At 36.5% G+C, this 143,585-nt stretch overlaps 9 protein-coding genes across 13 annotated transcripts in view; 6 read left to right on the top strand and 3 right to left on the bottom strand.

Moving 5' to 3' along the window:
* Window positions 1–2,780: 2,780 nt before the first annotated feature.
* pes (pescadillo) lies at window positions 2,781–15,726 on the bottom strand. The gene is made up of 15 exons (XM_058777275.1): window positions 15,552–15,726; window positions 15,108–15,187; window positions 13,467–13,620; window positions 11,454–11,563; window positions 10,103–10,274; window positions 9,905–9,994; window positions 7,894–8,010; window positions 7,697–7,774; window positions 7,511–7,600; window positions 6,027–6,157; window positions 5,454–5,579; window positions 5,180–5,364; window positions 4,963–5,096; window positions 3,463–3,630; window positions 2,781–3,109 (listed from the first exon to the last, which is right to left on the bottom strand). Exons 1-15 carry the CDS (start codon window positions 15,573–15,575, stop codon window positions 3,026–3,028), a joined length of 1,743 nt encoding a protein of 580 aa, XP_058633258.1. The 5' UTR covers window positions 15,576–15,726; the 3' UTR covers window positions 2,781–3,025.
* Window positions 15,727–19,452: 3,726 nt separating this feature from the next.
* Window positions 19,453–25,740, top strand: p2rx2 (purinergic receptor P2X, ligand-gated ion channel, 2). Of its 2 annotated transcripts, none has more exons than XM_058776837.1 (12): window positions 19,453–19,645; window positions 21,104–21,239; window positions 21,424–21,495; window positions 21,601–21,676; window positions 22,010–22,106; window positions 22,183–22,263; window positions 22,858–22,996; window positions 23,083–23,213; window positions 23,685–23,775; window positions 23,856–23,921; window positions 24,179–24,256; window positions 25,194–25,740. In XM_058776837.1, exons 1-12 carry the CDS (start codon window positions 19,506–19,508, stop codon window positions 25,287–25,289), a joined length of 1,203 nt encoding a protein of 400 aa, XP_058632820.1. In that variant the 5' UTR covers window positions 19,453–19,505; the 3' UTR covers window positions 25,290–25,740. The 2 variants fall into 2 exon arrangements, with proteins under 2 accessions (XP_058632820.1, XP_058632821.1); XM_058776838.1 differs by having other exon boundaries at window positions 23,856–23,908.
* Window positions 25,741–27,310: 1,570 nt separating this feature from the next.
* On the bottom strand, window positions 27,311–55,449 carry pole (polymerase (DNA directed), epsilon). Its single transcript, XM_058775314.1, is given in 50 exon segments — window positions 27,311–27,582; window positions 31,797–31,886; window positions 32,046–32,171; window positions 32,401–32,601; window positions 33,046–33,239; window positions 35,108–35,239; window positions 35,620–35,824; window positions 35,933–36,065; window positions 36,227–36,352; window positions 36,632–36,805; window positions 36,908–36,962; window positions 36,965–37,111; window positions 38,180–38,400; window positions 38,812–39,035; window positions 39,855–40,031; window positions 41,163–41,269; window positions 41,378–41,531; window positions 41,740–41,880; window positions 42,045–42,188; window positions 42,772–42,984; window positions 43,111–43,320; window positions 43,410–43,532; window positions 43,884–43,964; window positions 44,094–44,196; window positions 44,321–44,535; window positions 44,696–44,891; window positions 45,282–45,439; window positions 45,604–45,748; window positions 45,852–45,944; window positions 46,092–46,240; window positions 46,450–46,595; window positions 46,740–46,886; window positions 47,221–47,323; window positions 47,465–47,593; window positions 47,739–47,846; window positions 47,945–48,157; window positions 48,282–48,395; window positions 48,761–48,893; window positions 49,015–49,134; window positions 49,296–49,381; window positions 49,532–49,642; window positions 49,797–49,904; window positions 50,069–50,149; window positions 50,239–50,383; window positions 50,547–50,701; window positions 51,427–51,519; window positions 51,602–51,646; window positions 52,205–52,285; window positions 52,405–52,540; window positions 55,061–55,449. Coding segments are annotated over 50 exon segments (6,858 nt in total). The 5' UTR covers window positions 55,126–55,449; the 3' UTR covers window positions 27,311–27,480.
* A 201-nt stretch (window positions 55,450–55,650) lies between these two features.
* lztr1 (leucine zipper like post translational regulator 1) lies at window positions 55,651–75,975 on the top strand. Of its 2 annotated transcripts, XM_058775316.1 has the most exons (21): window positions 55,651–55,921; window positions 56,034–56,246; window positions 56,325–56,387; window positions 56,465–56,521; window positions 56,606–56,685; window positions 56,761–56,869; window positions 56,964–57,044; window positions 57,185–57,242; window positions 57,577–57,716; window positions 58,024–58,225; window positions 70,830–70,940; window positions 71,040–71,132; window positions 71,249–71,344; window positions 71,665–71,848; window positions 72,146–72,315; window positions 72,406–72,562; window positions 72,664–72,790; window positions 73,266–73,415; window positions 73,707–73,812; window positions 74,636–74,716; window positions 75,174–75,975. In XM_058775316.1, exons 2-21 carry the CDS (start codon window positions 56,077–56,079, stop codon window positions 75,288–75,290), a joined length of 2,352 nt encoding a protein of 783 aa, XP_058631299.1. In that variant the 5' UTR covers window positions 55,651–55,921; window positions 56,034–56,076; the 3' UTR covers window positions 75,291–75,975. The 2 variants fall into 2 exon arrangements, with proteins under 2 accessions (XP_058631299.1, XP_058631298.1); XM_058775315.1 differs by having other exon boundaries at window positions 55,651–56,246; window positions 75,174–75,974.
* A 2,791-nt stretch (window positions 75,976–78,766) lies between these two features.
* On the top strand, window positions 78,767–79,429 carry cldn26 (claudin 26). The gene has a single exon (XM_058777594.1). It carries the CDS (start codon window positions 78,767–78,769, stop codon window positions 79,427–79,429), a length of 663 nt encoding a protein of 220 aa, XP_058633577.1.
* A 4,961-nt stretch (window positions 79,430–84,390) lies between these two features.
* LOC131541509 (apoptosis-inducing factor 3) lies at window positions 84,391–112,562 on the top strand. 2 transcript variants are annotated; one of them, XM_058777278.1, is made up of 20 exons: window positions 84,391–84,634; window positions 94,568–94,794; window positions 97,627–97,840; window positions 98,341–98,450; window positions 98,613–98,722; window positions 99,642–99,686; window positions 99,785–99,881; window positions 104,894–105,006; window positions 105,168–105,254; window positions 105,510–105,601; window positions 105,989–106,119; window positions 106,350–106,465; window positions 106,996–107,067; window positions 107,514–107,577; window positions 108,362–108,438; window positions 108,693–108,810; window positions 108,896–108,994; window positions 109,132–109,207; window positions 110,336–110,440; window positions 111,556–112,562. In XM_058777278.1, exons 2-20 carry the CDS (start codon window positions 94,764–94,766, stop codon window positions 111,596–111,598), a joined length of 1,800 nt encoding a protein of 599 aa, XP_058633261.1. In that variant the 5' UTR covers window positions 84,391–84,634; window positions 94,568–94,763; the 3' UTR covers window positions 111,599–112,562. The 2 variants fall into 2 exon arrangements, with proteins under 2 accessions (XP_058633261.1, XP_058633262.1); XM_058777279.1 differs by having other exon boundaries at window positions 97,630–97,840.
* Window positions 112,563–112,725: 163 nt separating this feature from the next.
* On the bottom strand, window positions 112,726–129,287 carry si:dkey-98f17.5 (uncharacterized protein LOC569123 homolog). The gene is made up of 12 exons (XM_058777280.1): window positions 129,135–129,287; window positions 128,412–128,523; window positions 127,765–127,858; window positions 125,580–125,634; window positions 122,238–122,378; window positions 119,595–119,755; window positions 119,171–119,269; window positions 118,323–118,468; window positions 118,045–118,222; window positions 117,838–117,950; window positions 116,146–116,233; window positions 112,726–114,624 (listed from the first exon to the last, which is right to left on the bottom strand). The coding sequence occupies exons 1-12, from the start codon at window positions 129,247–129,249 to the stop codon at window positions 114,571–114,573; spliced, it is 1,356 nt and encodes a 451-aa protein (XP_058633263.1). The 5' UTR covers window positions 129,250–129,287; the 3' UTR covers window positions 112,726–114,570.
* Window positions 129,288–130,541: 1,254 nt separating this feature from the next.
* Window positions 130,542–138,914, top strand: vsig10 (V-set and immunoglobulin domain containing 10). Of its 2 annotated transcripts, XM_058774576.1 has the most exons (9): window positions 130,542–130,848; window positions 131,189–131,485; window positions 133,402–133,707; window positions 133,921–134,205; window positions 136,838–137,119; window positions 137,584–137,697; window positions 137,781–137,793; window positions 137,929–138,071; window positions 138,445–138,914. In XM_058774576.1, the coding sequence occupies exons 1-9, from the start codon at window positions 130,704–130,706 to the stop codon at window positions 138,510–138,512; spliced, it is 1,653 nt and encodes a 550-aa protein (XP_058630559.1). In that variant the 5' UTR covers window positions 130,542–130,703; the 3' UTR covers window positions 138,513–138,914. The 2 variants fall into 2 exon arrangements, with proteins under 2 accessions (XP_058630559.1, XP_058630560.1); XM_058774577.1 differs by lacking the exons at window positions 137,781–137,793; window positions 138,445–138,914 and having other exon boundaries at window positions 137,929–138,069.
* A 483-nt stretch (window positions 138,915–139,397) lies between these two features.
* wsb2 (WD repeat and SOCS box containing 2) overlaps window positions 139,398–143,585 on the top strand; it is a 4,508-nt gene continuing 320 nt past the window's right edge. The window contains exons 1-9 of the mRNA XM_058775849.1: window positions 139,398–139,498; window positions 139,631–139,808; window positions 140,378–140,562; window positions 140,687–140,818; window positions 140,926–141,026; window positions 141,683–141,873; window positions 143,010–143,102; window positions 143,220–143,333; window positions 143,464–143,585. The exon at window positions 143,464–143,585 is cut by the window's right edge and continues 320 nt beyond it. Coding sequence (XP_058631832.1) covers window positions 139,465–139,498; window positions 139,631–139,808; window positions 140,378–140,562; window positions 140,687–140,818; window positions 140,926–141,026; window positions 141,683–141,873; window positions 143,010–143,102; window positions 143,220–143,333; window positions 143,464–143,585 — 1,150 coding nt within the window. The 5' untranslated portion in view covers window positions 139,398–139,464. The remainder of the gene's footprint in view (window positions 139,499–139,630; window positions 139,809–140,377; window positions 140,563–140,686; window positions 140,819–140,925; window positions 141,027–141,682; window positions 141,874–143,009; window positions 143,103–143,219; window positions 143,334–143,463) is intronic.

Consider the following 143,585-nt stretch of genomic DNA (forward strand, 5'->3'; position numbering starts at 1 on the left):
TTTTTCGTAGAATGGGACCACTATACCATAAAATTTTTTCTTTTATGTAGTCTATAGGCTATTCATGCGCTTTGCTGTGTCTGAGGGAATGCCAAATGTTGGCGAGACAAGGTTTTATTTATTTATTTTTTACATTTGTGGTCCGAAAGGTATACATTCACATTCAGGACTGACTATAATACATCTAGGAATACATAAGAGCCATACATTCAAGGTTACGTGATTTACTGGTTAGTACTGTCTTTAAACCCAGCTAAAATCTCAGAGGGACTGGCTTAGCCTTTAATACCATTTTGCACAGGGAACAACTTTTCAGAAGCAGTGAGCCTAAAACTTTTATGTTATGATGTCCAACATAAGAGTCCTTAGGGAAGGGAGTGTCAATGGTTTTTTCACTTAGGAATTTGGCAATGTGAGTGATCCCCAGAAACTTCAGTACATACTAGACTTCTTTGCCCTTGGGTATCAAGGAACTATTACACGAAACTAAACGACAAAGTCAAACAAAAGGTTTACTCACATAAAGAGAGATTTAAAAAAAGTGTTTTTTTCCAATGAAAAAGTCTCTCATTGCTTACCATGGAGCTATTTATTTGATCAAAAATACAGCCAAACAGTAACATTGTAATGTATTAAAATTTACAATATATTTTGGGACATATTTTATTCCTGTGATGCAAAGCTGAATTTTCAGCATCATTACTCCAGTTTTCAGTGTTAAATGATCCTTCAGAAATCATTTTATTATACCGATTTGCTGCTCAAGAATCATTTATCATCATCATCAATACTGAAAAGCCATTTTACTTCATTTTTCAGGACTGTTTGATAAAAAGAAACAGCACTTATTTAAAATGCAAATCTTTTAACATTGTATTTACTGTCAATTGTGATCACATTAATGCATCACCACTAAATAAAAGTATTAATTTCCATTAAAAGTTTCCATTAAACTGCAGTGTACATCACTAATATCTAATCATATAAATATTGTAGAATTTATGACCTGCTTAAGGAAATACAGGTGCATCTCAATAAATGTCGTGGAAAAGTTTATTCATTTCAGTAATTCAACTCAAATTGTGAAACTTGTGTATTAAATAAATTCAATGCACACAGACTGAAGTAGTTTAAGTCTTTGGTTCTTTTAATTGTGATGATTTTGGCTCACGTTTAACAAAAACACACCAATTCACTATCTCAACAAATTAGAATACTTCATAACACCAATAAAAATAACATTTTTAATGAATTGTTGGCCTTCTGGAAAGTATGTTCATTTACTGTATATGTACTCAATACTTGGTAGGGGCTCCTTTTGCTTTAATTACTGCCTCAATTCGGCGTGGCATGGAGGTGATCAGTTTGTGGCACTGCTGAGGTGGGATGGAAGCCCAGGTTTCTTTGACAGTGGCCTTCAGCTCTTCTGCATTGTTGGGTCTGGTGTCTCTCATCTTCCTCTTGACAATACCCCATAGATTTTCTATGGGGTTCAGGTCTGGTGAGTTTGCTGGCCAATCAAGCACAGTAACACTATGGTCATTGAACCAGCTTTTGGTACCTTTGGCAGTGTGGGCAGGTGCCAAGTCCTGCTGGAAAATGAAATCAGGATCTCTATAAAGCTTGTCAGCAGAAGAAAGCATGAAGTGCTCTAAAATGTCCTGGTAGATGGCTGCGTTGACTGTGGACATCAGAAAACACAGTGGACCAACACCAGCAGATGACATGGCAGCCCAAATCATCACAGACTGTGGAAACTTCACACTGGACTTCAAGCAACATGGATTCTGTGCCTCTCCACTCTTCCTTCAGACTCTGGGACCTTGATTTCCAAATGAAATGCAAAATTTACTTTCATCTGAAAAGAGGACTTTGGACCACTGAGCAACAGTCAGTTCTTTTTCTCCACAACCCAGGTAAGACGCTTCTGACGTTGTCTCTGGTTCAGAAGTGGCTTGGTAGCTCTTTTCCTGAAGACATCTGAGCGTGGTGACTCTTGATGCACTGACTCCAGCTTCAGTTCTCTCCTTGTGAAGCTCTCCCAAGTGTTTGAATCGGCTTTGCTTGACTGTATTCTCAAGCTTGCAGTCATCCCTGTTGCTTGTGCACCTTTTCCTACCCAAATTATTCCTTCCAGTCAACTTTGCATTTAATATGCTTTGATACAGCACTCTGTAAATAGCCACACCTTTCAGTAATGACCCTCTGTGACTTACCCTCTTTGTGGAGGGCGTCAATGTTTATCTTCTGGATCATTGCCAAGTCAGCAGTCTTCCCCATTATTGTGGTTTCAAAGAACAAGAGATACCCAGAATTTATAGTGTATGGATGGTCATTTATTGAAATTCAAATGTAAATATTCTAATATTTTGAGCTACTGATTTTTGACTTTCGTGAGCTGTAAGCTCTAATCATCAAAATAAAAATAAAAAAACTTTTGAAATGTTTTACTTTACATGTAATGAATCTAAAATATATGAAAGTTTGAACTTTTTCACAACATTCTAATTTATTGAGATGCACCTGTAGTCAGTGTAGTAACTCATACTGTAGTAAGCATACTGAGCCTGTTGTTGCAGTTCTACTCATAGCACAGATGAAGAATGCGTGAAACGTGCCTTACAAGCTAAAAGGACAGCTTTTTGTCATCAATTCTTTTCTAGATGATTCTAATTGCAACTGCGATTCTTTTAAAAAAAAACTTCCTTTATCCAAGTTAGTACATTAAAAATTTCACAAATTTGAAACATGCACACAGAATAAAAAAAAATTCAACTTCATTTCATTAAAGATAATCATTATCTTATGTTTATTAGAAATGTGTCAAAGTTAAAACTGATGCGCAAAGACATAAGAAATGCAGAGAAGCGTCACTGAAACCAGTTTGGGCAAACTTAAATGACACATGGAGTTCAGTGAATCATGTACAATTCCCATTAAATGATGCAATGAGTTGATACGAGAGAAGAAACACTTCTCAAAGTCTCTCGAAAACACACAAGCAGCAGTTTAATACAAATAAAAATCAGCACTTTTTCTTCTTCTTCTTCTTCTTGTCGGCTTTGTTGCCGTCATCGTGAGCTTTCCTCTTAGCTGCTAGCTTGTTGGCCTGTTGGAAGGTGTGCATTAGATTCATGAACAATGAAGTCTGTCAAGGTCACTGGAGCTTAAATAATGAGCCAGATGTAGGTCAAGCACCTTTTAAAGGGCTTTGACAGCCACTGAGCGAGCTGTGAATTACCACCACTTTTATTCATTTAAGCATTAACCAAAGCACTCATTTACAAAAGACCACAAAGACACATATCTCACTGCATTAAAAAAAGCAACTAAATCAAAATGAAGTATTATTCTGAATGATTATTCTGGTTAGATTAGTGTGCTTTTTATGCAATTATTTTTTTAATTTTCAAAAGAAAGCATGTAAAATGGTACCCGACATCTATTTCTAAGCAGGCTTACCTCTCTGACGTGTCTCTTCTTGCCAAACATGATCTTGTCATAGAGGTATTTCTCTTTCTTCTTCATCATCATAATGGCCAGTCTCTTCTCCTCTGCTTTCTCCTCTTGTTCGGCTCGCATGCGGTTCTCTGGCTTGGCTTTACCAGGGGTCACCTTTACTGATAGACTCTGAGGGAAAACCAGCACGACAAACTTTTACGTATTTTATATTTTACATATTCCTCCACAAAATGTTTAATTTAAGGTGCAGCAACAAGCTAAAAAAAAAAAAACAAAAACAAAAAAAAAAAGATTCCATGCCAAAACAAAAAAAATCAAATAACGCAATTGTACACATTACATTGTAAAAGCCGTAAAAACCTGTCATGAAATAGTAAAAAAAAAAATCTATCTATCTATATATGAGGACCTATTGGGATAACTGTCTTTTTTAATGTGTATTGTTTTGGGTTGTAGTGCGTGTTTCTTGCTAATGGACCTTGAGTCTGGAAATAAAGTTGAAAGAAAGAAAGAAAGAATATATCTATCTATAAATATAATAATTATTATTTTTTTTAATTTATTTATTTTTTAAAATCAAACTGTTTATTGAATCTTTGGTCAAAGTATTAAAAAAACAAACAAAACAAAAAATTATGCAAACTTTTTAGATTTTTTTTTTTTTTAATAAAAGGAGTATCATATTTGATACATCAGGCTTTTATGGCTCATAATAGTATGATATAGTAAGAATCACTGTACTCCAGGAGAAAAAAAAAAATGAAACCCTACATTTTATTCAGAGGCCCAAATGGAGCAAAAATATCCAGTTGCTTAAAATTTATATTTATAAATATAAAACAAAATTTTGACAGCCAGTAATATGAATCAATGAGAACTCTATAACAGTAAAACAGACTACTTAATAAAATACACATAAATATCAGTTGTCGGTCTATATCTCCCAATAATATGCCTTAGTAAGATGATATTTAAATGCTTAGTTTTATGATCAAAACTGCAGCTTTTATTGTGGGGGAATCAATGCAATGCAATAAAATAATGATTGAGAGATCAACAAATAAACATTCCTAAAAATCCTGATGTATTATATTTAATACATTTTAACATGTTTTTTCTGAAAAATAATTAAGCAATCCTACATTGCTTCAGTTGATTGAAGGTCTTTGCACACTGTGTCCGAAATTCTCGTCCGAAATTTCCGCATATTAAAAAATAATCATGTTTACACACTGCCTCCGAAACTTTCATTCGTCATAGAAAAATTCAGATCAGGTTCAATTTTCAGCATTTTCGTATCCGTAGCAAGCATTTTGATAGGGAAGGACGACAAAAACAGAAAAACACATACGAAAATTTCGGACTAAGTGTACAAGGACCTCAAGTGCTCATTTTAAAATATTAAAATATTTTAACTTGCAAGTCTGCAATTTATGTGCCACTAAACAAACAAGCAGCACAACTGCAAAAATAACTTTTGCAAACTTAAAACCATCTTACCTTTCCTTGAGCTCTCTTCCCCTCCATTTTAGCCAAATTAGCTTCATCTTCAGCCTCATCTTCATCCTCACTTTGATCATCTTCCTCTTCGTCATCTTCATCCTCCTCCTCTTCCTCCTCATCATATTCTGCTTCTGTGAAGAGTTTGTTTGTGAAGTCAACAATCACTCAACATTCACACAATCGTATGCCAAAAATCATTTCAAAAACCCCTCACGTGGCTTCTCTCCTCTCTGCAGGGCCAGGAGTTTGAGTTTCTCAGGCGGCACATAATCTCCCTCACTCTCCTCCACGAATGGTGACAGATGGGGCGGCAGTGTAACTCCCAGGAAATATTCCTCTACAGGTAACAGTATCTTCCCATTTACACAGTCATAGACCCACTGGGGCTGGATGTAGTACCTGCGAGGTTGAGAAATGCATCAAGCACAAGAATATACAGTAAATGTAAAGTATACACTGCACACAATCAGGAAGATTTGGTTTCGGACCTGTTGATATACTGTTTGTCGATACTGGGTCTGTCCACAATGTGATGCGTGATTGTTTCGTCGGTTTCATCGTAAGTGCTGCCGATGCACAGCGATTTATCCCAGGAGACCTGTCCACCGAAACACCTGCACAGCGTACAACACATTCTTATATACTGACAAAAATCCACCAATGTTCCCATCATGCTGTAGAAATGTCACTTCCTGCATGTCACAGTAGAGCTTATTAAAAGGAAATATCTATGCAGTAACAGAGTATGGGAAACAGCTAAACCTCAAGTTATTTGTTAATTAAGAATAATTCTACAATAGACTGGATATCAATTTAACAGTCAAAAGGATTGACACCGTTGCATGATTTTTGTTAATTAATCTACTTTTAATTATGTTAATTACTAGATTATCCAAAAGATCTAATCTAATATCTAGTTCTAGCTCTGAAGAACATGGTATTTGTGCCTTCGCTTCTTTTATATATAAAAAAAAAAAAAAAAAAAAGGAACAGCAAAACAATTTGGACCCGATTTATGGAAAGTGCCATAGATAATGAGTTGGTATGTCACACTCCTTCACCTGATGACAAAAGCCAGCGATTCCCTGGGAACTTCTCTGTTTAGGAAAAACTTCAGCCCTTCGAAGAGCTTCTTCTGTTTGTTTTGCTCCAGCTCGATCTTCTCTCTCGACTCCATTTTCTCCAGGTCTTCCTGCAATTGAAAGTGCATTTAAAAACGACATTAAATAATGAGGACAAAGGTCGCCTGCAGTCACGCTGGTTTCATCAGAATGTTTTTTTTAACACCTTCAGCGTGTAACCATAGTAACAGTCTCCCTCAGTGAACATGAAACATGAGGATATGAGGTCCGTCCAAAACAACAATTAATCAAACGCAGGTTAAATGCTTCACTGACTCACGCCTTGAGACGTGTGACTAAATAACAAGTGTCTTGTGACACTTTCTTTTAGTGAACTTGAAGTGTGGAAAATTATTGTGGAGTCACATAGTTGCATTAATTACAGATGGTTTAGCAAGTCGATTGGAATCTGACAGCTTTTGAGTTTGCTATCAAACAGCTGTGCTAAATTTTTTATATTGGGACCCATGAACCATTTTAAACTGCATTTTATGAAAGGTGCTCCACAAATAATTTTTTTAATTAAACTAACTTTAAGCCTCCACTGTTTTTACATATAGCCCTACAAAAACAGATTGTGAATGTCATACCACAGTACTTTGATACATAGAGTTATATGTAAACAAAAATGACCATATTCATATCAATTTTCATGATAATTCAGGGCATACTATAGTATTAAAATGGGACATGGCAAAATAAATAATCATGGCAATGATGGCTGATTATATTATTATCATTAATTGTATTACCATGTCCAAATAACCATGACAATAACAACAACAATTAAGAATAATAATAATACTTATTACTATCATATATATTTTGTATATTTTTTAAAAATCTAATACTATTATATCAATTTTATAAATACTTATTTAATCTAATACCATCTCAAAATGACAGTCATTATTATTGATATTACTGTGGTTATTTGGACAAGGTAATGTAATTAATAACCATTTATAATGATGTTATAATATTATTAGAATGTATAATAATAATAATGTCCAAATAACAGTGATTGTTATTATTATTATAACTGTGGTTATATGGGCATGATAATATAATTAATTACAACTACTACTACTACTACTACTTCTTAGACATGGTAATATAATTTATAACAATCTATTCTAATATTATTAAAAGATTAGAACAATGATATTAGAACATAAAATATAAAACAATAATAATAATAATAATAATACAGCCATAATCATCCCAATATAACCATAGTTTTCATTATTATAAATTATATTACCATGTCCATCACTGGTAATTTTTTTCTTTTAAAAAAAAAATATATACTGGTTTTAACTAAAGAATGTTTCCCAATATGTAATATCCCTTGTATTAACCAGAGGTAATTTCTGTTAAGTCACTGCAGGTGTTCACAATACAGACAGCTGTCTGTCGCTCACCCCTTCAGCAGGGAAATGGTCCAGCTCTGCCTCCTCGTCCTCCGCTAAAGGAACCGTACGGGCCAGACTGGCACTTAACGCTGATAGTTTCTGGTAGGAGATGCGAAGATGCATATCTTTAAACACACTGTAATATTTGGTCCAACTTAATGTTGATATGAAAAGAGAAAATGAAATGGTCAGTACCTCAGAATAGCTTTCTGACTCCAGGGCATAATCTTCTTCAGACTCTGATTTGAGGTTGAACTCTCCTTGTCCATCAAGCTAACAAGCACCAGAATAAAAAAAATAAACATCCATTCCATTTCCAATTGGAATGAATTGGAATTCTGCTACTGAAAAATTAAAAGGCATTTATTTAAAGCACATTTTGTGTGTGATACCTTGGGCGGGTAGACAAGGTTGACGGTCTGGTAAAGGCGGAAGTTGACGAATCCAAGCAGCGTTGTGTAGAGTTCTGTAAATGTGGCCATAACTCTGTAGTCCACATCTGTAGGGTGCTGAGGAGAGCAGGGACAGGGGTGTGTTAACAGTCATTAGAAAATAATCTATAGAAAGACCTCAGCATCCAAAATACTGCAAAACATAAGCACTGTTAAAAAAGAACAAAGAGCCATTAGAGCCATGTGTTAAAAAGATTTTACATGGTTAAGTAGTTAGGTAACAACTGCAATTCCTTAATAATAATAATAATAATAATAATAATAATAAAAAAATCAATCAAATAAAATTAGTCTATGAAAATCTTCTCCTAAACCTCATTTGTGCAAACCAAAAATGCAAATTTGGTGTGTTGCAAATATTTACAACAATAACTACTACTAAAGTTTGACATCGGTAAGATTTTTTAAATGTTTTTGAAAGAAACATGTTCTCTTAAGGTTGCATTATTTTCTCAAAATCACAGTAAAAACAGTAATATCATTACTCCAGTCTTCAGTGTCACATGATCCTTCAGAAATCATTCTAATATGCTGATTTGCTGCTGCCATAGAATGCATTGAAACAATATTTTAAATTGTTCTCTGATATCTACATAGAAGGTATTTGGCTTAGGTAAGGGCAAAAATTCTCCAGAAACGGTTTTACATGTGCATTTACAACCCTAGGATTTCTCCCTTGAATGAAACGTTCTGTTATTGGCTTATTTGGAAGGGTCATGAATAATAATGTTGAGCTCTGCTTTGATTGGCTGTTTCACAGTGCGGCTCATTTCAGTAGCTCACAGGAAGGAAATACAGGGAAAATATAATTTTCAATACTTTCTCACGCAGTTATATCGTTGGGTAATTATACTGTAAATAAAATGTGGGCATCAGGGAGCCACTATTAATATGCGGGGCATTGAAACTGCTTTCGAATGCATGATCACTTTTTACTTTCACTTTCGAGATTCGCGATCGCACGTACTCTGTTTATGCTATGGAGTGGCAGTATTTACCACACATTTTACAAGATTAGATGCTTGTCAGTGGTGCTCAGGATCTGTAGATCATTCGCCATCATCCTCAGTCATCTCTCCTTACTCTGTTTATGTGGTAAGTGAAATCTTATGTACTGTAATGTAACAGGTTACCGCTAGCAAGGAGCTAAACATGTCACTTTAGTGGCTCGCGTTATTTTATTAGAACGAGTTATTTGCTTTCCGTGCCTTTCTGAATACAGACACCAACACATCCCTGCACTTCACATCCCCTGCACAGCCTGGAACATAACATTTATTTCCATGATCTGCCATTTTCGCTGTTGTCCTCGCTTGTTTCTTCACAATACCTGCAGAACTTCTGATGATTCGGCTGGCATAGAACATGGGCGTGTATATGCAAATGTTGGGAGCGTAACTATTAGTGATCCCAACTGTTACGTCACAGTCGGTGTTATGTTCTGATTTGCCTATTTTTCACGAGATTTACATAAGGAGGAAACAATGTGTTTGAAGCTCACTGTATGTCATTTCCATGTACAGAACTCTTATTATTCAACTGTGCCAAGGTAAATACAGTTTTCCATTCTATGGCACCTTTAATATTTCTTATCACTTCTTATTATTATCAATGTTGAAAACAGTTGTGCTGCTCAGTATTTTTGTGGAAACAGTGATACGTTTTTTTTTTCAGGAATCTTTGTTGAATCGAAAAGTTCAAAATAACAGCATTTATTATTAATGTCTTGACTCTTTACTGTCTCTTTTGGTCAATTTGTGTCCTTGCTGAATAAAAATATTAATTAATAAAAAAAATGTATATAAAAAAAACATTAAATATCATGGTTTGTCCTGATTCGGGATCAAACCTGCTTCCCTTGTGCTTTTCATGTGATACTTTACGAAAAAACATTTAACTATTTTCTGAACAAGCCTCAAGCATGAAAAACATACGGTGTATTTCTACTCACATCATGGGCAAACTGATATGGTAAGATCCATGTGATGGTTTGTCCCAGGACTTCAGCCTGGTAGTAAATACCCTTGATGGAAAGAAAAACCTGAAGAAACAAAAAAATAACCATTAAGAAATCCACTAGCTGTAACAAAGTTGAATCATTTAATTAACCTTTAAAATGCACACTTTTCATAGCATAGGTTTACAGTACCTTTCTCAGGGACCGTGAGGCGATAATGTAGTTCATCCATTCAACGCCAAGTCTCCGGCACAGCTGAATTGTCTGAACATGGCATTTTCCCGTGCGAGCGAACGTAGAAAACAGGAAACACATAGAAAGGGCATCATCTACATCTCGGACAGCATCAATGAACGTGGGATACCTGGAAAAACAAACTTATTTTAGAAACAGTATATGAGACAATGACAGACCATCCACTGATTACTGAACAAAATATTTTAGCACAATTTGAGCTAAAAGAAGCTAAATTCGGTGCCAGATATAGATGATCTGACATATGTTATGGAAATATAAGTTTGACTAACAGTTTTAGAGATTTCTCCACTCAAGTAGGAAAACCGGAATGAAAGCTGCACTTGTCAAGCTATTTCATGGTGTTTTCAATTAAAATAGTTATAAACCTCAAATTCGTGTCCTCTGTCAAGTACTGTAATATTTGCTCAAGTCATATCAGTAACACACAATATTTTCTTTCACAGGTGCCCATAAAGTAATATTTTTATTCAGCAAAGATGCATTAAACTGATTAAAAGGTAGAAGGTAAAGACATTTATATCATTATAAGATTTCTATTTTAAAAAATGCTCTCTATTCATCAATGAATCTAATGGAAAAGGCATCACCGTTTCCACAGAAATACAAAGCAGCACAACTGTTTTCAACATTGATAACAAAAATAAATGTTTCTTCAGCAAATCAGCATATTAGAATGATTTCTGAAGGATCATGTGACACTAAAGACTGGAGCAATGATGCTAAATATTCAGCTTTGCATCACAGAAATAAATTACGTTTTACAATGCATTCAAATAGAATATAGTTATTTCAAAGTGCAATATTTTTTCAGAATATTACTGTTTTACTGTATTTTTGAACAAAAAATGCAGCTTGGTGAGCAGAAGAAACTTGCATCTAAAGCATGAAAAAAATCTTACCATTCCAAACTTTTGAACGGCTGGGAAAAAAACTCACATTCCAAATTCAAATCCTAAACCTGCTCATGTAACAGTTGTGAACAGAGTAGATTGGACGGATGAAGAGACAGACAGTGTACGAGACAGTCAGTCGAGCCAAGATAATTAAAGTATCATATTCCTGATATTCTTGTGACTTTTCGGATTCTCATAACTGATCTGTTTGTGGACAGGGACTGAGACTCTGCCCGTACTCATAATACTGTTTGGACACAAATAGGTGCCTATCACATAACACTGTCTGGACACACAGAAAAGTCATTCAAAGCACGTTGTTGTTGTCGGGACAGAGAGTTGAAGTCCAGAGTCCCCCTGCAGTCCAGACACAGCACTGCGTTTACTCTCACCTCTCCTTGATGATGTGGTCCAGTTTGTACACAGGCTTGTTCTCTTTCATTCTCTCCACTCCGCTCCATTCAGCCTTGCCATATGCTTTTCGCAGTTTCCGCACAAAAATCTATAACCAGGGAATGTATAGTTAGCAAGCATATAGGTTGTCTTATGAACTATTTCCTCAGTGAAAAATATACTATCAGAATTTAATCTAGGATGCCTAAAGTTTCTCTTTTTTTTTTTCTTCAGAACTTTATGCGGCAAATAATACTTAATCTTGTACTTGCAATAAGCAACCAAAACAAGCGCTTTAATGTTTTTATGAGAGTTTTCACAGAAAGACTGGCTAGTGTCGCATGCACTGTTTGATGCAAATGTACAAGAAAAATAGCTAATTAATTTAATATAGGGACAAAAGCATATTTCTAAATAAAAACCATGTAAATGAATTTCATGACCAGTTTTCGTAGAAAAGAAAAATCCACACATTATTAAAAAATAAATACAATAAAGCTTTAATAAATAAAATATTATTTAAAAAGGCAACTCAGCTTCTCGCCAGTTTTAAACATTTTGTAATGTTATATCACAATTGGTAAGCAGGTTCTTAACTTCATTTCCTACCATAAATTTTTTCTTAGATAATTAAAGCTAAATAGAAATTTAAAAAAAGAGAAAAGCACATAAAATTACTGAACTTTAAATTGCAAACTGAAAATATAAAAAAAGTCAATTCAAAATATTAATAAATAAATACAATAACTATGGAAGTTCCAAGCGGCCACGCATTATAATTTTTCCTTCTTGTTTTCTCGTGATCACAACTTAATTTTCTTGTGATTTCAACATTACTACTATAGTAACAAATGCAACTTTGACAGGAACATTCTAAAATACATAACCTGACTTAATGCGTTAATTGAGAGTGTTTTTAAAAGACAAAACTCAGTATATACACATAGTAATTCATACAGACAAGAAGATGAGCCCATAATAAGAATGCAATTAGTTTAATTCCGCGTTAAGTGAAGGCTTAATGCGTTAAGGCAGTGTTTTTAAAAGACCAAACTCAGTAAACTCATCATTAATAAAGCATTCCATGTACAGATAAACAAATAAGTCCATAACAAGAACGCAATGCGTTTAACGCGTTAAGCGTTTACCCATAGAAAACAGTTAGGCTATAAGAAAAAACGCGTTGCGTTCGACTCATCTGCTTGTCTGTACAGGCTATTAATTTATAAAAAATGTGTTTACTGAGTTTGGTCTTTTAAAAACACTCTCTTAACGCATTGAGCAACGTTAAGCGTTTTGGAATGCCCCCTTTGAGGCGCAAATGATCGACAGATAACCGTGCGCTCGTATCTTGTGGATATAGAAATGAGGTCTACAATGAAATAAATAGGCTAATCAAACACTGCTGATTTTGTCCAGAGCTAAGCTACTCTAAACATTTTATTTGTGTAATTAACATGTTTAAATGGTCCAACAACAAAGCATTTAACGCCGCAAGCAGAGAAGAACTATTCTAAAAATCTTAAACTGCTTGGATTAAACTCTCTTCATCTTCCTCGTTCGTTTAAAATTTATATATAATAAAATAAAATTATTATATATAATAAAATTATACATAATATATTATAATAATTTGTTTGTGATTTTTATTAGTCATGTATAATATATATGTATAATAATACTAAAAAAATAACACTGACTAAAATGAGTAAAAGGATGCATTTAGTTATTACAGAACCAAGACAATTAAAAGAAACTTTAAAGTAAATATTTATTTTAAAAAACTGACATCCCCTCTCTCACTTTGGGCTGTCAGAGGTTTCCACAGCAGATCATCTCCATGTTTCTTTAGCATGTGTGTTACATTGTTATTACCCACCAAACCAGTATATTAGCTCCACTGTCATTTAAATTAAACCTTAAACATGAAAAAGTGATCAAAATGATAAGGATTATAGGATGCAGCTGCAAACACAAAGCAGCATCTAGATTTACTAAAGCACAGTTCTCACCTTGTACTCTCTGAACTTGCCAACGATGGGCTCGTGCAAGAGGAAGCGGATGTCTTTCAGCAGGTAGAAGGTTCTAGGTGCTGTCGAGCCCTTGTTGACCTTCTTTTTGTGTTTGGGCTCATGAGGATAGATTCCTTTCAATATGCACAACCGCCTATAAAATGAGAAGCATGTATTAATTCACAAATGCTTAAATATGAAACAAAGCAAATTACAGTGTATACGTCTGTGATCACAAATGGTGGTTCACAAAAAACCCCCCAAAAAAACAGAAGAAATACTAAACATAAATAATAAACAATACATTGTATGGGTCAAAATGATCGATTTTTCTATTATGCCAAAAATCACTAGGATATTCCATGAAGATATTTTGTAAAACATTGCCAAGAACTTCATTTGGACAACTTTAAAGGCGATTTTTCTCAATATTTTGATTTTTTTGCACCCTCAGACTGCAGGGGCCCGTTCTTCATACGTCACTTATTACATCTGAGATGATTTGAAAGATGCCAGATCTTCTAATCCTGATAACTGATCTCTGGCTAATTTGGTTCTTCAAACGAATTTGCGTATTAGATTAAAATATCTGGATTAAGTAGTCTAAGATTACTGTGCGTTCTCGTGTTCCCTGAAAAGGGTAGATGTATTGATCCTCGAAACCACGACCAGCTATGCAGCGATTGGCTGGCGGCAAGACAGCAATGTAATGACATCATATCATTAAAAAAGACACCTGACGAAAAAATTGAAAACATTTCGAAAAACATTTCTGGACCTTTATAAGGAATCTGTCAAACGAACAAACCTACATAAATGTTATAGGCTAATAGATAAATGAAATGTGCACTGTTTTTAATTTATTTTTTAATTTTTTACATGATTCCCAATTATTTATATTCATGATTTCTAGTATTTGTACAGGCTTTATATTTTTATTTCAATGTTGTAATTAATCTTTGAAGCAGATTTCTTATGTGACAGCTTTAATTAAAGTTTCTTGGAGATCAAGTAATCTGCATCCCTGCACTCCAAGATTCAGATGAACTGTATAGCAAGACTCCAATACAATTATAATGTAATTATTTCATCACTAATAAACCTTTCAATGAGTATAACTGGCTGTGTCTATAGTATTATAGACTACACAACATTGTTATATTATTTTCAAATTGATTTTGAAATTTTTTTTTAAATTGTTGTTCCTGGACCAGTAGGGTATTCTTGTAATAAAGTACTGGTGGCTGGGACATATTTTAAGTATCAACTCTGCTTAAAAAGATGCGATCTAATCCTGTTTACATGAAATAAGCCTGCTTCCGAGCAGGTTTAAGCTTATGGACCTGTTGCTATGACAGCAAGTCTAGGATGAGCTTCGAAGAACCAAACGATCCAAGATCAAGTGAAATCGGCAACAATCAAATCCAGCTAACCGAGTTAGCGACGTACGAAGAACGGTGTTCAAATAGTTGTATCTCGGCCAAATATTGTCCTATCCTAACAAACCATACATCAAAGGAAAGCTTATTGACCCGTATTACTGGTTTTGTGGTCCAAGGTCACATATAAAGTATGAGGCACATAAAAATACCAAGACACCAGGACAGAACATAAGTGAAATGCTTTGTTTTGTTAACCAACCTGAAATCAGCCAGACTCAGACTCAGCTTCTTGCGGGCTTTATTCCTGCTGACATAGTTAGTGACCGCTCCACTCTCATACTACACGAGAAGAAATGACAGGTTAGCAAGTGCTCTGAAATACGCAGAAACTACACACATATTTCATACGGAGTCGATTCTTAAGGTGGTTTCCACTTAAGAACCCTTATTTCATCCCTCTTATGCTGTCAAGCAACGCTGAAAACGGCTGCAATGAATATTAAAGTGAGAAAATTCGAGTAAAAATGATGCTACGGTCATTTAAAAACCTTGTATATCTTTATCAAATGTCATATATATAAAAACAGTGTTAAATGTTTAGAGTACAGTAACATGTTCAAAGCACACAGGTCTGCAGGGCCCTGCGCTCATCAAGCCATCATGTTTTGTTTACCGACAGTATTACTCTAAATCACTTTCTTACCTTCTTCTTCTGTAACCCGCCCATTACAGCGGAGTTAGTTCTTCTCACACGACAAAACCTCAATGAAAAACTACTGCAATAAAACGCAAACAGATATCAGCACAGTCTCAGTCCTAACGTGCGTCTTCCGAACACACGTGTTTTGTGTGACGTCAGTCAGCCAAGACAGTAGGACCCTTGAATTGAGGCGCAAGAGTGAATGCCTGCATAGAAAGTCATAAACGTGTAGCGATTACGCACAATACCGTACTACATGTGTAATATTTTTTTATACTATGTATAATATCTTTATGTTGTAATATAAATACCCAATATATATTATTTTAAGGCATAGATACATAAAAAGCAACAGTAGCTACATATAACATTAAATATTTATGTAAATATTAAAGAAATTGTGTAAAATGTGGGCTAGTGTAACTTCTAATGTTGTTTTTGTAATCTATCTATCTATCTATCTATCTATCTATCTATCTATCTATCTATCTATCTATCTATCTATCTATCTATCTATCTATCTATCTATCTATCTATCATACATTACATAGGCCTGATTGTAATGCAATAGCTATAGATACATAGCACATCATCAAGTTTACTAAGATAAAATTTATATTTTTTCTAACTGCAGAAATGGAAAATGGGCAAGATTAATTACTCAATGCAAAATAAACAATGATAATGAACATTGGAAAAAAAGGAAAAGGGTGGCATTTCAGTAGAGAGAGAGAAAGAGATAGAGAGAGAGAGTTTTTCTTTGTGCCATATATGTGACCCTGGATCACAAAACCAGTCATAAGTGTAAATTTTTCAAAATTGAGATTTATACATCACCTGAAAGCTGAATAAATAAGCTTTCCACTGATGTATGGTTTGGTATTGTTAGGATAGTACAATATTTGGCCGAGATCGAAATCGAGATTCTGAGGGTGCAATAAATTCAAAATGTTGAGAAAATCGCCTTTAAAGTTGTCCAAATGTCTTAGCAATGCATATTACTAATCAAAAATTAAGTTTTGTTATATTTACAGTTAGAAATTTGCAAAATATCTTCATGGAACATGATCTTTACTTAATGCCCTTATGATTTTTGGCATAAAAGGAAAATCAATAATTTTGACCCATACATTGTATTTTTGGCTATTGCTACACATATACCCCAGCGACTTAAGACTGGTTTTGTGGTCCAGGGTCACATATATACCCCCCCTCGAGTCTCCGTATTTCCAAGAGGAAGCCTTTCAAAACATTGAAAAAGAAATCAGCCATTTCCAGGCCCAGGGAAATGTACTGCTTATGGGTGATTTAAACGCTAGAAGCGGAGAAGAATTAGATTTCTTAGAATCACACGGTACCAGATTCATCACTGGCAATAACGACTTGTACCCTTCTTACCCCGCCAGAGAAAACTGTGATCAGACAGTGAACGCTCAGCTGCTGCAGCTCTGCCGAGGACTGGCTCTGTACATCGTCAACGGAAGACTGCGAGGAGACTCGCTCAGCCGATACACAAAATTATTAATAAACTAGACAATTTAGAAAGATCGATTAAAGCGAATCAAAACCCCTTAGATTTCCCCATAACAATGAAAGAATTGGAAGACAAATTACGGGTGCTTGAGCCCCAAGAAAGCCTGTGGTGTCGACAGCATCCTGAACGAGATGCTGAAACACACAGACCAAAGCTTCGAACTGGCCATGCTAAAACTGTTCAATGATGTTCTGTGTGTCGGGTTCTTCCCTGAGATCTGGAACCAGGGCCTCATCAGCCCCATTCACAAGAACGGAGATGAACTAGACCCCAACAACTACCGAGGCATCTGTGTGAACAGTAACCTGGGGAAGGTTCTCTGCAGCATCTTAAACACCAGACTGTTACACTTCCTTACGAAGCACAATGCCTTGAGTAAATGCCAAATTGGCTTTCTTCCAAAATGTCGCACATCCGATCACATTTTTACATTACAAACACTAATTGACAAATATGTACATCAAAACAAAGGAAAAATTTTTGCTTGTTTCGTTGATTTCAAGAAAGCATTCGATTCAATCTGGCATGAAGGATTATACCTAAAACTTATCGACAGTGGAATAGGGGAAAATTCTATGATTTGATCAAATCAATGTACACAGCCAGCCATTGTGCGGTTAAAATTGGAAACCAAAGAACTGAAGACAGGGATGCAGTTTAAGCCCCACCCTCTTCAACATTTACATCAACCAATTGACCAACATATTAGAACACGCTCCCATTCAAGGTCTCACTCTACACGACACAGAGATAAAGTGTCTTCTCTACACAGATGACCTGGTCCTCCTGTCGCCCACTGAAGAGGGGCTTCAGGACAGCCTGAATCTGCTGGAGGATTACTGTCAGACCTGGTCCCTGACGGTCAACCTCCAAAAACTAGAGTAATGATGTTCCAGAAACACTCCAGATCTCAGGGACCAGCACACACATTCACACTATCACACAGAACCATTGAAACCACAAAAACATACACTTACCTCGGCCTGAAAATAACTCCAACCGGTTATTTAACTTTGGCTGTGAATGAACTCAAAGAGAAAGCTCAAAGGGCTTTCTATGCCATAAAAAGATCCATTAAAATTGACATCCCAATCCAAATCTGGCTCAAACTTTTCAAATCTATAATTGAACCAATTGTTTTATATGGCAGTGAAGTTCTATAAAATTTGACTTCTTAAATTGGGAAAAACACCCGATCGAAACCCTACATTTAAATTTCTGTAAAAGAATACTCAAAGTCCAAAGAAAAACTCCAAACAACGGATGCAGGGCAGAATTAGGCTAATACCCTCTCCTTCTAAATATCCAAAAAAGAGCCCTGAAATTCTGGAAACACCTAAAAACAAGCGACCCCAACACATACCATTACAAAGCCCTAAAACACCAAGAGCTGAGCAGTAAGTAAGAGTCCCCTGTGCCAGCTGGTGCTGAGACTGACTGAGATCAGCCAGCCTCAGGACACACACACACTCACACACATTATAAACACAGAAAAAGACAAGTACATCACCCAATGGACAAACACCATTAAAAACCAGCACAAACTGGAATGTTATTCGGCCCTAAATCGAGAATCTACCTGAGCGCCGTGAGTGATGTGAGACTCAGGAAAACACTGACGATGTACAGACTCAGTGAACACAGTCTGGCCGTAGAGATGGGCCGTCGCAGACAGACATGGCTCTCTCGTGAGGACAGACTCTGCTCGCACTGCATCCTGGGAGTGACGAAGACGGAGCTGCACTTCCTCACAGAATGCACAAAATATAAAGATATCAGAGACCACTACTACCCCAAAATTAATCAAATATTCCCCCAATTTAACACCTGTAATCCAACCCAAAAACTCATTCTTGGCGAAGAAGCCAAATGTTCTAATATAGCTGGAAGATTTGTAGCATCTTGTCATCTCCTGAGGGACGGCCAGAGAGAAACAAACACACACTCACTCACAGCCCAAACACACACCCATTAGACCTACACACATGTATATAATGTATACAATGTTCAAATTTCTAAGTTCAGTTGTTACATGATTTCTGTAGTACAATCCTTTATTTATTATTATAATTCTTTATTTATTTTATTAATACTATTATTTTATTTATTTTTTGCTATATCTAGCCATGTGTTTATATAATATTGGCTTTTTTATTTATAGTTTCATTATTGCTATTATTTTCTCTAGGCTTTACTAAATGTTCAGATATTCTAAATCATTTTCTATGTTGTTTTAATGCTTTGGCAATACAAAATGTATGTTTTTGTCATGCCAATAAAGCTTTCTGAATTGAATTGAGAGAGAGAGAGAGAGAGAGAGAGAGAGGCTGTAGTACTCAAGTGGGTGTCACTATACAGCATCAGTTCAGTGGTGAAGATTGGGACGTTCATTTTGCAGGAACATATAAGGAATTTTTATAAAAATGGGTTGTCTGGAGTTCCTCAAAGACTTTTTCCTGGGTTTCTGGGACTATGAGACTCCGAAAGTAATGGTGGTGAAGGACAGAAAACTCGGAGTCATATACAGAGCTGTGCAGTTCCTGGTCATCACATATTTCATTTGGTAAGATGAAATTTGTATTTTTGTACTGAAAACTTGCTTTACATCAATCACAAAATTGATACTTTTAATTGGTGATAATTGTGATGTTTTTTTATGTGTCTCTGTGCTAGACAAACGGAGAACACTGAATTGCAAAACTTGAGTCGTTTTATGGTCTCTGGACGATTAATTATACTATAAATCCAAAGAAAAATATATTTTGCATATAAAAAGAACTCAAGCAGTATTTTTGTTTGTTTGTTTTGGAGTACAGCTGCAAAGAAGACAAAATATATGCAGAAGTAATGCAATAAAAATGTCAAGAATGTCATTTTAAAAAGTAACTGGGAAATTTTGATGAGTGATTCACATCTTAGAGATGTTTTACCAAAAACTCCTTCTGTTGTGTTTAAAAGAGCACCTACGATTAAAGACAGATTGGTTAAAAGTCACCTTTCCTCTAGAAGATCAAAAACTTGGAAATTACAAATGTGGTAATTGCAATCAAGACGAGTATGTTCATGAATATAACATCAGGTAGTGAGTTTAAGATTAGATCATTTATTAATTGCAATACCTCATTTGTCGTGTATCGATTGGAGTGTCCTTGTGGTTGTTTTTGCATAGGGATGACTAAAAGGAAATTAAAGACCAGATTAGCAGAACATAAGAATGCCATTCGTATCTGTAATCCTCTGTACCCTATGGCTGTACACTATAGAGATAAAAATCATCACTGAAAATAGTTGGTATAGAACACATTCCTAAGTCAATAAGAGGAAGTGATAGAGTAAAAAAGCTACACTGTAAAAAGTGATAAGTTGACTTAACTTAAAAAAAATGAGTAAATGTAATGATAATGATAATTAAATGATAAGTAAATGATAAGTAAAAAAAAAAAACTTAATTGTCAAGTTCACTTAACTTTTATTTTTAAATTATTATTTACTTAATAATTTTAAGGCAACGGGTTTCCTCAATTTTTTTAAGTTAAGTCAACTTATCACTTTTTACAGTGTACAACAGTCTTTTTGGATCTATACATTGAGAGCAAATCAGTTTCCAGGTTTGAATGGGGATTTGTTATTGATATTCTGACATCGTAATCTATGGATTTATTAATTTTTTTAATTGAATTGGATGATTTTAATTTATGATTTATGATGTATTTTGTAATATGTTGTGAAAGTATTTTTTTCCATTCTTCTTTCTCCATGTGGTGATTGTGAATTCTCAAGTGCCTTGGCTTTGCAACACAGATTTATAGACAAGTTTTCCCTTGTCCAAAGAGCACCGAGATATTAGAGATTTTTGCATCCCAGTAGCCCTCATTTTTTGCATTTTTGTGACTAATGTTTGTTTTAATGTTCTTTTTTAATCATGGGCTATACAGAATTTCCTCTATTACACATGAAGGTGTGTTTTGTTTTTCAAGTTGTACATGTGCACAGATAATGGATGCATGTTTTATTTGCGCAGGCATGTATTTATCAGTCAGAAAGCGTATCAGGAGACGGAGACGCGTCCAGAGAGCTCGGTGTACACTGAGATGAGAGGTGTGGCCATGCTGGGAGACAGCGTTCAGGACACAACAGAATACGTCAGGCCATCTGAGGTGAATAAGCTGCATTATTTTACTCCAGAAAAAAGTTTGCAGGGCAGACCAGATATCATTTGTCACTTCAGATACTGTAAAGTGATCAAATCAAATTTTCCCTGGTAGATCATAACATGCATGGGCATTATTACTATTAATTGATTGAAAAATCGTTTGAAACTCTGGATTTCTTAACATACAGGGTGGGGATGTCATCAGTACAATTCTTAGAAGAGAAGTGACGCAGGATCAGACGCAGAGCACATGTGCAGAGGTGAGTGCAAAACACATACACAACTGCATAAAAATACAAAGTGTTCGTGTTTTGGTTGGAAAGATTGGTCCGAGTCAAACAGCATTTTCTTCTTTGTTTTTTCAGCATTACAGTGTTGCCAATGCAAACTGCACAAAAGATTTTGACTGCACTCAAGGGGAAATGGATTTTGATGGTCATGGTGGGGTTTACTTTATAATAAATAAATATATATATATATATATATATATATATATACATACAGTGGGGTCCAAAAGCCTGAAACCACTAGTATAACATTCAACTATAACATTCAGCAATTTTTCATTACAAAAAAAGGCATTTTTACTGTATTTTTACTCTTTTCCCCCTCTAATGTTACTTTTTAAATCTAAAACTAACTTAGTAAACTTAATGAATTGATTCATTAATTAAAAATGATTTTCATTGTGACCTCACTGTATAAATATAAATATCAAAATCACTTCAGGAAATCCCAGAATCCTTAATGACATGTGAACTTGTTTTTGAGCAGGTCAAAGAACAGGACGGTGTATCCCGTACTACAACTACACATTCAAGACCTGCGAGATCAAAACCTGGTGTCCCATTGAGGAATATGCTGTTGTCAGGTATTGTGCTTTTATTGACTGATCTGTCAGAAATCAAACTGAGAAATGCCCTAAAATATCATTCTTGTCCCCACAGACAAGCAGCTTTGGAACAGGCCATTAATTTCACAGTGTTCATAAAGAATGCCATCCATTTCCCAAAGTTTAAAGTTCTGAGGTACATTGATGAGTTTCTACATATTTTATAATGTCTAAGCAATGCCAGCATGCTTTTTAATGTTTTATGCGATCATAAAAAGCATATAGTAAAACATAAATGTTATCAGAAATTCCTGTGTACACTACTGTTCAAAAGTTTTGCTACGATTGTTTATTATTTTTGAAAGAAGTCTCTTATGCTCACTAAGGCTGCATGTAGTTGATCAAATATACAGTACATTATTACAATTTAAAATAGTTTTCTATTTGAACATATTTTAAAGTGTAATTTGTTCCTGCGATGCAAAGCTGAATTTTAAGCATCATTACTCCAGTCTTCAGCGTCACATGATCCTGCTCAAGAAACATTTCTTATTACCAATGTTAAAAAGTTGCACTGCTTAATATGTACGTGTATGTAGAAACTGTGAGATACACTTTTTTTCAGGATTCTTTGGTAAGTAGAAATTTCAAAAGAACAGCATTTATTTGAAATAGAAATCTTTTGTAAGTTAACATCAAAAATGTCTTTACTGCCACTTTTGGTCAATTTAATGCATTCTTGCTGAATTTATGTTTATGCTCATGAAATTGCTTATGGTTTCAACTATAGGGGCAACATCAAACCAAACAAGCCGAAGAAATTGTTACGGTGCCATTATCACCCAGAAACCAACCCGTATTGTCCGGTGTTCAGCCTGGGCTTCATCGCAGAGCAGGCCCGAGAGAACTTCAGCGAACTTTGCAGAACGGCACGTATACAGCTTCAAGTCAAACAACAAATCAGCATTTTTTACTTCTGAATTCAGTCATTTTTAACAGTGTTCATTTTATTTAGGGTGGAATAATTGGCGTGTTCATTAACTGGAAGTGTGATTTTGATGTGGATCCGTCAGAGTGCATTCCAACATATTCATTCAGAAGACTAGACATGAGAAAAAACCTGTCCAGCTCAGGATATTACTACAGGTACGAGCTCTCTGCATGAATTTCAATAATTAATTGTAATTAAAACAATGATCAATTAGTTCCTAATGTTTATCTGTGACCCTGGACCACAAAACCAGTCTTAAGTCGCTGGGGTACATTTGTAGCAATAGCCAATAATACATTGAATGGGTCAAAATGATCAATTTTTCTTTTATGCCAAAAATAATTAGGATATTAAGTAAAGATCATGTTCCATGAAGATATTTTGTAAATTTCTTACCATAAATATATCAAAACTTCATTTTTGATTAGTAATATGCATTGCTAAGAACTTCATTTGGACAACTTTAAAGGCGATTTTCTCAATATTTAGATTTTTTTGCACTCTCAGATTCCAGATTTTCAAATAGTTGTATCTCGGCCAAATATTGTCCGATCAAATTGACACTTAAGACTGGTTTTGTGGTCCAGGGTCACATTTAGAAACGTATTAACTTCCAAACATTTCAGGTTTGCAAAATATTACCATAAGGATGGCGTGGAGTACAGGACACTCATAAAAGCCTATGGGATTCGCCTGGATGTCATTGTTCATGGACATGTGAGACCATACAGGAAGTACATTAGTGACATGTTGACTGCACATACAGCCTCATATTAAATCTCTATATTTCTTTTCAGGCGGGAAGATTTAGTCTGATTCCAACCATCATCAACACAGTCACGGCCATGACGTCAGTAGGAATTGTACGTTTTTGCATGGTTAAAACATGGTTATTTTGGGTTAAAGCATGAGATAATGATGTCTTAATGACACTGATGGCAGACATAAACCCTCCACAAATTGCATTATGGGAATGATTCTCAGGTTTCTCTCACAGTGCTTGATCTGGAGTAACCCTGTTGGAAAGAGGCATTTACGGACACGTACAGCTCGTGTTCATTTTGTCCTAATGCTTAATCTCAATATGAGTAAATGTTGTCTCTTTTTCTGTCATCTGTAGTGCTCTATCATTTGTGACTGGATCATGCTGACGTTTATCGATAAGAATGAAGTCTTCAGCGAAAAGAAGTTTGATGATGTAAGTCAAAAGGATGGAGAAGATTACACGGAGAGTTGTATATAAAACATTACGGGAGTACGTTTTAAATTTCACATTTAATTCAATGTGTTACTTGCTTTGTAATTTCTGAGAAGAAAAGTAAGTCCTACACCGAAAAAAAAAAAAAAAAGGTGTAGAAACATTTTTCAATCATAAATTGCTTGTAAACTTCTCAAATAAATACCAAGTAACACATTTAATGAAATGTGAAGTTTTGAAGTAGAAAGACGGAAGTAATATTTTATGGAAGCTTGTTTCCACCACAGGATAAAAACAAAAAAGGTAATTGCAAATTGAATTTTTCATTTTCAACACCCTGAAGAAGGCCTTGAGCCAAAACATTTGTGTTTTGTCCAATCGGTGATGTAAAATAAAATAAGATTATTATAGATGTGAGTGCGGATCATGGTCTCATGTACTAAGAAATTATGTTTTATATAAGTTTATATCAGTTCTTATTAGATCAAATGATACAATTACCTTTAAAAAATTGCTAGATTTAAAATCAGTATTCTGAGAAAAGTCAGAATTATGAGAGAGAAACTCAAAATTTAAACAGGGAAGTGATGAAAAAGTCAGAATTATGAGTTTATATCTTGAAAATCGGAATTTATATCTCACAAAAGTCTGAATTGTGAGATATGATTGCAGTTACCTGCAGCAGAAACAAGTTTCCATAGTATTTTCTTGTAAAATGTACTCCAGTAATTATTATTTACAACTTTGAAAAATAATTTTTTTACAGTGTATATATGGTTAGAATGTTTTTAATATGACTCTTGAGGGTCATTTATTGAGATGTTCAAAAGATTTTGCAGTTTCAATTTATTTTAAAACATGGCAGTCAATAAATGACACAATTTTTATTTTCTATTTCTCGAACAGATTAATCAAAAGCTTCCATTTCTTTAACCAGGTCTTCAAGAAACCCAGTCAGCCAATCACAACAGACCTCACGCTTACAAGCTACGGCTCCACCCACTCTGACCTCTCAGATGGCGTGCCATTATAAAACAACCTGCCATCACAGAAAACACTCCAGTGACGGCATGCTGCCAAATATACAGCACAGAAGGATGTTTTTACATAAAGAACAGAATATTTTCCTGTCGTAAGAACAGTAAGTGTAGAAAACAGTGCAAAATGTCATATCTGAATCTAGAAAAGCTTCAAAAACATGCAAAACCAAGTATCTGTTAAGCTTTGCTTCAATAAATGTTAAACAATGATCACAAATTGATATGCTTAGTGTTTAATTCAACTACGTAACAGGTTTGCATGTATCCTCCTCCCAACTTTGAACATTCATGAAATATGTTGTAATGTTTTCCTTCTGTAAAATGTGACACATTTCCATGAAAAACAATCATTGAATATTCTGTTTCATATAAATGTGTCACATGATTTATTTCATAAGAATTTTGATTTCATATCGAATTTTAAAGTGCGACACCAAATGAATCTGGTGAATAAAAAAGTACTAAAAGATCAATTCTTTCCAAATGATTGTCTTTTCTGGGAACCTTCTTCCATCAGAAGTCATCTTGTGTAAGGAAAGATGAGACGGTTTCTCCAAAGAGCAGCACTCGCTCTGCTAACCTGATAACAACTCCTCCTATGATATTGGTTACAGTAATGAAATTTAGGGGAAGAGGATCTGCGTCTGCCCAGCTCTACTCTAAATGTGATTAATAGAAGCGTATCGATTTATGCAGCTCACACTTTTGAGGTTTATGGATCAGTCTTTTAAGTAATGATCAAGGGTACATATAAAACCTCATCTCCCCAGACAGGAAAAGAGACTGAAACCAGATGCTGAAGAAAATGGACAGACAAACTTAGCAGTAGGACTATGTAGCCGTTTGTCTACAGCACAACATACTCTTATATCCATTCCTCACAACACTTCTAGGTTTATTTAAAAAAACTGTAGGGGTATAATTATAATTTCTTTAATTTTTACTTGTGTTGACAGTATTTTTTTTTTAATATTTACAACCAAATGCTCACCAAGACTCTATATATTTGATTATACAGTCCAATTTTAATATATTTTAAAATGGGATCTATTCCTGCAATGCAAAGCTGAATTTTCAGCATCATTACTCCAGTTTTCAGTGTCACATGATCCTTCAGAAATCATTCCAATATGCTGAATTCCTGCTCAAACATTTCATATCAATGTCGAAAATCAATGTTTACAGTCATTTTTGATCAATATAATGCTTCCTTGCTCAATATTTTTTAATTTTTCAAAAATAAAAATACATTGAATTTTATTTTAAATGACTTTAATTAGTATTATTTGATAGCAATAAATATTTAATTTATTGCTACAATTAAAAAAAAAAAAAAAAAAATAGCATTTAACTAAATTTTGTACAATAACAAATGTAAAAAAAAATAATATTAGGCCTAAATAATAATTAAATGATTATTAAATAGTTTGACATTTGAGACTGAAAAACATTTTCTTAAGTAACGAGCTCCTACTTAAAAATGAAAGAAATCTTCTAAAGTGTTTCAGACCCTATTCTGAAGAAAACGCCCTTTGCTCTTATGGGAGATAGAAACATTTCAGTAAAAGTGGTGAGTACAGCAATGCCAATTCACAACAGTGGTTGGATTCAAATTGCACATTGCACAGCACGTCATATATCTCCATGATGTCCAGGTCTTTGCCTCAGAGATAAGAAATCAAATTATAATGTGGTAATGTAGAGTGGGCAGGAGCCAGGCAGTGATGTGGATGTCTCATTAAGTTAAACTGGGTAGTTGCTGGCTATTGCACCATCCAATACGTGGTTACAAAAATCCATATTCTTTACAGAATTAAACTCATAAATGTCAAAAGGAAGCAATATCCAAATGGACCATTACTAAAGAGACATATTAGTTGCATGCCACTATGAACAAGAGTGATACCCCTCATCTGCAAATATCACTGCAGATTCAATTAGTAACCATAAATGATCAAAATCATAATTTGCATTCGATTACTTAGAAAGTAATGATTGAATATCACTGAAAAGGTTAATTCTTCATATACAAAAATATTTATTAACACAAATAAAAAAGTTCCAGTACCAAAATGGTTCCACTGTTACAATGTACACACATTTCATTTGAATTCAGATCTGTACAAATGGTTCAAACACACATTGTTTGGCACAAATGATGGAGTTTATCAGGTGAAAAAGCACCTATGCGTTCATACTAAGGACCCAGTCAATGGTCTCTAGCAGGAAGTTCATGTTATAGTGGGCGGCAATGTTCCGGAACACTTCCACCTGCTCAGTGAAGCTCTGTAAACATGCAAACATGAGACATTATATGACTAAAGGAACATTTGTAGGTGGTCCATTAGCTGTAAAACAAACATTAAGTATTCAAAAGTTTGGGGTTGGTAAGATTTTTAGTCTCTTATGCTCAGTTTGTCAAAATGTAGCATTACATCACTTGCTCACCAACTCTGCAGTGAATGGGTGCCGTCAGAATGAGAGTCCGAACAGCTGATAAAAACATCACAATAATCCACATGACTCCAGTCCATCAATTAATGTCTTGTGAAGCAAAAAGCTGCATGGTTATAAGAAAACAAATCTATCATGACATTTTAACTTTAAACCATTGCTTCTGGACAAAATACGAGTCCATAGGGGTGTAACGGTACGCAAACATGGCGGTTTGGTACATACCTCGGTTTTTACGTCACGGTTCGGTATGGTTTCGGTACAGCAGGGGGGGGAAAAACTATACATAAAATAGCTTTTTATTATTATTATTATTAAACAATGCTTTACTGAACAAATTGCTCTTTCTTTAAATAAATTCAATTATTATTAAAATTTTCTTAAAGGGGGGGTACAATGCGGTTTCATGCATTCAGAGTTGTTCACACTGTTAAAGAGTTGGATTCTCTTGCTAAGCATGGACAAAGTTTCAAAAAACAATTTGGACGTATAACAGTATTTCTGTGGCAAAAATCTTACTTCCGGGTTTGTACAAGTTTCTGAGAGTTTTTTCCGATCGTGGCTCTTCATGACATAAACGAGGGCGGAACTCCTTATATGGACATTTCTCCCGGAAGAACGCACCCGTGCACGCATTGACAAGAGCGCAGTGTTGCCACGTTTGCGACTTTGTTGCTAGATTTAGCAATTTTTTCAAAAAAAAAAAAAAAAAAAAAAATCACCTAACGACAAATCTAGCGACTTCTTGGACAAACCTTATTTAGTCTCTGAGACCCGCCGGTCCTGCCGCGCGAGCGCAAGGTCTCTCTTTCCCAGCGCGAATACACCTCTCTCTGCGTCTGCTCTGTTCAGTGAGCGGCAGAAAGGAGCAGTGCTTTCAGTTAAAATAGATATTCTGTCACTTCTAACTCTATTTTACATGCAAATATAGCCGAAATTACAGCACATATATTTATAATTGCTATTAATTTTTAAATATAATAAAATCAACACTCAAAAACTGTATGCAAACATGTAAATTATACTTAGAGTTTTTAAATTAAATTTCAATTAAAACCTATTTATTGTTGAAATATTTTCATTTACACAGTGGCTGTCATAACTTGTTTCATAACAGATTTTTTTAAAACATGCATTAGACAATAAAGACATCATCAACAGGTAAAGTAAAATATGAGTATATAGTCCAATATTTCATGAAATGCTCTTCACTGGACTTCATTTCTCTGGTGAACTAACAAGCTGTGGACCCTGAGGTAATTGAAATGCTACGTGACATTTTGTTTACTAGCTGTTTTATTGACTTCTTTCCAAGGTTAAAACACTGACTGAGTGAATACATGAGGCATGAGATGCTCATTCATGTTTATTTCGCATTAAAACTAGTAGTAAATTGTAGTGCTGTCAAATGATTAATCGCATCCAAAATAAAAGTTTGTTTACATAATATACGAGTGTGTACTGTGTATATTTATTATGTATATATTTAAGACAACGATGTTATGTTTACATATTAAATATATTTATATAGAATATAAAATATAACAATAAATATATAAATGTATATACATAAATATTTTCAAAATACATACTGAATGTGTGTGTATTTATACATACTAGGGATGCACGATATTATCGGACCAGTATCGGAATCTGCCGATAATGGCTTTAACTGTAAATATCGGCATCGGCCCGATATGAAAAATTATGCCGATATGTCTTGCCTATAAGAGGAATACATTAACTCACATGTGCTCAGGGTGTGCTAGCGATTAGATCACATCAACAGTGTGGCTTGTCTGTACTTGAAGTACAGTTTTGCCTGAATGATGATTAGATTCACAGTTTTGGATCTCTGCATTTAAACTGAGAATACACTGTAACAGCACGTACAGAATGACGCGTTTGTGTGTGTTAGATGCTGCCTTCACGTGCTATCGGAATTATCGTAAATACGAGTTTCCTAATCGGAAATTGGACGTGAACGGTCGTATTTACTACTGGTAAAGTTGGAAATAATTTTGATACCCGAGTTTCCGAGTTGGGCGGGTCATAAACTTTAAACATGGTGGAGGAAACAACCATTGCTGCTGTCAATGCTGTTCTCACAACAACTACATCCCTTTGTCTTGTCGCTAAAGTAGTGTATTTATAGGCTAGATATGAACGATCATGCGAAGCATATTGTATGTTTTATAAGCAGTGAAATAAGCATGTATTTGACTGAAATTCCAGAATTGTCAGCGAACTGCACGTATAGCGCGGTGAATGTTTATATGATTGTCAACCAATGGGATGCTACATTTTATTCTTTACGACATTAAAGCACTTGAATACGACAAGCTCGTAATCACGACTTCACGTGCTATCGGAAATTTCCTATTTCCCACTTATGAAGGCAGCGAGAGTCAACAGTAATAGCACGTGCAGCGGCAGCCTCCCCTGGGTCCTAATGCCCGCTCGGTAAGGTTTTAATTCCGTAGGGGGTGCTGTTGGCCTACTTCTAATAAAATGAAAGCAAAATACACACATAATATTTAGACTGTGTTTCTGATTAAATAAAGCAGGAATTGATGCCATAAAATCATGAGTATGTTTTGATTTAAAAAAGGTCAGAACCTATAGCTTACATAGAAAAAACCCCCAAAAAACCCCCCCAAAAAAAACAAAACAAACAAACATGACACTTAAATAATTGTAAATATACTGATTTATTCATTAATGTGAAATGTGTTATAATTTTTAAACAAATTATGAGCTCTAAAAGATTTTCTGAACTTTTACAAGTCTTTTGCTTTAGACCATTTACAAATGTTAAATCTTAAAATAAAATGCTAAGGTTACCACTGCATCTTTCTGGGGGAAAAAAAAAAAAAAGTTTATTTATAGTCATTTTCATCTTCAATGTACTGTCATTATAAAATAACTTTATTATTGTTTATTTAATTCTAACAAATAAGTTCGTGTTAAAAACTAACCAAAATTGAAAGCTTATAATTAGCTTATAATTTCTGCACAGGAGAGACTTGGTGTTGTTTCCAGACAATAGGAAATATATCGGTATCGGCATCGACCAAAATTATTTGAAAAATATCGGCAAAAATCAAATATCGTGCATCCCTAATATATACATAATAAATAAACAGTACACATACATAATTTAAACAACCTTTTATTTTGGATGCAATTAATCGTGATTAATCGTTTGACAGCACTAGTAAATAATAAGGGATAATCGCGTTCACTGAGGCATTTATACAGAAATTTGTCACCACATCAAAGAGCGCTAAAATGGCATTTCTTGTTTGAATTTCTTGAAAAAAAATTATCTTAATTTGAAAGATGAGACTTTGTTTCTTATAAAAATAACATTACATTTAAACTGGAAGTTTCTAATTAAGTTTCACTTGTGCAGTGGTTAAAACAACGCTGTATTTGTTTGGTACACGAGCGTACAGAAACAAAAGACCCGTACCGAAAATCTTTGGTACGAATGTGTGTACCGTTACAGCCCTAATAATCCATAATAATACTTCCTCCAGTGGAAAAGTTCATCCCCTGTCGTCCTCTCACATGAAAATTCACCGACATATTTGTTTAGTACTGTTTTCACTTGTAAACGGTGCTTGATTCGTGTTTCTTTCCTGATTTAGAGAAGACAACTTTTTCACTGGAATAAAAGAAATATGAATATATTTCTCGTATTTTAGTTGGAAGCAACGGTTTGAAGTTAAAAATGTTTTGGATTTGTTTCTCATAAACTTGAACCTTTTTGCTTAATAAGACATTAATTAAAGGACTGGAGTGGTGTGGATTACTTTTGGATTATTGTAATGTCTTTATTAGTTGTTTGGACTCTAATTCCGACGGCACCCATTCACTGCAGAGGATCCATTGGTGAGCAAGTCATGTTATTTTTTGTGAACTATTACTTTAATGCATCCTTTCTGAATAAAAGTATTAATTTCTTTCAAAATAAATAAATCTTCTGAACGGTAGTAATACTAATATGTGGAAGTATTAGCCTTTTAGTTTAGCATAAATACCTTTGTGGTGAAGGTGAGGTTGAAATCTCCAGCACAGCGACAGTATATCGGCATGTTTGCTTCCTTCACTCCTTTGCATTTGGAACATTCCTATGATGGGATAAAGTTCCATTTACATAAGTGAAAGTCAATGGATGTGCATATACATTACACTGGGACATTTAACACTCAAACATTTCACTTTTCCAAAGCTTCTAAAACCCTCTGAAAGCATCAGAAATGGTAAATAATGCCGTTTATGTCCCCCACCAGGTCTTGTAATGTGTAACTCATGAGCTTCTTCTGGAGCGCCTCCACCAGGGCCATTTCTATGGACTCTGTGTCGTACTGGGCCTGACAGTTAGAGCAGAACCACTGAGGAAGAACTGAACCATCCTACATAGGTAAAAAGGAAAGAAGAGCAAAGTGAGAATATTATAGCCTTTTTTAGCTAGCTTAATCACATGACAAAGGTCTGAACATGGGAAAACACCAAGTAGTATTAGCTTAATGACTTTCAAAAAACCTCTGGAATCCATTAAGCAAATGTAAACATGAATGAGTAGCAAATCATTAACCGCACATTCAAATAAAAGATCAACTGTAACAAGAGTCCTGTTGTTACCTGGGAAACTGCAGGGTCTTTGCAGAGGTCAAGGTCACGACAGAAGTTACAGTGGTGGCAGATGACCTCTGGCAGGATGTAGGACTTGCAGGGGTCACAGAACTGGGCGTCCTCTGAAAACTCTCCAACATCCACCAATCGCAAAAGATCTCGCTTCAGTTTGTTCACCTGATTGACAATGCTGGCGTCCAGAGAGAGCACCTGAAGGGATTTTACAAACAGAAACAACATCAGACAGGTTGTGAGGTCTTCGTAAAAACATACTCTACTGTTCAAAAAGTTTGCGGTCAGCAAAATTTTTGAAAGAATTCTCTTATGCTCTCCAATTTATTTGATCAAAAATACTGTAAAAACTGTAATATTTATACCTGTAATGCAAATCTGAATCTTCAGCAACATTATCATTGCTGAAAACACTATTTATCAGAAAACCCTAACAAAAACAAAATAACAAAAATATTTGCGGAAACTGACACTTTTTTTAAAGGATTTTCTGATAAATAAAGTTCAAACAAACATTGTTTATTTAAAATAGAATCTTTTGAAAAAGTTTTTACTGTCACTGTAAATGTATTGTTACATCTTTAGAGGTTTAAAACACAAAAGTGCAGTATAAAAACACAAGCAGGAGGTGCGTGTTGATACCTGGCAGACGCATTTAATAAACTCCAGAGCTGGGTTGTTGAGGGGCAAGTGAGAACCAGGAAGAACAGGAAACATCTCAGATGGGAGCGTAACACTACGAGTGCTTGACACTTTCTTCTGAATCTTCTGAGTGATGGTGAAGAAGCTCTGTGTGAGTTCACTTGACACATACTCCTGAGAGAATGTAATCAAACCTATAACACCACAAAGACAAGAAAAATAAACACACTTAGTTTTATACGCAAAAAAACCCCCTTTATTTTAAAACATTTTTACTTTGATTTTAATATGTTGAACATTTAGAAATAAATACATGTATTAGTGCTGCCAAAGATAATGCGTTAACGCAAATTCATTTTAACGGCACTAATTTTATTAACGTGCGATTAACGCAGCGCGCATTTTCTGTTTGACCCGTGCCCTAACCCATAGTTGGAGAAATGGAGATGCACAGTGTTGCCAACTTAGCGACTTCGCAGACCCCTTTAGCGAGAGGCGGAGAGGAGCAGCGCTTTCAGTTAAACACACATATTATGTTGCTTCTCTAATTTTACATGCAAGTATAGCTGAAATCACAGCACAGCTATTGTCATCATCTTATGTGCATTTGATTTTATCAGACGACGGCTCGATTATCAGGATTTTTGTGCAGATTAACATCTTGGAAAGTAGAGCTGGTTATGTAGTCTTAATGGGTTGCATTTCAGTCACTATTTCATATTCGTTCTGTTGAGAACTTGGCTGCATTAAAATACAGTACGTGGGCACAGAGAGGCAAACAAATCTAATAATAAATAATAAATGTACATTTTGCATGTCCAGAAGAAGGGAGCTGCCCTGTCCTGCAAAAATGTAAACAGGTTTGTGTCAGTAAATTGCTCAGTGCAAAGAAACAGAAGTAATGGGAACCTGGAATTTCTTTTTTCATGTGTCTAATTGACATGAACAACATCTGACCTTTGAAACATGTCCAGTCTTCATGCTCCATGTTGACTATGGTTTCAATAATAATAAACATACATTTGCATAAAGCATCCATATTTGTCCATGCCCATATTGATTAGAGTATTAAAAACTTGAAAAGTATGAATTTAAGGTACATTTAGAACAAATAAAAATGTGCGATTAAGTTGCGATTAATCACGGTTCCAAAAATGTATCGATTGACAGCCCTAAAATGGATATACCGTATTGTCCCGAATATAAGACGACCCTGATTATAAGACGACCCCTCTTTTTCCAGATGTACCTGTTGGAAAAAGGCTTTTTGAAAACCAAATCTTGTTTTTTTTTTTTCTCTCTCTCTCTCTCTGTAAAACACATTTATTCTTAAATTATTTTCATATTGCATATTTTTCCAATTCTAATTTTTGTTTTGAAAGTATGGTAAATACTGGTAAAATGTACCAACAATGACATTGGAAAATTTTGATATACCATTGAAATAACAGGTAGCCCATCTGAATTATATAACATTTAGGCTATCCAACTCATAGTAGCCTACCAAAATGTTATTATCAGTAGAAGTGAAATCTTATTGTAGTCTTCAAATCTGGGTACTGTCTTATGTTTTAAAATCACTTACAGAGGAAGTTTGGTCCCATCAGGCTAACATGACAGTCACGATCATGCTGCTGTAAGCTTTTCTTTTTCATTTGTTTTCATTCACGATCTTTACAGCACACAGTACATTACATATTTCATGGCATACTCGTTTTATGCGTTTTTGGCGCCACCTATTGTTGTGGGTGTATTATTGACATGTCAAAGTCTAGACCCCGAATATAAGACGAACGCGTTTTTTTCAGATGTATTTTCAAGGAAAAAACATCGTCTTATATTCAGGTCAATACGGTATTTGAATATTTCAACTTTGAAAATATCAGCTCTCTGATTTGCATTTGAAAATATGAAATTAAAATATTTTAATCAAATAACAGTCCAAATAATTAATCAGGATTAATTTCATGGAAAGTGTATTAGAGAATATAGTCGTAAATAACACATTTCAAAAGCACTCAATATTTTGGAAAAGACAAAGCTGAATTGTTTTATGTCTTACCAGGAAGTGCACTGACATCCCCAGTTGACTGCTGGGAAGCTTGGGTCGCTCCTCGTCTCTTAATGGGAGTAGCACCAGGGGCGTTTCGCCGAAGCTCTTGTTTCATGCTGTGATAGACAGCTGCAATGTAGGCTGCAAACAACCAACCAAATGATGAGAAATGATAATAAAATTGACTTGGGGCTTTTATGAAACAAATTGTCATTATGATTTAAAATATATTTGAAAAATTCCAGGTTTGAGGTTGTGTGTCAGGTTTATAGGGCTGGACAATTTGGCCAAAATTATATATCAAATTGACTATATAACATCATAATTTTTTATCATTATTACTACTTCTAAATAAAATTACTAAATAAAAACAAAAATAAGAAACATTACTATAATATTCAATTGTAAAATAAAGTTTTTTTCATTACACATTTGGGAAGATGATTGATGCATGTTGCGTTTCCAAATGCAGCAAGAGGAATTTTGAAGGGTGAAAAAAAAAAAAAACCCTGTAATGTTACCTGAAATGATCATGAGAAAGTATTTCTGACAGGATGCTGTCTGAGGAAGGTACTGCATGATGTTCCAGTTACTTTCAATCGAGTCTTCTACGTCATCTTCCCCATCCTGTTCTTCGTCCTCCCCTTGGTTTTCTTCATCTTCATCCTCATCTTCACTTCCATCCTCCTCCTCTCCATCCTTCTTTTTCTTCTTTTCATTGCCATGCTAGAATGGATAAAAATGAGTTGAAACAACTTGAAATGCCAACAATTTTTTACACATAAAAATTTACTTGTAAAGAGGAACAAGTGGTTTCTAGGCCCTGAGCTTTACCTCTCCATACAGAAGGCTAGAGGGCAACTTTCCCTTCACTCCTCCATAGTTAGCAGGATCCATCCACAGCAGAAACTCCCAACAGCGTGAGAATGTGATGGACAGAGAGTGGAAGATCTCCTTTGAATGGATACTAATTCCGAGACACAAGACAGGAAGACAAACAATAAACAGAAAATTATATACAAATAATCTAATACCAAAGCCTGGACTTCAGACTTTCACATTGCATAAGAAACTAGGTTATAAGAGACTAGACGAAAATGGAAAAAAATTAATAAAAAGGTTTAAAACCTGTTAGTGATGTACTCCACGTATGCAATGGCGTCATCAATGTGCCGTTTCTTGGTGCAGAGGATGAGACGGTTGAAGTTTCCACAGATCACAGATGATCCCAGGCGCTTAAACTCTGCCACAAGTCTGACGTATTTACAATAAAAGGTGTGAACAATACAAGCAGTCATTCTGTAGCTCAAACAGCACCACATGGTTCTATCAACACCAAAGATATGGGTTTAACTGATAATGTATACTTTTAAAGTGGCTCTGGGCAAAAGCATCTAAGCAGTTAAGATGAAAACTAATAAGCTATTTTAAGAGAAAGTTCTGAAACTGCAAATAAACTAATAGAGCAACTTTCTTTAACCCCAAACATCAAGTTAAAATACAAAAACTTGGTAGTTTGGGAGCTGTACTCACTGCAGGAAGATCTTCTTCATCATGTTGAGGAGTGTGCGGTGCAGGGCCGGGTCGTACAGCAGAGAACTGGGTGATCGCAACCACCGGTAAAAATGCATCACCTGGTTATCAGCGTAGACGTTATGATAGTGCGTGATCTCTCGGACCCAACCGACAACCATGCTCTTCAGAATCCTGCACGAGGACAGAAAATAGTGATAACTCTTGTACACAGAGTTTTTGAAAAATAACAAGATGGATTACATTTGTTGGCCTTACTCATTTCTATATGCATACCTGAATGTGTTGGAGCAGAGCGCCGTCTCGTCATAGCTGGCCACTGTGTTTGCCCCTGATTCCCTGACATCATTTCCTCCAGAGATGCATGCTGAATGACATCAAAGCTGACGCCCATGCTGGCCCCGCCTTCCATGTCATTAACGTGCTGGGACTGTAGAATGGTGTTCACCGCCAAACTCTGAATATCCAACTCCACACAAACTGGGAAAAGGCTAAATACTTTACATACATACTTAAAAAAAAAAAAAAAGCATATTCACTTTTTTTTACTGATATTCACTTTTCAACCATATTTGTCTGAGGCCATTTGATGGGTCTCTAAATAAAAGCAAATACCAACAATACTCAATACTGGAGACTTAATACCATGCGAGTGTACATTTTAAACATTTTTTTTTGGTCAAATTACTAATTTCTTAAAAAAACACTTAGTAATGCACTTTTAAATCAAATGCAGTTACAATAAAAACTAAAAAGCTATTTTAAGACAAAGATAAACTAACAAGGCAATTTTCTTTAACCTCAAATATCAAGTTGAAATATAAAAAATTTGTCTCTAAGCAGTCCTCACAGCAGGAGTACAGCTCACAGGATAAATTAACTTAAAAGTTTTGTTCAGAGAATTACTTAAATCTCAAGTGAGAAATGTAGCTTATGAATAAATACATTTGTGACTACGTGCATCACACAAATCTACCTAATTTTTTACAATCTACATAACGGCATACAAATAAGTGATTATCAGAGTTAATTTGTTTAACTAAAGCTGTTAAAAACTTTACTTTACATAAAATAAATGTTTACTGAAATCATTACAATAAAGGAATTAAATACACTTTTTTCAGATAGCTACAGGGAAACATTTCTTATTTTCATTTATTTTAAATGCACAAAAATAAAAAACAAACTAATAAAAAAAAAAAGGATAAAAATTATTAAACAAAATGAAAACTGGAAAATAATAAAAACTAATTCAAACTACTAATAAGAATTATTATGGCAATGAATACTATGAAACTAAAATAACACTGGTGGTGGTTTTTATTAATACAATATTTATAATGCATATTATGCTTGCTATCGATGTAGCCTAATGCTAATAAAGTTATTATTTAAGCCCTATTTCACAAATCAGTAATAAAACAACAACAACCAGTAGATATTTAGGCTACACTGCCATCATCTGCTACAAATACAATATTCGTGCTCTGTTTTTAGTATCTGTTGTTCTCTTAGTCTGCGTGTCTGATCTGGACTGAATTTGCTTACCTGTTGAGTAGCAGCCATGGCTATTGATCTCCATGGAGCCTCTCTCATCACTCTCCATCACCAGTCTGCTGTCATCAGCCTCTTTTCCCCCGAGGTCTGGACGTGCCGTAGGTGACAGCCACAACAAGTGGTTGTGCTTTCTCAGATGACGTGCAAGAAATAGATCTGATCCAAATATAGAAATGTCCTGAGGCAGATTTCCCACAGGCAGGTGATAATACCTGCAGAGAGAAAGGACATTACGGTACATGAGTACATTATGCCCTCTGATATTGATTTCTTTAGGTTTATAGGGGCCATTAAATGAAAAATCAAATAGTATTTGATGATTTGAAATAAATTTTTACCATCCAAAAATCTGGGATCAGTTATTTTTATTTATTTATTTTTTTTACAGAAATGAATCTTATATATTTTTATATAGATAGATAGATCGTATCTATCTATCTATCTATAGCAAAAATTGCCATTTTATACTAAGGGAGAAAAAAATGTCACATCAACAACAAAAACAGACCCATTTAAAACAGACTTTAGTGCAATTCTTTGTTTTCCATTTTAATTAAATAAATCTTCATAGTCGAATCAAGATAAAACCTCTAGTATGACAGTGACAAAAGTGTGCGATGTACCTGGCCATATCAAAAGCCTGTGAGAGGCAGCTGTCCAGGTTCAGGTAGTGTTTTATCATGCGGCGAGCTCCATGCCGCTGCCAGTCCAGTACATTGTAACTTATCTCATCAATAACATGAACCGGGACCACCGGGAACTCCTCCAGTACAGTCATGCCAGCCGTCAGCCGCCGCAGCTCCCAGTTAGACTGAACAGCAATCAGGGTCGGACCACGCCGCTCCTCCTGCACACGTTCAGATAAACAGCTGTTATTCATCTGCTCAACTGTGCAGTCAGCTGTTTTGTGCTTTAAATCAGTGTTTTCAACTCAATTCTTTACATTAAGTAAAGAGTGCCTGAGAAAAACACGCTGTCATGATTCAGTAGCCTATCTGTGGTCAGATGAGATGTTGACAGGTTTAATGTCAGTGTCATTATTCTATCGTTATTTTCGCAACTTGCTATGAAATTAAAAGTACTTTACCTCAGAAAAGCGAACTATCCTGTCCTGCCAGATGTTATACCGTGTTCGTAGCGCACACTCTTCTATAGCACACGCGAATGCGGCACCGCACTGTAGCTATACTACTTCACTAAAGCGCAGAAACTACGAGCATGCAGCGCGTGAAATAACAGTAAAGTACCGATAAATCACATAACTGGTAGCTACTGCGTGTGTTAGCTGGGAAGGATTTGCATGAAGGTATGATATATTCATTCTATTCAGGAGCAGTTTCCACGTTTCATTAACAGTTCATGTTAGTATTGTATATTCACCATGTTTCCATAACCCAAAAATATCATGTTATTTTGTATGTTTAGCTAAATGACTGTGGTGGCTCATACCAACTTTATTTAATAGCCTTACCTTATAGGCTGTTTATTCAGTATTAGTCATAATTAGTCATTCTTAACAGTCTTAACTTAATTTTTGTGAAATAAATTAGCTTTTTAACAAATTATATATATAATAAAATATATATATGAGGACCATGGGAAAACGTGGGTCACAAGGCCAAACCAGTTGAGAACCACTTCTTTATATAACACGTTAAGGCCGTACCTTGTAGTTGAGGAGAATGCGTTGCAGTGCGCGATAGATGGCTTTGACGTCGTTTTCAGCACGCACTTCAAACTGATGTTTCTCAGGTGGCAGCAGCTCCTCTGTGGTCTTCTCCAGGAGTGCTGTGCGCTCTGCTCCATACAACGAACTCAGGTTCGGCATCTGATTACTGCGTACCTACATTTGGTGTAAATTTCAGTAGTGTAAATTGCATAATTTTTTTGCACTGTGTATTTTTCTTATTGCAGCATGATTAATTAAAATAAAACCTCAATAGTTCTAGAGCTATTATCAAACAGCAAAGGCAGCAATTTAATTAAATACTGTGTGCACAAGCTCATAATCTGCCAGTGTTTATTTTATTTTATATATTTTTTTAAGAGCAGCTTGGACCACAGTAAATGTTGCTCCACAATAACTACAATCAGTTTGGGATATTTACATTTGGGAATGCAACAGGCACTAACCATCTAACCAAGCTGTAATGAGCACCGCTTATAAACTGTCAACGGTCAACAAAAGAGAAGCTTTAAGCTCTATGGTCCAATTAAAATCAGATGTAATTATTAGTTTTGTAAGTTTACAGCTTTAAATGTAAAATATTTTTCTTAAACACTCATTTTTTTCACTCAACTTATTTCGATTATTTAACTTAATTATTTTATTGTCGTGTTGATATAAAATCATAAATTAGCCAAATCACGCAGCACTATAAACAAGCACAGCAAATCCAGAGGTCTTTTTTCGTTGTGAAAAATAGCTACATTTCAAAATCACATTTTTTAAAAGTAAAATCACAATTGGATATTTTTCTCCAAATAGTGTCGTCCTAGTATGTCATTTACCAACTAGTCATTGAGCTGACAATTTAGCTTAGCTGACATTTCAATTTAACCTACAGTTAAGCTAGTAAACTATATTATTAATAAGATGTGAACATTTGATTATCGTTTTTAATAAAATACTGTGTTTTACACTGAGTTGCCATTTTGTCAAAGCAATAAACCACAAGAAGGGGGTTTTAGGTACTCATAACTCATGCCTAATAACGCCCCTTTCCACAGTAAAACTACTTTACTTTTTCTTTTGGCATATTGTTTTGAATTCGTTAAAGTACTGTAGTTAAACATCAGCAATCCCATACCATATTGCCAAATTCTGTAGGCAAAGGCATTTGACTTTTTCATCAGTTATTTCCTGTTCACTGATGTTTTATCACTTGAGTGTTAATCTTTTTGTTTATTTGGTTTGTATCCTATTCATTGTTGTTGAGTTCACAAATGCTTCCAGCTGAATTTTAGAGCTTACCGTGTCGAGAACAAAGACGCTGGCTTTGCGTTGGGATGGTATGAAGAGGCCAAAGAGAGCCTTATGGCCCTGAGTGTGATGGTACAGGTAGATGTGCCTTACACTGCCTGTAACACAAAAAACACATTATATTTAACCCAAACACCTTGAAGCACATCAGCCATTTTTGATAATTATCAACAAAACTAAAAACACACTGAAAGCAATTATGTCACCTGGCTCGAGGTAGCTGAACTGGGCCAGGGATCTCATCTCTAGATGCTCCAGGTCAAAGGTATCAGCCTCTCTGCCAGCCAGATCTCTGACCACCTGCTTATTTACCATACACATGCAGCCCAACTGGACCAGAGCCCGGAACAGCAGTGGAACCTACAGGTCACATGAAAGGGCAAGAGACAGACATTGGGAAATTACCTCTATTGATAACATAAATAAGGTCAATGCACCACAGTGCAGAAACCCGCTCTGGAAATGTCTATTTGTAGAATATTCCAGGCTTACTATCAAAATAAAGACACATTCCTACATCACAACAGTTATTAAAAGGCAAGATCTCATATTTTGGAAAGGCCCTTACCTGTGTCTCATAGACACCCTCAATATCAGGAGCTGAGAGGTCAGCATTAATCTCATTGATGTGTTCCTGGTACATGTCCTCAGGAACAGCATATTGGTACAGATAATACACCACACCAGAGCGTGGAAGTATCCGGTTCACCTGTCATTTAAATGAATCAAAATGAAATTTGTCCCAAACTCAATTAAAAACTCAATACTTGCTTAAATCTTTAAGCAGCTGAATGGGCTAGCACTAAATTAGTCAAGAATGCTCATCACACAGATCATTCACAGAATTGGTGGTAAAAATGTTATACTGCAGACCTTTTTGCAATTAGCTCCCTCTTCTTGCTTGGGCACTTTCTGATTGACATAAAACACTCGTGGGATGTTGAGCTTCATGCAGTGCAGGTCACTGCCAATGACCGCCCACAGCTTATATAAGCCTGGGTGACTGGTTTCTGCAATCTGAAGAAAGTGGATAAAGAAACACATCAAGTGTTTTGATAGTACTAAAAAGAACAAAACTGCTGTTATGATTCATAGTTCAGATTCACTAGCATTCAAAAGTCTGGGGTCAGTGAGATTAAAAAAAAAAAAAAAAAATTTAATTGACAGTAAAGACTTTTACATTGTAACAAAAGATTTCTACTTCATATAAAGCTGTTCTTTTGCACTTTCTATTCATTAAAACATTCTGAAATGGTTTCCACAAACATATTAAGCAGCAAAAACTATTTTCAACAGTATCATAATAAGCAATGTTACTTGAGCACCATATTAGAATGATTTCTGATGGATCATGAAACACTGAAGACTGGAGTAATGGCTTCTAAAAATTTCACCTTTACAGTTTAAAAAATCTATTCAAAAAGAAAACAGTTCTTTTAAACTATAATAATATTATTTCACAGCATTATCGTTTTTATAATATTTTTGATATATGCAAATATAAATAAATGCAGCTTTGGTGAACACAAGAGACTTCTTTAAAAAAAAAAAAAAACAATGCTGTCCTGTATGTTAGATCTAAACTGCTGGTGTGACCTACCTGTACAATTTGCCAGGGCATGTCTAGAATACTGCGAGCAGTTCTTCGGAGGAAGCTGCCTAGCCCTGTTGTCGGTCCACCACGGATTACGCCGCCACCAGTCGGCTGAGATTCCCCATCAATCAAACGCCGTCGCTTCCGCCGTTCTTTCCTCTGACGAAGCTGCAACTCCCATTTTTTCTTATGGTAGCGCAACCAGACAAGAAGTTCTTCCTATACACACATATAAATACAGATGATTTTACTGTGGAGCCTTTCTTTTGTTTGACAGCGTAGAAATACTATAACAAAACCAAATATCTGATCATATGTACAACTTTGTTATGGTGTCTGAATTACCCGGGAGGCACCAATGGCTGGTGGTGGCCCCAGTATTTCTCTCCAAGACTGTGTGAGTTCTTGCTCTTGAGACTCAGCCTGGCTGTCCTCTCCTTGAGATATCCTCTTCCTCTTTGTGCTGATGAGTATGGCGGGCTGCACAGGGCGTTGAGGAGCACCAAAGTCCTCCATATCAGGAGTCTCGCCTGCTGGTAACATTTGATGGGCCACCTGAGAGAGAGACAAAATATGTGCATGTATAAGCAGACTGCCAGCCAGCCAGCAAGTTGTGTGAAAAGTATGTGTGACAGTAGACCTACCTGTCTCTTTCCCTCACTGGTAAAGAGCTCACTGATCTTCTTCTGCTTGTAGATGTCATTCTTTTCCAGAAGCTTCTTATGCAGCCAGTCTGGATGCCTTACTCGGGGTACTGGATTTTTCACCTGAACAAAAATAGTAACTGTTAAGAACATGGAACTAAACACAAGAAAATATAAATTCGAATACAGCTAAATATAATAAAGTCTTTTCTCTCTCCACATTTCAAATCAGCCAATCAGAACACTGATTCATATACAGTTATGTACAGTGGAATTCTGCACCAATGAGACTTCACAGTGTGTGTGGCAATTGAGTGTATCATGACAGATACAGAAAGCAACAGAATGTTGTGACTGTGTCTTGGTTTGGACAAAAATTTTGACTATAGTGGAAGGCAACACGATTTAGTGCTCGATTCAGCTGGCAAGTACAACGACTCACAGGGGTTTAAATGACTGTGCATGCTAATTTACCTGTTGCAATGCTGCAGGGATAGTGATGATCTTCTGTATGGCACTGCCCAACCGCTCAATGTAGTAACCCCAGTCCAGAATCTGACATGGGAAAGGAATAAACCATATATGAAAAATAGAAAACAATGACAATAAAGAATACAACATTGAAATTGTGATTTTATGGTTAAGGATGATCCAGGGTAAACTTAGTGAATAAAATAAACTCACAGATCTAATATCAAGGTCGTGGAGGCTGGGCATCTTCAGCCATTTGCGTAGGAAATGTTTTTTAACACTCGCTTCAGCCTGAAAAATTGCCAGAGGGATTGCTCTGTGTAAGGTAGAATAAATAACTTATTTAGCTTTATATATATATATACACACACACATATATAAAAATACAGTAATTTTGTGAAATATTGTTACAATTTAAAACAACTGAAACATGTTCTCACCTTTCAGTGACAGGCGAGCCCTCAGGTTTGCGGGAGATGACATAGCGACAGCTGAGGCCGGCGTCCTTCACCATCTGATCGCCGAGGAACTCGGCAAGACGCTTGGCTGTGCTGATGGAGGTGGACTTCTGTTCTCCATAATCTTCCAGTTTACGGGACATGGAGCGGTTTTCTGAAATCAGCTCAAACAACTCTGCATCTGGCATGTTAGCAGCCTTGGAAACAGAAGACAAGAACAACACTATCACTCTCATGCATGCTTAAAATACTAGACAAAGGCGTAAAATACTAGACATAGGTGTAATTATTATAATAAAATACAATGTGAGTGATTATTTCAATTGTCACTTAAAGCCATACATGATTCGTCTATACCTTGCTGTAGAGCACATCAAGCCAGTAGTCAGCCACTTTAGCCACAGAGGCATAAACCTCTTCTAGAGTTGTGCCTTTCAGGAAGGCCTCAAACACAGATGACTGGAAGATCTTAATGAGTTGAAGTTCTCCTCTTCTCTTCACCTCAAAGCCCTTCAGCTCAGCCAGTGACCCATCCTCGTTAAACACGGCATACCTGAGGATAGAGAAGATACCGAGGCTCCATAGGTAAACAAAAAACTCTGATTAAAATAGATTATTTCCTGAATAAAATTATGTCCATTAGTTGAGGCTTTTATCTAAAGCAGGGATCTCCAACCCTGCTCCTGGAGAGCTACCATCCTGCAGATTTCAGTTCCAACCCTGCTCCAACACACCTGTCTGAAATTAGCAAGCAGCCTTGAAGACCTTGATTAGCTGGTTCAGGTGTGTTTGATTGGGGTTAGAGCTGAAATCTGTAGGACGGTAGCTCTCCAGGAGCAGGGTGGGAGACCCCTGATCTAAAGCAACAGTATTTTAGATCTCCTAGTGACTGCAGTTACTGGACAATGTCCACACACAAAGTGATTTGTTGTGGTTCTCCCACCTCTTCTTTAGCTTTTTTCCTTCTTCTTTAGAGGCAGGCAGGATCATAGCCAAGTACGGCCCATCGACTTCAAAGAAGATACTGTTCTCAGCTCTGGTCTCATATGTTAAAGATGCTGGGTCCACCAGCTCTTGATACTGATGATTCGTGAAGCCCTCCTACACATACAAGTGACAAAAATGATTAAAAAAAAAAGGGATCTTTCTCGATTATCATTAGTTGTTCCCTTTGAACCATTTTTTTTGAAGATCTCTTCCTTTTTAATATATAATTATTCTGCCGATAATGTGGTTTACTGGTCAAAAGAAGAGAAAGAAATTACCTTGACCATGATATTCAGCATGGCTCCTGGATAACTGATGGTCACCTTTGCCTTCTTCTCATTGGTGGATTTTATGACAAAGTTCTCAGGAAAGGTGTTGGGAAGAACACACCAGATACCATCAGTGTCCAACTCCAGAGGCCTCCTAAAGAAGAGGAGGATAAATTCAATTAATCAATCAATTACAATAAATTAATCACATAACCAAAACTCTGACAGAATTTAAGGGTTTGGCGTAAGAGTCTGACCCGATCTGCTCAATAAGTTCTCTGGCCTGTGTGATAATGTTGGCACCGGTGAAACAGACAATCCCTGCCATCTCCATCGAGTACCAGCGTGCTCTGTGAAACACAATATGAGACATCATGCAAAACAGGAGTTATAAAACAAACAGCAATCTCAGCAACTACTGAAGACAAGAAACTCCTCAGGTATATCTGCTCTAGGACTGGGCAATAAAAGTGCCTTAAAAAGTGATGGTTCAATACCCTTTTCTCATGACGTATCCATAGAAGGAGTTGAGGATGCACTTGTGCGCCAGTTGCAGAGACTCATAGAGAATCTCCATGTTCTTGCAGCGCTTCACCTCCGCTGCGTCCCCATTATCCTGTGCTGTAGACAGCTTCTTCTTCCACACCTGGACAGATTATTGGAACAGACAAAACATATAAAAAGAGATATACAAATGATTCCTTCAAGCATAGGTGAGCACACTAAACTATTACATTAAAAGAAGATACATCATAGAAAAACATATCCTTTTGAAATAGAAGAGTTTGATGTACTATGTAGACAGACTGTAACGATCATAAAATAATAAAAATGATTTAGGTCTGAATACAGTACCTTGTGGAGTCCTTTGAACTCATATCGACGGTCTCTGAAGGCTCGAACCGTGTCAACATAAAAAGAGTTCTCTCTCTGGCAAATGGTAGTGACTCTCTCCTCCAGTCTGGTCAGGTGAACCTTCTTATAGGCTTTTCTACAGTAGTCTAAGAAAACAAATACAAATGTAATAATGAGTATCAATATTCATCTATACAAGTGAGTACAAGTGCATAATTTACGCTCATCTTGGCCTATGACAAAAGTCACACAAATAAACAAAACCTAGTTCCCTGCAGGTGGATACTGACCTCCCAACCGCTTCTTCTCATGCCGAGCTTGTTCTTCTCTGTTGAGCTCATGGAAAGCACGAGGTGGACCATTAGGAAAGAGAGGGGGGAACTTCTCGGACTCCAGTTGTTGCTGAATGCGATGAAACTCACTTCTACTCGCGGGCACTAAGAGGAAAAAGAAAAACTTTTTAGTTTTCATTTACTTTCAGTGTCAATAACAATCATCTAATATGCTAATTTGCAGCTCAAGAAACATTTTTCATTACCACTGCTGAAAACAGTTGTGCTGCTTAATATTTGAGTTTAAACCATGACAAATGTTGGAGTATTTGATGTATAGAAAGTTCAAAAGAACAGCATTTATTTGAACATTTATTACAAATGATTACAAAACTGTTGTTATGTTACAAATGACTTTACTATGACTTTTGATCAATAAAATGTTCAAAAAAAGAATTAAATGTTTTCTTAAAAGATATAAGAAGTTCAAATTACTCACTGATCTCTCCTCTCCATTGCCAAGTCATCCTGCGCTGACAGTTTGCACCAGGTTTATTAAAATCACAGGCAGCACAGGTCGCCTCATCCACCATGGCAGAGGGCTAGAAGAAAAACAGATGAAGAGAAAGAGATAATTTGCTTGATTTGATTGCTAAACGAGACAAACCAGAATTTGTCTAATAATGTCATTATAATTAAATCAACATCTTTACAACTCATCCAAGAGGAGAACTGTACTGTACCTGTAGTCTGTTGGTGAGGATGATGTTGGGGTACATGGCCCCCACATCCAGATGGTAAATAAGAGGACACTCGATTCTATTGGGCACTTCCTTCAGAGAGATCAGCTTCCTCTTGATTTCATCACACACCTAAAACAGGTCAAATTCACATGACAACTGTAGAATAATTTGTAGACATGTATGCATGCCAATGAAAATTCATAAAATTGGCATCACGTCTTGTGTCCAAAGGTACAAAATGTCATACTGAACATTAAGCACGACACCAACTGACCTCATTAAAGTTGGTGACCTGCTCAAGGGGAATCTTCTCCTCTTCCTCAATTGCATGACGAAGAGTACGCTCCACCCTCTGAATCAAGAAGTCAAATGCTGCTGGATTCTGTCAGAAAAAGAATAATTATAAGTAATTATGTAGATACAGCACAAATAAAAGAGCTTAATACTGTGTGCTATGGTTAAAGATGAAGTCCTAGTTACCATTTTAAAGCGACAGGGGATATCACTGCGAAACACACCAGACTCTAGAGCCTCGACGTGGCCGCCAACATAAGTCTCAGAGTCAAGTACATGACCATCATCTGTGAGTTTGTTAAAGACCTGCTCCTGCTTGTTTGGGAAGACAATGTTGACATGGAAGGCTTGAACCATCAGCAAGGCCTCGCACAGGGTACCAGAGCCTTTCCGCAAAACCTGTTTACACATTTGTGTGTTGATGCACATATAAAGAAAACACCATGATGTTACTATTACATCTACAGTTTTGATTCATCACAGTGTAGTAACAATAAAAATAGAAGATTTAGTGAATACAGACCTCATCGGGTTCCATAGGAATTATAGTGCAGAGGGCAAAAATGAAGGGATGAACATATTTCATGTAAAGGTAGTATGTGGCCACAGCGTCAGACACTGAGTAGGTGGCCAAAGTCTGAAAAACAATAATACAGCACATAAAGCAAAAGTAAGCACTGTTTTGAATATTTAATAAAATAATAAAAAATATAAAAATAAATAAACTAGAAATAAATAAAAGATAAATAAAAAAACTAATTAAAAAGTGAATGAATGAATGATGCATAAACTAATAAAAATCACAGCTAATAAGAGCATATTAAATGTTTAATATGCAGCTGTTAAGCAGGATTTTAGAACAATGAGATTTTGTTGCTGGCTGCACAATAAATTGAAAATGATAACTGACAAGCTAGATATCTTGTTGCAGCTACTGTGTAAGTGAACAGTCATTTGTATAAATGATTGTGAGTTGGGAGCTGGAGAGTAAAGGAAGGGCACCTGTGGTTCTTCAGTAGCCATACGGCACATCTCCTCTGGGTCCAGCTCTACAGGGTCATAGCTTAATTTAGCTTTCGCTGCAGCCTTGAGGTTATGACTTCCTACAGGCAGGTAACTGTCTCTCTTTACCCACCTGAATAAAGAGAGAGAGAGACACAGTGTATATTTACTAAAATAAAGTCATAAATATACCAAACAAAGAGTGGGTAATTTTCATTTAGTCCCCTTTAAGAAAACATTTTAGCTGCTCTCACCTAAGGCAGTCCATGTGAATAGCCTGGCTGGCTTTATATTCCCCCTGATTGTCCTTCTGGAAGCCTATCTCCCGATGCATACTCAGGCCAAGCTGGGCCGCTCTGGTTTCTATAAATGGCCTGAGGACACAGAGACACAAATCAACCATGAGCACATGCTATCGTACAAACACGTGAGAAGAAAACACCAATCATCAACACAAGTAAATGCCATGTAATTACATAAAACATTACATGTAAAAACTATAGTATGAGACAGTTTAACACAAATCATGTCCCACCAGTCAAAGAAATCTCCGTTGTAAGTGACAAAAATGTTCGGCTTGGTCTCATGGACGTGCTCAAACCATCTCTGAATAAGAGAGGCCTGCAAGCAGACAGAAACGGTCAGAAATATGGAAAGTCCATTTACAAAGTACAGAAAATGGGTTAAACAACCTGACAATACCAATTGTTTAACTGTGGCACTCGGTAACAGCCTCGTAAACAAAGCACATCATATACTGTTCATCTTTACCTCATCGGGTTCATTAAACACAGTGAAGGGACCCTCATATTCAGGTTTTGGGGTGAACTCAAAGTCCTCAATGTCCTCAGAGACTATTTCTCTGTTTGTGATGAGGAAGCCCTGCAGAAAAAAGTACACAAATGTACATTAAAAACCATGTCAAGTATTAAACCCATCAAAGAGGCCAACAAACTAAATTTAACCACAGCATGGATAAAACAGCTATGTAATCAATGACTGACCTATCAGAAAGGTAAGAGCGTTATGACATTACCTGCCCATCTATCATGTATGATATCATCATAATCTGGTCTGTTTCAGCATCAGGAAACTTCAGTGGGAGTTTAGTGGTCTCGATATCAAACGCCAACACTACAGGATCCTTAGACAGACAGACAAAAATACTGCAATGATTCAGTGATTCTTCATAATTCATGCATAAAGCTGAATGACATTATTCAAAACAATCTTGATAACCAGAGATGGTCTAAAACAAAACTCTTCAGCATCTACGTTCTTTAAAACAAGGTTTGTTAAGATTCTTACAGGTCTTTCCACAAGATCATCCCTGCGCACAATCTCAGGAGAATAGGCACTTCCTCTGTACCGCACATTGTACCAGTGAGCCTGTCAGAAAACAGAACGCACAATCAAAGTCTCTTTTGAATATTAAACATACCTGATAATCAGTCATGTAGCCTCTATTGTTTCTTTACCACATGAATCTTCAGGTCAATAGAAACGCGGACATGATAAGGCACATCATATTCCCGCATGTCTACAATGTTGTCAAGCTGCTCAGTCATTTTCTTTGAAGTGCCATTCTCATTCTCCGTCACTACGCTCCCACCAACCAAAGCACTGTAACACAAGAATGCCTTATTCTATTTACAGGACCAGTGAACAGTGACAAGTGCATTAAATGAGAAAGTCTTTTCTCTTAAACTTTTCTTAAAGTTTAACTTATTTTCAAAATCTTTTTTTTTTTTAAAGGCTTTTCCTTTTGTTGCCAAAGTGTGAATACCTGGATAACATGCTGGTATAGGCATCATTTGACTTCTCTCTCTCTCTGTTCTTGCGGACAGCAGGTGAGATCTCCCTTTTCACTTTAACAAGGTCGTCCACCGTGTTAAAAGAGAGTTTGATGTAATTCCTCCTCAGGCCCACCAGATGATTAGGCTTTAAAAGACACACAGCAATCAAATGATTGACATTATAGAGCAGAGGTGCCCCCACTTTTTACTACAAAGGGTCAGAAATAAAACTTGGGCCAAATGTTGCATTACATCCAACAGTATTATATTAAAATGTAAATATATGCTCCAGTGGAATGATTTGTTTGCCATCAAATCAAAGATCATCATGTGTCAACTTTAGCCAACTGGCCCCAGTTTCGGCATCTTTCAGTTATACAGTAAACACAGAGAGGACCAATAAATTAACTAAATTAAAGGTAAGCACTGATAAAGAGATTATGGTTCATACTGAACTCATATATTGACATAAATCAATCAGGCAAGCAAATCAGCAGAATTGTTCACCTAATGCAGTGTTTCCCAACCACTGTGTCGTGGTACACTTGTGTGCCGTGACAGGTGGTCGGGTGTGCCCTGGACAATTATCAAAATCTTCCCATCTCTGTTATATTTCGAAATCAGTGCTATTGGTCATCTTTATGTCTGTTTGTGTGTTTTACAAATATTTAACCAATGAAAAGCATTCAAAAGGGCTTGTGATTAAACCTCGTAACGCCATTGGATCCTCAAATTGTCAGTAAACCCCCTTTTTATCTTTTTTTTAAGTGCTTAGTGGTGTGCCGAGGGATTTTTTACTTTTCAAATCTGTGAGGTGGCAGAAAAACGGTTTGGAAACACTGACCTAATGTATGACAGAACTTTACTCACCAGATCTAAGTCTTCCTTTGGGACAACTTCAAGCTTTGCCACTTTTCCCTGGAACTTCTTTGACAGGAAGGAGATAACCTCTCTTTCACAGTTCTTTAGAAAACACAAAAATACATTATCATTCAATCCATCCAACCCAAAGTGTTTTGATTCCGTGCAAAAGATTTAAACTCACCTTTTTAGTGGCTATGTAGAAATACGGCTTATAGGGAAGAGCAATCTGTGAGGGACATGTACACAAAAAGCTGAAACTTACAACATCAGGACCTATGTCAACATAAGATATTCTTTATCCATGTCAATGTGATTCAGGATAAAATACACTACCGTTCAAAAGGTTGGAACTTTAAAAATTAATACTTTCATTTAGCAAGGACGCATAAAATTGATCAAAACTCAAAAGTGAAGTAAAGACATTAATAATGTTACAAAAGAATTCTATTTCAAATAAATGCTGTTCTTTTGAACTTTTCTATTCATCAAAGAATCCTGGAAAAAAACACCTCATGGTTTCCACAAAAATATTAAGCAGCACAAGAGTTTTCAACATTGATAATAATACAAAATGTTTCTTGTGCAGCAAATCAGCATATTAGAGTGATTTCTGAAGGATCATGTTACACTGAAGACTGGAGTAATGATGCTGAAAATTTCACAATATTACTGCTTTTAGTGTATTTTTGATCAGATAAATGCAGCCTTGGTGAGCATAAAGGACTTTAGTATTTGATTTGGAATAAATAAATATTCATATTTGAGAAATGCTATAATATGACACCTTGAATCTGCTTCCATCCTCCTGTATGAAGTAATAGTCCACAGCACTGATCATCCGCTTGTCATCATCCAGAATCTCAGTCTGAGAAGAAATAAATTGTTTAATGTTTAAAACCCTTCATAATATTTGGCTAGATTATCAGAAAGCAAAGTTTACTGCCAATCTAAATCCTGTGTTGACTGTCTGACATTCATTCTTACCGGGTGCATGTTGATCAGCCATCCCGTTTTCTCCCCAGGTTCTTTCATCCGTTCGAAGCCAAAGCGCTCATCCATCCCATCAGTGAACTGACTGCGCTCCAGCCGCTTGACGGCAGACAAAGCTGATGCATCATCCCTAAAAAGCAACAGAAACTTTACTGCAACAAGATTCGACACCCATTTTGACAACTGTAAAAACTGCTAAATATTTTCTTTCATTCTTGCATAATCATGTTACATTCAGCTTTTATGACTTCATATTAATTGACACTGCATGAATTTGTAATAAAAACAATTTGTAATACACAAATTATTACTGTTAACTAAACTGCTAAAAAAAAAAAAAAAACTTTCAATGAAACTTATTTTTAACTAAAATTACTAACTGAAATAAAACAAACTGAACAAAATATTAATTAAAACTACATATATTAAAAAAAGAAAAATTCACATATCAAAATTCCTAAAAAAAAAAAACCCATTTTAATTAGACTGGAAATATACTAATAAAAGCTAAATCAATATATTAGTGATATAAAAACAAGTGCTGTCAAACGATTAATCCCATCCAAAATAAAAGTTTTTGTATACATTATATATGTATGTGTACTGTGTATATTTATTATATACAGTATCTCACAGAAGTGAGTACACCCCTCACATTTTTGTAAATATTTTATTATATCTTTTCATGTGACAACACTGAAGAAATTACACTTTGCTGCAATGTAAAGTAGTGAGTGTACAGCTTGTATAACAGTGTAAATTTGCTGTCCCCTCAAAATAACTCAACACACAGCCATTAATGTCTAAACCGCTGGCCACAAAAGTGAGTACACCCCTAAGTGAAAATGTCCAAATTTCGGCGCGAGGACTGGATTTGAGAACCGCTGCTCTACATAAAGGTGGCGTAGGCTATAAGAAGATTGCCAAGACCCTGAAACTGAGCTGCAGCACGGTGGCCAAGACCATACAGCGGCTTAACAGGACCGGTTCCACTAAGAACAGGCCTTGCCATGGTCGACCAAAGAAGTTGAGTGCACGTGCTCAGTGTTATATCCAGAGGTTGTGTTTGGGAAATAGACGTATGAGTGCTGCCAGCATTGCTGCAGAGGTTGAAGGGGTGGAGGGTCAGCCTGTCAGTGCTCAGACCATACGCCACACACTGCATCAAATTGGTCTGCATGGCTGTTGTCCCAGAAGGAAGCCTCTTCTAAAGATGATGCACAAGAAAGCCCGCAAACAGTTTGCTGAAGACAAGCAGACTAAAGACATGGATTACTGGAACCATGTCCTGTGGTCTGATGAGACCAAGATAAAGAGATTTGCTTATATAGATGGTGTCAAGCATGTGTGGCGGCAACCAGGTGAGGAGTACAAAGTGTGTCTTGCCTACAGTCAAGCATGGTGGTGAGAGTGTCATTGTCTGGGGCTGCATGAGTGCTGCTGGCACTGGGGAGCTACAGTTCATTGAGGGAACCATGAATACCAACATGTACTGTGACATACTGAAGCAGAGACTGGGCCGCAGGGCAGTATTCCAACATGATAATATCCCCAAACACACCTCCAAGACGACCACTGCCTTGCTAAAGAAGCTGAGGGTAAAGGTGATGGACTGGCCAAGCATGTCTCCAGACCTAAACCCTATTGAGCATCTGTGGGGCATCCTCAAACTGAAGGTGGAGGAGCGCAAGGTCTGTAACATCCACCAGCTTCGCGATGTTATCATGGAGGAGTGGAAGAGGACTCCATGCCCAAAGGGTTAAGGCAGTGCTGGAAAATAATGTTGGCCACACAAAATATTGACACTTTGGGCCCAATTTGGACATTTTCACTTAGGGGTGTACTCACTTTTGTGGCCAGCGGTTTAGACATTAATGGCTGTGTGTTGAGTTATTTTGAGGGGACAGCAAATTTACAGTGTTATACAAGCTGTACACTCACTAATTTACATTGTAGCAAAGTGTCATTTCTTCAGTGTTGTCACATGAAAAGATATAATAAAATATTTACAAAAATGTGAGGGGTGTACTCACTTCTGTGAGATACTGTATACATAAATACACATACATACAGTATATATTTTGAAAATATTTACGGTTATTCATTTATATATTCATATCCTTATATTTTATATTATACATAAATATATTTAATATATAAACAGCATATTTTGCTTAAATGTATACATGCATGTGTTTGTATTTATATATACATAATAAATATACAAAGTATACACACATATCTTATGTAAACAAAAACTTTTACTTTGGATGCGATTATTGGTTTGACAGCATTAATAAAATATATAATAGAATAAAAACTATAATAGTATATAATTAATACTAAAATAACAACATAATTAGGACAATTTCACTGAAAAAAAAAAAGCTATTAAAAATGTAGACAATCAATTTCGACCATTTATCTGGCTTTAATATACATATAAATATACAGATTTATCCTAAAATCTTTATGTTAAAGAAATATGTTCATTTGTCAACAACCCAAACACTGTCTGCTCTTCCAAACTGTACCACATATGGAACTTACTTGATAACCAAGATATTCAAATGCTTTAATTCATTTGCTTTTACACTAAATTAACATTAAACTACATAGGCTGAAATATGTCAACATTATGAACACTTACTGCTGGTTGTCCTGATCGCCACCACCTCGGTCTGATTTATATCGCCCACTGTTCTGTAAAACCATAGCTGAAGAGAATCTGCAAGACTCAAATCAGTCACTAAATACAGGAGAACTACGTTAGTTAGTTAACAGCTTCACTGTACACAACTCGATAGGTCACCTGTCTTCACACACTTTCAACGCGAGTTAATATTAGACTTGCTGCTGGCATGAATATCAATAATGCCCTACCATCAACGATAAAACTTCATATCTCCTTATACAGTTTCATACAATTCGCGTTGTCACTAGTACACAGAATATTACTGTAAAAACATATATTTCCGTTGTTCACACTGTGCCACCGCATAGAAATTTGGCGCGTTTTGTGTTGTTGCCGCGAGCTCCAGTCACCTTCCTGCTTTGCTCCCGCCCCTCAAAACTTCAACCAATGAAAATGCAACCTCACGCGTACGTCATCACGTATGCTCTGCATTTACTTACTTTTATTTTTATTTGAGTACATCTAAGAATGAAAAAAACACGCTTTGGTAATAAATCGAAACTGTGATAAATAAAAATATGTGTAATTCATTTTGTGTGTTTTTATGTTGTTGATGACGTCTAGTGTGCTCTCCTCCATTCAAAGCCGCGAGTCTGCGCATGTCAGGTAGTCTCGTCTCCTCCCTCGACGTTTAGATCAGAAAATCAGAGATGCGAATCTTATTTATATATATTTCATAATATTATTTCTTTCTATCGACGCGTTGAAGTTCGATATTTCACGTTCTTTTAAAATACGATTTCTATTAAGCTTTTAGATGATTACAAACCGTGGCAGATGATCAGACACCGTTATAGCTAGCTAGTCAGACTGAAGGTGAGATTGTAAACAATTGTCATCTTTTGGGCAATATGATTCAGATGAACCAGAAACGGATCAAACAGTCAAACAACTTGCAAACAAATTAGATTTTTTTTTTCGTTCTAAGCTTGGTCCTTCGGCTGGACTTAACCTTGTTAGATGTGAATTGGATGCCATGGTTTCCTGGAGCCATGTCTTGTAAATCCAAAGTTGCTCCCAGTGTTGATTTTGACCACAGCTGCTCTGACAGTGTTGAGTATTTGACACTCAACTTTGGGCCTTTTGAGACTGTCCACCGCTGGAGGAGGCTGCCACCATGCGATGAGTTTGTGGGTGCAAGGTACACTGTTTATTTATTCATTTACAACAGATTTTCTCCATTGAATTCTCCACTGAAACTGAGTTTTGTTTCTTGCAGGCGTAGCAAGCACACTGTTGTGGCATACAGAGATGCTATCTATGTCTTTGGAGGAGACAATGGGTGAGTATTTGTTTCCTTACTTTTCTTACACTCTAAAACACACAGAAGGATCTCATATGGGTGATTATTTCTTTCAGCAAGAACATGCTTAATGACTTGTTGCGGTTTGACGTGAAGGACTGCTCATGGTGTCGGTGAGTGTTGTATGATAGTTGCAAGGTTAATGTGCTTAAATATGTTTTATGTAGCCTCTTATATCGATTTATGTCATGAAATAGGGCATTTACTACTGGCACCCCACCTGCGCCAAGATACCACCACTCTGCTGTTGTGTATGGAAGCAGCATGTTTGTGTTTGGTAGGTTTTCAGTGCGCCTTTCAATGTTGTGTTTTCCTGTCCTGTGTGTGTAATGTTTTCTTGCTTGTATTTTAGGTGGCTACACTGGAGACATCTATTCAAACTCTAACTTGAAAAACAAAAATGATCTATTTGAGTACAAGTTTGCCACCGGACAGTGGACAGAATGGAAGGTGGAGGGACGGTAAATCCTATTGATTCTCATAATTGTGTTGTAGCCTGTCTGACACACACTTTTGTTTTTAATACTTTTTTCTTTTTTGTATTTTATGTTCCAGTCTGGTTGCCAGATCAGCTCATGGAGCAACGGTCTATAATGACAAACTGTGGATTTTTGCTGGATATGATGGAAATGCCAGGCAAGTGTATTATTCCTGTCTTTACACAGCTTTGAATGGCAAATATAAATGTGTTGTAACATTAACAAATATATTCCAACATAAGACTAAGGGATTTTTGAAATGTTATTCTATGAACCATTTATTTTTGTTTTCAACAGGCTAAATGACATGTGGACCATCAGTCTTCAGGATCGTGAGCAGGCATACTGGGAAGAGGTGACTATGTTTGCATAAATTTAATTCAAAAACAGGATTGTCTAATTATTACACCAATTTTCACATGCATGAATGATTCTGAAGACGTTATTTTATGCCTAACCCTGATATCAGGCGTGGAATTATGGCCAGTAACAGAAGAAAATGCAAACATGACCCATGTTTCTGTTTTATGGTAAATCTGTAGGTGTCGGCATCCAAACAGCAACAGAAAATTACAGATTTTGTAAAGTTATTTGACATTAACTGCTTTATTTGAACATTTCTTAAAAACTATCCATGAAGGAAAGTTTTTGTTGACATTTTTGAACTCCACTTTCTTTGTTTCCTTTAGATTGAACAAAGCGGTGAAATCCCACCTTCCTGTTGTAACTTCCCAGTAGCTGTATGTCAGGATAAGATGTTTGTCTTCTCTGGCCAAAGTGGAGCCAAGATCACCAACAACCTCTTTCAGTTTGAATTCAAAGGCCACATGTGAGCATGGGAGAGAGGACATTGATAAATATAATTTTATGTGTAATATGCACACAAATTTTGATGATGTCAAGTCACATTTATTTTGATAGCACTTTATACAATACAGATTGTTTCAAAGCAGCTTCACAGTAGTAAAAAATAAAGTAATTGTGGAAGAGTTCATCAATCATGAACTAATGTCAGTTTCACCTATAAAGCAGCTCTACAGTAGACAGTAGTATCATTATTCAGCTCAATTCAATTTCATGTTACATAAAGAGGAACGATACATTTTTAAAAATTAATTAGCAATGTTTTTCTTCAGATGGACCCGTATTCCAACTGAGCACTTACTGCGTGGGTCCCCTCCACCCCCTCAGAGACGCTACGGACACACCATGGTGGCGTTTGACCGTCACCTGTATGTGTTTGGAGGGGCGGCAGACAACACTCTACCCAATGAACTGCACTGCTATGATGTGGACTCACAGACATGGGAGGTCATTCAACCCAGCACAGACAGCGAGGTATGAGAGAATACAGAGGAATTTGACACTGGCTAACATAATTACAACAAATCTATTAATACCCATTGAAAATAAATGTTTGATAACACATCACATTTCAAAAGTTTGAGGTCAGTAAGATTTTTTTTTTTTTTATGGAATACTTTTATTCAGCAATTAGCATATGCATTAAATTGACAGTGACCGTAAAGGCATTTATAATGGTACAAATATTTTTTTCATTATTTAAAAAATGTTCTGTTCATCAAAGAATGCTGAAAAAATACATCACCGTTGTACTACAACCCGAATTCCGGAAGAGATGGGACGTTTTTTTAAATTTGAATAAAATGAAAACTTAAAAGACTTTCAAATCACACGAGCCAATATTTTATTCACGATAGAACATGGAGAACATAACAAATGTTTAAACTGAGAAATTTTACACACTTATCCACTAAATGAGCTCATTTCAAATTTGATGCCTGCTACAGGTCTCAAAAAAGTTGGCACAGGGGCAACAAACGGCTGAAAAAGCAAGAAATTTTTAAAAGATTCAGCTGGGAGAACATCTAGCAACTAATTAAGTTAACTGACGTCAGGTCTGTAACATGATTAGCTGTAAAAGGATGTCTTAGAGAGGCAGAGTCTCTCCAATCTGTGAAAGAGTGCGTGAAAAGATTGTGGAATACTTTTAAAAACAACGTTCCTCAACGTCAAATTGCAAAGGCTTTGCAAATCTCATCATCTACAGTGCATAACATCATCAAAAGAAACTGGAGAAATCTCTGTGCGTAAGGGACAAGGCCGAAGACCTTTGCTGGATGCCCGTGGTCTTCGGGCCCTCAGACCACACTGCATCACTCATCAGCATGATTCTGTCATTGACATTACTAAATGGGCCCAGGAATACTTCCAGAAACCACTGTCGGTAAACGCAATCCGCCGTGCCATCTGCAGATGCCAACTAAAGCTCTATCATGCAAAAAGGAAGCCAAATGTGAACATGGTCCAGAAGCGCCGTCGTGTCCTGTGGGCCAAGGCTCATTTAAAATGGACTGTTTCAAAGTGGAAAAGTGTTCTATGGTAGACGAGTCCAAATTTGACATTCTTGTTGGAAATCACAGTTGCCGTGTCCTCCGGGCTAAAGAGGAGGGAGACCTTCCAGCATGTTATCAGTGTTCCCTTCAAAAGTCAGCATCTCTGATGGTATGGGGGTGCATAAGTGCATACGGTATGGGCAGCTTGCATGTTTTTGAAGGCACTATGAATGCTGAAATGTATAGACGGTTTCATCAGGCGCACGTGCCTGGCCCTAAGTTAACTTCCGGTCTGTGTTTATTTATCGGTCTGGTTACAAACGCAGTTAAAGTTAAAGTGATGTGCAATGAAGTTGGGCTGTGGGTTTTATTTCCCATACATTTATTTATTTTTGGCGACTTGCCACGATATCAAAACTGACCGATTTTCCAAAAGGCTTTGTTGAATAAACACGTAATGCACGTTTAAAAATCAAAATGAGGCGCTGGTGTTTTTATATCACTGTATTTCTGAAGAAAGACTGTCTTTAGAAAATTTTCGATGTCATTTTCATTTCATCTTGCATGTTATATGCTATGATTTATCATTTGGGTAATTGTTTTGAGAGATTGATTTATTATTTGATCTTTTTAGGCATTTTAATTTTAATTTTGTCAGGAAAAAAACTTCCATAATATGCCTGATAAAGCAGCGTTTGTGAGTGGAGCTCTGCTTTGTGTACAGTGTTACCGGGGAAACCTCTCTTTCTCCCGCTTTAAAGCACCTCCTGCTGGCAGAGAATGAATTTGCATTTTCAATAAGTCCGTTACGCAGCAAACATATTTTGCTTATCAAAAATAATCTACTCAAGAGGGACTCAAGCTGTTGATTAGATTTGGAAGTCTACCGGAAGTTAAGTTAGGGCCACAAAAGCGTGCATGCGCAGTAACGTTTGTTTATGTTGTTGCCGTTGAAACCATTTATAAAGATTTTAGAGCAACATATGCTCCCCTCCTGACGACGTCTATTTCAGGGAAGGCCTTGTGTATTTCAGCAGGACAATGCGAAACCACACACTGCAGCTATTACAACAGCATGGCTTTGTAGTAGAAGAGTCCGGGTGCTATAGAGCAGTTTTCAAACCCTGGGTTAAAAATAACTTAAAAATGGATCGCCAGGCTGATTTAAGGAAAATATATGTAACCAAGTCCAAGACTCAGGAAAGAAGCAAATAAATCACATAAACAACAAAAGGAAAGTAACCGGCAGCCGCCTCAGGTCAGAATCAAATGTGTATTTGTGTTTGCGCTCTGTTTTTGCAGCATTGTACATTGTAGCAAAGAATCAGAATCCACTCACCGCTCAAAACGCGAGTGTTCTTGTTCAGTCCAGAGTTCTGGAAGCTTGCAATGCGAATCCTCTGATTATAATGAACAAAGTGTAGGTGATGTAAATAAGATATTAATTGTGCTGTGTTGACAGATTAATTGATTATAGTGGAATTAGAGATTGCTAAAGTGAAATGAGTGACAGCTTTTTAAGGAAACACACATTGCAGAATTTGAACACACATTGCATCCATTCAGAATTTGAATAAAAGTTTTGTTTTTCATGCTGCTAAGAGGACCAATGTGGTGTACTTGCAACAAACTTTCGGAAGTGACATCCGCATATTCTCTTGAAATGACATTGTGATAATCATAACTATGGACTGGACAAAATATGATATGTCAGAATAGATGTGCATGAAGGCAAGCACCCTCACTGATTTCAGAAGCACCGACAGTGATTTGATTTTGGAACAGAGCATCCTTCCGGAGCTCTATGGTGGGACTCGAGATCGGTCTGTAGTGCAGTTGTCTTTCCTTCCTTCTTTCTTTCTATATATATATATATATATATATACATACATACATATTAGTGTTGTCAAAAGACCCGGTACTTCGGTACCAAGTCGGTACTAAAAAAATGAAAACGTCACGGTACCAGGTTTTTTTAAGTACCGGTGGTACCGAGTACCCGGTCAGCCAGGTTCTTGACGCGTACGGCCCTATGGTTTCCGCGATGCAGAAAACGCGGACGGAATCTCGGATTCCAGTTATAAAAATGGAATTTACAGTTTAGCACAAAATGTCACGGAATCTGTCAAAGTTTGGATGAATTGATCAAAAGTAGGTCATTACACTTAAATCAAATCGCGACACGGACTAGTATCTGTAAATATTAAGCCGCAAAAGTCGGTTCAAATATGAATCCTGCGCGTCTCTGTGAGTGAATGAAAGGCAGAGACGCGTTTTTTTTTTAATACACACACTGAAGCGCGCGTGACGTGATAAACAACATCTATAGAACTGCTCTAAGAGTCACTTCACGAGCATTTTACCGTTTCATTGAGTAAAACCAGCGTCATATCATATAGCTACACACAGAAATTTAAAGGTATTCACGGCAACCCGTCAAAATAAACGTTTATCTTAAAGACATTGTGCCAGAAATATATTACTATTATTTAGTAGAATGTATGTGATACTATTACTACTGTTGAAATTTTTTTTATAAATATTTATTTTTAAAGAAATCACACAATATTTCTTCCATATTTTAATTTTAATAGTAAATCTCCTTTATTTACCCAAACAATAAAATGTGTTTAAATTTAATTAATTAAAAAACAAATCAAATTTGGGTGAAACTTGTTTACTGTTTTTCATACTTTTATTACTTGCGGAAAAACTTGAAACACAATTTTCATACATTTTATTTTTGTTTGACTTTATTATTAAAAATAGTGTGTTTTTTTTAATTAGCATGTGGTACAGAAATTGGTACCGAGAACCGTGGATTTTCACTGGTATCGGTACCGAATACTGAAATTTTGGTACCGTGACAACACTAATACATTTATATATAGGTGCATCTCAATAAATTAGAATGTCATGGAAAAGTTCATTTATTTCAGTAATTCAACTCAAATTGTGAAACTCGTGTATTAAATAAATGCAATGCACACAGACTGAAGTAGTTTAAGTCTTTGGTTCTTTTAATTGTGATGATTTTGGCTCACATTTAACAAAAACCCACCAATTCACTATCTCAACAAATTAGAATACTTCATAAGACCAATAAAAAAAAAACTTTTTTAGTGAATTGTTGGCCTTCTGGAAAGTATGTTCATTTACTGTATATGTACTGTCACGGTTTTGCTTGGCTCCTCCTCTTGTCTGTGTGCTGTGTCTGTCTCCTATAGGTGAGCTGGGCGCAGGTGTTTGGAATCGTGCTAATCAGTTCCTGGTCCTTTAAAGACGCTTCAGATGAGACCGGGAAGAGAGAGCTCCGCCGTTGTTCCATTTCTCCCGCACCGTTTAGGATTTTGTTTTGTTTATTCATTACACCACACTACACTGATTGCTTACCTTTTTATTTTTCAAAGCTAACTTCATTTACTGACTGTATAAAATCTATTCTGTTAAATTCTATTTATTTAATAAATCAAAGATATTTATATGTTGCGATTCCGCGTGTGGTCTTTCCCCTACTCTGTTGCTTGCTTTGAGCCAGGCACGTAACAGATTTGGGGGCTCGTCCGGGATTTTGAACCATTGATCGGTAAATATGCGGGGGTTTTTTTTGCATTTCTCAATTGGGTTTGAGTAATTAATAGTGTTTGTTGTTGAACGTACTTCATATTGTAGGCCGTTTTGATTAACGTGCCTAATTTGTTGACTGTATTCGGATATTGTGATCCGGCGCAGTTAAATTATTGGGAAAGACACACGCGGATCAGTTTAATTAGGTTTGAAAATTTTGTTGTGTTACGTGCGGGAGATAAGGAGATAATTTGGTTTGTTTGTGCCTGGGGTTGTTTAAATACAGCCAGGTTAAAGTATTGGGGGTGGTTCATACGTGCGGTGCTTCGCTGTGTTTGCAGGAGAAAAGAAAAAAGAAAAAAAAATTTTTTTTTATGGTGTAGCCATTGGAGCTTTGCGAACCCCTGATAAGCGCACGCTTGTTTGTTTTTTTTAGTTTTTTGTTTTTGTGCTATATCCTGGGCGGAGGGCACAGTCGTCTGCTTTAACGACATATTGTCGGGGAAGTTAGGTGCCGCTGATATCGTGTATTAAAAATCTCTGTTCTTGGGGTATGCATGAAGTGGATCGATGCGTGCAGGGCAGCTCCGGTTGTTTTTTTTTCTTGTAGCTGCAGTGGGGTAGCCGCATTTACATTGATAAAAGTGCTCGTTTAAAAAAAAACAATTATTTAAGGGTTAAAACAAAAGTTAATGAATGGATACCTTGGATAATTTTTTCGCTGCTCCATCAGATCAGGTTTTAGATACGTTGACTAAGGAGCAGTTGCGTGAAGTTATTGAACATTATAATTTCAAATTGGGCTTTAAAAAAAATGCGACATTGGCACAGATAAGGCAGGCTGTTAGAACTAGTTTGGCTGATAGAAAAGTTCTCCCATCAATAGCTTCAATGGATGAGTTGGAGCCTGAAGGTGCTTCAACTCCACTGGCAACATTGGGTGGGTCTCGCAGCAATTTTGGTCTTACCTTTGAGCAACAAAAAGAGTTGTTAGAAATGCAACAGAGAGAGCGAGAAGCTGAACGTAGAGAAAGAGAAGCTGAACGTCAACTAGAGTATGATAAAATCAAAAGTGATCGAGAAATTGTTTTAGAACGTCTTAGGTTGATAACAGAAGGGAAAATTACTGGTGATAACGGTAGTGATGTTCCGACTGGATCAGTGCGCACCCCTGATATATCTAATATGGCCAGATTGCTACCAAGGTTTAATGAGAGGGATCCGGATGTGTTCTTTTCACTGTTTGAAAATGTGGCAGATGATCGTGGTTGGAGTGATCCTGAACGAACGTTGTTACTCCAGAGCGTTCTAGTTGGAAAAGTGCAGGAGGCGTTTATTGCTTTGTCGGTGCCTGAAAGAAAGATTTATAAAAGCGTGAAAGATGCTGTGCTTAAAGTATACGAGTTAGTTCCAGAAGCATATAGACTGAGATTTCGTAATTGGAAGAAGGGAGAAAAGCAGACTTATACAGAGGTGGTAAGAGAGCTGAATTGTCATTTCAATCGTTGGTGTGTTGCAGTAGGCATCTCTACCTTTGAGGAGTTGTGTAATTTAATTGTTTTAGAGCAATTTAGAAACATCCTCCCTGATCGAATCGCAGTTTATATAACATTATATTGACATTCTTGTTGGAAATTACAGTTGCCGTGTCCTCCGGGCTAAAGAGGAGGGAGACCTTCCAGCATGTTATCAGCGTTCCCTTCAAAAGTCAGCATCTCTGATGGTATGGGGGTGCATAAGTGCATACGGTATGGGCAGCTTGGAGCAAATCTGGTGCGGCAAGACCGGTTGTCCTTGCCGTTTCCGGTGTGCGCGCACCGTCTGAGTTCATCCACACAGAGATTAGGTCAAACCCTGAAGTGGGTGTGTCCTTCTCTAATTTGTCTGCGGACAGTTTTGTTGGATCTAGCCAGTATAGCCGTTCTGAGGTAATTGAAGCCGATGTCAATGATTACTCTCCCTTTATTACCGATGGTTTTGTATCATTGGTGGGCAGTTCTGAAAAGGTGCCAGTTAAAATTCTTAGAGATACGGGGGCCTGTGAATGTTTTCTTCTAGAGTCTGTTTTGCCTCTTTCTAGTGAGTCCAACATGGGTAATGTTTTAGTGAGGGGAATTGGGTTGCAGGTTGTAACTGTCCCTCTGCATAGGATTGAGCTACGGTCAGACCTGGTTCAGGGTGAGGTTGTCATTGCCGTGCGCCATCGTTGCCTGTAGATGGTGTACATCTCATCTTGGGTAATAACTTGGCTGGAGAGCGTGTTTGGCGTGATGTGCCGCCACCTGTGGTGGTTAAGAGTGTTCCATCTATCCCAACAGGTGCTGATAGTAGCCTGCAGAGTTTACCTGAGGTATTTACTGCCTGTGCAGTAACACGTGCCATGAACCGTGCCTCTGGAACTGAGGTTCTAGAGAAAAATCGTAAGCCTGATTTACAGCCTATTGTTTTGCCAGAGTTGCCATCTTCTCTGTCATTTGGTGATTTTGTTGTAGCTCAGAAGGAGGACTCAACGTTGAGTGAACTGTTTGCTGGGGTTTTGCCTGTTGAGGAGCGACATAGTGCAGCGAGGGGTTATTTTGTTCAGGATGGGTTGTTGGTTCGTAAGTGGATGCCTCAGACTAATGAGATGTTTGAGGATCCTGTTTTCCAGATAGTAGTGCCTGTGAAGTTTAGAGACTTGATACTACAGACGGCTCATGGTGATATAGCGGGCCATTTGGGTGTGCGGAAGACGATGACAGACTTATGAAGTACTTCTATTGGCCTTGCCTAAAGAAGGATGTGGCATGCTTCCTTAAGACCTGTCATACATGTCAGTTAACTGGAAAGCCTAATCAGGTGATCAAGCCAGCTCCACTTTACCCTATTCCAGCTTTAGGGAACCCATTTGAGCATTTGCTAATTGACTGTGTTGGACCATTGCCTCCATCTAAATCAGGATGTGTTTACCTTTTGACTGTGATGTGTCAGGCCACCCGTTACCCCGCTGCCTATGCGTTACGTACAATTTCTACCAAGTCGGTGTTAAAGGCTCTCTCTCAGTTTATTTCCATCTTTGGCATCCCTCAGATTATTCAGAGTGACAGAGGTTCCAATTTTACATCACAAATATTTTCAGAAGTGCTTGAGCAGCTGCGTGTTAAACATCAGCTTAGTAGCGCTTATCACGCCCAAAGCCAAGGCTCTCTGGAGCGTTTTCACCAGACGCTCAAGTCACTGCTTAGGGGTTACTGTGTTCAGCTCAGCAGAGACTGGGAGGAAGGGCTTCCATGGTTGTTGCTTGCAGCACGTGAGGTAACACAGGAAAGTACAGGTTTCTCACCTAATGATTTGGTGTTCGGCCATAGAGTTCGTGGGCCTTTAGCTGTCCTGCAGGATAAGCTGAAGTGTCCTGAGAGTCCCACTAACTTGTTGGAGTATGTGAACGGCTTTCGCCGGAAATTGTTCTTAGCCTGTGAGATGGCTGTAGAAAATCTGACTAAGGCTCAGAAGAAAATTAAGAGTTGGTATGACCGCCGGGCTGAGCCGAGAGTGTTCAGTCTTGGAGATCAGGTTCTGGCGCTGTTGCCGATAGCCGGTTCCCCTTTTCTTGCTAAATATTCAGGTCCCTACACTGTTGTTCGCCAGGTGTCAGACCTGAACTATCTAGTTTCAACTCCTGATCGTAAGCGTAATACGCAGCTCTGTCACATTAATCTTTTGAAACCTTACTACAGTAGGTCTCCGGTTTCTGGGGCAGCAGAGACTGGTGATCGGGTTAAGTCAGTTGCTTTGGCTGCAGTTGCTGGGATATCTAGCTTCTCTCCCCACATGGTGGCAGCGTGTGGTGGTGAGGATGTGGTTAGCCCAGATGACTGTGTACTCCAGCCTCGGTTGAAGAACTCAGAGAAGTTGTCTGATTTGGACACACTACTTGGGCATTTGTCCAAGGAGAGGGCATTAGCAGTTGAGTCGTTGATTTTTAACTTTCCTGCTTTGTTTTCAGACACACCGTCTTGCACTCAGTTGATCAAGCACGACATTGATGTGGGTGACACTGAGCCGATAAGGCAGAGGTTCTATCGAGTGTCACTCGAGAAACAGCAGCACCTAGAGGCAGAGGTGAGGTATCTCTTGAATAATGGGTTGGCAGAACCCTCTTATTCCAGTTGGGCTTCACCTTGCATTCTAGTTAGTAAACCTGACGGGACGTATAGATTTTGTACTGATTATCGGAAGCTAAATAACATCACAAAGCCAGATTCTTTTCCGCTCCCAAGGGTTGAAGACTGTGTTGACCGGGTAGGATCGGCCAGGTTTGTAAGTAAGTTTGATTTAATTAAAGGCTACTATTAGGTTCCTTTGACACCTCGGGCTCAGGAGGTGTCAGCCTTTATAACGCCGTCTGGCCTGTATTCGTACTCTGTGATGAGCTTTGGGTTACGCAATGCACCTGCCACATTTCAGCGACTAATGAACCGCGTAGTCTCTGGTTTACAGGGCTGTGCTGTTTATTTGGACGATGTGGTCGTGTATAGCGACGGGTGGTCTGAACATCTTGAGCGTATCCAGGCTCTTTTTACACGGTTAGTTGAAGCTCGTCTCACTGTAAATCTCGCTAAGTGCGAGTTTGCCCAGGCAACAGTTGTTTACTTGGGGAAGGTGGTGGGGCAAGGCCAGGTGAGGCCTGTGCACGCTAAGGTGGTGGCTATCGATAATTTCCCTGTTCCAGCTACCAAACCTGAGCTTAGACGCTTTTTAGGAATGGTGGGGTATTATCGTGGCTTTTGTGCTAACTTTTCCACTGTCGTTGCCCCATTGACCGACCTTTTGAAGGGTCGTGTTAAATTTGATTGGACTGCGATTTGTCAGGCCGCATTCGATAATGTGAAGTTGTTGTTAACATCTGCTCCTGTTTTAATGGCTCCCCGCATGGACAAGTCATTCCAGATGCAGGTCGACGCCAGTCACGTGGGTGCTGGGGCCGTCCTCCTGCAGAGGGATGAACAAGGCGTAGACCGGCCAGTGTGTTTCTTTTCAAAAAAGTTTAACTGCCACCAGTTAAATTAGTCGACCATCGAGAAAGAAACACTGGCTTTAATATGGGGATTACAACACTTTGATGTTTATTTAAGTGGGGGTGCTGTTCCGGTTACCATTTCTTCTGATCATAACCCACTAACGTTCTTATATTCTTTAAAGAGCCCAAGTCAGCGCCTTATGCGCTGGGTGTTATTTCTACAACCGTACAGCCTACTGATCCGGCACATTCGGGGTGTGGACAATATCATGGCTGATGCTTTGTCCCGCGCCCCGTGTGAGCCGGAGTGAGTCAGTGTTTTGTCCTGTCTCTCTCTCTCTTTCTGGTATCTCTCATCTCTTTCTCTGCCTAGTCTCCTTAAAATTTGGCTTTCCAGGTATCGGGACTTGCTGGAGCCTTGGGTTCAAGGGAGGGTAGTAGGAACTACTGGGGAGTGGAGAGGGGGGGGGCTGCTGGACTTAAGTGACCATGTTGCATTTGCTTTGCGGGCTTGGGCGGAGTGTCCAAGCCATAGCCCCTAGACAAAGTTGAGTATATATATATATTTTTTGTTCAATGTTTGGGTGCTGGGGAGGAGTGTGTAATTTTTCCAGAGTCTCTCTTTGAGAGGTCTCTGTTGTAAGGGGTGTCACGGTTTTGCTTGGCTCCTCTTGTCTGTGTGCTGTGTCTGTCTCCTATAGGTGAGCTGGGCGCAGGTGTTTGGAATCGTGCTAATCAGTTCCTGGTCCTTTAAAGACGCTTCAGATGAGACCGGGAAGAGAGAGCTCCGCCGTTGTTCCATTTCTCCCGCACCGTTTAGGATTTTGTTTTGTTTATTCATTACACCACACTACACTGATTGCTTACCTTTTTATTTTTCAAAGCTAACTTCATTTACTGACTGTATAAAATCTATTCTGTTAAATTCTATTTATTTAATAAATCAAAGATATTTATGTTGCGATTCCGCGTATGGTCTTTCCCCTACTCTGTTGCTTGCTTTGAGCCAGGCACGTAACAGTACTCAATACTTGGTAGGGGCTCCTTTTGCTTTAATTACTGCCTCAATTCGGCGTGGCATGGAGGTGATCAGTTTGTGGCACTGCTGAGGTGGGATGGAAGCCCAGGTTTCTTTGACAGTGGCCTTCAGCTCACCTGCATTTTTTGGTCTCTTGTTTCTCATCTTCCTCTTGACAATACCCCATAGATTCTCTATGTGGTTCAGGTCTGGTGAGTTTGCTGGCCAGTCAAGCACACCAACACCATGGTCATTTAACCAAATTTTGGTGCTTTTGGCAGTGTGGGCAGGTGCCAAATCCTGCTGGAAAATGAAATCAGCATCTTTAAAAAGCTGGTCAGCAGAAGGAAGCATGAAGTGCTCCAAAAGTTCTTGGTAAACGGGTGCAGTGACTTTGGTTTTCAAAAAACACAATGAACCAACACCAGCAGATTACTGCACCCCAAATCATCACAGACTGTGGAAACTGGACTTCAAGCAACTTGGGCTATGAGCTTCTCCACCGTTCCTCCAGACTCTAGGACCTTGGTGTTCAAATGAAATACAAAACTTGCTCTCATCTGAAAAGAGGGCAACAGTCCAGTTCTTCTTCTCCTTAGCCCAGGTAAGACGCCTCTGACGTTGTCTGTGGTTCAGGAGTGGCTTAACAAGAGGAATACAACAACTGTAGCCAAATTCCTTGACACGTCTGTGTGTGGTGGCTCTTGATGCCTTGACCCCAGCCTCAGTCCATTCCTTGTGAAGTTCACCCAAATTCTTGAATCGATTTTGCTTGACAATCCTCATAAGGCTGCGGTTCTCTCGGTTGGTTGTGCATCTTTTTCTTCCACACTTTTTCCTTCCACTCAACTTTCTGTTAACATGCTTGGATACAGCACTCTGTGAACAGCCATCTTCTTTGGCAATGAATGTTTGTGGCTTACCCTCCTTGTGAAGGGTGTCAATGATTGTCTTCTGGACAACTGTCAGATCAGCAGTCTTCCCCATGATTGTGTAGCCTAGTGAACCAAACTGAGAGACCATTTTGAAGGCTCGGGAAACCTTTGCAGGCGTTTTGAGTTGATTAGTTGATTGGCATGTCACTATATTCTAATTTGTTGAGAGTGAATTGGTGGGTTTTTGTTAAATGTGAGCCAAAATCATCACAGTTAAAAGAACCAAAGACTTAAACTACTTCAGTCTGTGTGCATTGAATTTATTTAATACACGAGTTTCACAATTTGAGTTGAATTACTGAAATAAATGAACTTTTCCACGACATTCTAATTTATTGAGATGCACCTGTGTGTATTATTTATTTAGTTATATAATATATAAAAAATATATGAGTCGCATCAATTTAAAAAGAAACAAATAGGGTTGCTCTGAAAAAAGTTTGAAAACCACTCCTATAGAGAACATTTTCATTTTTCATTTTATTCAAATTTAAAAAAACGTCCCAACATTTCTGGAATTCGGGTTGTACATAATATTAAGTTGCACAGCTGTTTTCTACATTGATAAGAATAACAAATGTTTTTTGTGCAGCAAATCAGCATATTAGAATGATTTCTGAAGAATCATGTGACACTGAAGACTGGAGTAATGATGCTGAAAATTCAGCTTTTCCATCAGAGGAGTAAACTACTTATTCAAATAGAAAACAGTTCTTAAATAAATGCAGCTTCTGTGAGCATGAGACGTCTTTCAAAAACATTAAAAAAATAAATAAATCTTACAGACCCCAAACTTTTGAAAGTTAGTGTATTTTGTTTGTAACCATATAAAACACATGCAGTTTAATTAATTCATTGAAATAAATTTACATGAAATACATCTGAACAGTTATAGCTTTGACAGTACACATAAATTCATAACAACATCATAAGCATTCTTGACCTAATTGTGGATGTTTTAATTTTGAGTTCATTAAGTTTCCCTGTAGTTTGAGGAAAAAGTGTTTACCTTTTGGTTTGAGGTGTGTAATCTATCATTTTCAACTGTCATGCTAATTTCTCTCAGATGCCAAGTGGGAGGCTGTTCCATGCAGCGGCTGTTATCCATGATGCCATGTACATCTTTGGGGGGACTGTGGACAATAATGTGCGCAGTGGAGAAATGTACAGGTTTCAGGTGAGGGCGTGACCTCCAGAAATACATCTGCTTCATCTAATTCAACTGAACATACTATATTTTTCTAACTGGTCTTTTCTTTATTACCCTTTGTCCTAGTTTTCTTGTTATCCAAAGTGCACACTTCATGAGGACTATGGCAAACTGTGGGAAAACCGGCAGTTCTGTGATGTAGAGTTTATCTTGGGGGAGGTTAGTTTGTCCTGGGGAAAAAATAAATAAATCTGATACACACGGTCATTCTAAATAATTGGCTACATTTTAGTGTTAGTAATAAATCGCCTTTTCTAAACTGTTTCTGTTTACAGCGGGAGGAGAAGGTCCTGGGTCATATTGCAATTGTAACAGCTCGCTGTAAGTGGCTCCGTAAGAAGATTCTACAGGCAAGAGATCGACAGAAACAGGTCCATTTCAGTTTCATTTCTATTTTTGATTGTAGGTATACATGCATTTAAAGGTGCACAATTATAATAAAAGGCATAAATTAGAAATACAATATGTACACATTTACCCTAATGTCAAATTGTGGTTTTTCATGATTTATTTTAATAAATTTTATTAAAGATATATCGTTTTTATAGATGTTTAACTTGCACTATTTGTATTGTTTATTTTTTAAATTCTAAATATTCTTTAATTTTATGTACATTCTCATAAGGAATGCAAATTCCTGGCCAAAACAGTTTCCTTTTGGCTTATCAGAATGGCAACTTCTTTTTTGCAGAAGAGTAAACTGGAATGCAATGAGGAGAATGAGGAGTCTGGCTCAGGCAGTCAGAAGGACAGCTCTGGAAGGTCCTCAAGGGGTCCTCCTTTATTAGAAGTATCAATCAGAGAGGCAGACGCGCAACCATTTGAAGTTTTAATGCAGTTCCTGTACACCGATAAGATACAGTACCCACGTAGAGGTATGTTACACTGAGCACCTGTTTATCTTTAGATTTATGGAAACTTCTTTCTGCCACAAAAAAAAGTGCGCAGTGGAGTGCTAAATTTAGAATTGCAAGATATAAACTAGCAATTATGAGAAGAACAGTCTGAATCATGAGATATAAAATGAGAGAAGTTTTCAATTCCATTTTTTATTTATTTTTTTTCTAGTCTGTGGCCAAAACGGGCTTCCATAGGTCTTCTGTAGATTTGCTTAATAAAAGGCACAGAGAGTGTCTCAGGGCACTATTTTAATTCTTCATGTCTCTCAACAGGTCATGTCCAGGATGTGCTGTTGATCATGGATGTTTATAAACTCGCTCTGAGTTTTAAACTGTCCAGACTGGAGCAGCTCTGTGTGCAGTACATTGAGGCATCAGTCGATCTGCAGAATGTCCTGAGTGTGTGTGAAAACGCAAACAAGCTTCAGCTGGACCAGCTCAAGGTAAAGCTGAAGTAACACACCTAATCACAGAAAACGTCCTTGTCAGAAAGTCAGATTCTCTTCTGTATCTCTATTTATTTCCACCCCCAGGAACACTGCCTGAACTTTGTGGTGAAGGAGAGTCACTTCAACCAGGTGATCATGACCAAAGAGTTTGAGCACCTGTCTACTCCCCTGATTGTGGAGATAGTGAGACGGAAACAGCAGCCTCCTCCCAGAGTCTATTCGGATCAGCCGGTGGATATAGGTTAAACATATTTTCTCTTTGTCCTTTCTCTGTAAGCACTCAAGCTTTCAGGACAGATCCAATATAGGGGATATGGCTCCAAAAAAATTATTTTGTTTCAGGCACGTCTCTGGTGCAGGACATGAAGGCTTGTCTGGAGGGGGCGGGCCATGAGTTCTGTGACATCATCCTTTTGCTAGATGGTCATCCGCGCCCTGCACATAAGGCCATACTTGCTGCTCGCTCCAGGTAATGATGATAGTCACCAGGGCCTTGACAAAAATCGCTTTGCATTTAAAATATTAAAGGGATAGTTCATCCAAAATTGAGGTTCAAAACAAACAGTTAACAGTAGCTATTGACTTCCACAGTATTTTCTTTTTTCCATACTATATATTTAAGTCTGAATGAATCTGGTAAATCATGGTATAGTATTATAGTACACACTAATGTTTTGATTTTTATATTTTCCATGTTTAGTAATTTTGTTGTCTTTTTTTTTTTTTTTTTTTTTATTATTTATCTTAATTTATTTTAACAGTTTTAGATTAGTTAGTTACAGTTTATGTTTTAGTAATTTTAACTTAATGAAAATTTGACATTTTGCCTTGACAGCTTATACTGAAATATTTAGTACAAGTGAAATTTTTTTAAATTTTATTTACATTTTTAACTTTGACTATGAATAATTTACCAGTTGATTGCTGCCTCAATCCTTTGACAGTTATTTTGAGGCCATGTTCCGCTCCTTCATGCCAGAGGATGGCCAGGTGAACATTTCAATAGGTGAGATGGTTCCTAGTACACAGGCCTTTGAGTCCATGCTGCGCTACATTTATTATGGGGATGTCAACATGCCTCCAGAGGACTCGCTGTATCCTTTTTACTGCTTCATGTGCTCCATTTTATAGTATTTTATGCAATCTTTATTTCTGGTTGCATGCACAATGCATTGTTGTATTGCTTTTGATCCCTTTTTATTATTATTATTATTATTATTATTATTATTATTATTGTTATTATTATTATTACATATTTGAACAAATATGTCTCATCAAATATTTTGACAAAACTCATCCCACATGCAAGAGGCGTGATTGGTGCCTCAGTGACCTGAGCTTTATCCATTTTTAAATTATATGTTTGTCCTTTAACTAGCGCACAGATACCTGTTTGCAGCACCTTATTACTATGGCTTCTCCAACAACAGACTTCAGGCCTACTGCAAGCAAAATCTGGAGATGAACGTTACTGTAGAAAATGTCTTACAGGTACTTGCTCACATTACATCTCTTGCTCACTAATGGATCCTCTGCAGTGAATGGGTGCCATCAGAATGAGAGTCCAAACACCTGAAATAAAACATCACAATAATCCACAAGTAATCTGCACGAGTCCATCAATTAATGTCTTATGAAGCCAAAAGATGCGTGTTTATAAGAAACAAATCCATCATTGCAGCAATTTAACTTTTGAACTGCTTTCTCCAGTGAAAAATGTCATTTGATCTGAATCAGGAGCGAAATATAAACAGTCCTAAACAATTCAAATATGTTGGTGGAATTTGGAGATGGACAACACGAGATGGATTTTCTTTTTCTTTTTTTTTACTGATGGAAGGGATATTATGGATCATGTCCGTCATATATGAAATGCTGTTCTTTTTAACTTTGTTCATCAAAGAATCCTGTGTCAGGGTTTCCACAAAAATATTAAGCAGTGCAACTGTTTTCAACATTGATGATAAGAAATGTTTTTTGAGCAGCAAATCAGCATATTAGAATGATTTCTGAAGGATCATGTGACACTGAAGACTGGAGTAATGATGCTAAAAATTCAGCTTTGCCGTCAATAAATTACATTTTAAAATACATTAAAATGTAAAACATCTATTTTAAATTGCAACCATATTTCACAAAATAACTTTTCACTGTATTTTTGATCAAAAAATGCAACCTTGGTTAGAGACTTCTTTCAAAAACATTAAATCCTATCAACTCCAAAACTTTTGAACGGTACTGAATATCATAACATTTGAACCATTTGATGATCAAGAACAGCAGTCACATGCTATCATCCTTTCTTCATCCTTAGATCTTGGAAGCGGCTGATAAGACTCAAGCTCTGGATATGAAGAAACACTGCCTACATATTATAGTCCATCAGTTCACCAAGGTGGGTGTGCTATTGACCACAGCTCTGAGTGTGTGCTGGCTGCCTCGCTACGGCTAAAAACAAGTCACCAAGACATTCAGTGCGACATGGATAACCTCTACAAGCTTTTAAATGTATACACTACTGTAGTCATTTCTTAATACAGAGAGGTCTGTAACAACTAACGGCTTTTTATTATCTAAGACTTGTGTGTTTGATATGCATCTAGGCTTATTCAATAGATTAAATTCACTTCAGTAGGTGTAAATTGTCCCACTTTTGGTTACACCAAACACTTCTAGTATTTTTAAATGCCAGTGAGTGCCTTTTGTGAACATATTTCCCCAAACATATTTGACATTCTGTTCTATTTGGTCCTGTTAGCTTATCTGTTTCTTTTTGGCTGTTTATTTGCGGTCTCTTGCATGGCCTGTGTTGTTTACCATTTATTTCTTTGGTTCTCCTTCCTTCCCTGAAGGTGTCCAAGCTCCCCAACCTGCGATCGCTCAGCCAACCGCTGCTGTTGGACATCATTGACTCGCTGGCATCCCACATATCAGACAAACAGTGCACTGAGATGAGCTCTGATATATAGTCTCTCCTCCCCTTTCACGTCCCGTCCCTTATGGACTTTTTCATTTACGCTTCCGCTCCATTTCCTTCCCTTTTCATCCAGCACCTCCTCCCAGCCCATATATAATCCTGCCTCACACCCCTCCTCAATGAGATCGGGTCCTGTTTGCTGCTTCACGTTCCCCTAGATTTTATTTACCAAGTTGTGTGTGTGAGAGACATGCTGGATGATCATAAAATTGCTATAAGTTAGACTCACGTTTACATTTATTTTAATGTGCATATATATATATATATATTTTGGACAAAAACCTTGTTTTGTAGTGCACATCAAATCAGTCGCCGGCCAACAATGTTGTTTAATTAGACACATATAATTATGTATCCCACATAAAGAATGTTTGAAAAAACACTCCTATTAGAGTTAATCTCGCAGAAAAATGTCCAGGTCATTTTTCATTTAAAAATCCAAAGGAAAAAAAAAGATATGTTGCATAAAGAAAATGAACTCATTTTAGGGCCCCGTATTTTTTTCTATGATAGTTACAAACATTTTGCCTCTACATTTCTATAATGAGTCCAGATGTCTTACTTTTAATAATTCTTTCGATGTTCTTCAGTGGTTGATTTCATTAGATTCTTGTAAATGTAATAAACAGCAATGCAGCAACAAGTACAGTACATTTTATATATATATATATATATATATATATATATATATATATATATATATATATATATACACTTTTAAGAAATAAAATGAAATATTCTTTTTGCATTACAGTAATGAGAATTAAATTTTTATTATGAATATATTTATTCTTTAAGCAAAATGTCATTTTTTTCATTTGATATTTGTGATGAAATATGACCTAGACTTGATCTACTGCACTTTATGAATATGGTAGTACTTTATTTATTCCTGAACCTTGTAGTGAGCCTGTGATGCTTTTATTATCCTGAATTATGTCAGTGCTCGTTACTATGCAGTTACGGCATAATATAATTATATAAGTGGATCATCACAACAGTCAATGTTCATGTATGCTTTACTGTAATCATTGAGATGAAGCAGAGTGTCCTGTCGGCCCTGTGGGCAACATGCCTTAATAAACTGTGCAACATCAGCAGACAATGTTTTGTGGTTTATCTTATGCATATATATTATGTAAACAACAAGAGGGAGAATGTAGACGAGATTACTTGAGGGGAGTTACTGTGAATGATGGATGGCTAGAAACAAATTTGTAAGTATCTGTTCATTCATCCTTTGTACAATTTGGGTAATAAGACTACATTAACATGCTATTTAAAGGTGCTGAAAGTGACTGTTTTCAAACTTCATGTATAAGCTTTCTCTACTACCTGACAGATATCACTGAAGCCCAATGCTCTTTAAACAACGTGTGCTTTTTATCCAGTGAGAAAAGTGTAAGGTTTTGGAGATTTCATGTTGTTAAAATCACATACAGCACCTTTTAATGAAAAAATTATTCAAACGGTAAGTGGAATACTTCACTCCAAAGTCAAAATAATTGATGTCCTCAAACAATTTGGAACAAAATATAAACATTATTATCTGAAATACTGTTTGCTGTCATTTTCAACAGAACACCATAAAAGCTGAGCCTGAGACAGGGGTGATGAAAGAAAAATGAAAAGTTTTGGATAGCAGCACAAAGGGGATCATTCTTTTCAGAGCAGCTCACATGATGCCAGGAGCTGCAACTTCACCTGGGCATCTCTCAGGCCACACAGCCTCAAAGATCAGACTTTATTATTATCTGACATTGTTAGTGATTGAACATGTCTCGGAACATTAGCACAATTTTAGAGTTAACTGAAGAGGCCCTTTCACACGACCTAGTTTTACCGCTTCGTTTTCATCAAAAGGTTAGGGTTAAATTAAAGGAATAGTTCACCCAAAAATGAAAATTTGTTAAATTCAGGCTGTCAAAGATGTTGTTGATGAGTTTGTTTCTTCATCAGAACAGATTTGGAGAAATGTAGCATTACATCACTTGCTCACCAATGGATCCTCTGCAGTGAATGGGTGCCGTCAGAATGAGAGTCCAAACAGCTGATAAAAACATCACAATTACCCACAAGTAATCCACACCACTCCATTCCATTAATTAATGTCTTGTTAAAAGTGTTTAAATAAACAAATGCAAGACATTTTAACTTTAAATGGTTGCTTCTGACCAAAATATGAGTCCATAATAATGCTTTCTTCAGTGGGAAAAAGTCCATTCCCTGTTGTCCTCTCACGTTAAAATCCATCAACACATTTGTTTACAACTGTTTTGGTCTGTTTTCACTTGTAAACAGTGCTTGATCTGTGCATATTTCTCTCCTGATTCAGATAAGACTACTTTTTCCACTGGAAAAAGCAATATTATGGATAGAGGACTTTTTGCATGAACTATTCCTTTAAGCGATTACACCAAATCCTTTTGTGGCTCTATGATGTTCAAAGCACAGATCAATCCTTGACCTTTAACCAGCCAAATTATTTTCATTTCAGTGTGTGGATCTGGTTACATCAGATTTGCGAAGATAAGGCTTTATAGTCTTCTTTTAGAAATTTAATAAATTGCTTTTAAATTCGGGTAATTTTTTTTTTTTTTTTGGTTGGTTATTTGTTTGTAAATTGTTTTCATTAGTACCCATCTTGAAGTTTGACAGTTTTTTTTAAGATAACAAAGATGGAGGTCAAATTTTGTCAGGATTGTAAAAGAAACTCAAAAAAATTTTCTTATTATCAATGTTAAATTTGATACATCTTTCATACTATCATACTGATCCCAAATTTGAATGGTAGTGTATGGAATGTTACTTAAGGTTGTGCCATCTTTAAATCTAGCCTATTATACATAAAGGGGAAGATATCCACAGTCGGTGTACAAGGACAAATGGTGAGGTATGGATGAGCTCAGCTCATGTAGGACAAGGTGTCCAATTTCCAACCACCGATCTCCAAATATAAGAGGAGCTTCAGAGGAAAAAAAACCTGTGGTACATAGTGTTCTCAAAAACAAGCTCTCATTCATTTGACTGTTACCTGGACACATCCTGAGTTACAGCATCATAAAACTCTTTAGTATCACTTCTGAGTTATCATCAGCTACAGTTAGAAAGGGAAAAAGGCTCTTTTAACTCATTTCACCAGAGGTTACTTTGAAGCTTTTTCTAATTCCTTCTTTTCTTCTCCCTCAATCTCAATAAAGTCTTATTGAGCTCTGTTCAGGCTTCCTGCACAGACTTAAAACTGGACATATCATATTTCCTCTTTAAAAAGCAGTTATTGTCCTCCGTAAAGATATTCATCAGTTTGAAAAACAGTCCCACCGTTGTGAAGGGCTGCTGGATTATCCGGCAAGAACAGGTGGGTTTTTATTAAAGCAAAGGAGGAGCCAGTCCAGACTAGACCAGACATACGAGTTGAAAATCTCAGATGGACAGACAGACAAAGCAAAAGAACAGACGAGTGTTAACATGGTGCTGTTCACCACTAAGTTTGTCCAGAGAGCTTCGCTCTTTGTGTCCTTCGGAGGTTTAGTCACAACCTTTATTACAACCTTCCTGCCACTATGGAAGACGATGAACTCCGATCTGAATGAGATGGAGAACTGGTACGAGGGTCTCTGGCACATGTGTATCTACACAGAGGAAGTTGGCATTCACTGCAAAGCCTTCGAGTCTTTTTTAGCCCTTCCACTAGACACTTTAGTGTCACGGGTTCTCATGTGCATTTCCATCGCAACGGGATTCCTTGGTGTGGCGGCTGCTTTTTTCGGACTCCAAGGTGTTGAGATTGGTGCCGGGCGAGAGAGGATGAAGAGGACGCTGCTCATCCTTGGTGGAGTGTTTATCATTGTGTCGGGGATCACGACCCTTGCACCTGTTTCGCTAATGGCATACATAATGGTAGTGAAGTTCTGGGATGAGAATCTTCCGGATGTGATGCCCAGATGGGAGTATGGAGAGGCCATGTTTTCTGCCTGGTTTGCTGGACTTCTGTTAGTTGTTGGAGGGGCTTTTCTTTTTGTTGCTGTCTGCATGGGCGATCATGAAGAGAAGCTGCAAAGTAAAATTCTTGCTCGTAATCAAGAACAACGCCCGAGAACTCAGCATTACAGAAAGACGGAAATCATATAGTTTAAATTTTATCTAAAAGCTGGAAATATTCAAAGATGCAACTAAGCTTTACTAAACAAACATGCCAGACGGTTACCATGAAATATTGAATTCGTTTGCAATTTGATTGCAGTCAGAGGAATTACTTGCTTGGTGATTTAAAAATATTTATTCATCCCCTTGAGAGCTAAATTATACTTTTAGTAATGCTTCAGGTCTTTTACATAAGAATCAATCTCTGCAGACTTGAGAGATTTGGGAGCTGTTAGCCTAAAGAATACTAAAACTCTCAAAATCTTGTTTGTAAGGGTTGTACGGGATGGCAGCTGATTTATTTGCACTGATGATGCATTGGACCGAAAACTCAATTAACGTTATGCATGATTTGGAAGCATTTGGACAGAATTATTCACATTTTCTGAAGCTGTCAGGAGACTTTCAAAGCACTCTTTGGAAAAGAAATCAGTGGCCTATTGGTATAGATTTAAAAACATTTAAACTAGTATAGTAAAATATATACATATATATATATATATATATATATATTATTTTATTTGCTTTTATTTAGTTTAGTTTAGTTTTATTTTATTATTTTATTTTATTTGTGTGTGCATTATTTGACGCTTTTTTTATTATCAACAGTACGTTTTATCAATGGTAGCATTGCCAATTATGGTTAATGCTGTAATGCAAGCTTTTCCAATTGAGAATATAGTATGTGTTGTTTGTAATTATATTTTGGGATCTATATTCTGTGCATAATCATAAAACTGAAATTAACTGAAAACATTTTAAAGGTAAAAGATTTGTTCTTAGAGATAATTCACCCATTTACAATTCTGCCATTCCATCTTCTTATATGTTTTTCTATTATGTTCCACAGAAAAAAGAAAGTCTTAAGTTTCAGAGCGACGTGAGGATGAATATCCCTAAGCATAATGAAGTCAGTTATTGATTGAACATGTTTATGTTGAATTATTGTTAAATCAAGCCAAGAGTTTTATAAATTGATGGATGAATGAGGATAAGCTAAATAAAAGTGTATAATTTGATTAGACCTCACTCCAAACGCCTCCATTCCTCTGTTGTGAAGTGTTTTTGAGATAGCAAACATTGTGTAGCCTGTATAGACAAGGCTAAAACAAGTATAAAGGAAATGAAGACATATAAGGAGAGACAGACCACAGCTGAAGCAGAAGTTGGAAACAATGAATTCTTTTTTCTTGTCTAGGACAGGCACGCTACCTTTTAGCGCTCGGCTAATCTTGCCAGTGAAAGTCATCTAGCGTGGAGTTCAGATAAGAGTTTCCTGTGAAACGGAGGTCAGCGGGTACAAATGAAGAGAGGGTGTGCCTTTGGCCTGCAGTCAGTGAGCATACATCCATATACAGATGTTAAGTGCTTAACTGCTGATATCATCCCTTGTTAATATCTGAAAGCACATCTTAGCTGCAGAGATAAAGGTGTTAAATTGTGTTAAAAAGTGTGCACTAGAATCAGACAGTGTTCATTTGATGATGTTCTGTCATCATCAGTCAATTATACTGTTATAACCATTTTTATAATCCTTTCAAACTTTCTATTTATCAAAGAATCATGAAAAATGTATCAGTTTTCACAAAAATATTAAGCAGCACAACAAGTGTTTACAATGATATGAAATATTTCTTGAGCAGCAAATCAGCATATTAGAATGATTCCTGAAGGATCATGTGACACTGAAAACTGGAGTAATGATGCTGAAAATCCATTACAAGAATAACTTACATTTTAAAATTTATCTAAATAGAAAACAGTTATTTTAAATTCTAATAATATTTCACATTATTACTATTACTTTTTGATCAAATAAATGCAGCCATAAAATGGTGACCATAAAAATCTAAAAAACCTTACCGACCCAAACTTTTGAATGGTGGTGTACAGTATATATATATATAATACAGGAATTAAAAATAAATAAATACAAAAAAATATATAATTTTTTCTTTTTAAATTCCTGTGTTATATTAATAAAATGATATCTAATCTAATGTGTTATCATAACTGATAGATTTTAAATTTGATTGTACTCATGGGTTTCTTAAACTCGCCAATATTTCTCACGTTTGCATTTTTAAACAAAAATACTAATGATTTATTGTCACTATCCATCCAGGTGCTAACCTTATCAATAAGTAATTGTGTCCTTAAATCTAAAGCTATTGATTCTTCCACAGGGGTTGAAACCAGCAGGAAAAGCACATCTACAGGAAAAAGCCATTAAGATTCATAACACAGAATAAGGCTAATTCATAATTCATCAGATCTGTGATCTTCTATATAATATGCTGTGACCTGTATGGCTCTGTGCACTGGGAAAGGCCATGTCTGATGAAGGGAATGAGTGCCTCCTGAAATGATTTATCGTGTTTGTCCTTTTATCCTTGAGGTGATGTTTCCTCAGCTCTTCACCTCTAATCTTTGGTGTCTTTCCTCCATTGCCAGCAGAGGGCCTCACAAGTAGATCTTCTACCAAGATCTTTACTTGCTGATGGAGGTAAGTTTGATTGTACCTGCTGGCAGCTGCAGAGATGTCAGACGACTGAAGTAAAAACAGACTGCTGGTGCAAGACTGAATCACTAATGCATTGGTTGTTATTTACTGCTGCCTTAATGCATTGTGACAAACATTTTGTTTTTGTGAAACTGTTGTTTGCATCTAAGTGGAAAGAACAGCTTTAATCAGTGAATCATCATTTCAGGTTTAGTCACAGTCTCTCCTGAAATGAAGCGTCCTGTTCTCTGATCCGACAGCATATTTAATGAATATGAAATCAGAGAGGTTCCTCTTTGTGATGAGCACAGCAAAAAGAGCCTCATTGACCCTTTCAATAATAATTAGACTGTAAGTATCGTCAGACATCTTTTTCAAAGGCAGTCAGACTCACATGATGGAGAATAGATCTAGATGTTTACATTAGGGTTTGTTGTTAAGGTTAGTGCATAGTTGCTACAGAGGTAGATGTTTGCTAGGGTGTTCTGGGTGATTTTTAGCACATTGCTATGCAGTTGTTAGAGTGTTTTGTTAATGCATGGCTATGTAGTTACTTGGGTTTTCTGATTGTTTTTAGAATGTCGCTGTGTTGTCAGGGTGTTCTGATTGGCTTTCGTGTCTTATGTAGTTTGGGTGTTCTGGTTGGTTTTTAGTGTACGGCTACACAGTTTTTATGTGTTTTAATTGGTTTTAGTGTATTGCTATGCAGATACTAGGGTATTCTGGGTGTTTTTTTAGCATGATGCCATGCAGTGCTTAGGGTGTTTAGGGGAGGTTTTAAGTACATAGCTATGCTGGGTGTTGAGATTGATTTTAAAGCAGTGCTATGCAATTACTGTGGTATTCTAGGTGGTTTTAGAATGTTGGTATGCAGTTTTCTCAGTTTTCTGGATGGTTTTAAGCATGTTGCCACAGCAGACAGTTGTATGGGTGTTCTAAATAGTTTTAGTGTGTCGCTATGCAGTTTCTATAGTGTTCTGGTGGCTTTTAGTCAGAGTTGTACTGGTCGACTGGCCATAAATTGGAAATGACTGCAATGCAGTTTGTGTGCAACCGACCCTTTGTAAAGATGTCCGACAAGCCATGTCACTCTCGTGCCACACATCATGTTCTCACACAGTGATAAATACATTGAGGTGGAAAGAGGACACTGACAACGTGCCGATAGACAAGACTGAGAATGTTACTGTTGGTATAAAACAAAGTCTTAGCTTTCAAATTTTGTCATTTTTTAAAAGAAATTCAAACAATAAGTACCGTTTTGTGGCTCTATAACGCGTCGTGACAGATCGCTGTTACTAGTTGTTACTAGTATGTAGTATTTATTTAGTATGCTAGGGTGTTCTAAGTTATGGCCAAAGTCAGAGCCCTTTTTTATTATTCATCAGCTGAAAATCCTCTTAATTACAAAATTGTAGCACACCTATTTTCAACAACAAACTTTTAATTCCGTAGCACATAGATTATAGGATGGGAAAACCACCTGCATTTAACCATTACTTAGGATTAAAGGTTCATTCAAATTCCTAAACCTAAGTATGTGCAAAAATAATAGTGATAGTCTTAGTAAGCGCCACTAATGAGCGCTAATGATCTGAAAATGAAAAAGTGACGTGACATGTGGCCAAGTATGGTTACCCATACTCAGAATTTGTGCTCTGCATTTAACCCATCCAAAGTGCACACACACAGCAGTGAACACACACCCGGAGCAGTGGGCAGCCATTTATGCTGCAGCGCCTAGGGAGCAGTTGGGGGTTCGGTGCCTTGCTCAAGGAAACTCAGTCATGGTATCGAGGGTGGAGAGAGTGTTGGATATTCACTCCTCCCACCTACAATTCCTGCCGGATCTGAGAATCGAACTCACAACCTTTAGGTTACGAGTCCGACTGTCTAACTAACCATTAGGCCAATACTCCCTCACGACTCCCCCATCTGTAGAAAGATCATCCACAGGGGCAGCATATACAGTAATGAAGCAAGAACCTGAGATTTGATCTGCTTAATCGCAACTTAGACCCACAGCGTAATACATTTGAGAGAGAACAAGCTCAATAAAACTAAGGAGAATAAAAGAGATCATAGGAACAGAGTGATTTAGATAGCAGTCAACCAAAGGAAGCAGACTGATAGGTTGGGGGAGTGACAAAAAGGAGCGACGGAGGTGGTGAAGAGCGAAAGGGAAAGTGGAGCGCTGGGAAAATTCATGCTGTGTTAGCATCCCTGAGCAACTCCATCAATACTGCATACAGCTGAGTTACTGGCAAGAGTCCAGCTGCTGCAACCCCAACCTCCGCCAGAGAGAGAGAGAGAGCAAGAGAGAGAGAGCAGGAGTGAGTAAAAAAGAAAGAAAGGGGTAAAAAGAGAGGGTGTTTATGAAAGACAAGCACAAAGCGGAGCGAGAGAGAGAGTAAGAGAGAGCGGTTCTTACAAGTGCCTCTGCTTTCTGGTGTGTGTGTCAGAGGTTTGTGGTGGGACTGTGCCTTGATCTTGGGCTACTGCAGTAAAAGCGTGAGGAGGAGGCAGGAGAGGAGAGTGCTACGCTCTGGAATTCTCCATAGGAAAGAGGAATAACACCAATCCAGCTCCACAGATAACATCAGACTGGATACCTAGTGACATCTCAGCAGCTTCCACACCTCTGGCCTTATGCAGAAAACTCTGAGCACACCTGATTTAGACCGGACCAGGTCAGTAGAGATCATTAACTCTCAGTTTGGCAATGTTATGCAATTCAGATTGTAATCTGCTAGCGCATGGAGCTGTGTCTTATCAGATTTAATGAACTTCTGCTAGCAGATAAGATAAAAGAAAGCTCCGTACGTGTGACATCTGAGGCTGAATTTTGCACAGCGAAGCTGTTTGGTCAGGTACAGTAGATTGGTGCAGATTTGAGGTCCACAACGTTGGAGTATTGTAGTGGTGCATTGAGATCTCAGATGATGGATGAACTTAAGTAAACTTTAGTTCTCTCCATCTATCTCAGCATCAGTTTTTCTTTCTACACTGAAAAAAAAAAGTTTCGTTTTTACTCTGAAATTGCTAATAAATTTCACATACAAATGGCATGTAACGTTCAATGAAATGTGATATTTTGTAGAAGAAAAACTTATTCTTTACAGTGTATTTCCCCACAATCATGAAAAACAGAAATATTAAGGAATTTTAAAACTATGATTTCCAGGCATGGAAAAGGCATACTTTTTCTTGAAAGTTGTGGAAATTTGGAAATTTCTATAGTCAGTTTTCTTGTAATATATACATTTATATTTAGGCTATTAAATTAAGATTTAATAATAAATATATATTAATAAATAATTAATATAAAGATTATTGGAGCATGTTTTCCAAGTATGATTATAATTTCATTTCATGTGTTACTTTCCATTTCCTGTAATTATTTAGTGAAAATGCTTTATACACCAATTATTTATACATATTATACCAATTATTGATTGACTGATTGATTGTGTACTTCAAAATGTCATGTGTTACTTGTCATTTGTTTATAATTATTTGTGAAATTGTTAGCTATTTCTGTGTGAAAAAAGATTTAAAGTAAATTCTCCTCCAATATTTATCAGTGTATCGAACATGCGAGAGATATTAAAGTACTGCTGAGCTTAACACTATAACAAAATCTTGAAGGATTCTGAAAGAATTGAAGGATATATCAAGATTTCTCCCATGAATGTTCAGGCTTAAACTGCAAATTGTAATCTGTTTGTTTACCAGTGGTTTATTAAAAAAAAAAAAAATAGAAATAATGTAGTTTCTATATGGTGTATTTGAACATTTTGACCAAATACTTTTCAAACACCATTTGCTTTGACTGTTAAAGTAACAGCTAGAATTATGAGTATGTGCCTTAACCCACAATGTACTAAAGGTTAGCGTCTAAATTCCACAACCAGATCAGTGTTGAACTTCAGTGAACTTCTGATTATTGAAAAGACTTACAGCAGGTCACAATACTTTCAGCTGAATTCAAGGAGCATGTAAAACACATGTCAAATATCAGAAGACGTCAGAAGGCCACTATCAGGTCATGATTTTTTTCTTCTTTTCAGAGCTCCTAATGAGGAATCTGATTAGCTGTAAGCCAATATTTGAATTTCATTTGCACTGTAATAATCCTGTGGTAGCTCGACGTGATAAACTAAAGTCAAACAAAAGCCTCTTTACATCTCACTACAACTCTAGACTGCTATTGTAGTTTTGGGGATTAACAAAGGAAATTTTTATCGCTCAGACATTGTTCTTTAAAAGGGGCCCTTTGTGTGCTGGACTACCGAAAAGAGCTATTTTTCTATAAGATCTATAAGATTTATTCCGAATATTATTGGCTCCTTGGCGAACTGCTTTTGTTCCTCTTTCGTAAGTTGCTTTGGATAATAGCATCTGCCAAATGCATACATTTCTGAATTATTATTATTATTTTATTGTTAGATGAGCGCCCTGTCATAAATGCAATATATTTTTTATTTGATAGGAATGAGAATCACAGGCCATCATTAATAATAATCAGGAATCAGTATAATCAGTATGGTGTTTCCTGACAAGCAAGTCTAAATTCTTGCAAACACGTCATTGTTTGCTTGTAAAGCACATCCATTCAGCTAAAAACAGCATTACTGCTTACAGTACATGACATCCCTGACTGAGGGTACATGTGAATGTTCTAGTGTAAACACTCAAACAATGCTGTGATGCTTTGCCTGTATTCCCACAGCATGTTGATCAAACAGCTGGGCTTCAGTGCAACTGGTTTACTGTGTTGTGGAATAAAACTAGGGACAGGTATCATTGAATGGAAACAGGAGAGAGCAGGGTGAAGGCTGTCAAACATTAAGTGCGGTTCTGCTTTGTTGTGAGTGCTCGTACTCTAAATTATCTTCCTTCGATCAGGAGACACTTTATCATCTTGAGATCAGGGCAAATGGCCTAATGTTTAACCAGAAGCCATTTTTTACTTAGGGAATGTTGACAACTTCTGCAATCTTGGTTTGCATTGACTCTAGTGTCATTTGTTTGAGCATCAAATTCGCCTCAAGGGATATATATATTTTTTTCAGATGCTGGTCAGTAAAACGTTATCTGCCAGTCAAGTTTAGACTCAAAATATCATTGCAAAAGGACGTTTTTAATGTGTAGAGGTTACTTGTTTGGTGGTTTTGAGAAGATCTGTCACCTTGGATGAATTTAATGAGAAACCTTTGAGTTCTGACCTGTGATTTCAGAATTTGGTATCTTGGTAATGCTGGGCTCAGTTTGAGACATTCATTTCTTTTGAGACGAATGTGAGATTGCTGGGGTCTTTTTCTCAGGAGAACAATCCGAGAGCAACTAAAGTTTCATTTACTTGTCTCATTGCATTATTATTATTATCATTTTTTGTTTTATTGGTTAGAATTTACTGGAGTATTTTGTATAGGTACCTGAAGCGGTAATTAAAAGATCATTTCTAAAATACGAAGAAGTATATAATATAAAAATCAAGTAGGCCTTCAGTACCATTCAAAAGTTTGGAATCAGTTAGATTTTTTAATGTTTTTGAAAGGTCTCTTATATTCAAAAATAATTATTATTCAATTTAAAATAACGGTTTTCCATTTTAATGTATTTTTAACTAATTTATTACTGTGATGCAAGAATACATTTTCAGCATCATTACTCCAGTCTTCAGTGTCACATGATCCTTCACAAATCATCCTAATATGCTGATTTGGTGCTTAAGAAACATTGCTTATTAGTATGATACTGTTTTCAATTTGAGTATAAATTTCTTTAAAAAAGACTTTTTAAACTTTTATACTTCGAGACAAGTCATCATTGAAAGTTTGTCTTGGCAAATTGTAAAAAAAATGACTCTTATTGTATATGAATTTCTTTGAATTTCAGTTTGAATTCTCAGATGGCACTCGGCTGTGTTGTTCACTGTTTTTTTTTATTGTTTTCTGATTGAATTTTTTTATTGTTTTCTGACTGAATGAATGATTGACACCGTGTGATAAAACCAGTGCTGTCATGTATCTACAGTCTAACTGCTGACACATGCTTCCACCTGTGGAGTTACGTAGTTGCTGAAACCATCCAGTGCTCATGTCATGGCTATAGGACACACATCACTGTGTAGCGCTGCCTTTGTACTCGCGTGTCAGTCAGAGTTCAGGTGATAACGTTTGTATGTGTGTGTGTGTGTGTGTGTGTGCACGTGCACGCTGGTGGAGGCGACGTTGTGGGTGTGGGAAGGGGACAAACTTACAAGTCTAGTTCAGCATTCACTCAAATTTACTTGATGACATAACAGGACATTTCCAGTTCTTGGCAGCTGAACAGAAGGATGGATGAGAGACATGCGTGATCATACAGTAGGTGACTGACTGTCATATATTGTTTTTGTCATTGGCCAGGGCAGTCAGTCGTTGCTCAGATTGTGGACAGTTGTGCTTGTGTAGGTTGTCTCCTCAAGGCTTTCAGGAGGAGAGAAAATGCTTTTGCAGGCTGTTTGTTTGGAATCGTTTTAATGAAATGGCTTTAGATGGTGGGCCAGAGCTTCTGTTATAATGCAGTCTTAGGCCAGCTTTGCTGCTACATTGCAGTATTGTGAGTAGAGCTGTAACTTGCAACTGTCAGAACGATTTGGTGGAACAGCAGGGGTAGAAAATGAAAGCCTGCGGGATCAATAATGATCCTGCGAGAGACGGTGTTTGTCCTGAACACTGCCATAAGAAAATATTACTGATCATTGTTGTTCAGACTTAATGGACTATCGACTATATCTCCTAAAATTTCTGACAAATGGGACAATATTTGACGTACAGATTAACATCAGAAACAGAACAACATCAGTATTCAGGGTCATAATATATGCTACTGTTCAAAAATTTGGGGTCAGAAAGATTTTTTGCTGTTTTTGAAAGATGCATTTTACACTCCTATAACAAGGCTGCATTTATTTGAACAAAAATATAGTATAAACAGTCATTTGAAAAAGCTGTTTCTATTTTAATATATTTTAAATGTAATTTATTTCTGTGATGCAAAGCTGAATTTTCAGCAACATTACTACTGCAGTCTTCAGCGTGACATGATTTTTCAGAAATCATTCTAACATGCTGATCTGCTGCTCAAGAAACATTTATTATTATTATCAATGTTGAAAGCATTGTGCTGCTTAATGTTTTCGGGGAACCTGTGATGCATTTTTTCAAGATTTTTTGATTAAAGAAACCTTTGAACAGGAGTGTTTATGAAAAATGAAAACAAACGATATATTTTTGATTTTTTTCACCATTGTAATCAGCTGTTTACCTTCACTGTTTAATTTTACATAGTCCTGTGGTGTGATAAATATTATTTTTTACAAAAAATATGATTTCACTTTGTATATTTTTAATTGAATGAATGAATTAAAATGGCATGCATGATATAGTTCTAAAAATGCTGTTTTAGATGAAGTTCAGAATGTTATGTACTGCTGTAATGTCAGCATACTTTCCAGTAATAGATTAGAGCAATAGATTTTCATTGCTATATATAAGCATCATTACCAAGATAATTTGATTTTGGCTAAATTTGATTTGGTATCTTGGCATATCTGAGTACAATCTGAGATACTGAGATGTCTGATAAAGCACATGTGAGATTAAACAAAAGTCTCCCTTTAATCTGGCATTTACATGTATGCATTTAACAGATGCTTTTAGCCAAAATCTGACTGCAGTCTAAACAATTAAGATATTAAAGAGCTCTTTCTTTGGGTTGTCCCCTTTATTTAATTTTCCTCTTTCATATGTGGAAATAATGCACCTGTGGTTTGTTTTTTTACCCCCTACATAACCCAGCTGCTAGGTGCTACTATATATGAAGAGTTTATTTGCAGAAACTAAATTTTTAATTTTCAAAAATCATGTTTTTTATTATGTTATCATGTTTTTATTGTTTAATTGTGTTAGTTAGCTGTATTTGTTAGTTATTTTTACTTAATCAAAATAACCCACCTGCAGTTTGATTGAGATTAATTGGAATGCACAATGAAAAACATGATTTTTGAAAATTGTTAAAAAACAGAGTTATCTGTTTTTGCAAATGAACTCTACATATGTACTTTCTATGTCTGTATATATACATATAGGGAAGGTAGTGAGGCGGACAGCCTGTTTACCGCAAAGAGTTTTTGCTTTTGGCTTGTGGATAGACGCAACAGTATGCAAGAAGGAGACCTGTGTCGTATGTTGTAAAAACTGAAAATCTGATTAACCTACTTTTAGGGGAAAAAGTGAAATATTAAGGGCTTGATGCCCGATTGCCCAGAAAGTCCAGCAGTTGATCCAAAAAAGAAGTTGATACATGATTCACTAAAATGTAAGCAAGCAATGTGGCAATGCTGTACGGTTAATAGCCTCTGCTTATAAAGAGTACTGTAACAGGCAAATAAGGTTTAATATGTTGCAACATATTAAGGAAATGTCTGACTCAAATTTTGCTTTTTTTTTTGCATTGTGAATTTGACACTTAAGCATGATTTCCTCTCTATTTAATATTACTGTAATGCATTAAAATCTCATTCTCATTACAAAAAATAATTTATTATTCATATGTAGTATTTGTTACACTGCCTTTATTTGCTAATTTTAATGTAAAATATATTAGAATATAAGAGAATTACACACAACAACTTAAACAAAGGCTGTAATGAGAATTTGAATTTAAAAGAGAACTTTTGAGAACACTTGGGGTGAATTGTGACTGTAGAATAGTACTAGCTTTTAGTGAGATGTAGGTTTATTATTTGATAAATGTATTCTTATATATTATAGTAAAGTATAGTAAAGAGCGAGAGAGGGTGGAACAAAATTACCACTTTATTTATTTACCGTCATGTAAGCCATAAACCATAATGCATTGTGCACAGCTTCTATAGACAGATTCACAGTTGCTATGGAGATTTTCATAAATTCTTCAGGAATAGCAGAAATGGCTCTTTTCTGCCAGCAGGAAGAGGGAGGCGGTCTATTTTTTGCTGTTTGTTGCAGGCAGTCCATTTTGGTGATGCTTTTGGGATTGTTTAAAGTATGTGTTTTTCATGCTGCATCTCTAAATACCATAAACAAGGCAGAGCTCTGAGAGAGATGAGAGGAGAATTTAGTGCCAAGAGAGTAACTTCTTTTCATTCTGTTTCTTTTTCACCTTTTTATGTGATTTGCTTCAAAATGTGCACCACAACCAGATGATCATTAAATATATTTTATGTAACAGCTCTCAAAGCTTGTGTTTTAAAGGTTCCCAAAGTTTGGTGCTTCTGCTCCTGTTTTGTTTGTGGAACATTTCCTTTCCTTAATTAAGGCAAACTTTTGTTTTTTACTCGCCACTTCACAGACCTTTGGGTGTGATGTGAATATCAAGTGGCTCTTGAGCTAAGACCCCGATGCTGAAGCATTTAAGCTCAAGTTATGTGAGGCTGAAATCTGTGATTTTAATTTTTAAGCCCGTTTTGTCCTCCTGAGCAGAAAAAGTAAAAAGGTTTTGGGTAAACAGAGAGTACTTTGAAGGCTGTGAAAGTATTAGTGAAAGTACAGTACATATATCAGTGAAGGTAATGGTTAACTCTGGGAAAGGGCTGAAACAAGATTTAAGTGGAAAACTGAGAACAATTAGAGTTGGTGTGTTTAAGATGCATGCACATGCATATGTAAGCACACACATTTTGTTCTTCCTGATCTTATTCTGTCTCTCCTACAAACATGCAAACACATACATATTCGTTTTGACCATTTCGTTTCTTTGTCTAAACATATTCTTTGCTTTAAAAATATATCTTTAGTCACAGCAAACTCGGATCTGAGAAATTACATTATACTTTGACCTTTAGTATTACTTCTCTAACAGGGCCAGTTGTGTTCCTGCCCCACCCCTGGATTCTTGCATTTCTCAAAAGGGGCTTCTGAATGCACTATCCCACTCACCATGGACACAGACATCATAGATCAATGTCAAACGTGCAGTTTTCTTGATTTGCATTAGCAGCAAGGGTATTGAACCCAAGGGCTATTTGCGATAAAACGATAGTAAGTTGATATGAACCGTTTGACCTTAATGTTGCATTTTGTTGGCTGGCTGAGTTCCCATCATCATCTACACTTTTACAACATTTGCATTTGATTAGCCTTGACATAATCATCTGAAGACTGTTTGTTAAATAGCTGAATTGCTGCATGTTCAAAGGGAGGCAGGTGAATTAGTCATGGACAGTGACTCAGTGGGAATGTTTTCTGCCTACATCCTAATTTTAGTCACTAATTTTATTTTAATTTCATTATGCTTTTTATTTCATTATTATTATTATTATTATTATTATTTTAATGTTCATATATCTATAAATCTCTCTCTATCCATGTCCATGACTCTTTTTCTCTCTCTATATATATTAAATACAGTATATATTCTGCACCTGCAAAGTTCATCCAGTCTTAGACAAATTTGGGTTACATGACCAAAAATGACCAAATGAATTTTTGACATTTAAAACTTTGAGTAACATGCCAGTAGAAAATTACAGGTAAAGACAGCAAATGGAAGTGGAGCAAATGAAGTATCTTTTGTGCACTGAATTTTATTATTTCACCAAAAATAAAATTTTTGCTCTTTTGTTGGTTTTGATTGGTCTATTTTCCTCATTTGTAAGTTGCTTTTGATAAAATCACCTGCTAAATGACTGAATGCAAATGAATTTTAACTTTGAATGTACAAACTTGTCCAAATTTGGCTAGGAAAAAAGAAAAAGTTAAATTAAAAGTACCCTAACCTATTAAACTCTAAAATCAGTCATGCTTTGTGCAAATGACATGAATTTGTTTTCTGCCTCCTGCCTTAAATTTTACTTACGTTTTATTTTATTTCAATCATGACAACTCTCGGACGATTTTAGCATGGTGATGGATATGACAATGTTAATATATTTGGTCTTGGCAGAATGGATCTGCAACGCTGCTGCTGAATTGCTGCTGCTGCTGGTTATTGCTGTAGATTATAGTACAGGACTAGTAGATTAAGTACAGGAATTTGCTTCTGCCAATGCATATGGCGATACAGTGCCGTGAGTATTTAAGACACTGCTGCAACACAAATAGCATAAAAATAACCCGTAGCAGATCTATACAAGTGGAGCTGGGGAAGGTGGAGGATTTCAGAGAAACTCTGAAAGCGTGCTGCAGGAATCTCAAGTAACTGCTAGCCAGTCATATAAATGCAAGGCAGTAAGCTCATTGGCTGCATATGCAACATGAACCAATTAGCTTGTGTCAAGTCGTTTAACTCTCTGAATATCGTCAGTTACATTAACAACCCGTCAGCCTGCACCATCTAAAGTTTCATGACTGAATTATATATTTTATTTTATTTATTTTACTACAAGCAAGTCCAGTCTTTAGCAAACCTGGGTGACATGACCTCACTGCAAAAAAATGACCAAATAGATTTTTGAAATTCAAACTTTTATCAGTAAATTTAATAGTAAAAAAGCAAATAGAAAGTGGACCTGTGTATTTCCAATGCTTTTGTGTACTGAAATGATATGCACCCAATGCGAAGTTGGTAAAAGTTGTCTAGAAAACAAATGTTATTCTGATGTCTGGACATAGTCATGATTAGTGCAGTGGACACTTTTTTTTGTCAGCTATTAATTGACATTGGCCTTGCGGGGGGGAAATAAATGGGCAGTAAATGGGCAGATGTTTATTTATTTATTTATTGCCAAACACCCTAGTTGTTTGGAATTTGCTTGGTGAGCTCATCAACAATAATAACATACATTAAAATACATACATAAATACATACACATACATAAATCCAACTATACATGCATGTCCTATCAATTACAAGGAGTGAAATGCACATGCTTAGATAGAGGAATTAAGAGCATGAACAATCCTACAATAAGTGCTGTTCAGAAAACGTGTAGACTTAGTTTTAATTCGGCGTCTGCCTGAAGGAAGAGGCGTAAAGAGGTGTCTGGCTGGATGTAAGGGGTCTTTCAGGATTGTTAAACCTTCTTTCTGCAAACGTGAGACATAGATCTCATCAATAGTGGGAAGATCACAACCAATAATTTTCAAAGCAGCCCAAGTAATATTACAAATCTGACTTCTCTGCTGAGCTGTGGAGCAACCAAACCACACTATAAGTGAGAAAGTCAGCATGCTTTCAATGACAGCTCTATAAAAAACTGAACATACCAACTTTAGATACGCTAAACTTTTTAAGCTGTCTTAAGAAAAAAAGCCTTTGATTGGATTTTTTAATAATGCCTTTAGGTTGTCGTCCTACTTTAACGTTGCAGAGATGTAACTTTTTAACTTATCAAAAAGTTTAACTGGAATAATTGTATTAAATGCATTGTATTAAAATGTTTGCCTGGTAAGGTGGATTTGCTCACCAGTAAAACTAACCTGATAAAGATGTTTGGTCAAAAAAGTCCTGCTGGTTAAGCAAGTTTGGGGCACCAGCACCTCAGCCCCCAAAACACTGGTCAATGATAGCAAAGCAGTTGCGAATTAGATGAATCTGTAAATTAGATTTACAACAATTATATGTTGTCTTTTCTATATGTTGTCTTTTCTCAGGCTGTGTATTATGTACAGTCGCTGATCTCTGAGATGGCCGTGTGGGCCCAACAGGCCCAAACATCCCCCCTGCAGCGCTGCCTCTACCTTATCCAGGTCCAGCGGCCCACCCTGTGTGTTTGATCGGCCTAGCCCCGCTAACACCCACCCTGGGCTTCCCTCTCATCGGGCCACCTGGCTTCACTCCGGGCCCACCATGGGAGGATGCCTCTCCAAACCCAAACCAGGTGATGAACACTCTTGTGTAGAAAACCCTTAGTCTGTGTTGCGCACCCTGGTGATTAAATCCAGTAATAATTGCAACTTGTGTCTCTACCTATATATAGGTCAGTTAACGTGGCCCCTGACTGCTGTTGTGATGTGGCTTTCCTTTAGTGCAGGAGGAATTTTAATGCTCTTAATTGCTCTGTGTTCAAGAGGATTAGACAGTGCAATATGAGTTGGGTTTCCAATGTTTCACAATGTATTGCTCTTTCTCTTCTATGGCGGCTGGGGGAGGGGGTACTACTCAGGGGCTCCGAAATGACTTTCATCTGACCAAAGACTCAGTTGTGAAAGTGTGACCATGGGTGTTGGATTTCAAAGGGTGCAGAGAGAGGCGAAACGGCCCGAGCTGGACTGTGACACTGTGGCCTTTTGAAATCTGTCACTGTGCTTGGAAACTTACATAAGAAATGACTATGACTATCTATTCTGTTTTGACTGTTTTACAATATTGAAGTGACAGGATTACCAGGAGGTCGGTGATGCAAGCAGCAAATCAGCATATTAGAATAATTTCTGAAGGATCATGTGACACTGAAGACTGGAGTAATGATGCTGAAAATTCAGCTTTGCCATCAGAGGAATAAATTATATATTAGAATTGATTAAATTGCTAGTTTTTTAAATTGTAATAATAATTCCACAATATTACGGTTCACTTCTTTCAAAAATCGTTCAAAAAACAGTATTGTATAATATTATGATTTTGATTACATGAATATGATTCAATATGATAAGATAAAATGATAATTTGATATATGTACTTAAACCTTTACTTAAAAAATACTTTTTTAATACATGTCAAACCATGGAAGCCTCTCTCAGTATCTCATAATTATCTCATAATACTTATTTTCTTCTCATCATTGCAAGTTTATATTTGTGACCTGGAGATTTATACAGCATGAAAGCTGAATAAATAAGCTTTCCATTGATGTATTGTTTGTTAGGATACACTGAAAAAAATGATACAAAATTTATTTTAAGGTAAGTGGTTGCAAACAATTTATTTTAGCTACATTTAAATAAATTTAGTTGAAAGTTAGTCAACTACATTTGTTTATTTAAATGTAGCTAAAATAAATTGATTGCAACCACTTACCTTAAACAAAAATTAGTAAATTCAATGAATCATTTTTTTCAGCGTAGGACAATATTTGGCCGAGATGCAACTATTTGAAAATCTGGAATCTGAGGGTGCAAAAAAATAAAAATATTGAGAAAATCATATTTAAAGTTGTCCAAATGAAGCTCTTAGCAATGTATATTACAAATAATTTTTTTTTTTTTTTTATATATTTACGGTAGGAAATCCACAAAATATCTTCATGGAACATGATCTTTACTTAATATCCTAATGATTTTTGGCATAAAAGAAAAATCTATAATTTCGACCCATCCATTGTGTTGTTGGCTATTGATACAAATATACCCGTGCTACTTATGACTGGTTTTGTGGCCCAGGTTCACGTTTCACAATTGCGAAAAACACCCAGCATTGCGAGAAAAAAAGTCAGAATTGTGAGAGAAAATGTCACATTTACCTTTTTTAATCACATGGCAGAAACAAAGTTCCATACATCACAGAAAAACTGAGTTGAGAAAAAAAAATTAAGAGGAATTAAATATTTTTCAAAGAAAATTCAAATGAATAAAAATGTAAATAATCTGGTTAATATTCTGATGAAAATAAATGCATTTTATTATTTATTATTATACTTGTCATTTAATGTATTTATGTAATGTATTTTTCCACATTGCACACTAAACTAAATCCAACTAAATCTGAATCCTGTTAAATTTTATTATGGGGACACAAATGAGGCACAAATGGAACTGTTTTTTGAGAATCACCAACATAAAGCATTCAAGAATCACTATTTCATACTCTTCCCTGCTTGAAAAAATACAATTTATTCATTTTGAAGCAGTATGCTGACTCCAAATCCATTGTCTGTTGAGCTGTCACTAAAATCAAAATGATTACCTTTAGTTAGAGTGGGAATATATTATAAGATTATAAGAATATATTATAAAATAAATATTAGACCGTAGATATTAGAGCACTGGACCTATTGCTTAAGTGAAGCCCTTTGACTGAAATCGTCTACACACCTTATCTTTATATTTAATGCTTGCCATTTATGTCCAAAGATTTTTCTTTTTAGTAGGCTGAATAAGGGAACGGGAATGAAAATGTGGTTTCATTGATGAAACCTATAGATACGCATGTTCACCAAATGATCTGGCAGATGTTATTTTCCCGGTTCTGACTCAAAAAACAAAGTGTCTGCAGCCAGCTCTGAGAAGGCGAGTTTTCTTTCTTTTTCTTTCCTCTGCCGGCTCAAGTCATCTTGCATGATTTTCCATTGATTTTAATTAAGCTTCACTCAGCAGGTGTGAATTCCTGTGTGATTAAGGCATAAGAAGCAGGCCCTCAGCACATTTTTCCGGCCAGAGAGAAAGCTAGAGTGAGACCGGACTGTAGTGGAAGCACATTTCACAATCACTTTCTATAAAGACTGTGTACATTAATGGCGCTTCAGCTTCCAATGTTCTTCTCCAAGCTGTGTTTGAACTCGGTTTGCCATTTCTGCACAGAAATAGCACTGTATTTGTTATGTACTTGAATTTATAAATCAGGTCTTTTCACTACAAGAACAATTACTAACATATTTAAAGATGGCAGTGGGTCCCATTTACGTTTAGTCAAACAAATCAATTAGTTTGTGTAGAAAAAAGTATAGGAAATTATTTTGTCTTATTTTCTTATATCAAGCAATTTTTTTTTGCAGTAGAGGTCAAAGTTGAGCTCACTCTTTTGGACAAAGAGAAAGAGGTGGAACTGATGTCTCCTAATGGAAAGGCCAGTCCATTTTCAGAATGCAGACCCAACGGATCTCTGGGACACTGTTCAGACGAGGACACCATGACACTGCGGCCACACCGTAAACACAGAGATTACATAGAGGCATCTGTCTGCCATGTAAAAGACCTTGAGAATGGACAGTAAGTACTTGATTTCAATACAATACCGAATTGTCGTGTTCCTGTATTTGAGTGCATGTCTGTGTGCTATTTAGAGCTAATGAAAAAAAGATAAATTATTTTTTTTAATTAATAGGCATTAAATAATGTGATGAATTTGAATTTATTTCCTTTATAAATAAGAAGTCGAGCCAGTAAATTAGCTATTATTCTAGAATACAGCAAAACCAGTTTGTTTTCTACAAACTATTGCTAGTTGGTGGCAGGAGGTATTAAGGGGAGGGGCATTCTCATTCTACTGAGCATTTTATTGGAGTAAAGTTTGCATATGCAACCTCAAGAATACCCTAGCATATAGATTGGGATCAAAGATAGGAACGTTTTTTTAATGCTGAATGTCAGTTATTATCTCCCTTTTGGTGCCACATAAATGATATACATCTTTGTAACCTTTGAATGCATCTATTGGGTTGAGTTTTGGATGTTAGATCTGTGCTGATCTTATATGTTGTGTTTGGCAGAATGCGTGAGGTGGATTTAGGGGCAGGTCGTGCTCTGCTCATTAAGGAACACGGAGAATTCTTTGCCATGGGACACAAGTGCCCACATTATGGGGCTCCACTGGTCAAAGGTGAGGGATGTCCTGTAGAGCACTCCTGGTCCTCTGCATTCCATAGCTTGGGATACCAATAGCTCTCAGAGGATTTTATAACACACTGCTATTAGACAAGCTTTATCAAATAGCAAAACAGATTGCTCTATCAGAGTGTATTTAAAAACAATTTTCTTCCAGGTGTGCTATCAAAAGGGCATGTGCGATGTCCATGGCACGGGGCATGTTTTAACATCACTACGGGTGATATTGAGGATTTTCCTGGCCTAGACAGTTTGCCTACCTTCCAGGTAACACACGTTCCTCTCCGAACTTTCACTGTGTCCATTTGTTCTTATGGACTGTAAAAAAATATTTATTGATTTGCATAAAATAAATACATTATTTATAACATAATGTATAATATGTGCATAGTATTATCATATTATCAAAATGTATATTTTCTTAAGCCTAAGCCTACCAAGAGTTTGGCTTGTAATGTTAGTATATTTGCAGTTATTTTAAATTTGATCCTATATTTATAAAACAATAGGTGAGAACTTATTAATGATTCATAACATATTCATATTATATCAAAATAAATATTTATTTATTTATATAAAATGAATAATATGTAATATTATTATATATGTTATTATTATTATTAATAATAATAATAATAATAATAATAATTTTATTTATTTATTTATAAACATTTTAAACCATCATGGAGTTTGGCTAGTGATTTAGTAAACAATATAAGTGTGAACTTACTGATGAATCATAATATATTAATAATACTATTATTATTTATAAATAAGTTGATTTATACAAAATAAGTATCTCATTTTATTATCATATATTAATAAAAACATATTTATTTATTTACCAACTAGTGCATTTTTAGTGCATTATTCACTTGGATTTAAATTTTATCCAATATTTAGTAAACAATATACGTGTGAACTTGTTGATGAATCATTTTTATGTGAAAATGTTCACAGGTTTATGCAAAACTAGTGAAAGAGACCTATTGAATTGAAAAAAAAGCATATTCCCAACAAGACATAGAGGGAGGACATGCTCCTTATACACCCTGAGGACATATGAGTTCATCAGAGGAGAGAAAATGAACCTCAGTGTGTCATCACTAAGCCGTGGGGGTGTTTTCATAATCTCTCTGTTATGTAATAATCTGTCATGTCAATTCATTTTTTCCCACTATTTCAGGTCAGAGTCGAAAAGGAGAAAGTGATAATAAGAGCAAACAAGCAGGTGAAGAGTCTCTCTTTCTCTGGAGTACATGTGTAAAGAGAGTTAAATTTAACAGCAGTTGTAAATGGTGATGTGGGGAATCATCTGTTTCCTGACAGGCTCTTCAGACTCAGCGGCGGTCAAAGGCCATGTCAAAATGTTCAGCTGTCATCAATTCCAGCACTGGATTCAGCCACGTTCTCATTATCGGATCAGGTTGCAGCCATAATGTTATAAAATGAAACTAAAAGGCACTAACATAGGGGTGAATTCACTAGGTAGTGTTGCTTATTTCCATACACTGTCTGTGTTGTTCTACAGGAATAAATCTCAATCCTTAAAAAACAAACAGACATTTATCTTAAATTTTAACAAAAAAAAAAATTAGTTGTGCCATTGCAACTAGTGCTGACTACTTTAAATAAGGATCAATCTATAATAAGTCTCATGTACACAGAGATTATTTACTCTGTAAAGAACGACAGTGATTTAATTTAGATACTCATGGCACTGTGCCATTATGTGGTTAAGCTGGATTTCTGTTAATAATATACAGTTTTTTTGCACTGAAATAACATGTCTAATATTTAGCGAATTCACCATTGATGTTTTGAGTACAGCTTATATGTGTAGCTTTCTGATAGCCTATAACCTTATTTTTACCGTAAGAGTGGGCGGCTGGGCGCCATTTGTAAATTGAATGGGCCTGGCTTCCGGTGTCATTTGCTACCAGCTATTTTTCAGCTGTACAAAACAGCTTGTTTTGCTGCTTGATATTGCAAACTGTGTCTTACCATATTATTTTTATGTATTATCTTAATTATGAACACACTAGTTTGTAGTACAAACAGTTTTACAGTTTACTGCACTTTGTTATTCTTCTCGTTAACTTATTTCCCTGCAGCGGCTAATGAACAGGAAGTCTCGCACATTCACAGAAAACAGCTTACTTCCACATTGAAAAATAAAGTGGACAGCTTTACAATCCAGTAAACTCTTCAGCTAGGATATAGGACTAACGTTACCAAGATTTCAGCGCACAGTAAAACTGAAATTAGCCCGGGTTATCATCATTCTTCTTAACCCCACTTTTTACATCAGCACTGCTTTTTACCCGGGGTAGATAGAGTTGGACTATTTTGTGTACAGTTTGAAACAATGCTGTGTTAAAATGATACAGATATGTCACTTAATCATGTGCCTTGTTTTCAAGTGCTTTAGATAGTAACAGTAACATCGCACGTTTATAAGCATTTGAGGGGGAAATGTTAAATGGTGACTGAAAATGGGTTAATTGGAGTGAATACTGTTTTATTCTTACCTTTAAAGTCCGAGAAGTGCACTTAAAGGAAAACGTCTTCGGTCTTTGTCATAACCTCGATTCCCTGAGAGCGGGAACGAGACACCGCAGTGCTACCGGGAATGCCTTCCCTTCTAACCTTTCCTGAAGTCTAGTTGACTGGCCAATTGACGTGAAGCATGCATCGTATGCAAATACTGAAGAGCTCACGAGGCAGGGCAGACAGGTCCAGTTGCTGTCCACAGAAAACGCATGTAAATCCCCTATGTACTTAGCCGAAGCGAGGGCAAGAAGAAGTGCAGTTTTGAGAGATAGCTCCTTCATACCAATAGATGCTAAAGGCTCGAATGGTGGCTGTGAAAGAGCTCTATCGCAAACAAATCCACCTCCGCTATTCTGTAGTGGACCCAAATCATCCGAACTGACTCAGGATGCAGCCTCCACTCTCCTTGAGGAATCCCCTTCCTCGAAAGCATGTCCACCCCACGGTTCAGGAGACCAGGGATGTGCGCTGCTCTGATGGAGCCTTGGACTGTACGCCGCCTTGGTGATTTATGTTGGTGCGAATCAGTACATGCCGTTGTTCCAGCTGCGGCTGAAAATCCTTTAGAGCTAAGAATACCGCTTCCAGCTCCAAGCAGTTTATGTGCTACCAGCTCTGAGGTTCTGACCACAGCCCCTCAGAGCTTCGATGCAGTCACGGGAGACCACAATGCGCAAACGGCCCAAAGTCCATGCCGTCCAAGGGACTCAAGATTTCAGCCATAACTGCAGCGGGCGCATGTGCATGTGCCCAGATGACATACTGCTGAAGCAGACGCCATGAGTCCCAGCAGCCTTTGAAATTCCTACAAGTGAACAGCGCTGCCCGGTCTGAAATGGCGCAGGGAAGACAAAATGGCCGCCGATCTCTCCCGAGAGACGGGCTCGCATCTCCATCGAGTCGAAGCACACTCCCAGATACGTTGTAGATTGACACAGGGCGAGAATGCTCTTCTGCATGTTCATAAATAGCCCCAGGGACACCAAGTGACGAAACAGCGTGTCTATATTGCTGACTAGCGTATCCCATGAATGAGCTAAAATCAGCTAATCGTCCAGATATTTGAGAGTGCGCATCCTGCTTGCCCTGAAGGGGGAAAGTGCTGCATCCATGCACATCGAGAAAGTGCGTGGGGCCAAAGCCAGCCCGAACGGGAGAACAGAGTACTGGTACGCCGTGCCCTCGAAAGCAAACCTCAGAAAACGTCTGTGATGCGGTGCTATCTGAATCTGAAAGTACGCGTCCTTTAAGTCCACGGACGCAAAGCAGTCCCCGGGGCGAATTTGCGCCATGATCGGATGCTTGCAGAGTTCTCTGTTGATGGGCCTAAGATCTAGAATCAGGCGGAGTCCCCCATCTCTTTTGGGTACCACGAAATAGTGGCTGTAAAACCCGCTCTCCAGCTCGCTCGGAGGGACTCTTTCTATAGCTCCTTTTTCGAGCAGGCTGCACACCTCTTGTCTCAGGACCAAGGCATTTTGAGGCATCCAAGACACAAAGATCTGAACACATTAACTTGTGGTGCTCAGGAGCAGGGCTGCTCGCGCACTCTCCTCTTCTCTTCAGACCGTCAGGACGATGGCTTAGCAGCTGGCGGCGGGCGATAGTTATGTCGCCGGCTCCTCCGCTGGCCGTGGCGTTTCCTCCCAGGACCTCACGCCTTCCTCTGGACATCCGGCTCCTGGCGAGGGGCAGTAGCAATCGCAGCCGCTGCCGCTGGCCTGGGGTTATCTCTCCATTGGGAAGAGCCAGGTGCCAACGAGGACCTGGATCTCACCGTCTGCTGCTGGAAAGCATGCCTCGGCATCACGTGACTCATGGCTTTGGTGCGCTTTTCAGCCTGCACGAAGCGTTCAATAATGGACTCCACGGCGTCAACGAAGAGGCTGGAGGGAGTCACAGGAGCGTTCAGCAGCACTTTACGTTCTGAATCCTTGAGGTCAGCCAGGTTTAACCATAGGGGCCTCTGAAGGATGACCATAAAACCCATGGCCTTACCCACAGCCTGGGCCGCTCGCTTCGTTGCCCTCAGCGCGAAGTCTGTCGCCGCACACAGATCTGCGATGGCATCTGCAGTGAGGGCTCCGCCACCGCCTACAGGATCTTCGCCTGATAAACCGGCAGCACTGCCATGGCGTGTTGCGCAGAAGCCGCCTCACCATCAGACACATACGCTTTATTAGCGAGGTGGGTGGTGGTACTGCACGGCTTTGAGGGGAAGCTGATGTCCAAGCCTAGGGTCTTGGCTGCTGCAGGACACAGGTGCACAGCGACGGCCTCCTCGACAGGCGGAGAGAGCACGTATCCGTGGGCCTCCGCCCCGTCCACGTGGGAAAAGATGGCCTGTGTGGCAGAGTGGACGTGCGCTGATTGGGGCGCAGACCACGTCTTCACAAGCTGCTCGTGTACGTCGGGGAAGAAGGGGACCGACGCCCTCGAGTCAGCTTTCCGGGTGGACCTGATAATACCAGGAGTCTAGCTTACTCCTGGCAGGTTCCTCTGGAGGACTCCAGGTAAGCTCCAACTCCTGGACAACCTTCAACAGAACCCTCATGAGCTCCTCCTGGAGGTCTGGGGGCCCCATGCTGTCCGGCTGATCGGACTCCGATCCCGCCCAATCCTCTCTCTCCTAGGCTGAGATGGACATAGAATCGTCCCCCTCCTCCTGGCCAAAGGACACAAACTCTGCTATGTTGGAAGGAGGGCGGAAGCAGTTCTCGGGTAAGGAGACTGGGGAACGGGGCGACCGTTGGGGTTGGCGGAGCAGCAAGACGCCGCTTCCGTCACCGGGAGAAGGAGGACCCACCAGCGGCACGGCAGTGGGCCTCTCCCCGAATAGGCCGCATGCCACATCGCGGAGGGTCCGCAATGCCTGCAGTCGGACTCGTTCAGCGCTGCCTTGGCGTGGGCCAGGCCCAGACAGGCGACGCAGTGGTCGTGTTGATCCGGCGACTCTATTGGTCCCGCGCAGATCTTGTGTATTATTGCCATGATGAATTCAGCAGGTGAAGTAGAAGATTCTGACGCAATTAGCGTGAGCATCGCCTTTTATACTGCCTCGCGAGCTTTTCAGTATTTGCATACGATGCATGCTTCGCGCCAGTTGGCCAGTCAACTAGACTGGCGTGAGCCAAAAAAACTTCAGGAAAGGTTAGAAAGGAAGGTATTCCCCATAGCGGTAGCACCGTGGTGTCTCGAGACAGCTCGAGAGGGAACTTGATAATGCAGACAGCAATATAACGTTAGATTATAAAAATGCGCAGATTCAGAGCCGTGTGTAGACAGATCACGTGCAGCGTTCGTCCAATCAGTGACACTGACTTCGCAAATAAGAATGTTAACCCAGAGGTTTTGAATGTACAAAGTGAAACTGAAGCTTATGAATAGCCATTAATTAATTAATTAATTAATTAATTAATTAATTCATTCATTCATTCATTGTTAAGCCCAGGTTTAGAATGACCCATGGTTAACTATTTCAAGTCTGATAAACCTTGTTGTCTATTTAATTGTGGGTGATGAAACTGGATAATGTACAATGAAATGTACTTTAATATGCCATCACGAATTACACTTATCCATTTCATTACATAATTTCCTGCCCCAAACTGATTTTATTTTTATTTCTTATAAATGTTTTATAACGGCTTAGATAAGCAGTTGTTTTTCTACATTTAGAACAGACTTAATAGGTCCAAGGGTTAAATGCCATCTTTAAACACAAGACAATGCTATTACTGCTTGTTAAGTTGAGATAAAGATAAAGTGTAAGAGATAACATCCAAAGCATCAGATAAAAGCATGCATTTATATTCAGATTAACATTCAAGATGAAGGTGCCACCTTACAATGCTCCTCTTGACCTCTGTTGATGTTCTCACTCAGGTCCTGCTGGTCTGGTGTGCGCTGAGACTCTGAGGCAGGAGGGTTTCACTGACCGTATAGTCATGTGCACTACGGACAAACATCTGCCGTACGACAGGCCTAAACTGAGTAAGGTTTGTACACAGAACAGTCCATAGAACAGTGTGGGAACAAAGTTTTACAATATCAAATGAATATAGACTGCTTTTCCAACAGAAGATTTTAGTTTGACCACAAGTGTGCTAAAATTCAGCAAATATGATATTGATTCGATGCCCATCTCTCTTTTTTTCAGTGTTTAGAGAGCACAGCTGAGCAGCTTCAGCTGCGCTCATCTGACTTCTTTCAGATGCACGACATAGAGATACTATTAGAGAAAGAGGTGAGAACACTTAACCTGAAATGTACTATGGTTTACTTCAATTACTGAGGAAAAAACACTTATAAATGTGATTCTGTCTTTTAACCATTACAAAGTACTGTGGTGGTACCATGGTACAGTGATCAGATGGAAATACTATGGTATTTTTGGTACCGTTACTGAAATGACACTATTTAAATAATTGATGTCTAAATCTGTTTCATTTTTACAAATTAATATGCAGAATTACATAAATTGCCATATGTTTCTTCACAGGTTGTCTCTGTGGATGTGAAGACACGGACTGTGACATTTCGGGATGGTTTTAAAATGGAGTATCGAAAACTCTTCATTGCCACAGGGAGCAGGTAAACATGACTACAGCTACCAAATGAACTTGCATTCAAAAGTTTAGGGTCAGTTAGATTTCATTTTATTTTTTAAAGAAATTAATACTTTTATCAAGCAAGGATGTATTACATTGATCAAAACACTGAACAAAAAAATTCAGTTTCAATAAATGCTGCTCTTTTGAACTTTTTAGAGTCGTTTAAAAAACCTTTCTCAGTTTCTGCAAATAAAAAAAAATACTATAATAATAAGTATTAATAAAATAATACTTCTGTTGTTGTCTTTCAGAAACATTAAAAAATTCTTACCAGTCCCAGACTTTTGAAGAGTAGTGTATATAAAAAAGAGAAATGCATTTAATTTTTTTGTAATTAATAAGTTCTATATATCTAATATCTTAACAGACCCAAACCTCTGAGCTACAAAGGCAAAGATGTGGGAAATGTGTTTCACCTCAGAACACCAGAAGATGCCAACAGCATTGCTACACTCGCCAGCAGTAAGAATGCTGTCATCGTTGGAACCTCATTTATTGGTAAGAGCTTGAAATTTACATACTGTATGTATTCTCTGTGTAGTTAATTAATAGCTCCAAAAAGTGTTAAGATGCTTAAGCCACAATTTAAGATGAAACCGTATCATTGCATTAGACAACAAAATACCATGTGACGCGTATTATAAGCTCAAGCGCACTTTTCATGTAGGTGTGTCCATATATTTTTTCGGAGCCTCTGATAATGATTATATGCGCTGTCCTGTGTTCAGGTATGGAGGTGGCCGCAGCTCTCACAGATAAGGCTCACTCAGTGTCTGTGATCGGCATAGAGGCCATGCCATTCCGTAAAGCACTCGGAGAAAAAGTGGGAAAAGCCTTGATGAAGGTGACAGAAAATAACTAGATATATAAAATGAAATAAATAAGAATATTAAGATTAAAGCATTAAATATTTTTTAAGTGGTGTACATCAGAGATGCCCAAACTTTTACTTTATGAAGGTTAAAAAATTCAAAGTTCATTGAGGGTTGTTTACATTATACCCAGCTATATTGTAATTTTTAAAAATTACATTCACTTGTACTCTCTATATTTCAATGCAAAAAAAAAAAAAAGATAAATTAGAAATAAAGAAGAGAATTAGAAATAAAATTTAGAAATCAAAATTATTTATTTTTTTGGCATGGAAGGCCAAATCAAAGGTCATGGGGCCCTGGTTCGGCATCTCTGGTTTATATATTATATGGAGTAAATATGAACTTTTAAAGCTTAGAAAGCATAATTATTACGTTTTGACATTATATTTTAGTAAATGTTAAATCAGTTGCATTTGCTTTGGCATTATTTTAACTAACCAGATTAAACCTATAGTCAAGCAGTATTTCTCTCATTATTTCATTTTGTTTCTCTCTTCAGCTGTTCGAGTCAAACAGGGTGAAGTTCTACATGTTGAACGAGGTGTATGAGATGCGAGGGCATAATGGACAGGTATCATGAAAGTGAGAGAAACAAGAGTTCAGTGAAGTGTAGGGCGCTCTCTCTCTCTATCTCTCTCTCTCTATCTACCTCTGTCTCAGTCTGTCCTCTCTCTCGCTTGCTCTCGTTCCTGTAGAGTGATTAATTACATCTGCTCTCACAGTAGCACTGCTTAGCTTTGAATATTTTCAAACACTGCTATTGCTATAATGGATTGGCCCTGGGCTAAAAGGCCAGATCTCATAACACAAGTGGGCACACAGTCAGCAAACTGTAAATGTATAATTAAGAATAAGCAGAACTGTGATCTATTATGAAATTACTCCTTGATAAGTATTTCTTCCTGAAGAAATAACGTAATGAGATTTGTACACAGTATTATAAGTCATGGTGGTAAGTAAATTTGCAACTATGACATAAATGTTAAACTGTTTTTTTTTTTTTTTTTGTTTCAATAGTTAAAAGAAGTGGTTCTAAAAAGTGGCAAAGTCTTGAGAGCTGACGTCTGTGTTATTGGCATAGGTGAGTCTGTGTGATTACTGAAATTTGGCTTCTCGTTTTTCACTTCTTTTTTTTCTCTCACTTTCCCGATTCAACTCCCATTGTAGTCTTGGCTACAAAAATAAGTAATAATAAACGAAGCAATTCCAAGAGGGTCCTCGCACCTCGGTGCTCGGGCTCTAAATATAAATTTTTAAGGTTTTTGAAATAAGTCTCTTTTGCTCACTAATGCTGCATTTGTTTGATCAAAATTACAGTAGAAATTTTTGTGAATATAATTTTACTATTTAAAATAACTTTTCTATTTTAATATATTTTAAAATGTAATTTATTTCTGTGATTCTTTGATGAATAGAATGTTCAAAATAACAGCATCTATTCGAAATAGAAAAAATTTGTAACATTCTAAAAGTCTTAACTGTCACTTTTGACCAATTCAACACACCCTTGCTAAATAAAAGTATTCATTTCTTAAAAAAAATTTCTGACCCCAAACTTTTGAAAAAAAAAAAAAAAAAAAAAAATATATATATATATATATATATATATACATATATATGTATCTGTTTGTGTGTGTGTGTGTGTAAAAATACATTGATTGAACATAGTGATGCATGTTGTTACATTAAACACTGGCAATTAACTAGGCTTTTCAGCAAGATTTAAACAGTAAAACATATATGAAATACAAAACGATTCATGAAACGAAGCAAAGCCAAGATTTAAAACAGGTGACAACATGCCCCAATACAAAATACAAATTTGTTCTGGGGTCCTGATCATAAGTGTGTGTGTGTGTGTTTAGGCTCCAGTCCAGCCACAGCATTCCTGAAGCAGAGCGGAGTGCACATGGACTCCAAAGGATTCATCCCAGTCAACAAGGTTCAGTCTTTCTGCACTGCTGTTCCATATGTGTACTGTACATCTGTTACTGCATCTTATAGCACATTGACATCTGCTGCCATTCAGAACGTGTGTTTCTGCAACCTGTGCTAATCTGCCCATGCTTGTGTCTGCTGTATCAGTAATAAATTGTTGTTTTAGTACGTTGACCTTGAGTACTGTATGATAATAAGCTACAAAAGGACAAGCTACAGTACAAAGCATATGTAAACATATACCTTTAACCCTTTCAGACCATGCAGACGAACATTGACGGGGTCTTCGCTGGGGGTGACGTGGTAACGTTTCCTCTAGCTCTACGTAGCAATAAGAAGGTGAACATACCCCACTGGCAGATGGCTCATGTACACGGTAAGACCTGTAGCACAATGGGATGTATTCACGTGCTTATGAATAATAAATATTTCATTCATTTTTACATGGTCTTCCATCACAGGTAGAGTTGCTGCCCTTAGCATGATGGGAAAGGCCTCAGACATTAAAACGGTGCCTTATTTCTGGACAGCAATGTTTGGGAAAAGCATACGATATGCAGGTAAGGACAAACGTCTAGCACTAAAAATACGCATGAAGAAAAAGCCAAACTTCATTTAGATGAAATGAATGACTGACGTAGTTTCAGCGTCAGTGCTCCTCTGATGCATCACAAGTGCTTTTAATCTTATTGTCAAGGTTATGGAGACGGCTTTGATGATGTCGTCATCCAGGGAGATTTGGATGAGCTGAAATTTGTGGCATTCTATACAAAGTGAGTTGATTTGATTCTTATTTCTCTAAATTTGAGCCAGGTATTTATAAGTATCAGTTCTAATTTAGATAAGGCTATATATTATTATGAAGTCCTCTTTTTTTTTATTTTATTGTACTATACTATTGCAATAATGATATATTTTTATTGTTTTGTTTTATTCTAATTGTTTTATAATTTAATAAAACAACAGTATGTAGTCTGATTAAATGGGGTTCATACAATTATGAATGAATCATTTCGTTTTATTGATGTAACTGATCAAAGTACTTAAAAATTACAATATGAAAATAATATATTTAAAAAAAAAACAATTGACAACTTAAATCTTTTACACAAGTGATTTACCCAGAAAGCATTATTGATTAGTTATAACTGAGTCTCTGATTACTATAGTTTCTGTGATTAATATTGGATATTGCTAATTATGTTAATCATTGCAAAGATTATGCATTTATGTTCTTTTAAAGACATAATCTGTACAATATCTGTACAGTTTATAGAATCCACTATCTTAACTGCATTATTCTTATTTGCTGAAATTGACCTCAATGACTAGAAAGTGAAATTAATAAATAAAATCAAAGTGAAAAAAGATCTTAATCTCACAGATGAAAGAAATAGATCAAAATAATAACCAGATTTATTGCTAAGGCAAATATCACTGTTATAATTGCTTATAGAGTTCGTGTTTTATGCAAACACACTACAACATACTTAAAGGGATAGTTCACACCCCAAAAAACTCATTTACTCACCCTCACGTTGTTCCAAACATATATGAAATTCTTTCTTCTGTCAAACAAAAAAGAAGATATTTTGAAGAATGTTAATAACCAAACCGTTGCTGGTAGCCATTGACTTCCATATTATTGTTTTCCATTCCTTTAAAGCCACTCAGAACACCTTAGCAACTGCTTAGAAATGACCTGGCAACTACTTGCACTGTGACTCTGAGTCTTGCATGGACAAGCACTGTTCAGTTTACTTCAGAAAATCTAAAAATGTATTATTATATGATTTATTAATATTATGCTATATTATTGTTGTTGTAGCGGAGTTCTTACAGTATTTCCTGTGCAGCTGATGCAAGCTGTGTGTGTTGTGTTTAATCTGCGGTGATTACAGGAGTGAGGAGGTGGTGGCCGTGGCCAGTATGAACTACGACCCCATTGTGTCACGGGTTGCAGAAGTCTTTGGCTCTGGAAAGACGATTAGGAAACGTGACGTGGAGTAAGAACATTTTCTAGTTTCACAGAAAACATTCCATGGTTTAAACATGTCAAAGCAAAAGTGACAGTTCAGACTTGTTTTCAACATTGATAATAATAACAAATGTTTCTTGAGCAGCAAATCAGCATGTTAGAATGATCTCTGAAGGATCATGTGACGCTGAAGACTGAAAATTCAGCTTTGCATCACAGGAATAAATTACATACCGGTATTAAAATATATTAAAATAGAAAACAGTTATTTCAAATGTTAATAATATTTCATAATATAGCTGTTTTTTAACTGTATTTTTGATCAAATAAATGCCGCCTTTCGGTTTATGACACAGAGCACGAGAAAATCCCCATTACAATGAGTTTATTTCTGCCTCATTCAAAAGCGTTTACTCTTAATTCAAGAATGTTTGTGCAGCCTGGCAAGTGTGAAAACATGACCTACATTATTTTGCATTGTGTCCTACATAAGACCTGCTCACACACCAGTGTTATTTTAGTATTGTTAACATACTAAGACATTTTTATTTTGAATTAGCTTTCATTTTTGTATTTTTAGTTTTTATTTTAATATTTTTACATTTTAGTATTTTTTTTTTTTTTATATTATTATTTGTTTATTTTTATGCCCGTTGTACTGTTAGTTAGTTAGCAGTACGTTGAAAGTAATTTTACTTTAATTTGAACTTTCAAATTTCACTTTACAATTTCCATTTAGTTTAGGTTTTTCACCTAATATTTTTATTTTATTTCAGTTAAAAAAAATATTTGTAATAGTTTTAGTTAACGATTATAACCCTGACACACACTCTTAGCTTCTTAGCTAGAATAGACGGTAACTGATGTTTAAAATCTTTTTTAATATTTATTTTTAATATTAAAAATTGGGTTTAAATGATTTTTATTTTAGTTATTCAGTTGGTAATTTGAGCACGTCGGTTTGAACTTTCAAGTTTTTCACATAATATTTTATTTGCTTCATTTCATTTAACAAAAAAACATTTTGAACAGTTTTAGTTGATGATTATAACTCTGACACACACTCCTTGCATTTGAACCTTCTTAAGTAGAAAGGACAGTGACCAATGTTTGAAATTCTGCTTTGTATTATTTTCCCTGCAGGACAGGAGACATGTCATGGCTGATCGACAAAGGCTCACAGTGAGGATGTGATCGGCTCAGCACAGCAAGCTCCTTGAGTTTTTCTTGCCAAACTTGGACGATCTCCTGTAACAGACGTAGTCTTAGTGCTGCAGCTGCAGTTGGTTAAGTGGGACACTAGATGGGAGACATACGCCGTCCTAACCCGAGCACCTGGGCCGTGCCGAGGACATCGTCCCCGTGAGGTGGCACCTGTCCGGGCCTGGATCCGTTCACAGCACTAACAAATGAGCCATACCTGGTTTTTAACCCTCTGTACTACACGGGACAGTTCTCTCTTTCTCTCTCTCTCTCTCTCTTGCGGGTTGGTCGACTCTTTTGCATGAAGTATCTGCCTGTACACAATGTTCATGGGAGATCGGTTAAGGGGAATTGTCATATTTTATTTTGTACGTGACTTTGTATATAGCTGTTAACTGAAGATACATTCAAACAATAAGACTGCACTTTTTTCTACTGAATAGCCTGGCTACGGGAACGAGAACAGAGCTGATGTCTGGCTCACATCAAAATATGCAGCTTCGCTTGTGGCAGTTTGTAGATGTAGAGAGAGCAGATGCATGAGAATTCATATGCAGAGGGCATTAGTTTTCATTAAGACTCTCCCAAAGGATCTTTATGTGGGATCATTATTCAGGGAAGGTAACAAGGTCCATATGTCAATGTCTATGAATAAATCAAATATAATGTATGATATAGTATTATCATACATATATCAAAATTCACAGGTAGGGTGAATCTCACAAAGCCAAAATCTGAAAGAAATAAAATATATATAGAGATATATTTTGCTTAAAAGAAAATGAAGCCTGTTTTTAGGACCATAGTTTTTTTTTTTTTTTTCATTGTGACATTATTTTCATAACATTTACCCCAAATTCTCATTATTGTAATGCAAAATAACAGTGAAAAAAACATTTTCTTTAGATCTTATTTAAAGTATGTATAAATCATAGCAGCATTTGTTGTACTGTATTTAATATTTCCTGATTTAAATAAAAAATGCTGTTCTACATATATTGCAGTAATGAGAATTTGTGTGTGTATATATATATATATATATATATATATATATTTGATACTATATTTGAATGAGACTGAAACAACTGCTGCTGAAAATTCAGCTTAAAATATATATAACATTTTATTTTAAATTGTTTATATATATATATACACACACACATATATATAAACATTTCGTCTTTTTTCACATTTTGAGGGCATTATTTTCACGAGAGTTAAGCACATTCCTCCTTACTTCAATGTTTCACTTATTACTGTATTACAGTATATTTTTTGACGTTATTTTCTTTATGCAAAATATATATCGATTTTTCTTTTTTCTTTTATGATTTTGGGGTAAACTATGACCTGGACGTGTTATTGAAAGGCTTCATGAATTGCTGAATCTTTTATTTAATTCTCCCAGCCATCAAGTATTTCAAGTTCAAATTCACAGTATAATCTCCATGGCAATAAAGCGATACTGTCATTTTGAATGTTCTCACCCCAAACTGAAGCATGACCCCGTGCACCAGGACTGGTCTGAAACACTCGCTGACCTTTAACAATGACAATATACCTCTCGCTCATGGGAACTGTGGTTGCCCTGCTAGTAAATTGCACAAGATGACAAATATTTAAAGCTATAACTTTTATCTATAGAAATGCTCGTATTATAAGAGGCTTGTATTTTCTGACTAATCGTGAAATGATTTATTGATGATAGACTGATTGATTGTTGATTGTATTTTTAGATTGTACACCGTAATAATGAATGCTTCTCTTGTAGCTCTGACCTCCTATAGCTTTTCTTTGGTACTAACTCAGGGATTGGAGGTTTCAGTCATATGGGACAGGTTCTGGTGGAATAAAAAAAAAAGATGAATAAATTTGTTGCTATAACATTTTATTGTGCTGCTCATTCTTTCAAATATACTTACAGAAAACACAGCAAGCAATTCATCATACTATAAGACAGTGGAATACAAAGTTGAGTCAATCAATGAGGACATTTTGTTCTGTAAGACCGATACAAATCAGCATTGCTAAAAAAAAAAAGCCTTCAATTTAAAATAACATCCATTCGGAAAATCAGTAAAACAATACACTATGAAATCTGAATTATTGCAGTCATAATAAAAGGTATTTTTGCAACACTGAGGTAAATGCATGTTCAAGTTCAGTGCTACAGTTTCTTAAAATTTACATTTCAAATGCTGAAAAATAAAAAATGAATAAGTGCATGATTCCACCCTGCACACTGTATATATGGACGGGTAAAAAACTGACTCTCACTTATACATGTTCAAAACAAGCTATTTCTCAAAAAAAAAAGAAGATGCAAGTCCTTAGTATTCCTAAAAGAATGCCCTTAGAGATTAATTCTAAAACGTTATTTATGCTTTTAGGCAGCATCACTTCAGAACACTAACATAAACCATATACAAACGACATATACATAGACAAACATGCAACATTCACATACATATGAATGACAGGAAGACCTAAAATAAAGTTAGTCGAGTGCTTTTTCTGTGGCTGCTGGGAGAAATTCTTCTGTGTTACATTATAAAAAGTAGAAATATCACTTGATAAAGAGTATATGAGGTTGAATTTGGTACCTTTGGTTTCTCCCACAGTGCTCCTGGAGATCAAAAGAAGGCCACAGAAACCAATGTCGCAGAATTATATGTCATTACATGGTGATCATGTAGCTTATTGGCTAAAAACAGTTCAAGGTCTGATTATTCAAAATGACTTATATAGAAAAACTAGCTGGTGTAAGATAATATTGAGGTTGTGTTTGTATATCACATTTTGTTCAACACTGTTCACATTTAACAAAAAGGCACCGATTTGTTATTATCACTCATGTAAATATGAAAATACATAATTGTTTCACAGGTTAGAGGTGCTTTATATAAATTATTCAGATTACTCTGATGCGACCGACGGCTGTCATGCAGGCTTCCTTCAGAAATCATATTCTGCAGCACACTGCCGAAGATACTCTTCATACAGCTTCCGCTAAGATAAAGATGACAAATATTACAAGATTAGAAGACAAACATCCTTTGAAATCCTTCGAAAGGCTTATATTTCAAATGCAGGTTCAGTCTTCAGTTCTGTCACATCTCTGCTGAAAAACCAACATGGAGGTTAAGGTGTTTAGCTGGTTAAACTGCTCTGGTTCGATGATTTTAGAGCGCTTTTTGCTATTTTTTTAGCCTTTTTATGTTATTTAATGCATGTCATTATTTATATATCGCATATTTTTATAGTTTTTTTTTTTCAACTGCTTACATTTTCAAAACTTTGAATTGCACACACAAAATGCAAGATGCCTCACACCTCTTGCAAAATGAAGCACTGCACTCAAAATATCACACATACATCTCAAAAGCAAACATTTATCTTACATTGCAAACACCTTTGCCATAGTATTATATTTTTGGATATATCATAAACACACAGTTATGCAAAACGCTCTTCTTTCACGAGCTCTTATGTACATTTCTGTACAAGAATGAAAGTAATTGGCAGATTCAGGTTTCAAAAATTGTGTGACAAGTAAAGATTTTGTGTGTAACCAAAAAATGGTTATTGGAATACATTTATAATGCAAAAAGTAAAATGTGGTAAATTAAAAAAATAAATAAATGTTAGGCAAGTTTTGCTCTAAATTAACAAGAACAAACTATATTTAACTGTATAACAGTTATAAAACAAAATATTAACCTACATGTAATTTTTACAACATTTCAATAGTTGTGAATTGAAAGAGAGTGGAATTGAAGAGACAATTTCACAGAAATTAATAAAGAATTTATTAAGTAAAGAATCACTTTCAAACCATTTCTGCTACTTGTGTTTAAATTTGAGACACTAGCAAAACAAACTACTGTTCAAAAATTCTGGGGTTGGTAAGATTTTAGAATGTATTTGAAAGAAGTTTCTTACGCTGAACAAAGCTGCATGCATTTGATCAAAAATACAGTTAAAACAGTAACTGAAATATTATTACAATGTAAAAATTACTGTTTTTAATACTTTAATATATTGTAAAATTTAATTTATTCCTGTGATGCAAAGCTGAATTTTCAGCATCATTACGCCAGTTTTCAGTGTCACATGATCCTTCAGAAATTATTCTAATATGCTGATCTGCTGCTTAAGAAACATTTGATATTATTATTCATGTTGAAAACAGTTTAAATTTGAGGGGGGGGGCATAATAAACTTTTTTTAAGATCCTATGAGTAAGTTACAGAAAACACAGCAATTATTTGAAATATAATTATTTTGTTACATTATAAATGTCTACACTGATCAATTACATGCATCCTTGCTGAATATAAATAAATGAATAAATAAATATATACAAAATTTGATGACCACAAACTTTTGAACATTAATGTAAATTTCAACACAAGCAAGAAAAATGAATGTAGGGAAACTGAATGAATGTAGGGAGTTCTTTAGGGAAATGAATGGCTAAATAAATAGTGAAATTATGATATTCACAATGATGCTTAACGTATGTCGTACCTTCTTGGACTTGACGACATCCTGGATGTAATTGCTGTTCTCTGCCAGTTTCTTCTTCTCTTTCTTAGTCAGCGTCTTACTGCCCTGACTGAAGGAGATCAGAGTATTGAGAGTGCTGCTGTTAAACTGATGAAGCGGCCATTAAAAAACAGAAATCAGCTCAAGAATTGAATTACAGTAAGTGGCACAGTACACTGAAATATTAAATGCTAGCATTCATTGATTTCATTAGATTAAAATCTTGATATATTGTACAGATACTGTATATCTTGACATATGTGACCCTGGACCACAAAACCAGTCTTAAGTCGCTGGGGTATATTTGTAGCAATAGCTAAAAATACATTGTGTGGGTCAAAATTATCATTTTTCTTTTATGCCAAAAATCATTTGGGCATTAAGTAAAGATCATGTTCCATGAAGATATTTTGTAAATTTCTTACTGTAAATATATCAAAACTTAATTTTTGATTAGTAATATGCATTGCTAAGAACTTCATTTGGACAACTTTAAAGGCGATTTTCTCAATATTTAGATTTTTTTGCACCCTCAGATTCCAGATTTTCAAATAGTTGTATCTCGGCCAAATATTGTCCGATCCTAACAAACCATACATCAATTAAAAACTTATTTATCTCGATGTATCTTGAAAAATTGACATTTAAGACTGGTTTTGTGGTCCAGGGTCACATATATTAACGGTACTTTAGATTAGGGTTTTTAAGCGTTTTCCCTCAATAAACTCCTAATTTGCTGCTTATTGATAGCAAGTAGTAGTATTAGTAATCTAAGTAGTATCTAAGGCTATCTTCACGGCATAAATTGAGTTGGAATAATACAAGAGTTACATAAACACAAAATAAAAACAATGCAAACACAAAAATACAGCAGTTAAAATTATACAAGATTTTTTTAAATATCATTTGATAGAAAAATCTAAAATCTCTTCTAAAATTCCTGAGTGAGTGTAGGTTATAAAAACGTTTTCTGCTTGCTATTGATAGTAAGTAAGGTAGTTGTTTATAGTAGTTATGTTTAGGTATTGGGGAAGGTTAAGGGATCAAGAATATGCTCATGCAGAATCTAAAGTGTTACCATATTAATATACACCAATATATATGAAGGAGATGCAGTGCGGCAGGCAGGTCATTATTTTGTCATTCTGTTTAGTGACACTAACTTGACCTTTCAAAATAGTATGTAAAATAGTAAGCATAATGCAAATGATAATGTTTGTCACTAGACCTCATTACATGCATGTTGATATTCTGTGAGTGTTGTCTTGAGAACACATTTGGTTACTTTGCATTTTTTTAACAGCATGTAAAAATGTATTTTTGCATTGTGAAAGTGATGTAGAAATGTAAATGATGTAAAAAGGCTTAATTTGTTGCACTGGAAAAAAAGTAAGTGAAGTTAAGTGCATTGCATTGTGGGATATGTTATTCCGTGCTATATGCTCTACTGTATATTGATTTATTTATTTTTTTTTACATTGTAGTATCTGGCTATTCCGTACAGAAAATTTGCATACTGTGCACAGTACACACTGCACTGTACACTGTTGAATAAATAGCTATTCTAAACCTAGCCAAAGGATAAAGTGTCAAATAAATAAAAGTAAGCGATGTCAGAGTTACAGTGCCCCCTTGTGACAATAAAACAAAACATTTAGAGACAATTTTGCTCACCGTGCAAAATACTTGGCCAAGAAGAACATAAAATAGCACAGAACACCAAAGATGATCACAAACATTATCTGCCAATCTTCAGGAATCCAGTCCCACAGATACACAACTACACCCTAAAAAACATACAGATAAACAAAAAAAAATTAATAAAACACAGATTCACCTGTGTCTGGAACCAATCTTAATCTTCAGAAAATAAGAACATACTGTGGAAAAGTAGAGCGCTTTAGCCAATCCCTCTCCAACAAGAGAGTCCAAGTCCAGTTCCTCTGGAGCGAAGGTGCTGATGATTAAGCTGAGGATGAAGAGCGACGGAAGGAAGATTCCCAGAACTCCACACAGGAATGAATTAAAACGATTGCTTTTATTACTGCTCACATTCATCCTGAGGGAAGACAAATACATGCAAAGCTGATAAATATTACATATATGAGCTCTAGAGTCATGATACAGAGCAGATATAGTTTGGATGAATGGATGTGTACCGGTCCTGTTCCAGTGTATGGTTGATGGTAGAGATGATGAGGTTACAATCTTTCTCCAGCTGGTCAAGTGTTTTTTGGACTGCCTGGTTTATGCTCTTCTCAATGGTCTCACAAACCTCATCAATCTGGTTGATGCATCTGCTGGGCTGCACACACAAACACACAAAAACAAAACTTAAATCATTTTATATTCACTTTATCAACTATCTATAGTAGTAGTATCATTTACAATAACATTGTAAAGCAAAAAGTGGACTAATGGAATGAAGAATTATTTTATGGTCATTACCAACAAAGCCACATTAAGAGCATTGCCACTGAAAAAAACTATTTTAAGGATGTGAACAACTGCATTTTTAGCAGATGAAAAATGTTGATTTGGTGCTCAAGAAATGTTTTTTTTTTTTGTTACTAATATCAATGTTGAAAACAATTGTGCTGCTTAATATTTTTGTGGAAACCAACATTTTCTGATACATAGAAAGTTCAACAGCATTTATTTGAATATATCTGTAACATCTGCACTGTACATTTTGATCAGTTTGTGTCCATGCAAATAAAAGTATTTAAAAAATAATGTAAAAAATCTTTATAAAGCAGCCTGAAATCAAGTTGATCTTTTACGTCTTATTAGTATCAGTCCATTTCTCCTTTAAGTTGGGCTTTTAAGAGAAGCGTCTCTGCTGACAGACAGAACTAATTAATGTAAATGCTGCAGAGAGACATAAATCCATTTCCTCTGACACAGCAGTGCAGCATGGGCAGGCCATCCATTACTCATGTCACTTCCAGGAGGAAAACCCATGGACATTTAACCAGCACAGCAATCTGCTACCATCATCTCTTACTTTTTGAGGGTTGGGGATGTATATCGTGGGCATTTCGAAGCCACATTTGTTGAGTCCAGGTCTCCTGCACAGCTCTTGGACAATCTGCATCATCACTCGCTGTGGGAATAAAATCAACACCAACACTGATTGAGACATTTGACCTTAAGATTGGTTAATGCTAAATAGGTTTAAAGTGACAGAGAAACCCCAGAGGATTGGATTTGTAATAGCACCTGTTTGGCTTCTTGTCAGAGAACAAACTATTATGGCAAGAAGATCAGGATTACAGATTGAAGTGAGACTGGAAATTGCCATATTAAATTTGTAAGTCCAGACAGTTCCAGACAGATATATATCAGTTAACTGAGGTAAGATGTTTTTGTATTTTATATTGACTTTAAGGGCAGTGAAGACACACACACACACACACACACACACACACCTGTCTGTCCGTTTCTCGTCCAGCCTCGTCAGCTTTGCTCAGGTAAAAGCGCAGTTTGTCTCCACACTTCTCACTCAACTTCTCAACAATGTTCAATGTACGCTTGCACAATGCCTGTCCCATCGGGTCAAAAAACACAAAGATGAGGTCCGCCTGCTCACCTGAAAATACACAGATATGTAAAATGTGAAGAAAAGTGTTACTCTAACCTTTGTGCGATTTAATTTAGGACAAAAAAACGAACAAACAAAAACTTTATTACTGGTACTTGTCCATTTTGTTTAGAAAGATCATTTTAATTGGATTGAAAATCAAAATGTTTGTTCCTGTGTTGACATATTATTGAAACAGGAAGTAGGGTTGGGCATACTGAAGAGCTTGTCTTTTTCTAAAATAGAAAATAGCCCTTAATATACGTCACAAGCCTTGATCAGAGATTTGCTACTTGTTACAAAATGAGTCATCAATAAATGCTCCTGATCAGTTTAAATTGTCTTAACTTTCTAGAAAATTTTATTTTAAATAATTAAATATTTATATCCAGTATTATTCATGTCAGTGTTGATGTAGTATTATATACTATTATAGTATTTATTCATATTTTGAATTAGCTTTTATTTTTATATTTTCACTTTAGTTTGTTTTAGTAATTTTGTTATGTGCTTTTGTCATCTTTATTGAATTATTATTTTTTTAAATTCATATTTAGCTTTACTTTTTTTGTATTTCAGTTTTAGTGTTTTAAGTATTTAATATTTCATTTCTGCAAGTTCATCTAACATTTTTATTTTATATATTTATATCAGATTTATTTTATTAATGAAAACCAATATTTCTACACTGGTACACAAAATTAACACACAGTACATTAACTAAAAGACAAAAATCTTTAACAGAGAAAATGGCTTATTGAAAGAGTGAAACAACCCAGAAAATAATTTCAATCAAAAAAGAGATTGCAAAACACAAATAATGTAATACACAAGATCTCAGAGAACTAGCTAAGACCACCGATACTGCACATTTTGAATGTCTCTTTTCTCTCACACACCCATTTCAGGTCTTGTGGTGTATTCAAGTCATGTCAGAAAGATCATATTTACAAGTTAAACGTGCATGAACACCAACACAAAGTTGTAATTAAGAGTAATTAAGAGTTGGTGGTGTGTCGGTGAGAAAACATGTCAAACGCAATAAATTCAGCATTTGTATTGAAGGTAATTATAATTTGTCATATACAATAAAACTAAGTTGCACCAAAAAAAAAAAAGATAGTATTGTACAATTACAATAGAAAGCATAACGATTCAATTTACTGCACCTCCATAAATTGAATAAAAGCATAAAGCAAAAGCACACAAATGCTTCTTTTGTCATCATTTTGTAGAAGTAGAGTTTAAAAATCTTGATGATTTTTTGTAGAAAAGGTGCATGGTCAACTCCAACCAAAGTGACTTGAACACACCTGATGTTGTAATTACTTGCCAACTCTTAAAGGGGTCATAGATTACGAGTTCACCTTTTAATAGTTAGTGTGTAATGTGGCTGTTTGAGCATAAACAATATCTGCAAATTTACAATGCTCAAAGTTCAATGCAAAGGGAGAAATTGTCTATTACAGAATTCGCTTTGTACAAAAAATGGCTGGTAGGGACTACAATGAGCTACTTCCTGGGTTAGTGACATCACAAACCCTGAAATTTACATAAACCCTGCCCCAGGAGGATGCAACAGAGCGGGTGGCGTTCCTGGAAATTATAATCCAAATATAGCTCTCTGCGCTGGACATTTTATGGAGGACAGCTTCCTCAATCTATGCGAGTTCAATGCCGGATTTGCCCAAAAGCTTGTCCTCAAAGATGGAGCAGTTCAAACTATAAAAGCAGAAGCTATTGTTTATGGGCCACAAACTGCATGTATGTTTTATTCTTTGTTGTTGTGTTTCCATTAATAGTTTCTATTGTTAATTTTATGTTGTAGAACAGATAAAATCGTATATCAAAAGACAACATAAACAGCAGTAGCATTTACAAATAACAGCCGCGTATCTAAAAATATGAGACAAGTACAAGCAAACAAAAAAAAAAAAATACCACTCTGAAACATCCTGTAAGACTCGTTCTTGACTTGCATATCTGCTCGATCGATCCTCTTCAATAATATTCTCTGGGTCTGACTCGGGCTCAAATTGATAAGGCAATATTGTAATAATGCAACTACCCATTATGGTAAGAGGCATGACGTTTCTGGACATCGTGCACTATAGGTGGTTAGTGAATCACAACACACTGGGCCAGCTAACCAATCTGAGCCCATTGCGAATTTCTGAGGGAGGAACCAGGAGGTCAACAGACCGTTTTTAGAAGAATGGAAAAGCGGTGTAGAATAAAGGTCAAATATGTGGAAAAATAATGTGATTTTTTTTTTTAAAACAAAGCATGAACACACAAAAAAAAAAAAGCTGCTAGACCACCCCTTTAAATGTGAACTTCCCAGGAGGACTTGAAAGTACCACTGGAGTCTCTTACTAATGAGCTGATGACCTGAATCAGGTGTGTTTGATTAAGAAGACATGCAAAATGTGGGGCTCCAGGAACTGCTAAAGAAGCTAAAACTGTACAAAATGAAGAGATGCAGCCTTACCAAAAGAGGTGATGGCACTGTTGACATCAAAAGGGTACACCATATCTCCATCCACCAACCCTGGAGTGTCCACAAACGTCACCAGGCTGAACTTCTTCTGTTTGGAGGTGGAAATCTCAGCGCTCAGGTAATCCGTGACACCTACAATATAAAACTGCAGGCATTTATAAAACTGCGCTGGTAGTAGAAACACAACCCTAAGTGCAGATTCATCATTGTAACAACAATCTGATGTTTCAAAACCCAAAAAAATCCATCTGATTAATAAAACATGTTCATGAATTCTGATTGACTCGTCCAGTTTTCTTGACCACGCCCCCTCTGGCGATCTGTTGTTATGGTTACCCACAACAGCTCTTCAACTGGCAGCTTTAAGGTGGAGCCACATAAAGCTAGCCAGTGAAGAACGACTGTGAAGCAACGCCAGCCGGCCAATATTCACACGCTAAGAGTTTTGAAAGCATGTAAATAATATAAAACTACATTTTTATATTTTCTAAAGATTGCGATTGGTGCTTCGGTCATTGCCACAATGCCTGCTTTATGGTTGCTTACATGTTCAGAATGATTTTAGCACACTGATATGTAATTGCTCATTTTTTTGGGGTGGTTTCTTAGTCAAATATTGTTTTTTTTTTTATCATCCGCCAGGTGAAAATCACAAGTTAGATTGTTTATTAAAGCAGTATCACACATTGAATCTGCATAACTACATGTCAGGTCTTATCAAATGTTGTCTGCTACCTTCACAACACATCTGCGGTTCACACTGAAGCTCTTTCAGATAGTGGCTGCAGGTGTGCAAGATCTCACACAAACCCGTCTTGTTCTGTCTCATCAACATTCAACAAAGGTGCACCAACACACCCTCAAATCTGTCTGTCCATCTCTCTCCGTCTCTTAACTGCTCTCTCTTTCTCATTTCAGAAAATACTCTGAATTTGAACATTATTGCTCAGAGCTTTCATAGAGAAAGAGATTTGATATTTCTCTTAGAATTACTTCGGATAGAGACTATGGAGCTATAAAATAAATGTGGATGATACTATATATTTAATTTTGATATATAATTACTTTTTTTTTAATTTAATTGTTGTTTTTTTTCCTTTGGATAAAAGCGTCTGCTAAATGACTAAATGTAAATGTAATGTAAAATTTATTATTTTTGTTTCCTGTGAGTATATAAGGTCACCCATCATATACACTACTATTCAAGAGTTTGAGTAAATATTTAAATAAATATATTGTAAATATTTTTGAAAGTGTCTTATGCACACCAAGGCTGCATTTGCTTGATTAAAAATACACTAAAAACACTAATATAGTGAAATATTACTACAATTTAAAATAACTGTTTTCCATTTTAATGTGTTTTAAAATGTAATTTATTCATGTGAAGGCAAAGCTAAATTTTCAATATCACATGATCCAGAAACATTTTTTATTATTATTAATCAATGGAAACTGATATGTTTTTTTTTTAGAATTCTTTGATGAATTGAAGGTTCGAAAGAACAGCATTTCTGTAACATTACATGTCTTTTCTGTCTTCATTTAATGCATCCTTGCTGAATAAATGTATATAATAAATAAATAATAAAAAAAAAATCTTGCTGACCTCAAACTTTTGAACGGTAGCATATCCATGTAGTTACTTTCATTCCACAGGTGCTACGTAATTAAAATTAGATGTAGTCATGTGCATGTGATACGCTCAATATCCAGGGATTATTAAGGGATCTTTGAGTCTGTTTAAAGGTGAAAAGGTAACTGGAGAAATGCGTCTCACTTTGCTGCCGAAAGGTGGAAGGAGATACTGAGGGATCTAGTCCACTGGGAAAAAGTCAAAGGTCAAGAAAGTGCTGCGTCATCTCCAAACCGCACAGCAGCACCACTGCGGAGAGACCCGAGTCATGATGATAGTGTCAAACTTATTGAGATAAGACAAACCAGCCAAAACCACACCCAAACAATGCACCAATCGCAAATCTCATTACTGTTTCCTACACAAACCCACATCCTGATGACCAACACAGACGTTTAAAACCTTCAATGCGACACACTATATACATTCCCAGGAACATAGAAGACAACTGCAATACGTTCATGCTCATAAATTTGAGTAAACGAAGTAGAACGAGATTCATAAAATTACGGTTTATACTTACAATAAAACGATGCATGCATGTTTTACTGCTTAAATAGTATGTTTTAAGAATGCATGTCATAATTATGTCAGGTTTTGACCCTGACTTGAAGCTTGTAATATGCAATGGCTATACAAAAGGCTATTTTCATTTTATATTCGTTGCTGTTGTTGACTATCAATTGCATGTTCTCAGTAGCAGTAATGTGGGAAGGCATTTCTCTCTGTCTATCCCACTGATGCTGCACTGTTGTCAATGTGAATGACTCATTCTGGTTCTCTGCACCAGGTGAACCCACACTGCCCACTGAAGGAATACTGCACGATCCGTGTGCGGTAATGATGCCCTCTGACACACCCAAAGATCACTCACCTACACCAACGAAGACCCATCCCTCAGATACAGCCTAGCTGTGACACCAGCTGGACTCTCATTTTGACAGTTACATAAATACACAGCCAAAAGCGTTAAGTCAGCAGAGCCAGAGGGAGTTTATCGAGGTGCATGTGAATGAGATGTGTTGCTATGTTTCGCGCTCTCAGGCGGATACTGCGCTGGCTGTGTACATACGCTTGCATGACTCAGTGTGAGGTGTTAGTCATAGCTGTAGATGCTACTGCCTCGACTACACATTTCCCTCAACCCAAGTCTAATTTCTAAGCAATAAATGAGGAAAATAGCACTAAAAACTAGTTTGGCTGTTTAATATCATGCATAAAAGTCAGTTCCAATGACCTAATAAGAAAATCCCCCCCCCCTTTTTTTAATTTATTTTTTAATTGTGCTACCATGTGACACTAATCAACAATGCCTAGAAGTTGTCATTTACTCTCAGTAAATATGCACAGCACAGAGGAAATCTTCATATTTGATAGGCAAACATGAATAGTTTATATATGCACAGAAAAAATTAACTACAATAAAAAAAATGAAAAGTAAAATAATAAAAATGTAATTCGAAGTATGTACATCACTAAAAAACAACTAAAAATCAAAGGTTATGAGATATTACAATCATATTCATAATATATATAATATAGCACACTAACATATTTTAAAGGGACTGAGACATTGATAAATCAAACAGATTCTACATTCTATCTCTAACACATATTAATCTATTTTATATATATATATATATTCGTTTGACCGCATACTAAAAGTTACAAATCAATCTTCTATTAAAATTTCCTACCTTTGAACTCCAGCAGAGGTCTGAAATGCGGGTAAAGGTGTAATGTTGCATTTCCCTGTGAGGAAAAGAAGCAAACATGTTGATAAAGGAAAGATAAGACACAGTTAAAGAGGAGAGGTGTGAAGTCAGAAGCCAGGCCCCGCTGTAGGGAGGCTCCCTGCTCTTCCTCTCTTTCCTCTCTCCGTGCTTCCCTCTCTCTTTCTCTCTGCAGGCTGGGTGATGGTGTGACACTCTCGGCCACGCTGCAGCTCTCTTCCTGTTCTGCTGGTAGGCTCTTCCTGTAAAGAGCTGATAATCCTTTCGTATCACTCCTTTACCATAATTGCATTACTCACGTTGAGGTCTTCACAGAGACAGAGAAGGAAAGAGAGAGAGGGAGAGCCCTATATGCTAAGAAAAAGACGCTGTGTCTTTAAGACAACCCCTTTGCTTCCAGAAGGAGCGTCTGACTAAGCTGTGATATGGTCTGCTCTTTCGCCACATGCACGCATGTATGATTTTCCCTCTCACTCTCTTAAGGAAAAATATTTTGTCCAGTTTGTCTTTTGGCCAAAGCATTTCCTCTTAAATACCTTTGCATCCCTTTTTGCATTCTGCATGTAGACATAGCTCAGATAATTTGGCCTTTAATGAGAACTTAATGATAAATGCTTGAATTCATATTGAAATCTTTGGCTTTTTGACATTTTCAGACCTATTGAAACTTTTTACGGAAGAATCTTTTATGCTCACCAAGGCTGCATTTTATTTAATCAAACATTCAGTAATAAAAAAAAGTAATATTGTGAAATATTATTACCATTTAAAATATCTCACCAAGGCTGCATTTATTTAATAATAAAAAAAAAAAAAATCAACAAAACAGTAATATTGTGAAATATGTGAAATATTATAATTTAAAATAATTGTTTTCTATTGGAATATATTTTAAAATGTTGTGCTACATAATATTTTGGTGGAAACTATGATGGATTTTGTTTTTCATAATTCTTTGATAAATAGAAAGTTATATATACAAAATAATAAAGAGTGGTACTAAAGCAGTACTAAAAATAAGATTACTCTTATTTTCTTAGAAAAATAAACAGTCTACATTTTGTCTCTGTTTAATCAAATTGCCGTCTATTAAAGACATTAAAGATATCTTTGTTTCTGTAGATCTAATTTATGCTGTCTTAATCCAAGGAGTAATTTAATTGGCACATTTTACTATATTCAAATTAACTCTGAAGAATTTCCTCAATCAGCGGAAAAAATTCCAGAAATTCCATCTGTATCTGCTCACAAGAACGCTTTTTCTGGACTTGTGCCATTAAGGAGGAAAGTTGAGTGAGAACATCAAATAATGTGGAGAAAGTGCACAGAACAGGATTGGGCAATGTAAAAAAAATTTTTTTCAACATTTTTTGCTCTGATGCTGATTTTCTGTGAAATGGATTTAAACAGAAAAAGTTATTAAATGAATCTGAGCCTACAACACTCTTATTGGTAGCTGAAAGCAAACAAACAGTTCATTATTCTCTTCTTTAGAAGTTATGTCTCTGTATAGATACTAAAGCTGTTTTTCACAGCCCTCCTGAGATCAGGAAAAGGTGTTCTTAAAAATTCAAATAAGGGTTGCTTCAGAAATTCATTAAAACAGATTCAGCTAATGTGTTTTCTCTTTGCAGCATGGATTTTATTGAATGACACCCAGAGAAAACCCCCGCTGGTCAACATGTGACCCATGAGTCATTATTATTAATAGCCCCTTAATTAACAGCACTCACAAATGCACTTTCACTACTCATCTGTTTCTGTCACGTGACTTTTCCGCTCATCCACCATATTTATGACCATCAGGTGGTCAAAATAATGGCAATAAATACAAAAACACATGAATACACTATTCATCTTTGTATACCTCTGTATATATGTATTGCCTGTACTCCTCCGCTGGTATTTGGAGAGGGACAGCTGAAATAGGGTCTATGCTAACTTGAATTCTGTAAAAAATTTTATGGAAAAAGTCAGTTGACTGAAACAGATGAATATGTGCACTAAAAAGGTAATCAATGCACCAACACAATCAAACATAAAAACCATTTGCCTTGCACCATATACAGGGGTTAAGAGTGTAAACCGTTCGCCTTAAGCAGCTTTCTCACAATAATCTGCATTCTGGTGTGCACATAAATGTACTTACTGTTAGTGACTCTCGTTTTCTTCCACTAGTTATAAATGTGAAGCCTTGTGTCTCAATGGCAACACCTGTCTTCTGTATGTGCTCCTCCACATACCTGAAAGATAGATTATCCCCATATTCATAAACAAAATGTATCCTCTTTTGTAATCATAGTTTTTACTCTTTTTACAAAAAATAATTTAAAGAACTAAATGGTCAAATGCAATGGTTTGCAGCCAGGGGGCTTTAAGACTACTTAAAATTATTTTAATTGTAATAAATTTTATAATTTCTAGACCTAGAAAAATCATGTATATTAATAATGAATTTTAATAATGAATGTGCTTTTTTTATTGTTGTGTCAATCTCTAAAATATTTTAGCAGGTAGAAGTTGTGAGTAAAACGTAAAAAAAAAAAAAAATCCCTATCCTTATTCATAATCCTTAAAATTCATAATCACAAAAGGGGGCCTTTGAGTCAAACAGGATAAGAAACATAATATAAAGGGACTTGATGTTGGTATATAACAACAAAATAAGGGAAAAGAAAATGTCATTCCCATTAAAAAAATGTGTGTCTGTATAATCTTCATTATCAGATCTCCGGATCTGATTCTATGAAATCATTTAGGGATACAAGGTGTTTTTGATGTGAGAGGTGTGATTACCAGTTAATAAATGAGCTTTTTCCAGCAGAATGGTTTCCCATAATCATAACTATAATTTTTTTCCGTGGCGGTAACAGCCTCACTCCCAAACTCTCTGCCATTTTCACCAATCCTGTCAAAAACATCCAGACAAAAGAAGCTTTATTGTCAGTACACGATGCCTTACTGCTTTCCAGCAACAATTCAAAAGAGGATACTATGGTACTTTGATGGTACTGTGTTATAAAGTAAATGTGCATACAAACATGCAATTTGCACCTGAATATACTGCAACTGTATGTTGCTACCCTGTAAATGTACACTGACATTTCAGTTTAGATGAACTGGAAGATATTGTATAATCGTGAATTTACATATACTGTACTATATATATATATATATATTCTGTACGGACCCATAGACTACAGTACAGTGACATGCAGAGACAACTGCTCAACATGGCTGTGTCCCTGTAAGCTGCACACATAGTCATGTTGCCATATCATGTGAAGTTCACAACCGTCTTGGGTAGGCGGCTTGGTAAGTTTTTTTTAGACACAGTCAATAACACAACTTATGAATGAGAGACTATAGTACAAATATATCTAACAGCATTATATATTTCAGACGTTTGATGCTTGAACTTTTAAGCTGATGTGTTCCATACAATGTTTCATAATGTTTTAGATGACAAAAACACAAATAGCAACACGTGTTTACATACGAATTATACCCGTTATTTACCGTTGTCGTTGTCGATATATAAAGTGTGGCATTCTTTCAGTATTCTTTCACTCGGAGATGTAATGGTCGATTCTAGAGGATTTGCTACAGCTCGCGGCTTCTTACAGCCTGACATTTTGAAAATCTGTAGGAATTATTTTCACCGGCACCAAAAGCGGGGGAACCAAAACAATGTCGCACACATGTGGAAACGTCAGAAATGTAAAGCTTTGGCGCCCTCTAGTGGAGGTGACGGTTGAAACGTTCCAACTGAGAATGGAACGCCTTTATATGAACAGACTTAACGTTAGACACGTTAGCTAATACTAAAAATTAACAAAACATAACATATAACATAACAATATAATATAAAATGAAATCAATAAATACTAGATACTTTTTTATCCATTAGTGTGGAAACATTTGCCTTTGGGATTATAAATCTAACATAATTGTGTGTATTATTATTATTATTATGTAAAACTTATTTAAATTATTTTAAAATATCATTACAAATATTAGCCACAATAAAATACAGTCAAATATATGTTTGTTTATTACTGTTTACATTAATTATTATTGAAGTTACATTTTGCACATGTGCACCATATTTTAATGCACTAAACTACTTGATATACATAGTATTTATTTATTTATTTACGCAAACAAATAAATAAACAAACATCAAGATCAGTAGGTTTATGTACAGATGTGTGCAATTATATACTGTATGTATGCAACTGTAAGTAAAACAAATGTTGTTTACATAGTATGTAGCTACATACAGTATGTATTTACATAGTAAGTAAAGTATGTATTTCCTATGTAGGGCCAAATTACTCAAAATTAAATAATTTCATAAATGTTGAAATATATAAATAAATCGTTAAATACATAATTAAATACATATATAAATGCATATTCATTCATTCATTTTACGCACGTCCGGACAACCATAACCCTGAAAATGAAATGTGGAGGAAATAAATAAATGGATGAATGGATAGATAGATAGATAGATAGATGAATGAATAAGTGAATAAATATTTATGCATTTATTTATTCATTTATTTATGTATTTAATTATTTAATTATGCGTTGAACGATTTATTTATATATTTCAACATTTATTTAATGATTTAATTTAGTAATAAGTAATAATAATTTAAATTGAGTAATAATTTGGCCCTCCATAATTTCCACAGTAAGGAATGGAAATTGGATATGAGGGATGCTTTCAGGGATAATAGCTATGCCAAAATAAAGAGTACAGAGCATTGGCCATAGTAAAATACAGGTCTGAGCCCACAGTCCTAACGTTGTGCCTGTGAGCTTGATCAACCTGCCAGACTCGACTCGCACGCGTGCGCTAAATGCGGTGTGTGTCTCTTTAAGAGCGCAGGTGAAGGGTGTGGTCAAACAGCAAATTCAAAGTTTCCGGGAAAGAAAGCAAGTAAACAGGTTGAAGATGGACATTAATCAAACGTGACGCAAAATATACACGATTCGAAGCCCAAAGCGAATTTAAAACGGTCGCGATTTTATCTTAATAATTTCTGGTTATTTATTTAATTCATAGAAAAGGGTTTGATGCGTTTGCCGGGAAACAGAAGGAAGCAAGCGAATTTGCCAAGGAAATATTTTATCCCATATAATCTGATGGAATATCCTTACAATCCTAAAATGATAATATCTGCAATATTTCTACATCTGCTTCTTCTGTCACATCAAACAGGTGAGGAAAATCTATTCTGGTTTCACTCTTATAAGAGATATTATGTTGAGGTATTCTTATGTATTTTATATAGATACTACAAAGTCATTTACTATAGTGTTTACATGGTGCTCCAGGGAATTTCCAAAAATACCATGGTACATGTTCAAATCCATAGTACTTTTTGTAATTGAAACCATTGTACAAAATGATATTGACATGATTCTTCAAGATCTAGTATCAAGGTGTTACAATTGCACCGTATTCAAAAATCATGGTATTACCACAGTACTTTTGCTGCATGTTTGTAAGTGATCACAGTACTGCTTCAAACCACATTTCTCTGTCCTTCTTCCTGTAGTGTCAGAGGAGCAGGTGCAGCGGTATGTTACTGGAGAGAAGGGTGGGAATACTACACTACAGTGTCTTGACCAGCCAGTTAATGCGTCTTCACTTCTTTATCGCTGGAAGAAAAATGGGGCTGTTGTTGCAACCCCAAACCCCTTGAAGCCATTAGAGCATCTTTCCATTTCAAACAATGGCTCTCTTTGGATCAGTGGCCTTCAGTATATAGATGAAGGCCAGTATGAATGTGAATCCAAAACAAAGGATGGCAGCTCATGGCAAACTTTCTCAAACATCCTGCTTCGAGTTGCCGGTATGGTGCTATGGATATCTAAATCTTACTAATGCGACAATGGAAAGCTTTGATATGCAATAGATGTCTCTGGTTTCTGTGAGATCAGGAGTCTGACTTCAAACTGGTTTTTCTGGTTTAACTGCAATGCATGAACCTAGATGTCATGTGACTGAGATGCATAGGATAGGCACCATGCGTAACGACTAACCGAACACAACCAGAAAAATTACAGTGTAGTTTCTCTTAACATTTTTAAAAAGTGTTTTTTTAAAAAGTTTGGGGTCAGAAAGATTTTTGAAATAAAGTGAATATTTTTATTTAGCAAGGACACTTTAAATTGATCAAAAGTGATAGTAAAGAAAAATCAGTTTCAAATTAATGCAAATCAAATGAACTTTCTACTCATCAATGAATAAAATGAATCACATTTACCACAAAAAAAGGCATATTTTATATAGAACAAAATTATAAACGCAACACTTTTGTTTTTGCCCCCATTTTTCATGAGCTGAACTCAAAGATCTAAGACTTTTTCCATGTACACAAAAGGCCTATTTCTCTCAAATATTGTTCACAGATCTGTCTAAATCTGTGTTAGTGAGCACTTCTCCTTTGCCGAGATACTCCATCCACCTCACAGGTGTGGCATATCAAGATGCTGATTAGACAGCATGATTATTGCACAGGTGTGCCTTAGGCTGGCCACAATAAAAGGCCACTCCAAAATGTGTAGTTTTACTGTATTGTTGGGGTCTGAAAACCAGTCAGTATCTGGTGTGACCACCATTTGCCTCACGCAGTGCAACACATCTCCTTTGCATAGAGTTGATCAGGTTGTTGATTGTGGCCTGTGGAATGTTGGTCCACTCCTCTTCAATGGCTGTGCGAAGTTGCTGGATATTGGCAGGAACTGGAACACGCTGTCGTATACGCCGATCCAGAGCATCCCAAACATGCTCATAGGTGACATGTCCGGTGAGTATGCTGGCCATGCAAGAACTGGGATGTTTTCAGCTTCTAGGAATTGTGTACAGATCATGCTGCAACATGAGGTGATGGTCGTGGATGAATGGCACAACAATGGGCCTCAGGATCTCGTCACAGTGTCTCTGTGCATTCAAAATGCCATCAATAAAACGCACCTGTGTTCGTTGTCCATAACATATGCCTGCCCATACCATAACCCCACCGCCACCATGGACCACTCGATCCACAACGTTGACATCAGCAAACCGCTCACCCACGCGACACCATACACGCTGTCTGCCATCTGCCCTCTACAGTGAAAACTGGTTGTGAGACCGGTTGGATGTACTGCCAAATTCTCTGAAACGCCTTTTGGAGACAGCTTATGACCATTCAATTCACGGGCAACAGCTCTGGTGGACATTCCTGCAGTCAGCATGCCAATTGCACGCTCCCTCAAAACTTGCGACATCTGTGGCATTGTGCTGTGTGATAAAACTGCACATTTTAGAGTGGACTTTTATTGTGGCCAGCCTAAGGCACACCTGTGCAATAATCATGCTGTCTAATCAAGCATCTTGATATGCCACACCTGTGAGGTGGATGGAGTATCTCGGCAAAGGTCTAACACAGATTTAGACAGATTTGTGAACAATATTTGAGAGAAATAGGCCTTTTGTGTACATAGATCTTTGAGTTCAGCTCATGAAAAATGGGGGCAAAAACAAAAGTGTTGCGTTTATAATTTTGTTAAGTGTATATATAATCTCTTACTTGCCCCAAACTTTTGAATGGTCATGTGTGTTATCGAAGGTCAAAATGTTAATTTGATATGTAATATTTTAAGAACAGCTGATGTTCATTAATTCTGAAGTTCTAAAGAAACATTTTTGATGATGGTTGAAATGACAGGTGGTTTGTGAAAGTCAAATTAATAATTATGTTTATACATTTGTATTATATTTCAGAGGGTCCAACTAGTGTCTCACTGGCCATACAACCAACAGCTCTCCTACAGAATGGAACATTATATGTCAAAAAAGGCTCAGATGTGTATTTTAACTGCTCCAGTGAGTCTTTTCCCTCACAAAACTTGACATGGACTGTTGAAGATTTGGCACTGGACAGTTATGACAGGGCATCTGGGAACAAATCATTCCTTGAGTTCTCTATAAGTAACATCCAACCAAGCGATCAAGGGATGTACACCTGTACATCCCAGAATACACTCTCCAAGACAACTGTGAACAAGAGCCAGGAGCTGCTAGTTTACTGTAAGACGGATCTTTTCCTATTTTTTGGGGGGAAAAAAAGATAGGAAATGTAAGCTCATAATTGATTCTTTAAAGCAACTGGAGTTAGCTTTTGTTGTATTTGTTTCTGTCAGTTTACCTTGAAAATTAAAAAATATTTTCTGGTGCCATTATCTGTATTGATTTTGTTTTGTTTGTTAGGTTTGCTTTAATTGTCTCTGACGTCTTTTTCAGATGCTCCGGAGAGGCATCCAGAGTGTAGTTGGGAGATAGTAAACGAGCCATTGGATGTCTTGTTCATATGTAGCTGGTATGGAGGTTACCCTGTGCCCACTCTGGACTGGCATGAGGTCCTTGAAGAACATGTAATAGCCAAGGGTCCCACGGTCAACTCCACATCCCAGGAGACAGAGCGTTTGGCGGTCCATGTGAATGGGTTTATATTGGACAATGAAGAGGAAGTGAAGTGTATTGGACACCATGTAACTGGAGTGAAGAGTTACTGCTCCTTTAAGCTCAGTAAGACCATTTTTTTCTATAGGACTACAGTTTTTATTGTTTTCCTTTGATTATATGCTAAATGTGATGAGATTTTATTTATTTATTTTTTTTAAATGAGTTTTAATAGCAAGAAAACATTAAATAGATCAAAATTGATAGCGAAGACATTTATGATGTTACCAGAAATGTACATTTTAAAATAAATGCTGTTTTTAAAATGACTTTTTATTAATAAAATAATCCAGAAAAAGGGTATCACAGTTTCAACAAAAATATATTAGGCAGCATAATAACAATTTCTTTCAACATTGATGATAATAATTGTTTCTTCAGCAGCAAATTAGCATATTAAAATGATTTCTGCAGGATCATGTGACACTGAAGACTGGAGTAATGATGATACTAAAAATTCAGCTTTGTCAACACAGGAATAAATTACATTTGAAAATATTTAAATGGAACTCAGTAAATTGAAAATGTAATAATATTTCACTATATTTCTGTTTTACTGTATTTTTGATCAAAGGCAGCATTGGTGAGCATAAAAGACTTCTTTCAAAAACATTATAAAAATCTTACCGACCCCATATTTTTTTTTTTCTAATCTACAAGATCAGTCCAGTTTTGACCACACATTCTACCTTCTCACCCTGAATAAGGGTAGCCTGGGAAGAATGTGGTTTTGTTCTAAAGTCAATAATCAAATCTTTTGTCTTAGATACATTCAGTTGCAAACAGGCATCATCACACCATTTCACAAAGTCATCAACCACTGGACCATGACACGTTTCATTATTTTCCAGAAGACTCACGATGACTGTACCATCAGCAAACTTTAAGAAAAACCTATTGCTGTGTTTACTTATACAATCATTTGTATATAAAGGAGACAAAACACAGCCTTGAGGAGTTCCTGTAGATGTTATCAAGGGAGATGAGAAACTACCATTAACTCTCAGTCAGTTAGAAAATCTAAAATCCAGCCCACCAAATTAAAATCAAGACCAAAATCAGTAATTAACTTATCTGCTAAAATATAAGGTTGTAAGGAATTAAAAGCAGATGAAAAATCCACAAACAAAAGCTTGACTTGTGTTTTGCTCCCTTCCAAGTGCTTTAATACCAGATTTAATAAAGTTGCTGTTGCATCTTCAACACCTCGCTGTGTGAACTGAAGGGGGTCTAAAAGATTTTTAGATGTTAGTGCTACTGGCCTAAAATCATTTAGTGTTACTGCATTTACAATTTTAGGCACAGGCACCACAGTAGCCTGTTTCCACAATTTAGGGACTCTCTGAAGAGCAAAAGACTACTGAAAAATATTACAGAACACTGGTGCTCAAGCACAAACCTTAATTAAATACCCCCCAATGCTGTCTGGTCCAGGAGTTTTTGTCTTCTTACAACCCTTTAAAACTTTAATTATGTCTAATTCATCAAAAAAGTTATTATAGTCACCACCACAGTTCATTTTATAATTCTTAGACTCCATTTTGGGACCAAATTCAGGTGCATCAAAGCGTAGATGAAACCTATTTAATTCCTCAGCCAATTGACTACTAGAGTCATACCCAGGTAACTGAATTCTCTTAGCCTCTTAGATCCAGTTACAACTGTCATCCCCTTCCAAACTGACCCCAAATTATTTCTACTCTACTCTCTCTAAATTTATTTTATAATTTAACTTTGCTTTCCTCACTTCCATTTGAATCTCTTTCCAATCTTTTTAATGCTCTACATCTTTCATTCATAAGTACTTTGAAAGATTTTGTGAACCATGGCTTATTGTTTGGGAATATTTTGACAGTCTTACAGGGGATGAGCATATCTTCACAGAACAAGATATAGCTGTGAGTTCATCTATATCCATGCAAGAGTCATAGAAAACGTCCCAATCCGTACATTCCAGGCATCCTTGCAAAGATGCAGTGGACACCTCAGACCACACTCTAATACTCTTAGTTTGTGGTTTTTCTCTTTTTAAAACAGTTTTATATACTGGGACAAGCAGGACAGTATTATGGTCCGCCGCCCCCACAGGAGGCTTAACAACTGACTTATATGCACCTTTAATTGATCCATATCAAAGGTCGAGAGTCTTAAAACGTGTGAGGCAGGAAACATATTGATAAAAGGTCCGCAAACACTGCTTCATGGAACATTTATTAAAATCACCCATAATTAAATTCGGGACATCTGGAGATATGCATTGCAGTTTGTGCACAACACTACCAAGAGTCTGCTGCGTTTGCTTCGTTTTTCCTCGGATGAATATAAACCACGGTAACGAAAAGTTGTGGAAATTCCCGAGGAAGGTACTTTGGCCGAAGTGATACAGAGAGTAGTACAATATCTTTAGTACACACACACTCTCTCTCTCTCTCACAGTAACAGAACTGCACCATTCGTGGTTGATATATAGGCAAACACCACCTCCTTGCTTTTTCCCCATAACTCCAGGGCAACGATCGGTACCCATCAATCACTACAGAATTATCAGGGTAAAGTGTATGTGCAGTTCTTTTGAGTTTTGATCTTTAAACATTCCCAGAATATTACAGCTTGAGTTTTTGCTTGTCTTCATCTTCTTCCACTGCATCTCTGGCTAAACGTACTAAATTTAAACCATTATACTTGATATGTCTTCCAGAGACGCCGTATCCCTTAGGAGATCCCATGGTAACCGCTTTGGTGGGCAGCAATATCACCCTCAGCTGTACTGAGACCGACTCTCTGCCACCGGCTAAGACTGTCTGGATGCAAAAGGACAAGAAAATCATCAACACCACCTCCAAATATATTGTGTCTGATAATAAGCCCAACTACAAACTCACTATAATCAATGTAACAAAGGAAGATGAAGGGATCTACTTCTGCTACAGTATAAACCCTCTTGGTCCAAGAGAGCTGGAAGTGTATCTTACTGTGAAGAGTAAGTTAGAAACTTGAATGTTTCTCCATATTTTTTATTTTTTATTTTTTTTTATGACAAGAATTCTTTTATTCCTATTTAAAACATGTCCAATCACATTTGAACTCGAATTCAAAATAACATGAATAAAGGATAAAGATAACGAAACCTATTTTTCACAAGACGGTAATATGTCTGGATATTTGCATGTAAGTAATCTTATGATTTCAGTTGTTTAAGAATGAGATGCATGTTTTAAAAAATACATCAGAGGTCAGATCTGGAGATGCTTCAAATACTAGTGATGCTAAAGTTATGACACCTGTGCATGAATGTGATCAGACAAGATGCTTCTGACATTGCTCTGTAATACCTCTCCCTTTGCAAAAGATTACACAACATCACCCCACATGAACTTCTTCCCTTTGTAATAAAAGAAATTTCAGCTTGTGTACGGTATGACTGTGTTTAATCTTTGTTCTCAGCTTCTGCAGGTAATGAAGGGGCTGTGGTTGGTGTCTTTGTTTCTGTTTTGATAATGATGATTGGAATCATTATCGGTGTGACAGTATATTCAAAACGGGATAGAATTTGTATTGGTAAGTATCTTTGCACACTGAGTGCCTAAATAAAACTCTTTTTATAAAGATACTTTGTATAAATGTTTATTTTTATTTGACAGGTTTAGGATTTAGGTAAGTATGACCGCAGAACATTACAGCTCATTAATAATCATAGTAATATGTCAGCTTTATTGCAAAATATTGTCGTTGTACATATAACATTTGCTGGGAAGGATGTGTAAAGCTGAGGCATTGTAACATTTCTAGTCATTTAGATGATGACAGAGGGGATATTCTGAGTTTAGTGGATTCAGATGAAGAGGAGATTTTCCATGAGACTGTTCCACACCTCCCTCCGCTGACAAACAGACATGCAACCACACTCGTAGAGATTCACAGAACACCATCCAGTAAGTCAGCGGTGTCCTGGATATTGTTTAGACGTTTGTGTTATGGTGGAGTTTAAAAGGAGTTTGCTTTGAAAGAATTGGGAACTGGGAAATTTTATATAATGATGAAATTAAACGAAACTTGAGCAAATAAAAGTAAGGCAAGTTTTGATATTGAACTTGAACAACCTGGAAATATGATAGAATTTTAGTTGTTGTTGTTTTGTAAATACGTATCAAATTCCAAAAATTAGCAAACACATTCTGTATTGAATATATTTCCTCTAGTTATGCTCAGCTCTGAAATATTTAATATTTGGTATTGGTGATAAATTGTGTTTTTTTTTTTTTGTACTTTTGGATTTGCTGAAACAAGTGTGTGTTTATTTTCCAGGTGATCATGAAGATAATGCAGACAGTACAGTACAACATAATGATCAATCACATCTAGAACCAGTATAACAGACTGCTGACTGTTAGTTATCAGTTTAAATGTACAGAAAATCAATTCTTCCAAATGGTCAACTCTGCTAAATTATTTGTTTGTGTGTTTTTTGTGTGATCTTTTCCTTGTATAATATTCCAGCAATCTGTGTAAAGTGTAAAGGTCTTAAACTCATTTTAGAGAGGCCCTGTTTTTATTTTCAGTATTAGTTTTTAACTTACTGGCCTCAATTCATGAAATTAAAATTTGTACTACACCATACTACAGTATATCAATGAATTGTGTTATGAAATGTTATTGTTACTTGAACTGGTTTGAATGATGCTTTCTGTAAAATTTTATGGGTGAATCTCAACAAAATATGTCTGGGTCATATTTCGTGGAATAATAAGAATAATAAAAACCCTTAATTATATGAAGCCTATTTTGTACCATTGCAATTTCTTTGCATTCTTTGCATCCCTTCAATTCTCATTAATGTAAAACATCCAGACATTTTACTAACTAGTGTTATAAAATTTTATATATATATATATATATATATATATATATATATATATGTGTGTGTGTAATTAAACGGCTAAAATTTAATCCTAAATTGAAGGCAGTACAACAAATACTAACATTGTTTTAATTTTTGTTTTTAAAAATTTTGCAATTACATAATTAGAAATAAGATCTTTTTAATAAGAATTTCAGTAATGTATAAAACAATACTTAAACTAGCTTTAAATGACACTATAAAATAAAATGTATTCAAATCTGTAAAATCACGATACCTGAGATGTAAGTGACAAGTATAAAACACATTGTAAATATACAGTAGACACACCCAAGTATGTACTGTACTCAGAATGACACGCTAAACGACGGGGTCACGTGGTTTGCCCATCTGGCCACGCCCCCTAGTGAAATGAATCCTTATGTAGAGGAGAGGTGAAATGATGCATTCATGATTTCAGTGGTAAGATGTGCACTTCGCTTCGAGATTGTACTGTCAAAGGTAAGACAATGACAATTCACATAATTTAGATGATATATAATCATACGCATTTGATAAATGAGGAAAATACGTTTTTATATTAGTAGAAAATGAGTAGTTCCGCATATGCGCATTTGTCTTTGTACATGACAGGTCTGTTTAATTGTGATGATCTGATCGCGGAGCTGAAACCCGCTCATCCCCCGCGTCTGTACGGCTCCGCCGGCTGCGAGACATGGAGCGTCCGCTTCTCCCCGGACGGATCTTATTTTGCCTGGTCGATGGGACACGGCATCGTCAAACTCCTCTCCTGGCCGCTGACATCCAAAGAGTGCGTCTGTGTTCATAACACAATGGGCTAATAAATATAGGCTTATATGTAACACCACAATAAATGAATATTATGGGAGAGCCTGTCACAACTGTGACAAAAAAGTAATATCACAGCTAAAAAAACAAACAAACAGCTGAAACCTGTCCTTGTTGGCTGGTCTTCCAGTCTGGTCACAGCTGATTTACCATTAAAAAATTGGGTTACACTTTATTTTAAGGTGTCCTTGTTACAGTGTAATTATACATTTAATTACTGAGTAATATTAATTAACAACATGTATTTACTAAAGGGTTAGGATTAGGGGTTGGTTTAGGGTTATTGCATGTAATTATGCATAATTTTGTTCTATTACTATAGTAATTACATAAGGTAACAAGGACACCTTAAAATAAAGTGTTACCAAAAATTGTTTTATATATGGTATATGGAATATATCACAGTACCATGGTACTACCACAGTACTTATTTTAACATAAAGTCGCAGGGTAATGTGGAACAATAATAGAGGAAGCTGAGCCGGGAACATCTCATACTTGAACATTCTGCGTTCCTCTTTGTATTAACAGTAGCACCGAAGCTGGAAGCAGTGAAGAGAAGACGCTTAACTGCGGGCAGACGGTGTGGGCACTGGCGTTTGGACCCTGCCTGTCTACCCGAGTGGATGCTTTACATCAGAACGGACGTGATCATGAGCTACTGCTGGCCATTGGTCTGAACAACGGCGCGATCCAAGTGTGGGTTGCCTCAACTGGTAAGATTGAACTCTGGACTCGGTTTTACCATCAAGAACTTAGATTGGTCTAAATATTAACAGCATGGGGTTTTGCACATCTAGCGTAAGGTTTAATATGTTTAAATCCCTGTTCTGTCTTCAGGAAGTCCGCGGATTACTCTAACCGGACATCAGGCTCCTGTCAGGGATTTAGTCTTCACTCCAAATGGAAGTCTCACGCTTGTGTCAGCCTCTCGAGACAAAACTTTAAGGATATGGGACTTGGCAAAGAAAGGTCAGAGTGTCTGATGTGGAAACAACGTGTCTTTGCAATGGGATGAAAATAAGATTTCATGACCTTTAATTTTCTACTCATGAAGATTGTAATGCTGATATTTGCAGGCGCCAGTCCCCATGTGCTGCGGGGTCCAGACTACTGGATCTTCAGATGTTCCATATCACCTGACAGCAGTGTGATCGCCTCTGTTTGCAACCTCGACTCTGTGAGTTTCTTTTTTTAGTATTATTTATATACTGATACATTATTAATTAATGTTTTGAATTAGCTTTTATTTTATATTTTGTCTTTTTTATTAGTTATTTTCTTATAATATTTCTATGTAGCTTTAATTTTTTTCAAGTTTAGTAATTTTAAAACTTTAATCTATCTACTTCAATCAATTAACAATGCTGCAGTGGCCTCAAAAGCTGTATGTTTGCATTAAATAAAATATCAACAAAGATTTTTTTAATTAAGTAGAAAATACGTTTTTTAAACACACACACACACACACACACAGCACACGCACATTTTCCGAAGTAAAACATTTCACAAACAGAAGTTTGTTCAATTTTGTATAATAAATAATAGTAATTGCTAAAGTGTTCAAAATGAAGACCAAAAGTATTTGAACATTTTTGTACAGCAGTTACTGCACTGAAGCTGCTAGTTAGGATGTCTTCTAGTAGTTATATAACGGGTTTAGTTATATAATAATCAGGGAGACTTTTGGTCTCTGTAACAGGAACAGTTGCACTACAACAGGATATCCTGTAGAGCCATGCAGATAAAATAATAACACGTTTTATTGTTCTTTTTATTGTTGTGATTGTAATTATGGAACTGTGTTACATGGTCTGAATGTTGTTTTCCCAACAGAAGGTGTATTTGTGGAGCTTGCGGTCCTACACTTTCATGAGACACCTTACATATGACCACGAGCGCACCATGGCATCTTGTGACTTTTCCCAGGATGGAGCGCTGCTCGCGATCGCTTCGTATCATTCGACTACAGGCTGGTGGCTGGACCTGTGGGACCCCTATAGAGCTGATCTCCTGACTAGAGTAGAGTATGTTGGCCGACCAAGATGTTATTTTCTCATCATATTTTTATTTTATTTATTCATTTGTTTTACAGTTTTACAACAAACATGATTTTTTTCTTTAAATATATACAAAAAGTTCAGAACAGTGGGGAAGTTCTGCTAAATGTCATCTTTCGTGCTTCACAAAAGAAAGGCAATATTTTTTTGATGACAGAATTTTATTTTTTTGGGCATGCTATTACATTAAATGATTTGATGTTTTTATAAATGGTGACATAAATTGTCCAGTTTCCTAACTAATATGGTAAAGGAATAGTTCACCCCAAAATAAACATTTGCTGAAAATGTACTCTCCTTCGGCCATTCAAGGTGTAGAGGAGTTTGTTTCTTCACTGGAACAGATTTGAAGAAATGTAGCATTTAATCACATGTTCATAAATGAATCCTCTGCAGTGAATGGGTGCCGTCAGAATGATAAAAACACCACAATAATCCACATGATTCCAGTCCATCAATTAACATCTTGTGAAGTGAAAAGCTGCTTGTTTCTAAGAAAACAAATCCATCATCAAGGCGTTTTAAAATTGAAACTATCACTTCTGGCCAAAATACGAGACCATGATTCATAACATTTCTTCCATCCACTATTGTCCTCTCACATCAAAATCCACTGACTTGTTTGTTTAGAACTGTTTTTACCTGTGACCAATGCTTAATCTGTGCATATTTCATTCCTGATTCAGATGAGATGGCTTTTTTTTGGTAAGAAGCAATTTTATGGATAGAGGACTCATATTTTGGCCAAGAAACATTTTAATGTTAAAAACTTATCAATGATGGATTTGTTTCTTAAAAACATGCAGCTTTTCACTTCACAAGGCTGGAGTGGTGTGGATTACTTGTGGATTATTGTGATGTTTTTATCAGATGTTTGGACTTTCATTCTGACGGCACCCATTCACTGCAGAGGATCCATTGGTGAGCAAGTGATGTAATGCTACATTTCTCCAAATCTGTACTGATGAAAAATCAAACTAATCTACATCTTGACAGGCCTGAGGGCGAGTACATATTCAGTCTTTTAAAATTTCCAGGTGAACTATGTTGCAATATACCGCATGTTGGAAATCGTTGTAACAAATATTTCCTTCTCTTTCCAGAGACTGTGAGGTGTGTGCTTACAGAAGTGACAATCTACTGACATCTCTTAGCTTCTCTCCGGTTGGTCTGCTGCTGGCTTTTAAAGACTATAGGTGAGCAGTGAACCACCCCTTTGAGATCTGAGATCTTCAGAACTACATGACCAGATATCACCCTTGTGACCTCACATCTTTCTCTGTTGTTACCAATGACACTGTACTGTGTTGCAGGGCGTTACGGATCTGGGATGTGGAACAAGATAAACTAGTTACAGACACCGATCACAACCGAGCCGGTGGCGTGTGCTGTGCTTTCCATCCACATGGGGGCGTCATCGCTACAGGGTATTTCAAGTCACATTATCGTGTTGGAACATCATTGATATTCAGTTTCGGCTGACAGTGTTTACTCTAGATTTTTCTTCTGCTTGTATACGGGAATAAATATTAAGGAGTTCTTAATATTTGATTGTAGGTGCAGAGATGGACATGTAAAATTGTGGCGAGTTCCTCATCTCGTTTCGAGCCTTAAGCATCTGTGCCGGATTGCCCTGAGATTCTCCATTTCAACCTATCAAGTGGAGGCTCTTCCCTTGC

Source organism: Onychostoma macrolepis, chromosome 05, assembly GCF_012432095.1.
Source record: "Onychostoma macrolepis isolate SWU-2019 chromosome 05, ASM1243209v1, whole genome shotgun sequence".
In the NCBI taxonomy this organism is placed as follows: Eukaryota; Metazoa; Chordata; class Actinopteri; order Cypriniformes; family Cyprinidae; genus Onychostoma; species Onychostoma macrolepis.

Bases quoted from the DNA above. Each gene is read 5' to 3' on its own strand.
- p2rx2 (XM_058776837.1), top strand. From the start codon at position 19,506: ATGGGTTGTCTGGAGTTCCTCAAAGACTTTTTCCTGGGTTTCTGGGAC. The intron at 23,776-23,855 runs GTGAGACCATAC...ATTTCTTTTCAG, and splicing joins ATGTCATTGTTCATGGACAT to GCGGGAAGATTTAGTCTGAT. The intron at 23,922-24,178 runs GTACGTTTTTGC...TGTCATCTGTAG, and splicing joins CCATGACGTCAGTAGGAATT to TGCTCTATCATTTGTGACTG.
- lztr1 (XM_058775316.1), top strand. From the start codon at position 56,077: ATGCCATGGTTTCCTGGAGCCATGTCTTGTAAATCCAAAGTTGCTCCC. The intron at 56,522-56,605 runs GTGAGTGTTGTA...GTCATGAAATAG, and splicing joins AAGGACTGCTCATGGTGTCG to GGCATTTACTACTGGCACCC. The intron at 56,870-56,963 runs GTAAATCCTATT...TTTATGTTCCAG, and splicing joins GAATGGAAGGTGGAGGGACG to TCTGGTTGCCAGATCAGCTC.
- pes (XM_058777275.1), bottom strand. From the start codon at position 15,575: ATGGGCGGGTTACAGAAGAAGAAG. The intron at 8,011-9,904 runs GTGAGTAGAAAT...TGCTCTCCTCAG, and splicing joins CATATCAGTTTGCCCATGAT to CACCCTACAGATGTGGACTA. The intron at 7,775-7,893 runs GTATCACACACA...GGTGCTTGTTAG, and splicing joins ACCTTGTCTACCCGCCCAAG to CTTGATGGACAAGGAGAGTT.
- vsig10 (XM_058774576.1), top strand. From the start codon at position 130,704: ATGCGTTTGCCGGGAAACAGAAGGAAGCAAGCGAATTTGCCAAGGAAA. The intron at 137,120-137,583 runs GTAAGTTAGAAA...CTTTGTTCTCAG, and splicing joins AGTGTATCTTACTGTGAAGA to CTTCTGCAGGTAATGAAGGG. The intron at 138,072-138,444 runs GTAAGTCAGCGG...TTTATTTTCCAG, and splicing joins GATTCACAGAACACCATCCA to GTGATCATGAAGATAATGCA.
- si:dkey-98f17.5 (XM_058777280.1), bottom strand. From the start codon at position 129,249: ATGTCAGGCTGTAAGAAGCCGCGAGCTGTAGCAAATCCTCTAGAATCG. The intron at 119,270-119,594 runs GTGTGTGTGTGT...TTATTCCCACAG, and splicing joins GACGAGAAACGGACAGACAG to CGAGTGATGATGCAGATTGT. The intron at 114,625-116,145 runs GTACGACATACG...TCTTTATCTTAG, and splicing joins ATGTCGTCAAGTCCAAGAAG to CGGAAGCTGTATGAAGAGTA.
- LOC131541509 (XM_058777278.1), top strand. From the start codon at position 94,764: ATGGGAGGATGCCTCTCCAAACCCAAACCAG. The intron at 107,578-108,361 runs GTGAGTCTGTGT...GTGTGTGTTTAG, and splicing joins CGTCTGTGTTATTGGCATAG to GCTCCAGTCCAGCCACAGCA. The intron at 108,995-109,131 runs GTAAGGACAAAC...CTTATTGTCAAG, and splicing joins GAAAAGCATACGATATGCAG to GTTATGGAGACGGCTTTGAT.
- cldn26 (XM_058777594.1), top strand. From the start codon at position 78,767: ATGGTGCTGTTCACCACTAAGTTTGTCCAGAGAGCTTCGCTCTTTGTG.